Source organism: Thunnus thynnus, chromosome 1 (genome assembly GCF_963924715.1).
Source record: "Thunnus thynnus chromosome 1, fThuThy2.1, whole genome shotgun sequence".
NCBI lineage: Eukaryota > Metazoa > Chordata > Actinopteri > Scombriformes > Scombridae > Thunnus > Thunnus thynnus.
This window is the reverse complement of record NC_089517.1, coordinates 33,523,341-33,654,961: the sequence shown is the minus strand read 5'-3', so window position 1 is coordinate 33,654,961 and position 131,621 is coordinate 33,523,341. Positions and strand designations below refer to the sequence as shown.

At 38.7% G+C, this 131,621-nt stretch overlaps 3 long non-coding RNA genes across 4 annotated transcripts; 1 reads left to right on the top strand and 2 right to left on the bottom strand.

Moving 5' to 3' along the window:
* Positions 1–11,945: 11,945 nt before the first annotated feature.
* LOC137189579 (uncharacterized) lies at positions 11,946–15,702 on the bottom strand. Its single transcript, XR_010929668.1, has 4 exons — positions 15,567–15,702; positions 13,625–13,718; positions 13,017–13,104; positions 11,946–12,931 (listed from the first exon to the last, which is right to left on the bottom strand). It is a non-coding gene; the product is annotated as an uncharacterized lncRNA (long non-coding RNA).
* A 16,523-nt stretch (positions 15,703–32,225) lies between these two features.
* Positions 32,226–72,014, top strand: LOC137187279 (uncharacterized). The gene is made up of 2 exons (XR_010929179.1): positions 32,226–33,163; positions 71,484–72,014. It is a non-coding gene; the product is annotated as an uncharacterized lncRNA (long non-coding RNA).
* Positions 72,015–93,089: 21,075 nt separating this feature from the next.
* On the bottom strand, positions 93,090–95,158 carry LOC137189571 (uncharacterized). 2 transcript variants are annotated; one of them, XR_010929664.1, is made up of 4 exons: positions 94,388–95,158; positions 93,541–93,610; positions 93,412–93,443; positions 93,090–93,298 (listed from the first exon to the last, which is right to left on the bottom strand). It is a non-coding gene; the product is annotated as an uncharacterized lncRNA (long non-coding RNA). The 2 variants fall into 2 exon arrangements; XR_010929663.1 differs by having other exon boundaries at positions 93,090–93,443.
* Between the last annotated feature and the right edge of the window lie 36,463 nt (positions 95,159–131,621).

Genomic DNA, 131,621 nt, shown 5'->3' with positions numbered 1-131,621 from the left:
GTTAGATGATTACAATGCCATTCTTACATGTTCATTCATATGAAGCTGAAGCCGGGAGACAGTAAACGTAGCTCTTAAGCTGAAACTATTAGCTTAAAGGTAGAGTCAGTCATTCTGGGAAAAACTGTTTTTGATATTTGAACTAAATACCCAAAGAAATACACCCCTCCCTTCATGCACCTTCAGAAGCTCTGCCCCCCAAATTCACGGATGTGCATCCAGAGCGATGCATCAGCTGGATAGTGACCTCTGTTCTTCTCACATATTATCACAAGCAGAAAATTTTACCTATGTAAAATTCAATGAATATCTTTTTAAAAAAAGGGGGGAAAAAATTGTTTCATGTGAACATAAAAAAGTCCAGCCACACTCTCCACCTCTCTGCAACCTCCCCACTTCTTAATCGACCTGCGTTCAGCGTCTCGTCCACAGAAGCAGCCATCAGTCAGCTGAGAGGACAGTGACTGGACAGACTGCCTCCACCAGGCTGACTGACAGCAGAAATTTCCTGAACCAAAATATGTGTCGACTCCACTGGAGGAAATCAACAGTGTTTGTATTTATTGATTAGCTGGTAGTTAATAAGTTCAAAACACAGATACAGCGGGATATTTGTGTGATTTATACAGCTGCCTGCTCAGATTATGCTTCAATAAACACAACAGAAACAGACTTGGAGCATAAAAAAATGTGGGGGGTCTGACTGATAACTGTATCGGATTCAGTGTGGATTGATACATTTAATAAAATGGAAGCATATCTACTCCATGAGAAAATACTTTCTGTGTGAATTGACCACAACCTCTCTCTCTCCAGTTCGCCAGCCCTCCCTCACCATTGAGTGGATGCTGGATAAGGGAGACTCTCATGTCCTGACACAGACAGCTGCTCTGATGACTTCCTCCTGTCCTGTGCACGAGCATGAACGCCCCTTGCTGATTGGCTGGAATGGTGTTGCGTGGCTCAATCCGAGCCACTTTGTTTATTTCCCATTTACAAAGCCAGGGCTGTGTATGAACACTTGAGATATTCGCCTGAATTTGACAAAAGTGTGTTGAACAATCTTTCTCCAAAATCACTGACTCTACCTTTAAAGACTGAAAGCAGGGGAAACAGCTAGTCTGGCTCTGTACAAAATATACAGCCATGTTAGCATCTCTGTAAGGTTGTATGGCACATGGTGCTTTGAGCTAAATGCTAACATCAGCATGCTAACATGCTCACAGTGACAATGCTAACATGTTAATATTAAGTAGATAAAATGTTTCCCATGTTCACCATCTTAGTTTAGCGTGTACATATGCTAATATTTGCTAATTAATGAGGATGATGGGAATGTCATCAGTTTTGCAAGTGTATTTGGTCATAAAGCAAATTGAAATTTTGACTTGATGATGATCATCCTGAGCGAAAATGAATTATTAATAACACATGTCATGGCAATACATTCAACAGTTGAGGCATTTCACTTAAAACCACAGATGTGGATCTCATGGTGGCGCTAGAGGAAAAGTCAGGGGACTTCCAACAGCACCTCTAAAGCTCACTAATTAATATGTAATGTCTCCTTTGTTTAATCTGTACAAAAAAAGTATTGTAAATGTGATATATGTTAATCAGTGAACTTCAGATCTAGCCAGGTTAGATGTCCCCCCTACTTCCATCTTTATGCTAAGCTAAGCGAACCATCTGGCTGTAGCTTCATAATGAGTGGACAAACATGAGAGTGGTATCAATATCCCAAAACTACTTCTGTGAAGCAAGCACTGCAAATGTGAATACTTGCACAATAGCTACACCTCGCAATATGTTAAAGATTTATCAAATCACAGCATTTAAGAACAAATCCAAGATCCCAATCTAGATTGGGTTTTTCTCACTGTAAATATGTGTGATAAACAGGCTTGGCCTCCAAGCAGATGCACTTAATCAATCACAAATTGAATTTGCGATGGTACAGATTCTTATTTAACGGTGTGTGGGCGATTCAACTGTGTCACAAGACATTCTGATGGATAAATGGTATAAGAATGGGCCCCCCTCCAGTCAACGCCTCTATGTTTCTGACATGGCCATTCCACGTCACACTGCTTGAAAAATGAGCTCCGTAGAGGCATGCAGTCCTGCTATGAGATTGCACTTCATAAAGGGGAACAGCTCACAGGGGTGAAATTCCACTGTAGGGTTATGGATTTTCCAGTACATCACTGATAGATTGCACTAATATAACCTCAATAAAGAGTTTGAGAACAACTTTATGGATGTTTTCCCTCTTTTGTCATCTCATTTTTCTCCTCTTTGATGTGTGCTCCACTTGATTTGTCTGTTTTTTCTCTTACTTTGTCTGGCTGTCACTCACGGGGTGCAGAGTAACACAGTCTCAACACATTAGTCATGGGATGTGAACCATGGAGTGTTTCATCCAAACTTTCACAACTAGAACCTCAAGCAGCTCATTTTGTTTGTTTTTGCTTCAAGCAGCAGCAGCAGCAAGATGTTTTGGAGACTGTGATGTGTACATTGCACATAAATTCCTGAGCAGCACCACTTGGCACAAAAGACAAGAAGGGTTCTTTAGAGCTTTCTCATTTAATCATCACTCCGAGCCATCTCTTCAATTCAAGATCAGCTACAGTTCACTGTAATTACTACAAATAATCAATGTTTGGGAAGCTACTTTGAAAGCATATTTTGCAAGCTTCACACTATATATAAGAAGTTGAACTACAGCAAATATACCCTAGGGAGAAATCTAGTTAATCTAGTTAACTCTAAATCTACTAAGAAAAAGTAGTTAGAATTACTTTGTAAAAAAAATGATCAAATTGACATATACAGGTGATACGAAATTATAACCAACTATATATATATATAATATATAATTATAACTTCTCTAAACATTTAATAGATAGCAATAATCTATACTTGTGACTAATTGACACCTAATATATTCAAGTTTAGTTTTACAAATTCAGATTCAAAACATTAACAACTACAGCCAAATATTTTTCACAGGTGACCTGACAATCCAGCTTCCTGGAATACCCCTGAAACGTAAACCTGCCCTAAACAATACAATCCCATCTGGGCTTCTCACAAGGACAAAATTGCAAGGACTGTTATATTTTAGTTGTAAACAAATCTGGATTTTGTATTATCCGACTACAACTAAAACAGTAAAGAAAAAAAAAAGTAACTTGCACCTTTTTAGACCATTTGACTGGTCTAAAAAATGGGCACTATGTCTTGAACATACATACAAAGTTCTTATGTGTGAGGAACAGGAATAGAGCATAACTCTAATTTTTTTCAGTTCTTTCTCTATGGTAGTTCTTATCACTATGGATGTAATCCCATCTCTGACCACAGTGTGGGTCGCATTGGTAGACTGGCGCTGCCTGTATTTCTGCTCATTGAATCCATGTGCAGAAGAAGAAGCACAAGCAACATTGTTTATGAGGTATTTTTTATATATTTCTGAACATTAACATTACACGGTTCAATGGTAGCGCTTAAATCTAAATGTTTCAAGTCATTAACACTATGGATGTAATCCCACCTCTGACCACAGTGTGGGTTGCAATGGAAGAGTGACACTGTCTTTATTTCGACTCCACAGGCAGAAGCAAATCAATATCATCAATGTTATTTACAAGGTATTTTTATACATTTCTCGAGAACCAATAATCCAAACATCTTCACACATTGACATTGCACTTCGTTTTCTCAGCAAACCACCTGCCAGGTATGAAGTAGATCGGATGAACGGTTCTCAAGATATGTGAAAGACAAATACAGTGCTGCTTGAAAGTTTGTGAACCCTTTAGAATTTTCTGTATTTCTGCATAAATATGACCTAAAACATGATCAGATATTTACACAAGTCCTAAAACTAGATAAAGTGAACACAATTAATCATAATTAATCTTACATATTTGTGGGAGGCAAAAGTATGTGAGCCCTTGTTTTCAATTACTGGTGTGATCCCCGTTTGCAGCAACAACTTCAACCAAACGTTTCCAGTAACTGCTTATCAGCTCTTCACATCGGTGGAGGAATTTTAGCCCATTCCTCCTTACAGAACAGTCTCAACTCGGGGATGTTGGTGGGCTTCTTTGCATGAACTACATGCTTCAGGTCCTTCCACAGCATTTCTTAAGGATTAAGGTCAGGACTTTGACTTGGCCATTCCAAAACATTAACTTTCTTCTGCTCTAACCATTCTTTCGTAGAAAGACTTGTGCGTTTAGTGTCATAGTTTTACTGCATGACACACTTTCTGTTGAGCTTCAGTTCACAGACAAATACCTTGATATTTTCCTGTAGAATTTGCTGGTACAACTTAGAACTCATAGCTCCATCAATGATTGCAAGCTGTCCTGGTTCAGAGGCAGCAAAGCAGCCCAAACCACCATATTTTACAGATGGGATAAGGTTCTTAGTGACTTTTTTTCTTGCAACTCTGCCATGCACATCATTGGTGTTCAACGTTCTCCTGATGGTGGACTCATTAACATCGACTGTAGCCGCTGCAAGAGAGACCTTTAGTTTCCTAGACGTTACCCTGGGGTCTGTCGTGGCTTCCCAGACTATTACACGCCTGCTTTTGGTGTGATTTTTGTTGTTCGACCAGGTCTCTGTCACCACCTCTTCCTCCCTCTCATCAATGTCTTGCATGTTGGCAAACACTTGCCTTTACAAAGTTAGACCCATTGTCTGTGGTTGTGAGACTAACCTTGTGTTCCATCTTAAAATTTTTATCTTCCAACATACCAGCTAGAACATCAAACGTATGTCTCCATGTATGTCCATGTGTTCTTGCTGAGCAGACTGAATCTGGAGTGTGTTTTGGTCGATCCAATGAACAGTCACGCCCAAAAAGCTTGTTTTTTGGTTGACCATGCATCAGTTGTTGTTGCTACGTGTTCTTGCTGAGCATACCTGGTTTCAAAATATGGGAGGTTTGTTTGGTGGGGGGGAGACGGGGTTGGTTGAAATGAAAGATAACGTTTTTCTTGAGTTGACAATAACTATGCTCGTTACTGTAAGTGCAACAAAAACTTTGCGAGTAAAAAGCCAATGAGTACTTTTTAAAACCACCTGTTCAACAAGCATAAACATGTAGAAAAGCGATATTTTCAACTGCTTTGCTCACAGTGTCCCATCTACTAACAGTATGTTTCACACAACCACAGCACGCTGTTTAAGCTAATGACACAAAAGCTGTCTGTATGTAGCCTAACTGTTTATCTGAGTTTGCCACGCATCTTAAAATCTGACAAATTCTTGCTCTTGTAAACTTAGCAGCAGACAAGATGAAACATGTGCTTCGGCTGCATTCACACAAAATCTGGCAATGCGGCACATTCCCACAGGGTTGCACGGAGGTGTCAGCGTGTTTATTTTCAATCAGAAAATAATGTTTTATTTATCTGATTCTCTGCTTTGTTCTCATGCGTTGCTCCCTCTCTTCATTCACTCTCTAGCTCACTTGACCACTGCTGCTCTCTCTCTCTCTCTCTCTCTCTCTCTCTCTCTCTCTCACTCTGGTGTCATTGAGCCAAGGAGGAGGGGCCAACTTTGAATATTGTATTTACAAAACACCAACCGACAAATCCTGCATAGTATGCCTTTAAACTAATAGTTTAATTACATGTAGTTCATTACTCCCAAAAACTGCAAATAATAGTGAGCAGAGCATTAATTCCAAAAAATGGGATTAAATGGATGAATGTTTACAAAGGTCTCACAGTTGTTTCATTTATTAAACAGGCATAAACAGATGGGATTATGAATGTTAAAATTCATGGCATTTTTGCTTTAATCTACAGTAGCCTACATTATAGTACAGCAAGGCAGAAAGACCAGGAGGGGGGGAAAGGGAATGCAAGTACTCTTTAAGTTTACATAGTACTGTATGTGTCTAGAAACCCCAGGTTTCACTAGAAAAAATAATATATGAACTATTCATATACACTGTAAACATACTATATAGTGATATGGCAATAATGTTATACTGTAATCAGTGGTAGAAAGTAACTAAACATATTTACCAGAGTACAATTCTGTTGTGCTTACTTGAATATTTCAATGTTATGCTACTTTACACTTAGCTACATTTAAGTGGAATATACTCCACTACATTTATTTGAAAATTATGGTTTTATTTTTGTATATATCACAATTACATCCTTTCTCACCATCACTACCACTGCTCATTCTGTATATGTTGTGTCCTGTTTATATATCTCTATATGCACTTACTGTTTCCACTGTTTGGTTAATCTGTATTAAGTACTGGTACTTACTGTGTGTAATGACCACAAAATTTAATGTAATGTAATGTAATATAATGTAACGTAATCTAATCTAATTTAACCACTGCAAAAAGCCTTGAGCAGGAGATTGGGTGGTTCATGTCTCCTACAACTTTTCCCTATAGAGTTTCAGTTACCTAAACTTAAGCAGACCTGGGGCCTCATTTATAACCATTGTGTAACAATGTGTAACAACGCACAATGGCTGCTTTGGCATTGTTTAGGATGTGGTGATTGGAAGACTGCGGAGAGAGTGAATTTTCAGAGACCAGCAAGATATGCTGGCCAATGATGATGAGTGGCTTATGAGCCATTTCCGGCTTCCATGAGCTGTCCTCTTGGATCTCTGCGCTGTATTGGGCCAGTGTTAAAGAGACGCACCCGCAGAAACCACACTGTGGCAATCCCACTTCAAGTCCTGACAATACGGGGATTTCTGGCAACCAGCACTTTCCAAAGGAAAATGGCTGACAGGTCAGGGATACCTCAGCCAACCTTTAGCCATGTTATGCCAGACGTGTTAGGAGGTATAATTGGTTTGTCGCATCTGCACATAAAGTTTCTTTACACAGTGGGTGAACAGGCAAATAAAAAAGCGCAATTTGCAGCAATGTCCAGTTTCCCTAATGTAAATGGAGTTATTTACTGGACTCATGTTGCTATAAGGGTGCTGAGTGAGAATGGATTTGCTTTCATTAATAGAAAGCAGGCGACAGCAGATATGGACTGAAGCAGTGGCTGCTAACCCCTTTCCCCAACCCACAGACCACAGAGGAGAGGAACTACAATGTGTGCCACAGCCAAGCAGGCGCTGTTGTGGAGCGCACCATTGGGCCTCTTAAGTGCAGATGGCGCTGCCTCGATGCCACAAACTGGCGGCAAACTGTCCTGCAAGCCAGAAAAGGTGTGCCAAATTTTAAGAGCGTGTGCTGTGCTACATAACGTGGCACAGCTACAGAATGTGCCTGTACCCCCTAACATGGATGGTCATGTTGGCCCCAATCCCTATCCGCAGGCATTTGATGTGATGCATCTTTTGTAAGACCATAGGGTATGGAAACAAAAACTTATATTTTGAGTACTTCTTTAAGTGTACAGCTTATGAAGGGTGATGCACAGGGTGCAGTGGAGACGCTGGGTGCACACAGCTCCTAAGCTGCAGCAGCACTGGCCCTGCCGGAACACGCAGCAACTAAAAGATACAGAAGTGTCTCGATTATTGTGAATAAAGTCAATTGTTTTTGTGAATAATGTCTCAATTGTTTTTATGCATAGGTAAACAAGACTAATGTCTGTAAACAAGACTTAAATGCATTAGGTCCACTCATTTCAAACAAAAGCATACAAATTACATACCTGGTTCATTTGGTGCGTGCACATCTGTGTCCCCCCTCTGCCTCTATCACTGCTCCACTCAGGAGGGACTTCCTGATTATTGCAGCACCTTTTTCCTTGGTTCAACCTCCCCAATAAGGACCTTGATTTCACACTGAGTGAAACTTCTTTTTTTGGCCTCTCTGTCAGCATTTACCATATCTGTCATAATGTAGTTGGTATGAATGAATATTTATTTTGGGCGTTTCACTGACTATTTATGGGCAACTATGGGCGTTACAAAAGTGGGACAAGACGCTTTCTCACGTGTGCCAAATTTCGAATTGATTGTGATTTATAAAGGCAAACTGGTGTAGGACATGTGTGCACACTGTGCTATAAATCAGAATATTTTTGTGTGTAAGCACTTTCTGTGTTTCATTTCTATGCAACCTTGTGATGTGAATTCTGCGCAGAGTTTTATAAATGAGGCCCCTGAATCATTTTGGAACACACTGACAAATACATCTTATTTTCACATTTAGTTGTGAGGTCTGGTTGAGCTCTCATTATGTTATTTTGTGATGCAAGGACTAAAGCAGGTTTCATATTTTGCAAATACATGTAGTTTACTCCAAAGGGGATTTAATGAGTGAATTTGAAAAGTCACTAGCTGCTCTCTTTGACTGACAACACAAGCTCATAATTTAAATGAGGTAAGATTGTGTCAGTTCAAAAGATATTAATTTTAAATATCTATATTTATATATTAAAAATACAGTCTATCTGTGATGCTTTGATGGTATTTGTACAAATATGGGGTTTAGAAGCTATAGGATCTCGTTCTCAACAATTCTGTCTGGACTAAACTAACGAGAATTGAATCCAGTCTCAGATCCTCTTAAAATAAGCCAGCATCTGTGGTCTGCACATCTGAGGTCTTGCTCACTCACCATGCGATACCTGCTGAGCCCATCTCCAAGTTTCCTGACCACTTGCTCCTTCCATTCGCTTCCAGTCCGAGACTCCGCTGTGCCCTTTTTCAACCAGGTCAGCAGGACCTTGCCCCCCACAGCTGTTACTGCACCACACAACCCTCCATCAGTCTCCCTTCTTTCTCTCTATCACTGTCCCTCCCTGCCACCTGGGGGAACGATTCAATCACCTATGACCCAATCCATCTTTTAATGATGTTCGGACACTCCAAGGCCCACCTGCACCCTATAAAAGGCTCTTCTCACAGTTTGTATTCTCTCCTTGGCGCATCTTCACTAAAACTGCAGGATATGTGTGTGTGTGATGGACCAGATGCATGTGTGTGAATAGCCCCTACGGCTTTTCCCCATATTCCTTCTCATCTGAGACCTTGACCAGTTTTTGGTTTGTTTATGAGTGCATGTTGGGAGAGTCCGGAGGAGGTGAGCCATGTGCCAGGAAAACCATATGGCACTGCTGGGATACAGACACCTGCCGTTGGACTGGTGAGAGCGCTCTCAGAATCATTAGGAATTAAAGGAATTTAATGACTTCACAAACAATGCAAATTCATTTCCTAGGTGGTTTCTTTTACCCCCACATAGATAACTTACTCCTTTTGCAATGCAACCTGGTGTGCCCTTGCTATAACTCTGTGTGGGGTGGTGTGTGGGGGGTAAGAAGGTTCTGGGAGGAATTACAACAAGAAACAGAACGACTTAGTGTGAAACATAAATGTAATGTGATTCTGCCATTACAACACCTAATGGACCATTTTCTAAACCCCTCCCCTAAATACTCATTGTCCAATCATAACTGAACAACCATGGTATGGCAGGCCTGTTTTATCTGTTTATCTGCTATAAGCAGCAATCATTAGTTTGTCCATCTAACTAGCTTAATACCTATAGTAGGGACAGTATTAGCAAAACAATCAATGCTTTCTTTTCTGTGGAAGAGATTGAAAACGTTTTTTTTCCTTCTTTTTTTTTTAAACCTCTCTCAGGATAAACTGACCTATCTCACCCCTCCATAGCATATCACTGAGGCTCAAATAACCTCTGGGACCCCTGCTGTGTCATGAAACGAATTTATGACACCCAACTGCAGCACTCACAGATTCTTTCTATTGATTCATCCGAATCAAAAGAACCTCAGGAGGAACACAGACACAAAGGATTAACAAAACTTTCCCTGGAAAAAAGACTTTAGGTTTTAGATGTGATTAAACGTCCCATCAAGTCTGTAATGAGATTAAAACAATCCTGCTATTGTTTCTCTCTCCCTGCCGCTCCTTCTTCTTACACACACACACACACACGGTTTCATCACTTCAGAGGACATTACACTGACTTACATTAATTTCCTGGGGACTTCCTTAACCTTAACCATAACCACTACTTGCCTATCCCTACCCTAGCGTTAACATAACACTAAACTTACCTTAACTTAAACCCAAGTCTTCCCCCTAAAATTAATGATTTACGTTAAGGGGACTTGCTTTTTGTCCTCATAAGGGAGGCGAGTCCCCACAACATGACTGTGTAAACAGATTCATGTTCTCACAATGTGAGGAATACACGGTCCACACACACACACACACACACACACACACACACACACACACACACACACACACACACACACACACCTCTGTCTCTCTCTCCCTCACCTAGACAAGACATACCAGGCCGGTCATAAATTACAGACTCATTCCTGAGTTTGAATTAACCCTGATATTCCCTTTCTAGTCTGAAGTCTGAATTAATGTTCAGTGTCTGTCCAGCTATTCAGAAATCCAGTAAATATTGCTCCGCAAATGTTCATGTAAGATGTTTCAATTCTGATGTCTGTGCAATATAAAATGACTGAGTTCGCCATTCATAGACTAATTGCATTAAATTACTTTCAGACTTTCAGACAAAGGACCAGGGGCATTTCACAATTTTTAGTGCGAAGTATTGAACCTCCGCCCCAAAACACACCCCTGCCTGCCAAACAGACAAAAAGCTGGGATCATTGTCTTGCTCGCTTCTTCTTCTTTCCGGTCTCTGGAAACACACGTCACATCTTGGAGTTTTTCCTCCTGTTTATTTTCCATACTTTTTTTGGGCCAAATCCACAAAGAATGGATTGCGCCCGCTTATAGCACCATGAATTGTGCAGCATTTGCACCCGCAATCTGCCCAGTTTTAAGGTCCTATTCAGAAAAGATTATGTGCTAATGATATGCTGAGTGCAAACACTCAGCTATAAAACAAAAAGTTTTGCAGCTGAGTGCAATTTGCCTTTGTTTTGCATCTGTTTGAGTGATCGAAGTGGTTTCCAGTGTTTTAGGCTTTTCTTCACATTTCAGCACACAGACTGGTCCATAATGAAAACTGCAGAGAACATAAAAACCAGGTCATACTGAGTGGTGGCGATGTACTGGGGTGCACTGTATTGAATAGTGTTCCTAATATTTTGTCCACTCCATTAACATACATGATGGGGGCAAAATATTAGGAACACTTTTCAATATAATGCACTCCAGTACACCACCACCACCCACTACGACCTCGATATGAAGTTATTATCATAACTAAGGTTCAGGAACAAGACCACGCCCCTCTCTCTCACTAAATTCAATCACCTGCACCTCAGTAATTAAATCACCTGTGCATACCTATATAGACGTGTCTAACCCCTTTCTCTTCTGTTCGTCTCAGTTCTCACAGCCCTCCCCCCCCAAACCCAATTTTTCTCCTCTCGCCCCTCTCAATGGGCGTCATGGTGGCTCAGTGGTTAGCACTTATGCCTCACAGCAAGAAGGTCCTGGGTTCAAACACTGGCTGTCCCAGGTCCTTTCTGTGTGGAGTTTGCATGTTCATGTGGGTTTCCGCCGGTTGCTCTGGTTTCCTCCCACCATCAAAGACCTGCTTGTTAGGGTTAATACTTCCACATAAGTAATTCTTCTTGTCCTATTTTAGGAACCACAGGGGGATGACGGAGCCGAAAGCTCATTGAGACATGCCCGCCACCCTGAGTCTTGACCCCTTGGTTCCTAGACACTCCAGCTTCATTGCGATTCCATTTGGTCCCCGGTCATCCCCATGCCATCAACTCCCTTCATCCCTCTCCTCAACTCCCAATCAGCCCACCATACACTATCCTCATCCAATCCTGAGCCCTCTCGACAATCCAAATAAAACTACTTTTTATACCATTCAAATAGCGTGGTCTTTGTTAGTGAAAATAATCATAAAGTAGAATTATCACCTTTCTGACAATGTCAACAAAAACTGACAATGAATAAACTTTGTAAAAGTAGAAGTTATGGCAGAGCTCTTGTATTAAATTGCATTAGATTGCACAGGTGTACCTAATAAAGTGGTCAGTGAGTGTATATATTCATGTTACTACCTCATTTATTTATTTAACAACATTTAGCTATAAATAAATGTTCCATTTATCCAGCGAGAAGTTGCTGTGAATGTTTCTTTAAATCAGAGAACCAGAGGTCAATGTGTCCAGAGAACTTACAGCTTTGGTTTATGAGAGTGAGTAATTTGATTAATTTATTTTCTCCTGATTAATTTATTATCTATCTTGAGCTATCTTGAGCTATCTTGTTGTCTTGGCATTCATTGTTAGTGGAAACAAGGAGCCATTTTAGCTGGTAATTGTTGTAGGGATAAGTCTACTCCAAATCGCATCCTTTTCCTTTTCCTTTTAGTATGTACTGCCACTGCCCCTACAAAATACATACTATTGCATGCAGTATGAATACAACTGGGACATACTACTTTCTCATAACATTGCGCCTTGAACTTTGACCCTCTTGCTGATACATCTGTCACAGACCGTAGCACAACATTTGAATATTGTTGAAAAATGGTTGGCACTGCATTTCTTACCTTGGAGATACAACAACAGGTCCTCTTGGTACAGTAGCCCAGAATGGACAAACCAAACACTGGCTCTACAGAGAGCCTTTCGCGTTTTTCACAAGTTTCATGGCCACTTTAAGTTCTCCTACATGCTTGATAGTGAAGGGTGAGGGGAGGGGGTATAAAGTTGGTTGAAATCTGCAACTTCACTGCTAGATGCCATTAAATCTTACACACAGGTCCTTTAATGGTGTACAGTCATCCCGAATGACTGGATCAGCAACAGAGGGAGTTGAGACTACAACAGTCTCCTGGCTTGCCGAAGGGATAAGCACTGGTGGGGTGATGGATGGCTTGCTGCCCAATGCCGCATCCATCACCCCATACCATTTCCAGGAGGCTTCTGTTTCCTCCCCTCCCTCTGTGCTGACCCCCCTCTTTAGGACACTCCAGATCCTGCAAATTAGATAACAAGAAGTTAATGATACTAAAGCATAGTAAATAGCTAATCAAATGCAAACACAACACTCCTGTAACTGACCTTGTATTTCTGCTTCAGGTTGTCCCACATCTTTTTTACCCAGGCTGGTTGCACTATGCCCTTCTGCCCATTATCCACCACAAACTTCCTAAAGGGACAGGGAACCCAACATGACCAGCAATGATAAATGTTCCTTTTATCACATTTTGGCAGATAGACTTAAGCGTTACTCATTCAAAACATTTAACAGGAGCATTCCTCTTTCTCAGTCCTCCACCTTATCAAGGTTTCAGTATATTCATCAAACCCTACCATTAAAAATAAAGGCAACACTTTAGATTACAGTGGATTGTAATTTAAAGCGTTACTGCAGTGGTAGTTCCGCTTTTGTTAATATAATTACAGGGTAACTACAAGGTATGCAAGTTGTAATCTAAAGCATTGATAGGTCCCCCCTTGTTACACTTAGTTACAGGGTAAGTATAAGGCATGCTTGTAATCTGAAGTACTGACAGTTCCCCCCTGTTACATTTAGGTACAGGGTAACTGCAGGGTATGTGGGCTGTAATCTTAAGTGTACATTGTACACCTTGTATCATATTAAAAACGAAATCTTACATCTTTAACTTCAAACCTTTATTTACCATACTTCTTATTTCAAACTTAACTTTTTCCATCTTCCTTTCCACTTCTCATGAAGATGACAGAGTTGAGGTTGAGACAAGGGTAAAGAATATGGTACACCTAGGCCATATGTTGAACCTATAACGACAAACTGCGTCAGTCTCAACAGTAATTTATAGTCTGAGATATCTGGATTTCTGACAGCTATGATGTTTCCCACTTGGTGAGAAGTCATAAGAATCAAAATGTTGGCCACACAGCTGCAAAGCCATCATCACTGGCATTCTAGATTTGAATAAATACAATATTAATGGGGCACGTGAGGCTATGCAAGAAATATAGCTAACTAAAATCAGCCACTTGTCTCTAGTTTGTCAACAAACCATTACAAACATGTGGCACAATGATAATGGAAAAGTTGAGGTTAATTTCCAATTATCTGGTGGAACATGCTTGCAACAAATAAGGCATGAATTCAGAAGCATGGGCGATTTTCCCTTTTATTTGAAAAGTCATCACAAGTTAATGTAAGCTCCGGTGAAGAAGTGTTGAAAGTTTAACCAGTGCAGTAGCAGATTAGCTTAGTGTAGGTTGCTATGTGAATAAAATCACCTGAACATGTATCAGCTTCTTAAAGACACAAACCCACAAGCATTATACTGTATTACATTGAATATAATGGCATAGTAAATTCTATTAGAGCAATCATTGATGTTATCTTTTAAAAACTGCAGGGTAATGATTTACTCTTTGCATTAGCTAGGATATGAACGTTCAGCGGCTAACAAACTGTTATCAAGCTAACACTTCAACAGCACTTTTCATTTATTCGGTTAACATTACATTTGACATGAGCCACAAACCAGACAGCTCTCTGCCAGTAAATATATTCAGGTACCCACCATATGTTTGCTGTAAAGTAGGTTAGCAGGGAACAGATTGGGTGTGTTCCTTCATTTCACCAGCGTATGCCAGAATGGTGAGCAAGCGGAGAACCTTTTCCATTTCTTTATAGAAAGTCAGTCCCCTATTGTGATCTGATATGAATGAAGTGTACCCATTCAAATCGAAATGAACTTTGATGACACTGATGTGAAAAGTTATAGGTCACAACTTAAAAAAAAGTATATTGTTTGTCCTATCCAAATCTGCCACTTATTTGATTTACACTTTGTAGTTTGCCTGTTTGTTGGGAATATGTTGATACTAAGGTCATTTTGAAATAAAATCACATCAGGTTTATTAAGCACTGCAGAAGTCATTACTCCATCTTCCCTGAAACATCCAGATTTTTGTTCAGTGTTATGATTATAGTGTAACCTGTAATAATAGAAAAGTTACCCAGTAGTTAAAAAATAACTATAGTATGTTATTTGTAAGTTCCCAAATTGTTACCCCCTTATCTCATAACTTCATATCTTGCTCCACTGCACCTACATATATGCATCAGTACGTACTGTACTGGCACACCATTGATAAAAAAAGATTACATGGTAACTCCAGAGTAATTAAACTGTACATTGTGGGCTATAATTGAAAGCATTACTAAAATGAATTATGTTTTCCAGTGAGACAAGGCAGGTGATGACTGACTAGTACTTAACTAATTAGCTAATATTCCTTTATAGGCGCATGCATCATCAACAACCCTAATTTGTTGTGAGGTGAATTGGTATGTCAGACAGGCTAGCTAGCAACATAGCTAGCTTATGTTTTGTTTTTTTGACAAATTTGTCATTACTTAGCTAGTCCAGTTAGGTGACATTACCATCAAAGTTCTCCAGAAAAGTATAGGTAACTTCAGTTAGATACTGAGGTAAAATTAAGCTGGCTACCTGGAATGTTTTCTAAGCTTTCTAGGCTGAGGTAATTTTCCTTAAAATATAGGGTGACACTTGCACTCATTTATCCACTTAGCTTCTTGCAGCAATAGTATATTAATGTATAAATTATACAAACGAGTTGCAAAAAATATGTAGTACTTACACTTCAGTGCACTGTCATCTGTAATTGTGGCTTCCGTCATTACACTGTCAATGTGCTGTCATCAGTATGTGCTCTCTTGGCGGCTCAGTTGATGTGTCTTCCACTATGCAGAGGATTGTGGGGCAGAATAGCCAGAAAAGCATGCTGGCTTTGTATACTGCAAAATGCGAGCGGATGCAATAGTACATCCTAGTATTTTTGGCATACTGCATTTGACATACTATGTACTGGGACATACTAATTCTTTTTCTTGCATACTAAACATTATGGGTATTGGAACGCACCCTTAGTATGGGGGTGTGCTGACTCCAAGTGTCTGGCCACAGCGTCTAAAAGGGTCAGACTTGCGTCCTCTACACTGTGTTTTGCCTTGTAGGCAAACTGGAGTGGATACAGTCTCTCTGCCACCATGCTGGAGAGGTGGTCACACACTACTCTCTCCAAACATTTTCACAGCACCAATGTCAGGGCAACTGGACTGTAGTCATTCAGGTCCTTAACATGTGTCATTTTTTAGGGATTGGGATTATGGTGGATTCCTTCCACTGGCATGGAACACAGCCTGAATCCGAAAGGCAATGAAACAGCTTGGTGAAGACCCCACTTAGCTGAGTGGAGCAGTCTTTGAGCACCCTGCCTCTGAGCCTGTCAAGGCCAGAGACTTTGTGTGGATTGACTCTGCTCAAAAGAGGTGACCAACTGTTCATCTATGGTGAGAGCTTGGTGGCATGGGCCGGGGCTTGGGAGGGTCCAATTGGTTGGTGTGTTGCAGCTGTTAAACAAGCTGAAGAAGCTGTTAAGCTGCTCTGCAAAGTAGGTGGAGTCGGGGTATTCAATCACTGCAGGTTTGAGGGCTTTACCCATCATGATGTTTAACACCTGCTATGCCTCCTTTGCATTTCCAGATACTAGTTTCTGCTCCATCTTGTCATTGTAGTGGATCTCAGCCAACTTGGTCTTCCTTCTGAACTCTTTCTCCAATTCCTTCACCCTGGGCTTGTCTCCTGAAAAAAAAAAAAAAAGCCTTTTTCTTTTGAACCAGGCAGATTTTTATGTCCTTGGTGACCCATTGTTTATTGTTTGGATGAAGAGTTAATTGTTTGGCAGGAGTGATAGTGTCCTCACAGTATGAAGAGGTCATTACATTGGTTAGTAAATTAAGATCACCACCACAATCATTAAAAAACAAATCCCAGTCAGTCAATTCAAAATACCCTATTAGTGTTTCAGTGGCCTCTATTCCAAACTTGAATGTTTTTTTGTCATAGGTACACCTCTTTTCAGTTGTGATCTGTACTTTGCTATTAACAAAAATGATGTTGTGGTCAGATTGACCTAGAGGAGGGCAGGGTTTTGAGATAAATGCATTAGGAATGTTGCCATAATTCTATGTTCTGCATTCTGGTGGGAGTTGTTACTGCTCCAGATTTGGTAAATGTGTGGTGATGTTGCATCTGTTAAAATCCCCCAGTAGAAATACAGGTTGTTCGCTAGTCCAATTGACAACTCTGTTATAACTGTCCGCCATGTGCTCAGCAGCTAGTGTGAAATCAGGCCCGGGTACAAACACTAAAATGACAGTTATCTGGGGTGACAGTGAACTGTCAAAGTAGTGCAGTCTAAAGGACACAGTCATCAATTCGCAGTGCTTACACCACTCAGTCTCTCTCATCATGAAGTTTGTTGCCAACTTATTGCTGATATCCATACAGAGTCCTCTCCCAATCGACTTCCATGTTTTCCTTGCGTTTGTGTCAAAGCGTATGATGTTAAACCCATCCAGATGAAAATCTGCTACATCCTAAGAGAGAAATGTCTCTGTAAACAGAAAAGACTGGTTTGCTGGTAGTCTGAGTCGGACCTCATGAGTGAGGAAAGCTGCTCTAATAAGAGGGAGGTAGAGAAAGAAGAAGGAAGAGCATGAATTATCATCCAGTCATACTGAGATAGGTTAGCTCTATCCCAGTTCCACGTCACACATTCTTAGGTAGAGTGTCATGTTTACATGATGGTCAGTTAATCAGTTAAGTCAGGTACTGCATTAAAACAGTTTGTTCAAGGACATGTTTCCACGGAAATAAAATTGGGCAGGGTGACTTGGAGCACCAATGCTGCAAGAATCACCAGCATATTAAATTATATAAATCTATATGAGAATTTGCACATATACAGCTTGTATCAGTGAGGTTAGCCTTGCCACCAACCCCATGAAAATGTCGGGGAGCATATGGAGCAGGGACTAAATTCTTGTCCACCACTGCAAAAAACATGGGTTCTATTTCCTGTCGTGCTGACTCCATCTTTCAACAAAAACCATTGTCAGTGTTCATGTGGGAAGCTGGTGAGGGATCAAACCCATGTTGCTAAGCGACCTGCACTGATTGGTTGAGGAAGCTTTCCTACTGGTGAAACTCCATACTAGAAGGTGAAATTTGGGAGAGGGGTGAAAAAAAATTCTGTCAAAAAATTGTCTTACCTCTAACTAAGCTGCTGCGTTATAATTTCATCCTGTGTATGGAGTAATATCAGGCGATTGTAAGCAGTTTCAATGGTACGACACAGATGGGGAAAGTTTCCAATGATGGACTTTCTCCTCTTCAATGCAGTTGCCTTTACTGTGTAAATGACAAGTGTATTGATTAGCTAGTAAGCCTTGAGAGAACGGTGACTTGCCTACAAATCTGTGGTTTTGAGCAGTGCTACAAAAGGAATATTTATAATGTACTGACAAGATGTTTGTATTGAAATAGCAAATGGAATTTTTAGCTGGGCAAATTCTTAATAATTGTCTTGTAACAACAAAATGATACATGTATTTTTAATTTTAGCCTGGACCTTTATATTTTGTTTTGGCGTGACATCTTAAGGATTTTTTAAAAATCTTTTGATATTTCCTTTGTATAGTGCAATTTATATGATTTTCTACCTTGTTTTCTAGGCTTTAACTTTGATGGACAGAATCTGTCTTATCCTCTGACTGGGGGTGGTTATTTGGCTTCTATTGACATTTAGGTCAAGCAATGAGACTTTTAGAGATGCTCTGATTTCCAGAAATGCTTGAACAGTATTCTGTAGTTCAGATTGATGCCCATACAAAATTAGAGGGGTGCCGGAAAATCATTGATCCAAGTCTGCTTGTAGATTACTGTTGTTTCCCTGGTTGCATGTTGTTTTTCTCCAATGTGGGCATCATGTTTATGCATGTCTCACATATGGCTTCAGCAGCCAGATGTGTCAGATGACTTTACACTTAATAGATGTGGGTGAGGCTTGGTAACATCAGTAAATGTACCAGTAAGGCTTTACCGCTGGCATTGTACTCTTGTTACAGTTGCTCCAGTGGTCCAAACCTGCTTGACAAAGGAAAGAACAGGGTTGTTACTGCACTTGTGCTGGAATATGTGTTACAGAGATTTGCATTTAGTGTACACAGTGAGTGTGTGCAGAGGGAGAAACAGAGAGAGAAAGGAGGCAGGTTGTTGAGAGACAGAAGGGGAGTCAGTATTTTGATTAAACATTCATGAAGGCAGAGGAGGAGCCACTTACTGTCAGGTGTTAATTAAATAAAGGTCAGCCACTCAAATTTTGTTTATTGAAACAAGTTGTTTCCTAAACCACTGTACAGGAGTCTGCCCTTGTGTGAGTACACAGGATAACAGCTAAAGAATGTAAGTTGAAAATGATGAAATTGCCTCTAGTGAAGTTAGATAGAATACCTTAAAGAAATAGTTCAGTATTTTGGGAAATACAACAATTTTCTTTCTTACTGAGAGCTACATGAGAAGATCAATACCAGTATTGTAACTGTCCTGTCTGATGAATAAGGCTACAGGTGGTTCACATAGCTTAGCATAAATGGGGAAACAACTAGCCTAACAAAAGGTCATGGGGGGTAAATGGACTGCATTTTTTTCTAGTGCTTTTCTAGTCTACTGACCGCTCAAAGCACTTTACAACACATGCACCCACATTCACACATTCATACACTGATGGCAGTTTTTACAATGTTTCTGGACTGGAGGAGCTGGGGATCGAACCACCAACCATCTCATAAGCAGACGACCTGCTCTACCTCTTGAGCCACTGCCATCCCAACAAAAAAGGTTACGTTTTTACAGTTACAGTATGGATTAAACAAACAAGATATAACAAGTTAATTAGTGAACTTTTGTTTCCCTTGGACAGATACAGGCTAGCTTTTTTTCCCTGTTTTAAGTCTTTGTGCTAAGCTAAGTTAGCCAGCTGCTGACCTTGGCTTCATAGTTATAGACATTACAGATTAAAGTGGTATCAACCTCCTCATCTAATTCTTGCCAAGAAAGTGAATATATTGCCTAAAATGTCAAACTATTTCTTGAAAGTGCTCTAGCTAAATAGGCTTCATATAGGCTAGATCACTATCTGCTAAATGTATGCATGGAGGATTAAGCTAGCTAAAAGTATTTCAAAGTATTACATTCTCTTCCCTTATATGCTACTTCTGTTACAGAGCTGAACTTAAAGAATGAATCAATCAAAGTCACTGTTGCACTAATATATAGCAAGCTACACTATTGTGTATGTGTGTGTGATAAAGGATTTCTTCACTGAAACCCATTTGCAAAATAGTTGTACTACTATGCATAATAATTATGTATTATGCAATAATTTAGTCTGGCTGAAGCACATCATTAAATAAATGAATTAAAATGTATTACACTGAGTAAATAATAGTACGTGAATAATATGTTATATATTAGTGAGCTACTAAAGCTCCTAGTTGCAATATTTCACTTCCCATTTATCATAGGACTAGAAGTGGTAAATTTTGTATTTGTTGTCATCTCTGAACACATAAATAGTTAACAGAAACTTATTTGGAGTGATCAGCTATTCCCTATTTTGTGAATGAAGGCCAGGAGCTGATGCAGCATTGCCTCTCCTATTATAAGTGCTCTTTTTTTGAGTGTATCGAACTGATTCTTGATTAACAATTGTAATCAATCCCAGGCTTTTACCACCTCAAGTCCACTCAGTAGAAGCCAATCTAGAAGACTGAATATTTTTGAGCACATTCACCACATGCTGCCCGCTATCACAAACCCACGGCACTTAGTACCAATCACATGAAGGGTCATGAATGGCGAATAGTGACAATCAGCAAATGGACCCAGACTGAACCAACTAAAGAATGAACACGCTTTGAATCTTTCACCTCTTATGCTTTTGATTTTCCTCTTAAATTACCCCTTAAGTTTCTTGAACTCAAAAGAAGAAATAAAAAAAAATATATATATATATATTTTTTTTTTTCCTCACTTTATGACAATATCACATCCTGTATGTGCTTGTTCCTACCAAACGTTCAAACCTATCACTTTATGTACATTTCTCCGTAATTCAGCCTGACATATTTCATATATTTTAACTTTTAAATCTTCGAGAAGGTTGGTGTGTGTCACAACATGACTTTGTTAAAATAGACACACCAGTAGGTCGGGTCGAATTTAACAGAGCAGGGTACCAGTAACTGACTTGATATCTCTTATTTAAATCACAGGCGAGGATTTGCAGCTTCAAAGCATTTCATCCCTCAACTGATGTGACAGGTGGCACTTTTGGGCTCGCAATAAATCAAAAGGCAAACAGCACAGTAAGCTAATTATTCCTGGGTTTTAGGGATTGTATGCTCAGAGCTGCAGACCTACATACAGTCTTCCTGCATGCTCAAATATTTGCTTAGCGATCATGTTTGTTTGGATGTGTGGCCATTGATTTGCTGTGCAAACAAATTCCATGAGCAAGACCAAAATAGCACGTTCCACTTCACTGGCTGATTCACATTAAAGGAGGGGCTGAGGAAGAAGTGTTGACAGAAAATAACACCATATCTCAAAAGCCCAACAATGGTTACGGTGCTGAGGTAATGTTAAGCGCTAGGTCTCACTGGGCATGCAGAGAGGAGGGGCTACTTCACTGTAATAGCACCACTGATTAATATGGTAATGTGCTGTGTTCAGTGGCAGAGAGGTAGCTGTATTCATGGCCAGATTAACCCTTGAGGTGGCCCTGAGGCAAAAATGAGCTGTGGGCCCCTGTTGACCCTCCGTTCTTGCCAATCTGTGCACTGTGTACGCACCCAGACACCTCCAAGTGGTCATCAAGTACAGTACACACATCAGACTACACATAGAAGCTTAATTCTATTTTTGCCTAAAGCCCCAGAACCAACCAGTAATCTTATGCTGGAATTCTACCTGGTCCCAGGTCTGCTGTGTGTCAATTAGTTTTTGGTAATTTAATTGAATCTATTTAGAAAACTTTGTCATTTGTAATAATTTTTTGTTTGTTTGTTTGTTTTAGTTAATATTTAAGCCCCATAGCGACTAAGACTGGGCCTAGAGGTGAGGAAATAATACAGAACCTGCCTCAAGGCCCTTATCATTCAAGTTGATATTTTGCTGCAGTGGTACATGTTCCTAAACAAAAACATTGCAATTAATTAAATCAAAAACCACAATGAATGGTGTGGTGTTAGATGTCCGCTTTGACCGGTCAGTAATCTATCCTTAGTTGTATTCTAATACTCTCTGGAGTTGTCAGATAAAGTATTCTGTCCTTCTTGCTATTTAATTTGGAGGGGGGTGGGGGTGGGGTGGCTTCTGTCCTTCCTCTTGTAATATATAGATCGTTATTTATTTATGCAAAAAACACTCAACCCTAAACAATTGTCCCTCTACCATCTTCATTGTTTAATCTGAATGCAAATGCAGCCTATTTGACCATAAATGTGGACAAATGTGGGAAAATTTGTAGCTGAGGCCTGCTGACTGCCTCAGCAACCGCTATGCATACCAATTATGTTCTGGAAGAAGTCTCTGTCCCACAATCCCTCTCTCTCTCTCTCTCTCTCTCTCTCTCTCTCTCTCTCTTTCTCTCCCACTCTTTGTGTCTCTGTCTCTCACTCCACCCTTCTTGTCTTTGGTTTTGCAGTAGCTGTCGCATCGCTCTTAACATTGCACTCACATTTTTCTGAGGCATCACCAAGAGGGAAAGGTTGAAAATCACGTTAATAGTAACTGCAGGGCTGGGACAAAAGGCAAGGGGGGTATATTTATTCATTTATTTTATAGCTTATTAAGATTGGGTCTCAAGGACTTGCCAACATTTTCTTCACCCGCAGGCTCATGCACGCAATGTATGCCCTTGGCAGAAACCATGTCTGTGTTACAGTACAGTGTGTAACAGAACATGATACATTGACAAGCTATTTGATGAGACAATCAATTTCAACCTATGATACTGTGCTTTATACCACATGAGACGTTTGATAATACTAGCATGCATGACTTATTATATACTTCATTATGCACATGCAATCAGTACAAAACATCTATGCAGCTAATAAAATATAACATTTCAAACGGCAGCCTCTTAGAAATTGTACCTTTAGGCATGACAATAATGTTAATGAGCACCTGTTCAGCGTATATCTGTACCTTCTCATTTTGTTGTTAGCAGATTTAAAGGATTAATTGAATTTCTCCACATGTTGAAGCAGTGCACATGAGGCAATAAGAGCAACATTTGGCATCTTAAGAGTTTGAAGGCTGTTGTCTCATTTATAGCCTTTCCAAAATCAAAAACACACGAGAAAAGCGTGCCTGGCTCACTAGCTTAGTAACCTTCCTTAGCATTTACTAACTCATCACTATTTTGTCAGGTTATAGACCTGCTCCAGGATGCTACTCTATATCAGAGTGTAGGTTAATGCTTTTGTCCTGCTCTTTTTTGGATTTGGGGGAGTTTATACTCCAGCAACCAGCCAAACTTGTTATCTGGGATAGCATTAAAAATTGGTTTGTCCTTGAAACAACATGTAATTAAAATGATAAAGCACAAATTGCTCTGTTTTACTCCAAGTATGTAAACTAATCAGCCAAACAAAGAATCAAATAAGAGTCTGATCTTACATTTTTCCTGATAATACAAGCCTGACAAGCTCTGTACTGCGTGCTATTTCTGTATTTACATGTCATCTGAAGGGCTCTTTAACTCAAAAGGTGAGAGAATGACATGAGAGTGAGTTACTATGGTTATGGGGACGCTCTGTGTCTCTGTCGCTCTGATACTTTCTTGGGCTTCCCAACAGGCAAACAGGTTTTTAGGTAACCTACTACTATTTTAGGCTACATAATGTTTTTATAAATATAATTTAAAATATGAAATAGCAGTTCTTCTGATAATCATTACCTGTCCTGATCCACCCAATTATATACTGTTCTTGACGCATTTTAGGTTTTCATAGCACCTTCAATCTGACTAGACTAGACTCTAGAGTAGTGCAGATGGCTATTTCTCGACTTAATCCAAGAGGTTAGGTAGTTTGGAAATGCAGGAAATTTGTTTTAAATTAAAATTTTTTGGAAAATTGAAGTAAAATATGTGTAATAATCTGCAGTGTATATCAAAAATGCTACACAATAAACACACATTAGCAAAAACAAAAAGTCTTATGAAAAAGGTGTTGGTTCATAAGGGCAGAGAGAGGTCGAGTGGGTCAACTGACCACAAATAATGCTCATTTTATTAAGAGCAAAAATAAGAAAAAATAAGTACTACGACCCCCAGGGAACAAATCTCACTCCAAACTGAAGTCCAAACTTGGCAGCCCTGATTATACCACCACTGTGATTCCACATATGCCATGCAAGAACATAATGCTTGATAGGCGTAGCATCAGGTTTGAGGGGGGTTGGATTTAGCCAAATGTCAGTTGCAGATGAAAGAGTAGCTGTCTTTACTTTTTGCACCCATAAAGCACCAAAATGACATATGCAGTAAGTACTATTTGGAAGTATTTCCTAACTGGGCATCGTTCTAAATAAATGAATTTAAGATCCACATCAGTTGGAGCAAATACAGACAATAATCCCCCGATGTTCAACATCAGAGAAAACTGCCTTTACAGCTCACCTTTATGTAGTCCTCAGAGCTAAAAATGTGAAGCTATTTGACTTTCTCTCACTTCAATGAACAAACACTTGTTTGATGGGAGGGATCAAGTGCGCCTTGTGGGTAGAATCATCTCTTCAGCATCCCTATGAGATCTGAATGTTTGGCTTATGGAAGAAGCACTAGGAATGCACAGTTGTACTGTTCAAAAGTGCTTTTGACTTTGACTGTTTAGCTTTTGTACATGTCAGGCTCCTTGTTGGCATGTGTGTCTGGATAAGTCCCCAGAGTGAATTATCGCACCTCACTTGTCTTAAGATGTGATGTGTGAAAATAAGTCAAGGCCAGCTAATTGATTTAGTTCATGTCTCTGGGGTTTCTTTATTAGAGTGCTTTTAATAATTTTATTTAGTGTCTGAGATGACAAGTAAATGCTATCCTTTATTTTCTAGTTTAAGAAGCACTGATGATGAAAAAATAGACTTTATGGTTACACTGAGGTACAGTGGTATTCTTGTTCACAATAGATAGAGATGAGACCATTACAGGTGTTTCATAAAATCATTACTGTGGCAAGGAAACGGAGCAGATCCTTGCCACATATGTCCAGTAATTTTGAGGGTTTTTTTTTCCCAGCAGCACAGTGTCAGAGTCAGGGCTCAGGTGGTACAGAGAGGTGCAATTCAACTAGACAATTACCGCAAAAACCTGACCAATGCTCTGTGGGCCTGTAAATGAATTTCCTCTATTATTTCACTCCTGGCAAGAATTTTTAATAACTGCAACTCAGGCTTTTTTTTTTTGTTATCAAGGAATAGATTAGTTAAATGTCATGCAAAACGTAAATTAATTAATAAACAGCAGCTCTGGATATTATGCTCTTTGTATTAATCAGTTTTGCTGTGTTTAATGTGGTGCCCCATACAACTACCAGGCTCTGATTTCTTGTTTGGCCCTCTAAGCAGGGGAGGCATGTGATTGGCACAGTTTATTTTTTTACTGAGAGAAGTACGGTTGCACAAGAATGAATGACACAGTTATAATGGAATTGCGTTCACAAATATTCCAAGGTCTGAGTCAAATCTCTAACAATCACATGGAGTTAACACTGCACCTCGGCTATGTTGTAATATTATGAAGATGACAATTAAAGTTGCCATATGAACTTTAGAGACTGTCCTTTCAAGAACAACTACACAACATGTCATGATATCAGTCACACAAAAACACCATATAGTTATGTTTGAGTGACAGATGCCATTTAGCGGCCGTAGTAATTATGACCTGGAGCAGTGGTGCAGTTCAGATGACATCTATATAAGTTGACAATTTTCCTCATTCAGAGGAGGTGGTGGGTTGGTTAATCCAACAGTGGACTTTGCCGCAGGAGAATACTGTTTGTTTCCTCTTTCCAACCGTGAGTCAGAACAGTCTTTTTAAAAATTGTAACTATGATCATCCTTTAACCCCCTAACCAACGCATTCTGTTGTTTAATTTGGAGGAGGATTTGTTGGAACATTACTTTTTATCCTCAGTGTGGTTATGTTGAATGACTTAGCTCCATACCATAAAATAACAGTATGTAACAGTGTACCTATTCTGATTGATAGTAGGTGATAAGAGACAGAGAGCAGGGCAGGAAACTGGATCCAAATCAACCTACCATGGAGCCCCTTTAAGGTCTCTTTAACTCCCTGGACCCCGCATTCCCTTTGCATCGTTTCATATGCTGAAATAATGAAGGTACTGAAACTGGGTTTTATCAGAGGAACATTCTTCTAAGATAGGGCCTCAAGATCAGATCATAAAGCAGGATCTACCTTAAGGCTCTGATTATGTCAGTTGATATTGTGCTTTAGTGGTGCCGACTCCCAAACAAGTTTTAAATTAAATTAGCACAACCAACAGACACATGGTAAGTGTGGAGTCCAGAGGGTCCTGGGTTAATTTTTACTTTTTACCCAATTGGTAATCCAGCCTTGTGGGGGAGACACATGAGAGCAAGAGGAGAGGTAAGACACGTGGCTGACAAGTTGAGGAAAGTTTGAGTAGCTGTAGTAAAACACTGTGGTTCTCTGTCACACATTTTTCTTGCTAATTTGGGTTTATTAGGTTTCATATTACTGCACATGTGGGTGTTTGAAAGTATTAAAGTCCATGATTTACTCAATTTGTAGCCAGGCTAGCGGCAATAGGGATGCTAATTTCCCATAGTGAGGAGTGTGTGTTTGAAGACAATACTGGATTCAAGGTCAGGTAGACCCCACGGTGACCAGGTGGGCTGCGTGGGTCCTCTGATTAAAACTTATGTTGAACCACTCAAAACCACCAATAACAAATTATACTTTTTCTTAAGAATGTTAATTTAATTTTATGTGAAAGACGTATTTGCAAGTGAATACGCCTACATTTAGGGTGTGTATTTAAATTGACTACTAACTGGTACCAGGAAGAGAGAGAGCATCACACCTGTACTGGCATCCGTGCATTGGCTACCAGTCAAATATAAGACTGAGTTTAAGGTTCTTTTATTTGTTTTTAAAGCTTTACATGACCTGGCGACCCAGTACATCTCTGAGCTCCTCTGCCCCCTTTCCAACCCCAGATCTCTCAGATTCTCAGATCAGCTGTTGGCTGGGGTAAGGGAGATCACGCGCTTGCCGTAGCCGCCCCAGAACTTTGGCAAAGTTTACCTTTTGCAATTAAGTATTCCCCCACTGTAGACACTTTTAAGGCTAACCTTAAGGCTCACATGTTTTCTCGTGCCTTTGAGTTTATTTGTGTATGCATATGGGATAGTATTGTTATGACATCTCTACTCCTTTTTTGCTGTTACCTTGTTATATGATTTTAATTTACTTTTATTTTATTGGACAGCACTTTGGTCAACTCTGGTTGTTTTTAAATGTGCTTTATAGATAAACTTGATTTGATTTGATTTTTTTTTTTATTTCTGATAGTATTTTACCTGTTTTAAAGGGCAAATACCCTGACTTCTGAGCCCATCACTCTAGTCTTCAGTTCATGGTGTCCTCAGACACAGAGAAGGAAGCTACACCACATTTTAACTGTATCCAAACACTAAGTGAGCGTGACATCTTAAGCCCGTCAGGAATACAGTATTACATTCAGAAAGCATCAGAATTTCTGCAGCCTCTAAGGTCACTCACTATTCTGTTCAGTATCACTTTCTACACAATCAATAGACCAAAAAGTTCAGAGTGCACAGAGAAACAAAAGAAACCAAAACCAAGAGCTTTACTCAAATCTATACAGCAAACACTCTCACAAGAGGGACTCAGAAAGACACAGACAAATCTGTCCCACTGCAATACATTCAGAGACATGGAAATGTAAAATGCCACGGGGGAAGTTGTCCTTCTCTTCCCCGACACAGACTCATCATTATGAAATAATGGAATTCTTGTGTACTGTTATTGTTTAGGGTTCTTTCAAATGCGACAGCGACTGTACTGTAATTAGAGCGTAAAGCTCGCAGGTCTGAACAATGTGAGTGATGTTTTCATGAGTTCTTTTGTAGCTCTTCATCTCCCTTAACTTTACCCCATCTATCAGAGCTTAAGAATTAATCAATGTATTTATAATGGCCTTCAAGCCCTGTGGCATCTCTCACGGCTATGCAACCAAATAGGATGCAAAGCTGTGATCCTCAAAGAATTTCCATCACAGGAATAATGCGGTCCCAGGGCACTGCTGCAAACGCTTGCCCCAAGCATTAGGCACAGATAATTTAAACACATAAGCAGGTTCTTAGCGCACCTTAATCAATGCCAACGGTGTCTTTTAGTTGGGAGGGAGGGGAAGGCAATAAAGAGATAACACTGGTATAACCTGGGGACTTGCTGCAGAAGAAATATGGAGCGCTGAAGCCCTCTGGGTAATGAGAAACAAAACTCCTGACAAAGACTTCTCCTCCCGGAGTTTCTGCACCACAGCAAAGTCACATAATGAGCAAGATCACACCGCATACATTCGATGAATTCTTATGAGTACAGGAGCAGCTTACCATAGTGCCGTTTGACACAAAAATAAACAGTGCAATAAAGTTAACATGAGCATTCTCCAAATCAGTGTGCGGCACATGATGTTTGAAAATAGTTATTTCGGAGCAGACATGTCAGTGCAAATATTGGCAATCCTTTCAAAATCCCATTGCACTGAAATGTTTTATGATATTGTCAAAAATAAAAGACATAAAAGGTCAAACAAAGGAGACAAGTGAAATTCCATATTACAGTGTGTAATAAAATAGGCCAACAAGCATAATTCAAAGACCCTATTTTTAAAAAAAAGTGGAATTCTTCAATGTAGCACTTCCTGCTGTAACCAGGCATCCACATCAACAGCCCCTTCCCCCATCTCCCATGAAACTGATATATGAAACCATTTCCCCAAAACCAAACATGCCCGAAAACATTATTAGTGCCATTTCCTCTTCCGTATTAAAGCAGATCGGAGAGAGCCTTTCCCGGTGATGAAGTGCCTTCCTCTTTAGGTCTCTCTCACATCACAGAGGAAATGTGTGAGATTTATCAGTGTTGGCCCTCTCAGGAGCTTTCTCTGTGGCAGAGGAGCTCTTGGAGGATGCTGTTGTGCTGCTCTTTCTCAGGGAGCAGGTGTACTTTTGCCACAAAGGGGCTTTGAATTATATCTTTGATAGCATTGTCAAAAACACAAAATGAGAGATGGATAACTAGAAAACAGCAGAGGTGTGTGTGTGTGTGTGTATAAATAGCATGCAGAAAGCTGCACCTACAGCTAAAAACACAACAAAAGATGTATCGATATTAAACTCATGGCTCCATCCATGCGCAGCTTGTTTTGAAAATTACCTAATTTAAAGGCTTTTTGGTATTATTCATTCATTATACATGTTTTTGCCTCACAGCTCGTTCTCCCTTGACCTTTGTGAGTCTTCTGTTTGTAATGCTGCCCTTGCATGTACTAGACCAATCTGTGCACCTTTTTCTGTGCCTTAATGATGACCATGAGGTCATAGCCTTTACCCACTGCAAGTAATTAGGCTAGCAGGCAATTATATAGGGACCTGTGCACTTATAGGACAACAGACAGAACTTAAGTTTGAGCTACAGAGGCTTTGCAGTTGCAACACAGATGTCCTAGCAACCACTTAATCTAGAGAAGGTGGTGGGTCCATTCAGGAAAGTTAGAGGTAATAGTAAGCAGATAAGGCAGGTGTGTTCCAGAATCGATTACTGTGACACAAGCAACCATCTGTTATCTTTCTGAGCCCCTACTCTACTCCAATTCAATTCAGTTTGAGCAGCAGCAGCAGTCTTTGGATTTTCAAATTCGCTAACTTTACAAACAATCAGCCAATTTATGATGCATCTACCAGCCAATCACCAAATATGATCAGATACCGTAAGTTGGCTAGTAATTAGTTCATCCATCCCACGGTTTCAGGGTCACAAGGGGCTGCAATCTGTCCCAGCATGCAGTGAGCAAGAGGCAGGCCTGGACAGATCTCCAGTCTATTACAGGACTAACACACATACCGACAGAAAAACACATTTACACTCCAGTTCACACCTAAAGGCAATTTAGAGTTTCCAATTCACCTAACTGGCATGTCTTTGGACAATGGAAAGGAACTGGACTGCAACTCACATAAAAAAGAGCTGTGAGGCAACCACTGAACTACCATACAGCCCTATTTGGTACACCTGTTTCGGATGTTATCAGCCCATTAAATGGCAGTTGTTATCAATTGTTTTAACTACCATGATAATGCTTCAGATAGGGCAGACTGCACCTACTGGTAGCTGCATCAACCCAGTGGAATAGGACTGTAATATGCCGCTACGTTACATTACACTACGCACTATGCTATTACAAAATAATTATGTTTTATAGTGTGACAACACTGTGGTTAAAGATCTGGTTAGGTTTAGGCACAGAAATCATTTGCATAAGGTTAGGAAACAGATCATGGTTTGGGTTAAAATGATCACTTGAAACGAGGTTAAACGTGGCAACCGTTGGTAATGAATGCAGTAAAATGCGGTACAAAGTCCCGGCATTATGGTAAAAATGTTGAAATTGAAATGGGAAGCAAGCAGTGGTCTCAAACAGTTGTCTATTGCTGCTTTTGCAACTTTTTTGACATCTAACTAACTATATAGCCATCCACCCAAACACGCCTCCTCCTCCTAAAGGCATGGATGCGGCGCAACACATCTGCTGCATCAGAGCGAGTCCATTCTAATTAACTGAATCTGCTACAGTGACCATTGATGTCGCGTTCACCCGTGTGGGCATCATGCTGCTCATCTCTATTTTTACACGGCTGGTCTATTTTTTTTTTCTCTATGCACGGCTACACAGTCCTCCAACAGGTAAAAACTACATAGAACTGTGTAAAAAAACAACTACAGCTTTAACTTACCCATTTTCCTAAGTATCCTTAGTGAAATATCCTAAGAAAACCATCATGCACTGCGCGGCCAGATCTCCTGCTCTCCATAGAAAATGAATAGGATCCATTGCCTTGACATCCATCAACGGATCCAGTGTGTCTGCACTTTAAGAAGGTGAGCTTATATTGACGTCATATGAACTACATCACTTCTCCGGGTCATAAATACTACTACTAGATGGTGTCTGTAACTCAAAGGTGACCTCCAGCTTACCAATAGATTATAACAGCCTACTGAGCCAATTAGGAGGAAGAGTAGGGCCATACTACTTTAAATCTATGGGTCCCAATGACAACTAATAATGTCCATTTAATGGACTGATAACATCCGAAGCAGGTGATTTGGTACATAAAGTCTAAATAGGTGAATGTGATGTTATCTTAAATTAATTATACTTTCTTAATCATCATTTATAATCCAATCATCCCTATCTAAATATGTGTTTTAGAGCATTTTTCCACCTTGAGGAACAGAAATCCCTATCAAATGCCATATCTATTCATGTTTCTTAATAATGCCCAAAAAAAGAACTACTGTACAGTAAGTTCACTGAAAAGCTGACAGACATTATTTGAACACGCAAAACTATAGTACCAAACCAGAGAGTTATTAATAAATCTGCAATAATAGAGTTTTTGGCCGCCTGGTATAATATGTCAATGTGTTTTCAAGATGCAAACATTGACAGATTATCAATTGTTAGGGTGAACTTAGCAAATAGTTTACAATTTACACATCCAACAAATATGTAGCCAGGTTAAAAATACCATATATTTTAATAAAGTTTATGTTAAGATAAAGTTAATTAAGGTTGAAAGATGCATCATAAATATGGTTAAAAACAGCTAATTCCTAAAAGATCAAAAAGTTCAGTGTAATTAATAAGTTTTAAAAATATACAGATGTATAGTTATAAATAGTTTGTTTTATTTTGAAGAATTCGTGGTCGTAAAAGGAAGTAGTATTCCAGAGTAAGTTTAATACTGGTCATTCATTAGTTGAAGCGGGTGGGATCACTCAGGTGTATGTAAAGAGCATAGACTGTATAAAAATATGGATGTAGTTACCGTGACGTCACCCGTTGGTTTCTGAAGAGCGGTTTTGAAGCTCAAAGCGCGCCACTCCGGCCGTTGCCATCTTGGCAGTGCGTGACGCTGCCTAACTCACAGCCAATCAAAAATGGGCAAAGAGGCGGGCCGATTAACTGAAACAAACCACCTAGCGGCTGGCGGACCTGTCACTCAAAGCAGCCATGTCCTTCATTATTCATAACGTTACGGCTTAATAAAACTTAAACGGGTGAGTTATAAAAACATTAACCCCTGGACAGTTGTCATGAACTGAGAAATTAGATATAGAGATCAAAACCGTTTTTTGTACCAGGCTGTAAACACATTTATTTCTGCTGTAAAGTTGGGCATTTTAACATGGGCGTCTATGGGGATTGACCTATTTTTATACAGTCTATGGGATTGACTGGCTTTTGGAGCCAGCCTCAAGTGGCCATTCAAGGAACTGCCGTTTTTGGCACTTGGGCATTGGCTTCATTTTACAGCCCCAGACGTTGCCGCTTGATAAAGATACGGGGAGCGAGAGGAAGTAGAGTGTGGGTGAAATTGTGTAAGCGTGACGGACTGAGTAGCTATGTGTGCGCAGTGTTTACAAACAAATGTGTGGCTTGTGTCTGAGATTATCTACCCGACAGTCTATGCCAGGATACATATTTTCTACGAGCAACTGAAGACACTTCTACTCGAAGTTTGTTGTACAGTTGTTCAAGTTTGTTTGTTATTAGCTCATTAGCCGAACGTGTGTTTGTTAGCATTCATTAGCAAAGTGAATGGATTTATAGCCACTGTGTAGCTAACCTGGTTTATGCTAAAGGCTTTAGTTAATCGTTTTCGACGTGGAAACCCTGAGGATTTATCGGACAGTGCTATGAGCTATTAAGTCATCGCTCAGAGATACTTTTCACTACATGGGCCGGGCCCGCCATCTTGAGACTTCAGCGTGTATCCTCTTCCTTCCCGGAGACCGAGGCTGGTGTAAACTGCATCCTTTTCCTTCCCGGAGACCGAGGCTGGTATAAACTGCATCCTGTTCCTTCCCGGAGACCGAGGCTGGTGTAAACTGCATCCTGTTCCTTCCCGGAGACCGAGGCTGGTATAAACTGCTGATTGGAGTCAGACTTCATGACCAAGGTACCACATTTTATTTTGTTGCTGTTTGAGTGAAGCGGCCAAATAGCTTTGGGCCTCTCCGTTCACAAGCATCAGGCCTGCAACGGGGTTATTTTATTTATTTTAATACCTGTTGGCTTGTGTGTGGCGTGTGTGCTTGGTGAATGTGGGCCCATAAACTTTGGTATAAATTTAAACCCTAATCTAAATTTCACTTTGAGTGCCTTGTTTTACATTTGAAGAGAGTTATCGCCAAAACTCAGTTATTGAAAGAGGCTAAATATTATTTCATTGTTTTATATGGGAAATTTGCAAAAGTAAAAAAGAGAAGTTCATTATTTCTTAAACTAATTCCAGTGTGATGTTTGGTTATTTCTTTAACTAGAGGTATTTAACAGTGGATATTAGTGGCAGTTTTGTTTAAAGGAGTGATACACCTATTTCATTGCAGTAGTCTAATTCATCAGGTAGATTACAGTACATCTTGAATACAAGGGTTAAATGAAAGTGAGCCTAATAAGTGTAATACAGTTCATTAGCAGTGAATAAAGGAACCCAAGACAAATACCAAAGTATATAAAAATAAAAGAGAAACAGAGTAACATCTAAGTATTATTTATTGTACATTAAGTTAGTTGATTTTAAGAACTCAGGGCCCTTCCCTGATTAGACCAGGGAAAATACATGAATATTTAGTATTTAATTGAAATGGTGTTTCTGGCACTCAGATGAATGTAAGTATAATATTTACTCTCATTTTAGCTCAGTTTTGGGTCTCCACTAACTCCTGAGGGAAATATCTGCCTCTTTAACTGCTAAATGCTCCACTATGTTTACCAGCCAGTCACATTTTTTTCTGTCTATCATTTGGGCTGAAAATGAGGTTTTAGAGACCAGTGAAACTGAATCTGAACAGTACAGTTGCAAGGCCGTAAAACAGAAACAATCAGCTGAAAGGTGCTAAAAAAAACTCTGTAGAGCTGCAGAGTCGGGTGATAGATCTCTCTGGGTTTGTCACTACAAGTGACACCTTTCATATGCAAGTAGCCATGTGATTCATGGTTAATATAAAAATATTAACAATCTCAGGAGTTGCTTAACAGCTCTGTAATGTAGGCAAGTGAAGGCAGATGAAGCCATCCCTCATCGAGAGCATGTCTCAGGATTACATCCCCTCTTGCTGGGAAGCATTTAAATTCTCCTTTCGGCACAGTGACACTTCAATCTTTCCCCTGTAATTACACATTATTAATGTTATGTAATTTGGCAAGACAGAACCTTGGACGCAGTGACACAGTTATTGACATTAGCTGGTGATGCTTCTTTCCTATGGCTTCAATGAAAAGGCCGTGCCTAATTATCGTCCGATTAGGGTTTTTATCTCTGAGGCTGAGTGTGGTTCTGCTGACAGCACATGGACGCAGCTCCGCACTCTGTTTCCAGAGCCAGGAAGCTCAATATTTTCATCATGTTGGACTATATTAGAGCTTGTAATCTTAGTAAAGTAATGCATCATCTATTCAGTGGTTGTTGGACAGTATCAGTCTGTAGATACATAATTTTCAAATGTCCTCTCTCATTTTATCATCTGACAACTGAGGAATACTCAACACATGATTGATGTCTGCACAGTGAAAGTGGAATGGCTTGTAAAGGCTTCAGAAGCGTTGGCCTTTATTCATCCAGAGAAACAAAGACACAAGTTTTATCACCTTTAAAGAAAGAAAGCAGAAACTGGAAAATGCTCACCATCTTCAGAGAGCAATAAATAGCAGAGTGAAAGATGACATTCTGAGATGTCATTTCTATCAGTAATGGCTTGGTAGCGCTGACATGTTAGCTCTCTATTGTAAGGTAATTGAGGTATTATTACATTGTGAAATTGGGTCACTTTTATCCTGGGAGGAAATAGGCAACAAGACAGCAAAACTTTATTTCACAGAGATTGCCATCAAAAGCACATAGAGCTTTGGAGAGATGATCGATACCCCGAATCAGAAGTAGTGACTGTGGGTCGTGACCTCTGAGATTATTTCAAAAACCCTGTGGTTTCTTTGTGACCTTTTGTAATATATCATTTTGTCATACAGTTTTCTTGCATTTTATTTTTATGGGTTGGAACTGTTTCTTTTTTTTTTGTTTGTTTTGTTTTTTATACTGAAGTCACACTTTTGTGCCAATAATGACTGTCTATTATTCTGATCATTTTCAGAATCAGGTCAAAAATTGCTTCATCCAAAATCATATTCAGACCAGACAAAAACATGTGCACCTGAATAGTAGAGTAAGATGTCTTTAAATAAAGATAGAAATTTCCAAAAACATTTCAGAAAAAAATATCTAATCAGATTATATAGGCGCAACTTCAGTGCTCTGCCTCATCAGTTTTAAAGGATATTTTCATTAATTCTTATTCTGAAATTATTTTATGGCATATTTTGTTTTCATTCGATAGCTGAAAGTGCAACTGCTGTTGGGGTTATGTGGTATGTGTGTTCACTGGTAGGATACCAGGGCAGTATTAACAAAACTCCAGCTCAGTGAAAACTTATTCGGAGAAGAAAATGAAGGTGAACACTGAATTGATGACCCAAACTGTCTGCTGTAAACACCCATCGCAGTTTACAGACCAACTTCCTGTTTAAACTTTGACCTACTGTACTCACTGTAGTTGTGTGAGCATGTTTTCCTTTACGATGAGGCATCATTACTGACATTTAGGATGCACAAACTTTTGGGTTTTATCTCCCAATAAAATGGAGCCTCACAGTAGTACAGGCAGGCACAGAAGTCATTTTATGGTCACATGTTCTATACACCCACCAATCATGTATATCTACGAGAGGCAGATCATCTATACTGTAGGTAGGTTCAGTCTGCATACAATAATGCTGAGTTCTGTCCTCGCTGCTACACTGCTGCAGGCCTCAGAAATTTGCTTCAGATACTTGTCCTGTCTGAAGTGGATTAAATAATCTGGCTAAACTGTCAATTTGTTTAAAACCTGGTTGATCACGTGAGCACTTTGTTGTAGCAAGGTCACCATGCTTCCAGATCTTAGCAATTCCTTTGGTAAGTACAATGTTATCATAACTGATGTAAATAACGGGCAAAATTCTGAAAATACAACCATAGTAGTAATAAACCAGAGTTACACTTTAACTGCAGTGACCTTCCTCAGTATTTTGGAAAGTCTACACTTCTTTACTTTGGCTCTGTCTTGCTTTGGCTGCAGGATGACCCATTGGCAACCATATTAAATACACACTGAATGTTACACAGCTATTTTATTTTTAGTTACATGCGTTTGGATGAACAGTTGTTCAGCTAATATGAAGCCAAGGTTATAATTTTTGTTTTCAAAAAGTTACTAATGAGATACCATATTTAATGCATTTGTTTTTATGTCAACTGGTGTAGTATGATGACTTACAATTACTTCTACATTACTGTGGCTCTCTCTGTGGTGAGCTTGCTGGACCTGGACTGTAAAACCCTTTTGTTTACTGAACATTTCCAAGCAAGATTGAAAAGCAAAAGCTGTACCCAAGAGTGAACATCCAAGGATAACTCAGATCTTAAGGTTGCACCTCCACAGAAATAAATATGCTTATTGCTGCCAAAACATGTCTTTGAGCAACTATTGCAAGGAGATATACGTGTCAAAGTAAAACATCAAGGGTTATACAATGGAATGGAAAAAGCTGATCCTGGGATATGTCAAAGGTTATCCATATATCTTTTAAAAGCAGCAATGCACTGTCATTTCCAACCCCTTGTGGGCCAGGAAACAACATATCATCTAACCCTTGAGAGCGTCTAAACATGCCTGTGCACTGCAAGGCCAGGGTGGCATGAAATCAGCCACTCTATGTGTAAATGGACTGTTGGATTCACAGGTGACTGGACACTGCTGTCATTTTGAGAGAGAAAAAAAAAATCGAAACCTTCTCAACCAATTGACAGACTCAAAACAGAAGTACTTATGTGGCTTTGTCTCTGCACATTTTTTCATGGACAATTCCAGCAGCGTGTCCTTAAAGTTCAAATAATTTACTGAGCAGAAAATGCAGCATGTGTGGTGTGAAAAGCATGGATATGGGTATATGTACCTTTATTACAGCCAGTGTTTCTAAGCTATTGCAACATGTAAGCAAGGATAATTCAATAGTATGCAGTGTATACACAATACAGGATGTACAGTAGATGCTGAGGTGAATATGACTGCCTTTGAAAACAAATTCAACCTCTTGGAATTTTAAATTGTGGCTTTTTAAAAATTCATGTTATTACAAGTCATGGTAAGGTATTTAACTTTCATTGTGCAAGACATTTTTACATTGCATTGAAATGCTGGATGCATATTCAGGGCACATTAAACTACTCAGAAAATCAAATATTAAACCATATGACTTAAATTAGGCTTGAATCTGTGCCTGGAGAAAAAATTCAGACAAAAACAAACCCACTCCAACTGTAACTTAATATACTGAAATCTAATAAAGGAAAATACAAATACCTTAATCTGTGCCCCCTCAAAAAGCTTGTTTTTTATAGTAATTTTGTCAGCAATTTATGTCATAGTGTCAGTAGTATCTGCTAGTGGAAGTATTTTCTTTAAAAATATGAGGCTACAAAATGTTTAGTTCGAAACTTTTGTGTGTACAAGGACAGCAGACAGGCCAGTGGAATAAAATGATATGTTCAGTATAAAGGCACATTGGTGAGGGCGAGGCCAATGGTTTTGCAATATCATGATCCGCTCTCTATTTGAAATTTCACTCTGAACGTGATCAGACCTTCAGTTGATGTAGGAGTTGTGGCCCACAGTTTAGGTTCATATTTTTCAAATGGTAAATGGACTGCACTTGTATAGCGCCTTTCTAGTCTTCTCACCACTCAAAGCGCTTTTACGCTACGAATCACATTCACCCATTCGCACACATTCATACGCTGAATGGGTACAGGGGCTCCATGCAAGGTCCCAACCTGCCCATCAGAGGAAATCTAATCATTCACACACTGATGGCACAGCCATCAGGAGCAATTTGGGGTTAAGTATCTTGCCCAAGGACACATCGACATGCGGACTGGGGGAGCCAGGAATTGAACCGCCGATCATCCGATTAGTGGACGACCCGCGCTACCACCTGAGCCACAGCCGCCCTCAAGTATGTCTTAAAACAGTGCTTACATGCCCACATGTTCATGAAAGGGTTTTTTGATCTACATAATCATTCCTTCTGTCCATACTGACTGTGAGGAGATCCCTTCCTAAAGCAATTTCAAAGTAAGCGATGGGGGGAAAAAAATCCATGGCCCTCATTCTGTGTAAAAATGCATTCTGGTGTTCAACAGCAATCTGTGTTTGACAAACCAAGTGGGTATATTCCTTTGTGTTACTGTGCCTCTGCCGTGGCTTAGCAAGGAAACTGTCAAGGAAACACAAAGTGGGAATTTCATTTTAAAATCATTGTAACTTCAGAAGATATCCAGTTTATTTGTCTAACCCAGACCACAGAGGCCTCATATTACATTGAGCTGAACTTTAAAATACATTTTTACACAGTGTGAACACTGTGAATTTTCTCCCCTATGACATACATTGAAATTATTTTAGGAAGGGATCTTTTTGTAGCCAGTATGGACTGCAACAACATTGACCAATAACCCTTATGACCAATAACTTATCTGGTGTTTAGTACTGTTACCTTGCCAAGATCATGGCTTTTAACTGTGATTGGAGACCTCTAGTTCTAAGTTAATATAGCCTGGCTCTAAACATAGTTGGTAATGTTAACAATGTGTTTACAGATGCCAGCAGAAATATTTCATCAAACAGTAAGCAAGGCTGTGACTATGTACTGGTACTTTCCACAGACAAACAAACCGTGGTAGAGTCTCTCGTAGGAAGCACACTATGACTGGTTGCCTCGTAGTACCAGTACCACGACCACACATGCTTTTTGGAGTGATTATAGTGAGTCAGTGTCCACCATGTCCTCGAACACCATGTAGCCATGAGGTCATGCCCCACACAAACGCCCCCCAACCACTTACCTCCCCACTCTTCTGTTGCATGTGTATTTGCCCTTTAAGAAACTTGAAAAATACAGAAGAACCAGAAAAACTGACTCTTGATGTAGAAGTCACAGCACCTTGAAGGACCATTGTGTCTTCACAATGGGCCATTTCCTATATAGACTTACAGCTGACAGTGGAATGAATGAAGTCCCGTTAAACTCTCAAGGGAGCAAAAAATTCACTCTAGTAGCAGCAGGGAGCCATTTACTGAGAGGGATCAAGTGATTTCTCAATTCTAACAGTTACATAAAATGACATTTTGCCAGAAAAGGACCACTGAGAACCAGTTGCATCAATAACAAAATTTGGTTAGTACAGCAAACTTTTACTGTACATTTTATTGTAGAAAACATGCAATGTCCATGAATAAATGGACACTGAAATTCCACTCACAATTATGTTTCTTAATCAGATTATATGAAAAATAAAAAGCCAGTGATGTGAAACAGGACAGGACGGATAATAGAGTAGACTGTGCCTGTATTCTAAGTGACTGCATGTTTATAATCTATGAATTCAAGTGCCCCCTCCTCTCTTATCGCTCCTGCCTACAGGCTTCTAAACATAGTTCATTTATGCTGGAGTCTGTCAGTCAGTGCTATGGTGTGGGCACTTCTCCTGCAGGAATGAAAAATTTTTAAAAAAACATCTTTTGGTGAGTTCTGAAATTTAAACATCAGCCTGCTGTTAGTATAGGCCAAACACGGTCAAACATCCAATAAAGGAGTGTAAAAATTGACAGATGAAGTGATACCAACATGATATAGTCCTTCAATGTAATATGAAGTCTTAGATAGTTCAAAAATAGATGTCCATGATTATATTTTTACATTAAGTGCAGCAGAAACCTTATACATAAGCAAGGACACATTTGTGCAACAAAACACATCAACTGCCGGAAATTGATACTAGACTTTGATTGCTATCGAATTTTCTATGCTTTTAAATGGTTGGTAAAAACAGGATAGTCCATCATTGAGGAGCTTCATGTGCAGCCTTTGATATTTGCTCTTTGATATTGACCACACAATCAATAGAGCTTTCCTACTATCAGAGCTGGTAATATTACTCGATTTTCACAGTTAGGTAATATTAGTCCCTTAAGAGCCTACCTATTGATCTGACCACACACAGCCTTTTTACTATCAGGAACACTTCCTGGGATCCAGTATGGGAACTATGCTACTGTCCAGTTAGTGAGGCAGCAGCAAAAAGCCTGGTTTTCATCTTCAGAAAATGTCTTTCTTATTATCTCATAGTATCTGTTATTTGCCAAAAGTAATTAAGGCTGGGCTGAAATCAAGGCAGGAAAATGTTAATCATGGAAAGACAATTAACTATAGTTGACTGAGATATAGTAATTAAGAGTCTGTTTGAATGAACACCAAAGTTAATATAATACACCCAATTTGTACATAAATGATGGGCACTGATGTGTTGGCTGCCTCATATCTAATGTACTGCAATAATGTCCACACATCTGTGTCACTGTTCTACTGTACGTTTGTGTGACATTATGCAACCTTATCTGTGAAGTGAAGTTTTGTGAACATTAGCACCATGGAGAAATGTTTTCATGAGTGGGTCCAGGTTTTGTTTGTATCATACACACACACCAGGACGCACATGGGCAACGTGAATCACAGTCTACAGCTGTTTCATGCTAGTCTGCTGATCAACAGTTGGTGGCAATCATGCACAAAGAAATGTAAGTATGCCATTAAAGGCAGTGAAAAAGAAGACTGCTAGTAAGTAAACATGACTATAAACAATGCAGGATTTACGATATTTTTAAAAATCAGGTTTGGAAATATTTTATGAGGAAGGTAAGGCATCTAACACAATTGTGTTGTATTTTGGTGGGTAACACTGAATGCAATCATAACTTTTGTTGGTTTAAAGGGGACATATTATGTATATTTCCAGGTCTATATTTATATTCTGAGCCTCTACTGGAATATCTTTGCATGATTTATAGTTCAAAAAATTCCTTTTTTATCTCATACTGACCCTTTACACAGCCCCGTAGTTCAGCCTCTTTTTGAAACAGGCCGTTTTAGCTCCTTTGTCTTTAAGATCCCCTTCCGATGGGCCCACTCTGTTCATCCATATGTGTTTGAGCCGAAATCCGATCCAAAATATGAGTGAACAACACAACCAACACATGGAAACCCTTAGCAACAACTTTAACAACCAAGGCTACTGAATGGACAGCTGTTTATGGGCATGTGCTGACATCAGCTCGTTGGCAAGGTAGAAAAAGACTTTGAAAACAAAGCATTCAGGGCAGATTGAATTTGGACTTACAGTGAGCATTTCTACAGGTTTTGGAACTTTTACCATATTTAGCATGTGTCATCATAACAGTAATAACAGAAAACCAGAAAAGCATAATATGTCTCATTTAAAGAAACTCCAAAGAGCACCTTTAAAGTGAAAACAATTAACATGATTTTCATGCAAGTTAATGTCACTCCCTTCTTCTCCCTGCTAACTGATACCATGTAGTAATAATTCAACCTGGTGGCCAGTTCATGACAGGTAATACTGTACATTTGCTGTTCTAAATACTTGTTGCTCTTTACCAGGAAAATTCTCTGATATATGATAAGTAATGCATTTCATAAAGAAAATAAAAACCAACACAGGACAAAGTAAAAATGAAAAAACACAACAGGGTAGTGGCATTTTATAATTCCATTAGTTAGACATGGACAGAGAGAAACCATACACATTTATCTTTGTTTGCTGTTTGTTCCTTCTCTTTTCACTTTTACTTATCCTATACAGTCAGTCTCCTGTTTATACAAAGATCACTTTCAGTTCAAGATACTGTATAACTGCAAAGTTGGAGTGAGAGAATTTTTGTTTGCTTAAAACACTAAAGTGACTTAGCAGCAGTGCTTCTGTGCCAAAGAGAATCACTGAACTAAATATTTACCACCACCAACAGAGCTGGATTTATGTTGTTTCTGCTTTGCTCCATCTGTTGTATGTCTGCTAGCAGTTATGCATGGATTTCCACAAGTGAGTGGGTGAGGTTTCTCCTTTTCAAAAAAGTATATAATTTCTGTAAAGATTCCAGTAACACCATCCAACTTTGTGTAAGAAAAGGCTAAGCCTCCAGAATGGACCAAATCAAACAAAATAAGTTTTGCTGTAATCTGTCTGAAACTTGATGTGCTTCTACTCCTGTTTACTGAGGCAGAATTGAAAACTTACTGACTTACTAACTTACTGAAAAAATACAGTGTTAATTGTTGATTTGCAGTTGTGGCAACCTAACAAGAAATGATAGAAAAGGAAATGTAGAACAGAGCCATAGCCAGGTCATACTGAGGCCATGAGTCCAAGTTCCCCCAATACACCCCCTATATCTTATTTATTCAGCCAACTCGTCAATTGTACTTTCTGTGAAATATCCCTCCCAAAGTGAAGTTCTAAATGATGTTTCAAAATTCTCCAGAATTGCTTTCCTGGTAGTGTGGAGGAGTAATGCTGAAACCTTTTATAGGGCTAGATATTGATCCTCCTTATTTCTATAGTAATGAGTATCAAAAAGGGTCATGTGTGGAAAGCTGGTATTGAATGCTTGGTCACATTCTTTCTTAACCTTGTTTTCTTATTTTTTGACTCTTTGAGACTGGATATCTCCTCATTTAAATCAGCATTTTTTTCTAACTTTAGACTATATTTTCTTTAGCCTTTTATCTAACACTGATGTACTGAGCAGCATTTTTTTAATGGAAAAAAGGTCATAACCAGCCTTAGTTCTTTCTTAAAAATAGTCAAATTTATGATACCAGGTATGACCATGTTGGAATCTGTAAATCAACCATGATGTATCGATTCCACCAAGGTTGATGAAAAAGCACAAATTCCCAGATTAAAAATAAATAAATAACACTTAAGCCCAAATAGAGAGCTGACAGCATAGAATTGGTAAAGGTAAGCACCTACTGAATGTCATGTAGTTAAATGTATGCTGGGGAGTTTTTGACCAATAGTGGCGCTATGGAGCAAAGTTTTAATTAACGGGTACACTCCTGTCGACTACAGGACACGATAATACAAATGTGTAATGCGTGTAAGCCATAAAACACAAAGAAAAAGAAAACAAACCAATGAAACATCTTGAACAGACTGACAAATGGCTGGAAATGTTTTATCACTTTCTGGCTGGGCCTGCACATCATTGTTTGCCCAGTGTGCTGGTAAATGAATCTGGCATTTAACGTAAAGATTGTCCATGATTAAGACAGGGCTAAATGTCATCCCTCAGGTTAGTGTTTGAATATTTACACTTGTGACATATGTACATTTGACTTTTTTTCACACATATATTATAATTTTTAATTTAAATGTTTAATTTCCTAATTTAATTTAACTTTATCTTGAATTTTCATCCTTTATATTTTCTCATTTTCACATTAGTCCTTTAGCACAACCTCGGGAGCACACCACATTACATTTCATTACACATATTACTTGTGTATGTGACAAATTAGGCTTTGAATCCTTGAGATCAACCACTGATTGAGAGTTGCTGGCAGAAACGTGCCAAGAAACAACTGTAACGTCACTAAACAAAACAACAAAAAAACATCAAACACAGATGACCCAACCATCATACAGAGCCCTGCTCGTAGTTACATGTTCCTCACTCAACCTTTTTCACCGTAGCATAGTAAAGTAGTGCATGCTCCCAGTGAAATCGTAGGCACATTTAATAATTTGATCAAGCAAATCGTTTTAATCTCGCAGTAAATACACAGATATAATCATCTCCTTGTCTCCCTGAGTTAAGAGAGGAACAGTCAATTCATGTGAGAGGATGGGTGAGTGCTTCTGTGATAAATTGGAATGAAATGCAAAGCAGCTGGATCCGGACTGACAGCTCCGAGTCAATGAGCAGCCAGGTATAGAAGCGTAATATCTCCTAAGAGTCTATTTTTCTGACTGACAGACAAGTTCACCCAGGTTACTGTTTTCACTGCGTAAGGTGATTCTTCAAGCGTGCAGAAGCAGGACCCTCTAAGGGAAAAAAGAAGAGACGATACTGTCAAACCGCTCGTTGAGGAACGAACACACAAACATGAAAAGTAAGATTGAGACATGGATGGTGCCGTTTAAAAAAACTGACACAGACACACTGACTGACAATCATCAAGAAACTGTTTTGCAACAAAAACTACTGCTTTACAAGCTGTATTTTCTCTTGTGACTAGTCTTATTCTGTTCACTGGCTCGATTAATTTTATTTATAATGATTGTCCTTGTGCACTGAATGCAGAAAAGCAAGTATTTCCCACTGGAAGGTAGTCTGTGAGATGACTGGTATTTTGCATTTATTGAGCAACCATAGCTGCTGTTTTCCACAAAGAGCAGAAGAAAATGATGTTTAATGTTTAAAAGATAGATTCTAAAGTATCGCTTAAAGCTTTAAAGTCATCTATCATGCTCACTAACAACTGAAACTTGATAAACATGAAATAAAAATGACTTTGTGTAAACAAGTCGTTGTGATTTTATTTCATAAAGGCTTTGGACTTCTTTTTTTATTACATCATAAACAATAATTTCTGGTCACATTAACATACCAGACATTATGTTATGATGTGACAAGAAAAGGTTGCCATTATAACAAGATGAGATATTTTAAATGATTGGTTTCTTATTAGAACAAGGTTGGTATGTATGAGAAAAAAAGTCATAACAACAGAGAATTTTGTTTGCTGTACAAAGAAAAATATATTGTCATTAAGTCAATCTTGTTATAAGGATCTCATTGTTTTGCAGACCCACTTCTTCAAACCTGAGCCATGAACAAATGTCATTATTTGACAGGGGGAAACTTCTGTTGTCTCTTTGTCCGACTCTGGAAAAACAAACACTGATTTCTTCACCATTCTGCATTTGTATTTTACAGCAGGTCGCTGCATCCTCCACGTTATGAAATTCCCACCAAGTTAATGAGCAGAGACCCCATGACTTGCCAAAACAAGCTGGAGGCCTGGTTTATGCATGCTGTGTTAAAAATGGAAATCTAAATTGTCATGTTTCAAGATGGTCACATTTTGAAATCAAGTTTGGGGTTTCGAGATGTTTGGGGTCAGGTAAATAACTGATAAGTTAAACCTGCATTCATTGATTTTGGCTGCTCGGAGGCAGCACAACAAGCTGCAAACGCAACATCAACATATTATCACCTTGTAAAGTTGACATGGTGAATTTGTTAGTGAACTGTTATTTACACATGCAGCAGACACAGAGTAACATTAGCATTCATTTGGAATCAAGTTGTTTTTTGAGGTTTTTTTTCCACCAGATAAGTGCAACTCCAATATTCACTCTGCTTTTAGCTCTGTTTTGGTCTTTACCAACTTCTTAGAAAGAAATTGTGAAGCTTCAGCTGCTTAATGCTCCAATTTTGTTACCAGATAGTCACTTTTGTTGTGTGTCTGTTGTTTGCTGCTGGGCAGGTAACATACAACTGGTCTAACTTTTTCAATTAAACAGGGTTAATGAGTGGTGGGAGTGAATCAAAACAGAGCAGCTATGGGGCGTAAAACCAAAACATTGAGCCAAAAGATGCTAAAATGCTGCATAGAGCTGAGGGGAACTGCAAGGTCAGGTGATAATTCTCTGTGGGTTCCTCACTAGACACCTAGTCATTTTTTTCAATTTTTTTATATGAAATATTGATTAGTGCAGCTTCAAGGTTAGGCACGGAATGAGAAATGAGAGCAAGACTGCGCTCACCATTGGTAATTAAAAACTAAAGATACTCTAAAACCATAAGGTCTACTAAAACTATTTGCCAAAAAAATCATAGTTTTGTACTGTGGTTGATAAAGCACCATTTAGCCAGAGTATGTACTAGAGCATTTGTCTCCTACTGGGCAGACCTCACTGGTCTGTGCAGGCAAATAAGAGAGCAGGCTGGAGATTTATGTGCCGCACAAAGTCAAGATTCTGCTAATGTGGAAAGGCATGAAATTTAGTTTTAAAAGTGTTATTTTGCCTTGTAAATCTAGTAACTACATCTCAAGTGGTTGCTGCTCAGTTGCTGCTTAGATGCTGCTCAAACTACTCAGATGCTCAGATTACATGGAACAGATTGTATCATACTTACAAACACACACAAACAGAGCACAGGGCTGTTGTAAATGATGCGTGCACAGTAGTTATTTTAACAGGGATCACTCTGTACCCCGCTGCCATTTTCAGCTGCACTTTACAGTCAAAGCAACAATACACCTGCTTCATAAACTAATTTCAGCAGGACTTTTCAGTGTGAACAGACCTACTGTCTGTTTCACCCCAGTGAGGCTGGCTTGGGTAAAAGACTTATTTCTTTTTCTGGTTCACTGCCTCTGATTCCAGCTCTGTATAAACATCTAGCCTCGCAAAAAGTCTACATCTTGCAAGCTCAGTTTTTGCAAGCTTAGATATTTGCCTAGAAATCATTCACTGTGAATCGATTTGAGCCTGGCAACAAAAGCTGGACCAATCAGGAATGCAGAGTTTTTTTTTTTTTAATTTTAATGAATGTTTCCAGCATCTTGTTGTGAATGAATTATTAAAGATCTAAAATTCAGGATGATTCAGCACATGCATGCTCTAGTTCTCACCTCAAATCTGTTTAGAAAACAACTGGTGAAATTTGACAGCGTTTCACAACAGCAGTCATGTTTTTCCAGTCTGAAACCCTGAAGCGAAACCCCAGACTAGCACAGCACAGTCGTGAGTTCACCCAGTCAGGTGCAGGAAGGGTTCAGACTGCTGTTTCAATGAAGGAGAGCACCTGCCAATCATCTCCTGGGTGGTTAAAGAAGAAAGATAGATTGTAAACACACATAACTTTGCAGCACAGAGTTGAACTGTATTTTAGTTTTGAGCAGGTTTGACTTTGCTGCTGCTTGCTTCCTTAACACTACCTTCCAGAGCATCTTCATGTCCCCAGCTGCTCTATATGAATGGTTTGATTTAATGGAAGGGGCCTTTGGTAAGTGTTCAAGCTGTGAAGTTCTCTGCATTCAGTGATTGGCCTCCATCCCCAAGCTGCTGCAGCTGCTGTTGCTGCTGCTGCTGACATCGTCAGAAGTCCTGATAATCTCCCGGTTATTGAGTCGGCTGTTTTTAGGTGTGTGGTAATTCACTGAACCTCAGAGATCAAGGATTACAAGACACTTTGGGCCACTGGCCAAGCTAAAAAGGCAGACAGATGGGAGGAAAAATGAAGCTAGGTAAAGGCCTAAGCACACATCTTAAAAGACAGAGGGATATAAAAGTATATTTATCATAAATGCTGATAAAAGTCAGCTTGAGTGGCAGTTAATGTTAATGGGTTTTTTTTTACCTGAAAAACATGCAGAGAAAGTGGAAGTAGTTTTTCAGCTACAGCCCTAGCAACAGGAGCAACAGCCTTATTGCCTGTAGTCTTCCTCTCAGGCTTAGTGTTGCCAGATTGGGAAATTTCCAACCAATTCAGCTACATTTCATGTAAGTGGGTGGATAATTTTTTTTTATTTCAGCTACTTTTTGTACCATTTAGGTTTCCTCCGACGAAACATTCAGCTATACTCCAATAAGTTGGCCCCTGCCCTCCACTGAGAGGTACACAAGGCAGGACACTGACTTTACACGCAGTGGCTCATGACTGATGACCAACAAACACAATGACATTTCTATTTATTACAGCTAAACTTTTCCTATTATCATCAATGGATGAAAAAACAAATGAACAAACAAAAATTTGGCTACTTTTAAGCCATGGTTTGATTTGTGTCAGTCAAAACTGGAAACACTGCAAACGACAACCTCCACCAAGAAGTTAGGGCATCCTGTATGTAGCCTGAGAGGCGAAATACAGGGCAAACAAACTCAGGTAGCACTCGTTCCTGTTTATAAAGTTTAATTTTATAATTATGTATATATAGGCTAGTATTTAAATTTTCTGTCTCTCTTTCTCACTGCACTTGTACCTGGTCAGCTACTTGAAAATTTGTACCACGGCTCTTTCAGAGTCACTGTCCTCTAACACGTGATTGTCTCGCCTTGCTTATAAGTCGATTTGGATGAAAGCATCTACCAAATAACATTATGTAAATGTGTAAATCTTGCTGTGAGCTCACAATATTGAATATAATAATGATAATAATAATGAGCCGACTCAGATGAGCATATCAAAATTGTATCCACTCCTCTCTTCTATAATCTGGATTATAGTAGCAGGACTGTCAGAGGACAATAACTGAGTCACTTTCCAAGCAAAACCTTCAAACATTTTCTAATTATCTTTAGATTTTCAACAGTTGGTTGGACAAAATAAGACATTTGAAAACGACTGAACTTTGGATTCGAAAAAATGTGATGGGCATTATTTCTGACAAAACAATTCATTTATTAACAAAGAAAATAATCTGCAGATTAACTGCAGCCCTATTTTGTTACAAACAAAAAAAAATCTATGCAAGTTTTTTTGATTTTCTCCAAATCGTGTTTTTATATTTAATTTCTGTATGATTTTAACATTTACTAATTCTAACACTGAAGAATCAATCAAAAGCACTATCTATTCTGGTATTACTGTAAGTGCTTTCCACTATCTGTATTCAGTCTAGAAAGTAAACAGTGTAATACAAACAAAGCAGATCAAATGACAACTTACTGTTCTGTGGAGAAGTATCATCTCAGAGAGTCTGAATTAAACTCAGTATACCTGCAGTGAATAAGCTCTCAGGGGATTAGGAAAAGCTGGAGGGTGACAGCTGACACCAAGAAAGCATATAGAAACAAATAAACATACCAGAGTACAGGACACTTGAGAAATCACTGGGTTTCATCTATTGTCCCCACTTGCAGCCACTTCACCAGCAACTTCACTGTGTTTCATGAAATTTTTAAAACCACTGTGTCCCATTTTTAAATGTCCAGGTTAATTTGCCCTATTTCCTTTACACATTGGAACTGAGCAGATCAGTTTTTGTGCCACAAGATGCAGTGAACCTTTGACTTCAATTTCCTTGTGCTGGCAGACGTAAATTAGAAGACTGTTTCAACGGCAAGTGCAGCTCCCTGGCCTCCACTGGCCAAGGCTTAGATAGAAGCTGAGGGAGGCTGGTGTAGTTAGTGAAGGATGACTCTGAACCCTCTTCATTTAGTCTGTTTTGGTCTCTGCTTAGGGTTTGTCATTTGAAAAGCCTCAGCTCCAACTCATCACAAGGTTCATATATATTCAACTCTATCTGAAAATGATATTCACATGCCTGCATGTATGTTGAAACAGTTTTTGGTTGCTGTAATTGTCCCTGGTTGCAGTTCTTGCTCTGCATAGAAATGTATTCACAAGTTCAACTGAAGCTGATATGATTCTTTAGCAGTCTGAGTTACATAAGTCAAGTGGAGATCTTGTTATGTCTGTCTGGTGAAATGCAAGGTTGATTAATATCATGTAATAAGATTTTAGAAACTTGTGACATTTGCACTGATGGTTAAAGTCACAGCACTCCTGTTTTTATCTCAAATAAATATTAGAAAAGTTTTGAAAAATCATAGCAATATGAACTTAAAAACTTAAAATCCTTGCAACAGCCCAGAATAGCACTTGTTACAATAATAACAGCAAGTGTGTTAGCAAAGGTTACAAAAAACTTTAACTGCAACCTCAACATACATTTATCTAACACATGTTGACAGTGCATCAAAGTGAAAGCAGTTAATCCTGCATTAATTGATTTTTTTCTTCAACCTTGGGGCAGCACTACGGAGCCCCTGAGTGGTCATAGAGAGAAAAAAAATATAACCAGGCCACGTTTTACTACATCACGCAATCAAAATGCTATTGCATGCACATGAGATAAAATTTATTCCCATGTTTTGATTAATTCGTGGGCACAAGATACAATTTGCTCACACCTTTCTGGTTAATTTGTGAGCAGGAGCTACAATTCGTCTCCACATTTTAGTTAGGCAGAGAGGTGAAGGAGTGAAGGAGTCGGTTCAGCTGCTGATGATGTTTGACAAGCGACTGATGGCTCCACAGGACAAACACCAATCCTCTAACAGTCAGATGTTTTAAATCTATTGTCATCCTGCTAAATCTAACACAGACAGGAGTTATTAATATATGTATAAGACTGTGCTGTCTCTGATTTCAGACACGCTTTGGAATATGACCTCTTAATTTTCCATTTGAAAAGCTGCAATAAAAAAAAAAGACACTCCCATCACTAATCACAGTCATATGCTTATAATAATAACTTCCACTTTGTTTCACAAACACGTCACAACAAGTAGAAGTGTCATGACACTTACTATATGCTTGTTTTTAATCTTGCTTTAAATGTATTTGAGGTGTTTTTGCCACAAAAAGCGTTATATAAATAAAGCTCATTCATTCACTAATTAAGATAAGATAAAGCTTTATTCATCCCCCGTGGGAAATTTAGGTGCTACAGCACCAACAGATACAGGATAGCAGCAGAATATAGTAGCTTATATAAAAGCAGAATAGAGTAAATAAACACTAAAGATAGAAGCAAACAATAAAATGCAATAAAGCAATAAAATGTAAAAAAAAATGTACAGTGTTACAGTGTTAGTATACAGGGTGTGCAGGGATGTGTAAGATGTACAAATGTGTAAATATGTGTAAAATGTTGGATATGTTTAATTTATGAATGTGCAAAATGTGCAGATGTGCAAATAATTATAACTGTCACACAATACAGGTAAATAATAGGTAAATGGACACTACATGAATCAACAGCGATCAAATGTACAAATGTTCAAATAGAAAATAAAATAACTGATAGCTATATTGAGTCAATCATAGCTTTGCAGCATTGGAACACAACATTATAAGACATTGCATTGTTAAGGCACTTCTTGGAAATATTCAACATTAAAAAAACTAAAGACGAGTACGTAGAGTAACGAGCACACATGCCCTCCCAGACACCTAGTCAATTAGGGGACAAACATCATCCCTCAAAGTGGTATACAACTCAAGTGCCTGTAACCCACTTGTTGGAAACCCCAAACCTCTCTCTTCAATTAAGATTGAACATAAATCAAAAATATCAGTGTCACATGGAATTGAATTTAGGAAGTTGCAGCCTTCTTTGCAGGTAGATAAGTCAGTCTCATTCACAGGAACAGGCAGGTCTTCAGATTCCCACAAGTGAGGTGCCAGATACATGATGCCAGGTATTCCAGAGGGCACATTTGTGTTTGTGAGGGGACAAATGCGATGGGCATTCCAGATGTTGCTTATATCATTTAACTTCTCCTAAAAGGAGATATTGGAGAAAGAGAAAAAAGCCCAGAGAGGAAATATCAATATTTACCATGCTTAAGACTGTTGTCTTGCCAAGTGATACATTGACATATGTCATGAGGGTCATTATAGTAATGATACGAAAGTTAAGTAAACTGCGGTTGAATTTCATGATATGGCTTAACTGGTTCTCCCCCTCCCCCAGCTCTTAATTCTTTGCTTTGCTTGCTCCTGTTATGTTACTTCTTTCTGTCTCTATATTCTACATTCTCTTCCCATGTCAGCTCTTCCCATTATCCTCCGTGAAAATCCATCTGTACATCCATTAATGTATATGACATTCAACTTAAACTTGTCATAGGAGTCTAAGTGCCATTTAAAGTTAGGTCCTTCAGAAAAGTACTGCCTGTGTCTGAGACATCGTCTCCGGCGATGGTGGGAGTTATCAGGGTCGAGTTGTGCATTTTGTGTACATCCATCAGTAGCTATGAAATCATCCAGGGCCTTGCAATTGATTTATTATGAGGTCAGTTATCTCTGCCAAATCTCCGCATTGATATGACCTTAATGTCTGCCTTAATAACAATGACTAATAACATTACTAATAACAGTGCCTTGACTAGCAAGGTTCACAATATGTCTCCATAATGCATCCCAAACTGAAATTAAACTTAATTATTGAATCCCTATCCATAATTACATGAAAAAATACCAAACAAATGTAGCTAAAAACTGTTGTTGAAATTCCTCCTTCTTGTCCTCCTGTTTTTATGAAATTATGATTTAGTAAAACAAGTACACAAACAGGGTTGGGAGGGTTACTTTATAAATGTATTCTAATACAATTACTAATTACTTGTTAAAAAATGTAGTCAGTAACCTAATCCAAGTATCACAATATTAAAGTAACGTAACTTGATTACTGTCCGTAACTTTTGGATTACCTCAAAACCAAAGATGCAAATGAAGACAAGAGAAAAGAAATATCCATAAGATGACTTTTACTTAAGTGTGTTCTGTAAGAGAACAGAACAATGTAACCTTGGAAAAGAAATCTTTAGCATCAAAATGTGTCCTCTACTCAGCGTACTTTTAAAGAAAAACTAGTTTTTCATTAAGCAAATTCAGGCAGTAGCTTATAGACCTACAATGAAAGTACACAACTCATGATGTGCATTACAGAGAACATTCTCAGGGAAAGCCTCTGACGAAACAGTGCCTGGACTTCACTGTGTGAAGCTATCACACAAGCATTCTGTATGTTGCAGCAGGGGGAAACCCCCGCCACGTATTGGCTTTGTCCTTCTCCACAGCTCTTCTCAGCGGAATGGCAGTGGCAGACATATGTGGCAGCATCATGGGCTTCACCTTGTCCTTTTATTCGGTTCTATCTGCGTGATACATCTGAGTTTTCTCTAACTCATTCAGTATTGAACGCGCTCAGCGACCAGTGACACACTGTCAGCTCTGGGCACATTACGCACACACACAGTCTTCATGGTGGAGAGCTGCTGTGTGCTCTACAAGCGGTCACATACTCAAGCCCTCTTTTAACTTATTTGTACCAGTCTTTGGGACTGCCACAGTGCAGAACGACTGTCCCTGCCTACTCTGTCAATATAAGTTCACTGTGTGTGAAGTGTGTGTATGTGTACCCACTGTGCGCACCTGTGTGTGCCATGTGGTATCATCCTTTACTCACACCATCGTGTATCAGTGAGTTATTTTGCCCTCTTGTTCCTGCTCTGCTTACATCTGGAACTTTTATAGTGCATGGTGGTATATCCTTCTTTATTTTAAAATGTATTTTTAAATTGTAATCCTAATAATCTGCTAACAATCCCTCTTCTCATTAAATGTATTGATAATCTGATTACGTTTTTTTTCTGTAACCTTAAAGGAATACAGTTACCTTTTTACCTAATTATGTAACGTCGTTCCACGTATTCCATTACTCACCAAGCCTACACACGAACTGAAAAAAAAAAATATGATGTGACCACTCGGGCTCTGTACAGCACAGCAAGCTGCTAACAAAACATTGACATACTGTAATTTTACATTTTGTTATAGTAAATGTTTTAGCAAACATTTGCCAGCTGCCTTGGAATCAGGCCACCTGGTGAGTGTAAATCCAATATTTACTCTCTTTTAAGCTCTGTTTTAGCCTCTACCAACTCTTTGGTTGCTAAATGTTCCACTATGTTCACCAGCTAGCTGCTAATTTTATCTGTCTGCCGTTTGGTGCTGGGCAGGTAGTGTACAATGGTTTTATCTGAGCTTTTTCAGTGAAACAGTTGCTTACCACACCCGGAAACATAGCTGATGAGAGCGGTGAAAATGAATCTGCCAAAAACAATGAGGTGAAAACACTGAAAAGTTCTGTAGAGTGGAGGGGATGGTAATTCTCTGTGTGTTTGTCACTGTGAGGGACCACTTTCACATTACATGTAGTCATCTGATTCATTGTTATTATAAAAATATTGATTTTTGTGGTTCAACTTACTGCCCGTGTGTACACTTCTGCAATTTCCCAGAGGAATGGACCTTTGTGATAGACATGTCAAATGAGCTGACCTTTAACTTCTAAATAATTCAGTTTTGATAAGAGTTTAACCATGGATTTGTTTACAACCTGTCTGATGGTGTGGCATCTCTTGTTGTTTGCCTTCTGGGACTCCGTCCTCTTCCTGGAGGAGTCTTCCTGCATCTCAGCTTGTACTGTAGGTGTGGCAGGAGGTTGCTTTCCTTCCCCCGGTGGGTTGGTCATAGTTTCATTATTGTTGTCATTATTATCATGTTGTTCTTCACAACCGTCCCCCTGCTGTTTGTGGTATTAAAGGACTAGCAATCAATGAGACCCTGCTGTTAGTGGGAAGCTAGCTAGGAGTCATCTACCCTGGGTGTCTTGGGGAATGAGGACTGGGTGTCGCAAAGTCAAAATTGTGCTTATACTGTGAGTCTTCTTTAATTGTCTTCATTGCACTCTTGTGTATTTATTAACTAGTTTTTCATTTGGTTCTGTGTTGGCAACCAAAAGTTAACTGTATTAAAACTATATAGGTTCCTAACACAGAACAATATCATACTTTTCCCCACTGAAAGAATTTGCTACATAGCCTGTAATGTTGAATGAAGCACATACTGTATGAGCCAATTATATGGATTTCAAAGAACACTGATACAAGATGATGACTGCATTTCACACTGGAGGCTATGATACACAAGACAAATGTGGCCAGCAAAAAAAAGCCTCTTAAAATGCTATTGAAGTCCTTGAAACCCTATTGTTTTAAGCAGTAAATGTCCTCACTGTTATGAGCAAATCAATGACTTACCATATCAATTAACAAATATCACTGTATTACTGTAGAAATTATATCCCCTTTTGGGTGCCAAGGGTGCCACGTTGACAAATGATATGGTACATGTGTGTATGTTTTCAATATAGTGCAACAAAGTCTGAATACTTCCACCACCAAATTTCTGGTAAAACGAGAGCTTATTAACTTGCTGTTGTGGGAAGGTATACTGTCTGTAAAATGACAAGTGAAATTCAGAACACTGTGAATGCAATTTCATATAACCTCCCATGATGCCGTCTGCACCATGCAAGTGAGTCATTCAGATATTGAACAAGTGTCTTTCTCAACCAGGGGAGTATTATTATGCATTATGTATTATTATAAATACTCAGTCAAAATGGTCTAAGGCCATTGATGCAATAATGTCCTTGTATAACTATTTTATTGTATGCATTAACAATGTATTACACCAGGTGCACCATTATTTTGGCAGAGCATTTGTATTGATGTAATCCTTAACCTTGGAAAGGGATTCTTTGCTTGACAAAACTGGATGGATTTTTTTCTAAATAAAGCCAAAATATTTTGTTGTTAGTTGGGCTCCCTTCATCCACTGCATGTTATACCCTTTTTACGCTAAAATTAGTGCATATATGCAGGTTTTTTAAACGTGGGTAAACTGTGGGTAAAGTGGGCTAACAGCTAGTTAGCATGGCTAGCATTGTTAGCATAGTCGTGCCATGCTGTGTGTAGCCCATAGACTGTATAAAAATAATGTGTAACCACAGTATTTCTGGTTTAACAGCACCATGCTGGGCAGGTGAGAGGTGTGTTTACGGTGTTTGTGTAGCCAAATCACTGCTGTAGGTTGTTGTCCTACAACACCTAAGAGCATTGGAACTCTCAAGGTTTTGACTCAATATCTAGCTTTCATTATAGGTTCAACGAGGGAGAGCAGTGTCTAGTGACCCAAGGACAGAGACCAGAGCAGAGTATTGGAAAACAGCAATTATTTTTCCCCACAGTTCAGCACTAACACAGTATCAAGGGTAAAATACCTTAAAAGTTGAGAAAATTCAATTATTTTAAAGCTAGACAATAAAACACTGTTCACCAGGATAATATGCCTTTAGATCTAGAGTCGTTACATTATCTTAAAGCTGAACAATAAAACCGTGCACCAGGACAATATGCCTTAAAAGCGGAGGGAGCCAAACCATTGTAGAGCCAAGCAATACAAGCTTAAAAACTCCCAGGATACAGTGTCCTAAAATTGAAGGGATGCAATATCTAAAATTGCTATGTCTAGGCTAGCAAACCTAAGAGCAGGACACCGAGACAGGAGGCAGCAAGCAGTGTTGGAAGATAATTTTATGTGCAAAGTTGTAGCTGGGAGGCTTGGGCCAGGGTCTGGGCTGGTAGCTGGGAACCTGGAGCTTCGGCTGGGCGTGAGGCTGGGCAGAGGGAATGGAGATTGGAGCCAGGCAGGGGGATGTGCTGAGCAGGCACTACTATTTACTGAACTTGTTGTAGCCAAGGAACTCCCAGTTAGGCTGACATTAGTACATCTGTTATATCATAAAAACTTTGGTTACTCACTTGCTCAGGCTGAGGCTCCAGCCTACACCCAGCAACTGTAGAATCGGGCCCTTAGATACAAGTATTGGATCAGCTCCTTCTCAACCAGTATCCATTGGGTCTCAACTGGCATCCTCCCGGCCTTACAAACACCCCCCTCCCACCTGTAGCTCCACTTCCTAGTTACTGATTGGTTCTTCAATGTCCTGGCCCCGACTGAGGATTGGCTGTTCCAGCTGTCAGTCCTACTCTTCGTTCAGGTCAAGTGTCCAATTGATTGCACTTTTAGTCCGGTAGTTGGTACACTACAGCAGAAAAAAAACTGTACAATCCAAGACAGTTCAAAACAATCCCAAAACCAATAAAAACAAAATAATCCAAAATACCATGAATAATTCAAACACAGCAACTAATAAATATGCATGCAAAACAAACACATCAAATCAAGAATATTCTGCCGTGTGACATTTGTCTGCTCTGAAAGACGTCAAGGTGCAGGTAGTAAGTCACACAGCTGATGGACTGTTAGCCTAGCATGCTAATACATATGGATGTTTACCTATGGTCTCTGTGTAATAACAAAGTACATATTACTTTATTATAGAGAGACAGTCCGTGAAAATATTGATGAGACCATATGTTTACAGACATCCACAGATAGAAACAGATGAAAGAGCAGCTGGAAAAGGGGCAACAATTAGCATGTCCACCCGGGTGTCATGATTACATCACTGCTGATCAGAGCTGGAGCCGATAAATATCCGAAAATCCGGCAGAGTCATTTGACCTGGGAATGAATACAGATTGTACCCTTTCCCACCGAAGACAAAAACCAGATGTTAGTGGGTGTTAGTGGTTTTTTGTGTCCATTGTGAAAGGGGCCTTATTGTACTGACAGTAAACACAGAATTTAGAACTGGACTGGCCAATTATCCAATGGCTAGTGGATCCATTTTAAGGGGGTGCAAATAGGTTACTGTCCATCACTCCATTGGAATAAATGACTTTGGGTCATCAATTCAACAATCACAGGTTCACTTCTTGGCTGCAGTGCAGAGAATAGGAAAATATTCCATTGCATGTTGCCAAAGAGTAAAACAGAATCCTGTGTGTGGCAGACACTAATTGCCAAATCTGAATGTAACACCAATGCAGTGAAAACACACTTAACTTTGTACTTCAATCCCACTGGGGTGGTCAGCATAACAGAATGCAGAAACGTCTGTGTGCACCGAGGCTGCACTAATGTATCAAACACAAGGGTAATTCATTGCAATTAGCGGCGACTCAATTAGGTAAGTAATGTCACCACAGCCCCTGATGAATGGCAATCTAGTCAAAGACATGAGTCGCATTTTCTTTGTCTGAGGGGAGTAGGCAATTGATATTCAGAGACAAAGGGACTACAAAGCATTATGACATTTTAGACACGGGATATTTAGAATAACCTTGCTATTTGAAAAAAAAATTGTTTGGTGTGTCAGTGTGGATGTGTGCAAAAGCACTACAGTAGTTCAGATGAAGGGTTAGTGGCTACATCTTAGCTTGTCCTTTGAAATGGCTCCATTGTGGAATGATTGATGAGTTTTGTTAGCTGCAATGAAACAAAAAACAAGTTTATTTGAGCAATAGGTCACATTTAATACTTAAAGAATCCGAACACTATACAGCTTAAACATAAATTACACATATGAAAGACAAAATTCATAAACTGATGGGTTAGGGTGTGGATGTGTGTCATGGCTGTTCATACAGTTACAGGAGTTTTTTTGTAGTTATCGATGCATTGAAAATGACCTTGTGTTGTCCACTTTTGATTGTAGCTTGTGTATTTATTCCAGGGAAATGCATTCTTCCATGAAGAAACTGATGTCTCTTTCTGGACTCCCGACTGCTGGCTAAAACTAGTCTGTGGTGCTTTTGACAGTGACAGTATCATCATCAACAAGATATGACTCTCTGGCAATTGTGTTTGAAAACACTGAGCCTGTTGGGACCGTGGCCTCTCACAGCCCTAGTGTCGCTTTCTAGTGGCCTTTCAAGGGCCGTCAGGTAACTGCTGTTGTTGAACCAATAAGACATAAGAAAAAGTTGTACTGGAATTTTCTGACAAATCAAATTTCAGTCATTCATAATTCCTCCACACATAATACTTCATATAATCATACTGTCAAACTTACTAAATTTCTCTGCCATTTATAGCCTTTATTTACTAGTGTTAATATCCTTTGACAAATACAGTAAATTAGCAGATTTTGTACTATCAATATATTACAAAATCTGGGACACCGACAGCAGAAGTACAGTCATGGAAAATCAAGATTGGCAAACAAGTACACAAGATACTAGGTTGAGGGGCAGTACTGGATAACTGATTAACTTGATATAGCAGTTTTCACACATGGAATAAAAGAACATGCTAAAGACAACAGCTCAAGACTTCATTCTAACAGGCATCCTTTAGGGAGGATGGAGACAGGAAGGCAATGGTCCAAGCTGGTGGTCAATAATGGTGCATAAGGAATGTCATACTGTATAGATGAACAGTCATATATCAGTACAAACAAAAGCTTGAAACATTGTAAACACAGTTACTGTGGGAAATATAATTAAAGCATGATCCCCGATGGCCCAAACAAGTGTGATACACACGTTTAGTGTAATGGTGGTGGTATCAACAGGACAAATCCAATGCTGATTTATAAATCAAAAGATACACCATAGGTATCCATGGCATTGCCTCCTGTTAGCTGCATGCATACCTGCATCAGGTATAAATCCAGTTTAAAGGGGCCCTGTGGAGCTGCACTTGCAAACAAACAAGTTATGTTTACACTGCATTTTCCTCACCAAAATGCATTGTGTGTCCTTGAGGTTAACAAAAGTTTCTATTGTCTGCATCATGTTTACCTGCTTGCAATCATCATCTTTCTGCCTTTTGTTAGTGCATTGCTGTGTTTCTTGGTGCATTACAGCCTCCTGTAGATCATTGGAGAAGTGTGAAACCATTTAGCAGGACTGTGTAACACATCACCCACATGCATGTGCATCTTTATGCACGTCCACGGGACAAACTTAATGGGGACCCACTGGTTAAAAAACTGCTCCATAGCTCTAGTAGAGGTCAAACACTCGGGCTATCTTTAAGCCTAAAGCAGTATTTTTAGTACAGGGTTGAAAATAACACATTCTTGGATTCAGGGACTTCACTGTCCTGAACCATGGTGTTTTGCTTTGTAAACATGACATCCGGTTTACTGCATCTGTTGACCAACACAAGCTGTTTGAAGAAGCTTGAAGGCTGGCTAAGGTGTTGACATGCCCCATTAACTGGGAAGATTTGGCTAAAATCTGGGTTCTGCTTACTCCAATTATGACCTTACCCTAATTAAGATCATTTCTTGAGTAGGCTGAAAAGTGTCCTGACTGGGGTGTGTGTGTATACTGTATGTGTCAGTGTGCACTTCACCATAAAAGACATGCATGCATATTTACAGACAACCAGGGATGGAGTCCTACTGATTTTACCAAACCCTGAAATTCCTCTCTGTCATAACAAAGAAGCTTCTCTCCTGAAATGGAGGGGTGGAGCGTGCTTCCCTCAGGTAGCCACCATGAAGAGCTGGCAGATGGAGACTGCAGCTGTTCCCAGGTAGGAGAACAGGCTGGAGATTGGCTTGCATTCCCTCTGGACCAAGCCCATCTCAGTAGGGAATTCACAGCCAGTCCTTTTCACATTGGCAGCCTCTCAGACTGGGCTGCAACTGGAGCTAAAGGTTCACACCTCTCCCCTGTACTGTTTCCTCCCTGTGCCTTTTTTCCCCCTCATTTGAACCTGAGGTGTGCTCCAGGATGCCTCTCTGCTTCTGAAGCAAGAGAGAAATTAAACACATTCAAATTTGTATTTAATTAGAGTCATACAGGAATAGTTATTCTGTTTTCACAGAATTAGTTCTGTATTTGTATACATTTTTAATCTAATGTTGACACAACCTGGAGCGCTGCTGCTTCATAAATGTAAGACGTGACACTGGAGCTGAAATATTTACTTACAATAATAGAACAAAGAGAGACTGGAGTTTTTAAACAGTCATAGAAAGTACAATTAAGAGCTCTGAATGTCAAAACAACTGTGTCAATGAGGGACTGAGCATAAAAGCTCAAGGACACAAGGTGTAGGAAGCAAGAAAAATACTTCATTTATTTAATTTATCTATTTGAAATACCAAGGAATAACCAAATTACTCTAGCTAATGATAAGGCAAAATGTAAAAGCAATACAAACTCAGTCAGGGTTTCAGCTCACAACAATGACAAACCTGCCAGGATAAATTAAATCCAACAACAGCACTCAAAGCGACTTCATAATTGTGCCCCACAATTAAAAAGCAAAAGTACATTTTTTAAACCTGCAATAACAAATTCTTGGCCACATGGGGTGCAGGGGAAACAAGCTGTGAACACAACACTAACATATTATCACCATATGAAGTTGTTATACCAAACAGTTGCCTATTATACATCTAGCAGACATGAAACAATATTTGCATTAATTTAGCGTCATATTTATGGTAAGTACCACACTAACTCTGCTTTTGGTATCCACCAACTCCTGAGGGAAATATCTAACCGTTAGTGCTCCACTATGTTCGCTTGTCCCCAACTTTGTCTGTGTGCCATTTGGTGCTGGGTGGGTAGTGTACAGTGGGTTTTTAGATTCTCACTGAAATAGCAGCAGCTACTACTGCTGGAAAGTGTTGAGAGTGAATTAAAACAGTGAAGTTTCAAGCCTTAAAACTAAAGCTAAAACATTGATGCTCAAAAACTCTGTGTAGCTGAGAAAAACTGCAGAGTCCAGTGCCAGTTCTCTATTGGTTCATCACTGCAAGCAAACCCTTTCAAATTAAACATAGTTATTTGAGCCATTTTTAATATAAAAATATTGGATATTGCAACGGCCATTGGAGTGAATTATACAAGTCACTGGGCAAAGCTCAAAAAGAATGACGGCATCGTATACTCCATTATTGTACATAATGTTGGAAGTTAAGACATCACCAGAACTGCTATTGAATTCTGATTATGAACAAGAATATTGTAAAAGAGTGAGGAGGCTGAATGCAGTAATATCCTAAAAAGACACTAATGATATGTTAAGATAGTGAGGCTTGACTCAAATGCCATCCACAACTTAACATGTTAAGTTTCACTGTAGCTAACTTCTTATCAGCATGAAATACTTCATTGACTTTAAAGGTTAGTGTAATGATCAAACCCCCTGCCAGTAGATGGTGTAGCATATTAAAAACACAAAGCTGACTCATTAAAAATGAGTTTGAGTCAAGAACTAAATTGTACAGACAGCAAATGTCTTGCCTTGTTGAACTATGGCAAAAATGTAAATATTGTCCAACTAAATCTTTATTTAAATGGAGCGTCTGGAATAGTGTTGTGGTATTTCTTTGAATATATTATAATTTAAATGGTTTCAACATACAGTGAATGCAGGAACAGATATGCACGACTGCTACCGTGTATCTTCAGCTGAAGACTGTTTTGCACACTTCACATCTGATTTGTCCCAGAGCTTAAAATTCTTCCTGTAACTGTCTGCTGCTCTCCATCTACATCTCCTCTTTTGTGACAAAAATAGATTTAATAAGGGGAATTGGTGAGGAATATGGCTTTTAGCAGGTTCACCTCACCTGTCTGGCAAAGGGTATTTAGTAATTTGTCCACTTGGTGTACATCGGCTAATGTATCACTTTAACCTCAATTGACCACAGATTGAGTCATTTGTGTTCAATTGGCATCATGTGATCATTGCAAAAACATTGTGGAACTTTTGTTTCAGCAGTAAAATGATAGGCTGCATTTTTATATACACTGAATACTAAGGTGTGTGTCAGGTGTTACTAGCTACTGTGCCATTTCACTCCCATTCCAGGTCATATTTCATTTATCTGAACCTTTGTCTGATTGCCCAAATGTTAAATGCCAAATGATTCACCAAATGTTTATTCTCTCACTTGAGAGAGATCCACCAGTACGCTTGGAAATGAAATGAGGTGTTAGAAGATCAAAGGCTAAGAGAAATATTTTGGAAATGTACTTTTCTTGTTGACAGTTAGACAAAAAGATAGATATCTCTCTCACATCTATCCATTAGCTATATAGACAGGAGACAATTACCTTAGCTTGAAACTAGCCTGGCTCTGTCCAAGGATAAAAAAAAAAAAAAAGGTTGGTCATGTGCCAGACTATTTCTCAGCCAGGTGCAATGAATTCCTGCAGTCTCTGCTGGTTGCCTGCTAGTAGCAGTAGGTAGGCAGATTTTTTTTTTTTTTTTTTACCCTGGGACTCAGCCTGGCAGCCTGGCTAACTGTTTCCCCCTGGTTCCAGTCTTTGCGCTAAGCTAATGTCGTCCTGCCTGTAGCTTCATATTTAACAGAAAGGTATGAAAGTGGCATCAATCTTTTAGTCTAACTCTAAGCAAGAAACCTTGTGTCCCAGGGAAAAAAAAAACTAATTGTTTAAAATATGAAGCAAGGAAAGGCACAAAGAAAACTCAGGAACGCAAGGCAAGTTTTACACAACAGCAGTTTAAATTAAAGTAGTAAAAGATTAGCCAACACTTTTTGTGGCCAGTGTGACTTCAATAAGTTTTTAAGACATACTAAGAGTTAACGAAGCTCTGCCTCTGATGGACACAACTATAAAGCTATGTTTTAAAGGAATAAGCCAGTAAAAGTGCAGCTCCAGATAACATCGCAGTTGAATAGCTGAGGTCTTGTGCAGGGCAGCTGTCTGATATTTTCTCTTGTATATTTAAACTGTCATTACAGCAGTGTCAGAGCTAAAGAGACACTGCTGTTTTGGCACAAAACCAGAGTTCTTTTTTAATGCATTCATGGTGAATTATACGTTGCAGTTACTGTGTATCATTGTAAATACGCTTTTCTGACACAATAATTATGCTTTCATCATGCAACATGCTGAGAATGATTCTGTTTAAATATAACATAATTATTCCTGTTATTTCCTTTCACAGAGATTTAAGTGGACACTCAAAACAATATCATAATCATATAGAGTATATTATAAGCTCTCTTTTTATTTGTTGCTGTCTTTCAGAGTACTGGAGCATAAAATTGGAATATCATTCCATGATAGTACTGGCAGAAAAATCGTTTGATGGCTGCAACTCAATTGTATATTTTGTAATTACTATAAAAGGTACTGGGGAAGAACCAAAGCGTTTAAGGTGGATGGCTTTTTCATTTTCTAATTTGATGGCTTTTTCTTTGCTGTCAGCCCCTGTCTGTCAAGGCAGCAACTCAGGAGGCATTTACTAGCCACATCGATACTCCACACGCAGTATATTTTAAAGGAAATAAATGTGCTCAGAGGTGCCAATTAACAGCATTCAAACGGAGCACTCAGACAGGTCAGGGAGAGCATTTTCATCTATTGCACTACTCAAGGATGAGTTCATACAAAAGATGAGTTTTTCTTGCGTTTGTGCAACAAGACAGAGGTTACTTTAAGAACGAAGTGCTTGAATCACAGTAGAGAAAGTTAAACATGGAAAAAGTGTCAAGAGCTCTTTTATACTCATCAAACTATTTGATGACCGTGCATGCCCTGTATGGAAGCAGTTTACTCATTTATTCAAGCTTTTTCTCCTTGTTTGTGACTTGTCTTTTCATACTTTACTTACTTTACGCTACTGTTCTTCATTTAACCATAGCATACCATATCATAGTTTTTCTTCGTGAGACTGCCATGAATGCCCACTGATGTACAGTTTGATAATGGTCTTTAAGAGTCATCTAAAATTTGAAAAATGTCTGTTAAAATTAACATAACATTGTTTATACATCTGGCCCCAGGATAAGCATTTGGGAGCTGACAACTGAGGGCTCAAAACGTCTGTGCACGACACTGTTCAGTGCCATACTAAAATCAAGTTGCAGACGCTATGTGCTTAAGATAAGCAATCCATCACAGTCAACATCATTTTTGTCAAAGTTACATTATCATTGCATGCTAATGCAGTTCAGTGTGCGTATTGATTTGAAAAGCCTGCTCCTCTGTGACATGTGCTGGTAGTCTTGGGAGTCTTCCACTGTACATTTCACATTAAGAGGTGCTGTAAAGAATTTATCAGCGAACTTGCTAAAATTAGTTAACTGAGCAGTTCAAAAAAACTGTATGCACTAAGAAGTGTACTGTAGGGCTCCATTTCTAAGCTACTCTGAAAGTGACATTTTATGTGCAAATGAGCACTTGTGTTCAGAAGTTTACTTTTTGGCCATTTCTGTCCTTCATATTGCCCATGATAAATTGTTGTGAAGCAAAGTGTGCTTGCAGTCATATTGTTTAACACGTCGGGTTGGAGATTTAAAGTGTTTGTTCATGAACTACTGTGGCTTCAGAATAATTAGTGACTTTTTTAGACCACTAAGCCTGCTGGTTGAAAACACTGAATTTACTGTAATGACTTACATCCCGTTGTTGAAATGCACATGCACATGAGGCATACTGTGAACTGGAGGCAATAATGCATGACAAATTGTCCTGATATAGTCTGTCTGACATTGCAGTGGGTCCCTCTGGAAATGAGTAATTGGTTTCCTTATATATTTCACTGTATACTTATTATGACTTCATATGTTATTGTGACTGTATGTTATTATTGACTTGATTTTCACAACTTTTCACCATATCCAAGTGTACAGGAAAGGTATTGAGAGAGTAGAGAAAGAGAAACAAAAGGCAGAAGAAAATTAGGCTGCAAATTAAGCAAATTAAGCTGCAGGAACTGAAGATAGTTTACAATCTGATGTGGAGTTACAACCATTAAGCTTCTGTCATGTTTCCCTCTTAGGTGCCCATAATGCATGAGCATCAGTGACTAAGCATGGATGACTACCCCACACACACAATGGCATGACAATAATAGCTTGATATGGCTTTTGGTGTTTTCAACTACTGTAAAAATTGTACCTAAAAGTTTAAATTATGACCTCAAAGAACACTTTATGAATGTCTGAGATGCTCAGGATCTTTTCTTCATAGTTTTATGGCCATTTTTGTCATAATGCCAGTGGTATGGCAAACACATTTTGGGTCTTACCTCATCACATTACCTGCCTGTGACCCCTTCAAACGAAACAATATCTACTTGTGACCCCTCATCACCATTGATGAGCAGTAATCCAATAGAAATAAAAACATAATTTTGTATAGCAGAAATGTTTTTTCTGGTTTGCTTGTTCATGTTTTGCTGGTTCCTCTCCTGTTAATTGCCTCGCAAGCCTTCAGATTCAAATTGTGAATCCTTTTAGGGGTCCAGACCCCTAGGCTGGCAACCACTGCTCTACAGTATATATCACCAAATTCTAAACCACACTTTTTGACGAACCACATGTTTTAGGGCACAGCGCATTCTTAAAATGTTAACCTAACAAACTTTTAGCAGGAAAAAAAATAAGTCAGTCCAGTTGAGCTGGGCTAGCCTAGTCTTGTTTGAAGTTAGTAAATTATGTCTCTCAGTGGTAGACTCGCTGTGCTTTAATTATTACCAGTGTACAGTAAGTTGTAGCTTTGCTAACTACATCGTCAGAGAAGCTTCCTTCCTTCTTCCTACACCACTAGAGACAGCATTAAAGGGCTTAACAGTTTCTTTTTTTTCTTTGCACTTACAGTTTCTGACAAAGATAAATGGGTGAAAGGGTTTTGACCCTGCAGTGTGTTTAATAAATTAGATTAGACATTGATTAATTTGTTAGGTCAAATCACCAATAGCTTCATTAAATGTCAGTTTCTTTGGGCTATAAATTATTCATATTCATCACTAGCATTCAGGATTTAAATTGCACTGCAGGATGTAAGTTGATGACAGTGTCAAATTCCTCATAAAACAGCGTGTTTTTAGCAACGCATTACTGGATAAACAGCCACATAACCATCAACATGCTATAATTCAGGTATCAGTAAGCCTAAGGAGGGCCAGTCATTAAGCCTGTAGTCCAGTGTTGGGAGGTTGGCAGAGGGAAGCAGAGCCAACAGAATCCTGGAAGGCTTTTCGGTTTAGCTGCTTTAGCATCTGTCCCCGGGGTGGCACACTGCTGTTGTACTTTTTGAATATGTATGTGAGTTATTGGTCCAGGGAGAGCCACTATATATCCATGGAGCGGCGGATGGGTGACAATAGGGGCCTAGTCTTCTTTTTCCTTTATCTGGGCCTGTCTGCCTCCTGATGTATCTCTCAGCACAACTTTTTCAGATTGCCTCATCTATCATTGGCCTCAGATATGAAAATGTGGATCCCCTCATCGGGGCCCAGTCACATTGTTACGAGTGCAATCTGGAGGCATCATGGGGGAGGCCCTCCTCCGAAGTTAAGGTGGGAGAAGGGGAGGAGGGAGGGGGTGGCAGAGAAACAGTGTCAAGGAGAAGAAAGGAGCTACTGCGCATATCTCATCTTTTGTTGGGGGGGTGCACTCGATTTTCCTGTTTAATTTTCAGTTAAGTAATGAACAATATTGCTACCTTATCAGTGAACTACTATACCATACTATTCTATTTTAAAGCTTACTACATTGCTGAAACCACTTGTATATCATGTATTTCACATGTGTAATGTAATAAAACTAATAAGTACACAATGATTCAGTTACTATCTATTTTCAAGGACATATGGCCAGCAGCATGGCGGCAATCAACACTGCGGTGTTGCTATGAAATTAAAGACGTGTTTATGATTATGCTCCCATGCCAAATCTCTTATACCCCGCATTTGTTTATTGGCTTCCCTTAATAATGTGTGAAGGGGGATCTTAATTAGATTAGGCTTAATAAAGGAGTTACCAATTTGCATTACACAAGGTCATTCATTATCTGTTCACAAACTTGGGAGGCCAGGTTATCTGTTGGTAAAACTTGTTATAGCTGCATGAAGTATGCACATCTCCAGAATTGGCTCTAAGAATCTTTGTTTACGTGAATGGCAGCATGCCTCCAAGAGGACATATTGTTATGGTTTATGGTGCCAAAGACTGTTTTAAGCAAATAAGCAAATAAGTATGACCTCCAGGTGTCATATACACTGCCCTACAAAGTCAAGAGAGGAGTTACTATAGAACAAGTGACTTTTTTTTTAATGGGTTAAAAGTTTTTAGGCTAGCCTGCAAACTGTGTAACAGAAAGAAAGGTTGTAATGCCTTAATTTTTTGCTCTTTAGTCAGATTATTTTATAATAATAATGAACTTTATTTATATAGCCTAGCACTTTTCAAAATACATTTACAAAATGCTTCATAGACATAAAAACAGAAAATGTACAGTGCAATTGAAAAGTAGAATAAGTTCAATGCAATCAAGAAATAAAAACAAAAAATAAATAAATTAATAAAGGCATAAAACAAAAAGATAAACGCTAATTAAAAGCCATTTTATTATAATTAGTTTTAAAAGAGAACGCTGAAGTAGCTTCTCTGATTCCCAATCAAAAGTTACTCCCTGATTTCTGGCCTCATGGGTGCACTGCAAACCCTGGGAAACTAATGTCTGACTACCACAATCCCTGTGTGCTTTGGGTGCAAACACCATTATTTCAGTTTTATCATTGTTCAGTATTAGGAAGCTACTGGAAATCTGGGACCTTTTGTCTTAAGACAGGCTGTGAGTGAGGTAATTGAGTTGAGGTCTGATGGATTTACGCAGAAATAGATTTGTGTATCGTCAGCATAAAAATGGAAAGACACATTGGAGTTGCAGATAACTAGACCCAGTGGTAACATGCCGCAGGTGATATTTGCATAGCTAGAGGAGGACATTCCCAACTGATACAGAGAAGGTTCTGTCACTCAGGTAAAACTTAAACAAGCCTAGAGCAGCCCTAGTCATGCCTACACAGTTTTCTAGTCGATCAATTAATATGCCATGAGAGGTCTAACAACACCAAAACAGCACAAAGCCAGCATCTCTATTTATCCTAATGCCATTTAAATCTTTTAGAAGTGCAGTTTCTGTACCATGATGAATTCGAACACTGGACTGAAACTTTTCAAAGAGTGAATGATCATTCATAAAAGATATGAGTTATAAATATACCACTTTCTCCAGTACTTTGGCAAGAAAGGGTAATTTAGATATGGGTCTAAACTTCTTTAGATTGTTGGTGTCAAGGTTTGATTTTTCAGTAGATATTGAACAACAGCTGGTTTAAAAATTGTGGGAATAACCCCTGAAGATGAAGACTTGTTAAATTTTGCTAAAATATCTGAAGAAAAAAGTGAAAATATTGCAGGTAAAACATCTAATTTTACCCACCAAAAGCATTGCATTTTTACCAATTTGTTGAAGAAAAACAAACTGCAACAACAACAAACTTTATTTTAATTATTTAAGTCCATACTTCATTAAATGTATGCCAAGTGCCTGGCACTGTTAGTCTATTATTAATATTTATATTGAAATCAATATAAGAAAATAATTTACAATTTAACACATTTAAAATATATGCTTTAAAAGTAGCTACTTGCACCAAGAATTCACATGAATTCTACATGAGTCAAAAGCTGAGATGGTAGTTGCTACTCTGCTAACATAGATACCTTAAGCAGGAATTTTGCTGGCATTTTTTTTCTCAATCATGATTGGATTGATTGGCCCATTCAGTTATATTAAACAACAAACTGAATTACTAAGATGTCAGGTTATTAAAATGTATATTTTTCAATTGCAGATAATAGTCACTATGGGGCAACATCAGTAAGTAAATTTAGTTTTAGGTTTAGCTCACCAGTTAGCTTTCACTCTGACAGATTGTAGTAAGTGTAACAATCTGATCTCAGTTTTGACCTAAAACACCTAAAACTCTAAAACATATTTTTGATCCAGTAACTGTGTTTTGGCTTTCAGGCAGGAGACATTAATGTTAGAAAGTCTTTCCAGTGGGCTAACATGCTGAGATAAATGGATTATGAGTCCATGTGAAGTTTGTTTATTAGCATGTAAGGTCACAAAACTTCTCACCTGTTTGTACTAAAGCACTTAAAGTGTGTTAACACCCTGAGAGATTTCCTATGTTTTGCACAAAGAAACTCTTATTCACAGCTAGCCCACTCATTGACAAGTGCACACAATCCTAGAGATTAGGCCATTGCATTGATTATTCCCTAACAATGTCTAAAGGAGAGATCTGAGGTCCAGAGCTGTCTTGTCATGAAACAGGGCTGAGGTGAAAGCAATGAACAGGGGAGGAGACCTGTGTGCTAATCCCACAATCAACGGCGTCCCCACAGAGGGGTTTAGCATAAAAGAAAAAGCTGTAGCACTGCGCCAGTCACCCAACAGAAACCCCAGGTCATCTGGCAGGGGTTTCAACACCCAAATCACAGCAGCTCAGTTGAGCAGATTAAAGTCAATGTTTCCTTTCTTTCTCTTCTCTCCTGTGTTTTCTTGGTGTCTTTTATAGTCTCACATTCAACGCTGACATTACATAAGAAGGGGCTAATGGGTCTGTCATAAAGGGAGGTAATGAAGTAGATGGTATCCATGTTCGGTTGGTTTGTCATTTGAGACGCTCCTAAGAAAAACCCTCAGGCCTTGAAGCTGTTTTGATGTGGAAATTGCAGCTTTTCTGCAGTGAACATTACATGTGTCAATGCAAATCACTTAAATCACTGATTAACAATAATGGATGGTACTTTCAAATGCCAACTGTCTGTATGGGTATATGAAATTATAGAGGGAAAAGGTGAATGTATGTCCAAACAATATGAGTCGAACATACAATTTCACATCTACAAAATGGATCAAACTGTATAAACAATAGCTAGGATATCGTTGAGGCAATTACGGTATGACTTCTCATACTGCACTGTTATACTGCTTGTCATACTGCTGCACACTGTCAATGCCTGTGTGACTTAGGAAAAGGGGAATTAATGTATAATTCATGTACAAATAAACCTTTCAATACACAGACAAATTTGTACCGGCATCACCATGGTAAAAGATTGACACAATGGGTACGAGTACCTCCCTCATGAGTGCACTTTCTGACAAACGTTCTCCTGCTTTTCCAATTATAATGACTTTGGATCCAGTGCTGCAGTGGATGTCAAATAATATCTCAGTGGCTCATCTCCTCTCCAGAGATTCGTTGCTGGTGTAAATATGGCTTGTTTCGGGACATTCCACCACACTGTTGTGTGTTTGGTGTTATGGTTGCAGTTATAGCCAGAGAATACACTGTAATAAATTGCTGTAAAAATACAGCCAAATTCTAACAGTAAGGTACTGTTCTTTCTAAATATGGTAAAATACTGTAAATTTTGATGCTTTTTGGAGCCAGAACCAAGAACAGACATTAACAGTAGGCTACTGTAAGATTTTACTGTAAAATTAAAATACTATTTTAATTTTTGCCGCTGCAAAAGGGGCAGAAACCACATGCAACCTGACGACATGACATCATATAATTACTGTTCATCTTCCTTTGTGGAATCAAATCAAAGGGTCTGTAACATCATACTGAGAAAATAGAACTACATTTGTTTATCTGGTTACCCAATTAGTGACCATGTTTAATTTTTGCTAACTAAAATTGGTATAATACTAGCAAGCACCTGGCAGGCACAAGAGAGCATTTTCAGGTAGTGTTCTTCAGCTGGTGGAAGTTTGAATTACAAGTATTTAAACATTATTTTCACTGCTGCTTGTAAGTCTAGTTTAAAGATTATATTTGGATGACTGTTCTTGAACTACACATCAGTGAATGCTAATGTTAGTCCCACCTGGTCTATACCTACACCTTGTTTATCCCACTTGTATTTCATAATTGATAATAGCCTACTATCCAAAGCACATAACAATTGAAGTTTATTTAAATATGTAGGAAAGTTGATTAAGATATGTTTGCTGCTGAGCCCCGAAAGACAGAGTGATTATATTGGTTACCTTAGCTCAACACAACTGTGTTGCTAAGCTGTAGGTTGCTGCAAATATACTGTAGTTTGTTGCCAAGCTGTACTAAAACCTGGGACATAATAGGTGATTTGTTACACGTTGTTTTCAGGTACTTCATTGTGATTAATCCTGAGAGGGGAATAGAGGCCAGCCAGGGAAAGTAATGCCAAGAAAACAAACAAGCTCACAGTGAATCCTCGTCACTGCTCTTCTGAAGAACTTTACATCACTTCATAAAGGGAAGTTAGTTGTCCTTCTTGTGTAAAATATTTCTCTCTCCCATTCAATTATATCATTTCTCTTTCTCTCTCTATCTCTCTTTGCTTGATTTTCATTCTTGTATCTTTCTCACTCAGTGAGCTGTGAGTCTGGAAGCCTGATGCCAACCTTCTGCCAATTATAACAGATGACATTTGAAGGCATTACAAATTATGTTTCCTGCAATCTGTTTATTTGTGCTTTTATATTTTTTTAAACAGTAGTTTGCAAAGCAGTTGCTGTTCAGGCTCAAGATATTATAATTAACAGGTTTAGATTGACCTTTGAAAGGGCATGGACCATGAGAATTATTTTTTCGAACACATATTTGAATGTACTTGGTGTATTTAAAGGCCTTTGAATAAATATTCACTACCCCAAAGCTGTCACTTGTCTCATCCTCTTTTGTGCTAGATGTTAAGGGTTATGTGTTTTTAAATGTAATGTTTTTTCCCCAATAACCACATTATTTTCTTTAAAAATGCATTTTCTGACTCTAGATTCTTGAATGTTTGTAGAAAAGAGTGTAGAGAATGTTGTGTGTGTAGCTGTTATACCATTAGACTAAGATTTGTCTCTACTAGTATCCATCTCTTTAACACTCTGCCAGATGCACCTCTTTTTTTCTGATTTCCATCGAGCTTTCTCTTTATACAATTTTGTCCTCCACTGTCTTCATCCAAACCTGAAAATAACATTTATATACTACTAATTTGCAAGAGCAAATACATTTAGGAATGAATGTAATGTCTACCAAATTTTGATATCTGCAAAGTGTTCATACAGAAAGTTTTTGTAAAACATTCACTGTCAACATACTTCATTTGTTTTCTCTAATGATGATAGTGAATGATGATAATGAATCCTGATGACTTTGTTGTCATCCTACCTGCCCCCTACTGCTACCTTGAGGGTTTCATTTCAGTTGGTTACATAAATGTCACAATGATTATTGGATGGATTGCCATTAAGTTTGGTACAGATATCCATGGTGCCCAGAGGATAAATCCCAATGACTTTGGTGATACCAACTGCTCTTATCCAGTGAATACATCAAAATCTACTAGATGGACTGACCCAGAGTTTTGCACAAACATTGATGGTCCCCAAAGAATGAATCCTATTGACTTTGGTGATCTCCTGATTTTTCACCTGGTGCCTCAGCTTTTGCCCATCAGTGTATCCTTTTGAGGTGAGAGTCACAGCCTCAAACTAGTTAGTGCTGATGAAATGCAGCCCTGACACATGAATGGAAGTTGAAATGTAAGAGCAAACTGGGTGATTACAGTGTTGCTTAGGACAAAAGCAGATCTGCATCAGGCATTGTAATGAGTCTCATCACCAGAAAAGGCACAGCATGGGGGACGAGGCGAAGTAGAAATCACAGTTTGGAGCCAGAGACAGATCCAATTCCCTTACCCTGTGTAATTACTGAGGATCAGGCTTTATCAGTGGCAGACATCAGCCCTGGGATCTCAGCGAAAATGAGCAAAGAAATGTTCAAGGGAAGCAAGAGGAGGGCGGAGAGAGCACTCTCAAAAACTGTCGGCTAATGTTGAATGAGGGATTATCAGGTGTACGTCAAATATCGCGCTTCAAACAGAGCGGATAGTTAAGCCCTGAGAATTAAAGGGAGGCTGTGTAGTCCGCAGGCCCTTATCTTTTGTCATATGGGTTTTCTCAGAAGGACTGCTTTGATTGTAAGCTAAGGGTTGTCCAAATGCTTGTATTTTTCTTTTTTTTTTTGTAAAGTTGATGAGATACAGTGGATCAAAGGATCACACGAGGAAGATATTCAAATGCAACATACTTCTGAGAGATTCTTGATAATATTACCTTGCTCACATGAATTTAAAGTTAAATAACTTCTAATATTCACCAAAAAGGATACTTAACAAATTATCAAACATGATTATACATCATTGCAATAAATGGCACAATACCACAACTCATAATTAGTCATGCTGTATTTGTGGCTTTCATGAGCCAGTTTCACTGATACTGAAACTAATTGGCTGTTCAAATTGTGTGAGGCAAGTGGCAGCAACAGACTATGAAGAATAGAGGAGTGGCCATGGATTTCACTACAAGGCAATGAAAAGCCTATGCAAAGCACTGAATCAGCAGATTGTCCCCAGTCTAACTAATCACTAGTCTCTCTTAAGCATACAGAACCATGGGGCTTGAGAGCATTTCACAGCAGCCAAATGAATGCATTAATGAATATTACATTTTCTGAGCTATCAGGGGTTGTGTCTGGCTGTTACACCAGGATAGATATCTGATGTCTTGGAAAGTTGTCCTTGGCTGTGTGATGGAGCTTGTGAATCATCAAAGTAACATCCAAAGCAGGTTCCATTAATGCAGGTGATCTAAGGTTTCCTACATCATAGGTGGATGCTATAATCATTTAAATGAGCAACTCCTCCAATAAAAAAAGTCAGTGTCAGGCTACATGGTAGAAGGTAAATCCTGTAAATAGCCAACGTAGCTTATATATAAGTTATATTACAAGGCCCTTTAGGGATGCTCTTAATTCTCCTTGTTTGCAGGAGGGTTGTTTTAAAGCTGAGATAATACTATTGATTGTGGTTTGCAATGATAAAGTCAATCAACAAAATCAACATACGTCTAATAGATATTATCTAGTCATGTCTTGAAGAGAGTGAATTCAAAACTCACATACAGGCTGAGCATATGTTTGTTTACAGACGTTACTGCATATTTTTCTATAATAAGACTATTAAGTCTATCTGTAAGGGAATAGCCAAAATTTTCACGAATATCTCCAGGCAGCACACACACCAGTTTATAAAAATCTATAACTTCCAAAGGCAAAATCATTTTAAGATCTTGCTCGCTTTTTGTCAAGCCAATTTCCTTCACAGGTATATTTGCTTTCAGAGAGTGCAAAATGTATGCGATAGGGGGCAGTGGGGCATTTGCTAGAAATACGCAGGTTAATAAGAAAGGATATGCGAGTAAGGGAATAGAAAATAGGCAATAAGCTACAGAATCATGAAAGAGCATGTCCATGTTATACAGTAGCAGCACAGTTATGGTGTGGTGTGCAACTTGACAATATGAACCTGCCAAGATTAGATATAGATGCACTTTTATTAAGGATGATATTCCATCAATTTCACAACCCTCACAACCTTATCCCCTCCAAACTGTGTTACATGGTAACACATTTGTTTGCAGTAGCAAATTATGTTTGGGGGAAAATGTTAACTGTGCAGGTTAATGTTTCTACTGTATTTGTTTTAGGACTGATATTGTGTGTATCCACTACAGTTTCACTGTCACAGTTTTTCATTTGGTTATTTGATAAATATCTGAAATGGTAGCACAAGTATGGTATACATAGGTCAAGCAAACAAAACTTTTAGTTAGTTTGGAAAAGACTGAAAGAGTGAAAATGTTACTGCAAACTACTGACAAAAATGGAACAAACATGGTGTATAAATCTAACCACCCTCCCACACAAACCCCCACACCTTTATTCTGTGTGTATGGACCTGATCACTTGTGCAGAAATACATACAAACTAAATTTGTGGGAGATATGTGGAGTGGGGCAATGTGGCAAAAAAATATGAAGGCTTGGAGACGATTCATGATTTGAATCGTTTTTATCTTTCATTTTTTTCCTGAAAAATGCAGGAAGGATTAAACATGATCTAAACATAATATTTGAAGGCTTGCATTGGCAAATTGTTGAGCAAGAATAAGCACAGACATCCACTTCAGCACAGACAGAGCAGAAAATCAAAGTCCACTCACTAATTCATCTGCTCCTGCTGATGTACATTGCAACTGTAGGCACTGGCCCAAAAACAAATGTTGTTACAGAGTGCAGTTTGAGATGGGTTGTGTCTACAAATGTTTAATGTTTAAACACTGCTCACGATATTTTAAATATAAAGCATATCACTTCCTGTGAAGCCAGAGGATTTTCCCAGCACAGAGGAACCATTTCATAGTTTCACATCATTTATCAACATGCACATGTTAATAGAGTAGCACAGTTATTTTTATGAGAAAAAGGTTTTGCTTGATTGTTACATATTTTATTTGTACTACATTATTTACGAAGCAGCCTATTATTGACATTGTTTCTTCTCTTTGTCCTGGAGGGTTTGAGTATTCCAAACATTCACCACCCGCTGACCCACAACTGGGAAGTCCACTGTGCCAGAGAATATCAAATTTAACATGACTGTGAATGTATTGCCTCCTGGAAAGCAGAAAAATTTAATCCAGCTGCGTGTGCATGTGTGATTTGTGCATGTTGCTGCACAGCCTGTACCATAACGCCCGAGTTCTTTTCTGCGTTTCCAGTTGTCTTGTAACCATTCATTTCCCCTCTGTAATGGAAAGCCATGCTAATGAATATGAATTGAAACATCTGCAATTTCATTCCTGCCTCATATTGTCCTTTTGTTTTTCTCCTCCTGGCAGTGACAACATTTCCTCCAGCTCTTGGTTTACTGCCATGAAGCGCGGTCTGGTGCGCTGGGGGGTTTCATATGCTGAGAAGGTCACGTCTCCTGGCGATGGCTTTCATTGTCCTTCAGCGGCTCCTCTGACACTAATCTAGATGCATCAGTTTTAACTGCATGCCACCATTGCAACATGCATCCACAGAGATCAATCAATCCATTCTGTAATTTCATCAGGACTCTCTCCCGCTCTTCTACACCCCCCCCCCCCCCCCCCCCCCCCCCCCCACATCACCCTCCCAAAGCGTGAGACAGACCATTCATCAACATTCCCATTGAGCATGGGTATTTAAAAATTGTTTTTAGAATGCATTGGCTGGGACTCCACGAAGGGTATGTGACACAACGGTGGTCAATGGATTTATAATGACTGTGAGTAAAGCCGTGTCATAAATATCACTCCACCTCTCCTCGCTACGTGATAGGTTATTCTTTTAGCCATGTGAATCCAATAAATCAAACAGTGGGACTAAATTGCTGAACATAGTATGACATACAATAAAATATACAACATGCACACCTTTAGCTAACAAATTAAAAGGCACAGTCTGCTTGTCAGAGGTGTGCCTGGTTTTGTACAAACTCACATCTCTTGGAAATATGCTGATTTTTGTGTCCTCTTTGTTTCCCTCCATAGCTCTCCCCTCCCTCCCTTTTTGTCATGTGAAGCACACAGACCAGATTTTCTGCATGTTTACCAATGACAAATGGAGGACACTGGTCTTTAGGGGCATGAGAGGAGGAATCAGGTAGACTGAGGAGGCTGCGGGCCTATAAGCTCCAGCGGCTTTAAGCCCAGGGGCCACCGGCTGAGGAGAGCTGTGATAAGTCTGGGCCGAAGAATGAATATGATCACACGGGACAAGCAGGAGGGAGACAATTGCTGTATTGTTTTCTCCAGCCTGCTGTTGCATCACAATACACATTCCCACTGCACACTTCATGAAAATGGATTTAGCTGTGGAAAAGGACATTTCAAGTCTTGCATCTTGTTAGAAAGAAACTTTGGTGTCCAATACACCTGAATGACTGATGGGGGTCATGAGCACAGATGTGGTATCTTAAAAAGACAAAATATTATGAATGTTTCAAGAAAAAGGTAAAGATTTAGTAGTGAAATCACCACTGCAATCGCTTCAACAAAGAGCTTATATATTAGGTTTAATAACAATTAGCAGCATTTTTTCAGCTATGAAAGAGGTTGTGCAATCAGCACTTTGATATTAGTCTTTTCAAAGTACCCTGAGGGAATGAACAAAGCTTTAAGAGAGGGGGCAAGTGAGGGCAAATGATCTGTGTCTATAATACAGTTAAATCAGTTAAAAATATTTTCTTCAGTAATGAGGGATGTCAGAGCAGAAGGTCCTGACTTTTAAGTGGAAGTTTGCATTCACATCTAAGTTCAGCAGCAGTGCTTTCAGCAAATGCCTAACCCCCGAACAGCACTATTTCAGAAATAAATGACTGCAAATGATGCTTATTTGGAGTGAGGTATATGCATATACCAGAGGTCAGAAGCAAATAAAAAAACACCTATATTTTCCTTGCACTGTCCTCTGCAACATTTATTTGGAAACCTGTGCTCATTTCTAGTTCTATATTTTTATTCTTGGACTCCACCAGAGTAGCTTTGCATGATTCACAGTTCAATCATATTGGCATTTGTGTAGCCCCTCAGTTCAGCCTCTGTCTCTTAACAGGCAGTTTTAGCTCTTGTCTCTTTGAGGCTCCCCTGCCAATTAGCCCACTCTGTTCTGATTGGCCAGCTTTCCTGAAGCGTAAGAGGGGCAGCCATATCAGAGTCATGTTAAGTTACTGCTGATGCTTCACTGCTTCAAATTAAAAGCTTTTAAATGACTAAATAACGCAAGACTTTCATTGTCAAGAATTTACAGGAGATGAAATGCTTTCCTCACTGAATTAGCAGAACTTCTTTAGCGGCACAACAAGATAGCTAGCTATTCGTTCAGTGGATAAGTTAGAAATAATGCAGGGAGGAATAGCACAAGCAGAAACAGTCACAGTGATGATGATTGATAAAGAGTTGCAGATAACCAGCATGCCTCCAACAGGTAAACCGCTTATTTTACATTGCTGTGTAATGGAAAAACACTCACAGCATGCCAGCTCGACTCAAGTTATGGCTCAGCGTGACTACTCCCAAAACAATGGAAAAATGCTATGATGTAAGCAGAGTAGAGCAGTGAACCCAGGCACTGTGCATGGAGCAGATGACCATATAAAGAAATCCGTCACGAGCCGATGTCAGCTTGGGCTAAAAGTAGAAAAAAACATCGGAAACCAAGCATTCAGAGCAGTCTGAAGCTGGTTCTTTTTGCTCACAGGGATTACTTCTACATATGTTTACCTCATTATTTTACACTTTGGCCACGTTTAATATGAACATCCGACACTGTAACATTATATATATATGACTGAAGCTAGGGAAAAGCATAATAGGCCCCCTTTAATGTTCATTACTTTGTAGAGCATTGCTGTGGATACTTACATACTTGTCATGGAAATTCTCAGCCTTTAAGGAGTATTTTTGTCCTTGGACAAAAATGCCCATTTTCAGGTGGCAGAAATGGCTGGCTGTGCACACACCAGATTTCTTCCCACTGCTGCCGTACTAGAAACTTTGTTTCTTCACTGTGCGCTCAAACTTTTCAAACACATCAGGTCACTTGTGATTTCCCATTCCCCCATTTCAATCTAACAAAGCCCACCTCCTCTGTTTCCTGTACTATTTTCTACAGCAGTCATGTCTCCACCACAATTCCTTAGCTTAATTGCTTGTCTGCTCAGATTGTTACATGTTGATTTAGAGACTGATTACGAAATAGTAATAGATGGATAGAGTAGAATAGAGAGAATTAGAATGGGAGTATGTAATTTACTTGCACACCTGTGGACACTGAGACACATCACTGAATAGTTGTGAATGTGTGAATGATATTGGAAATAATTCATCACAAACAAAAACTACTGTCTAAAGAGGCCATGCACCAGATATATCATTATGACCGGAAATAATAACCTCTGTCCAGTTGAGTTTATCAAAAATGTTTTCACTGGTGATGAGCTACAAAATGGGAATTATTTTGTTAAGTAGACAGGGCTATTTTACATGCAAGTGCAAAGTTGGTGGAAGCAGAAATCCAGACTCAAGTCCTTGATTTACATCAAATACCAATAGCAGGCCACATAAGTTTTCACTTATCCAGTGAAATATTTCAACATCTACTAAATCGACTGGCACAAAATGTGGTACACATTCATGGTTCCGAGATGATGGATCCTACTGACTTTGGTGATACCATGAGGATCATGTTTGTGGTTTTATGGGAAACGTCTCAATAATTATTGGATGGATTGCCATGAAATTGAGTTCACACATTCATGTCCCCCACAGGCTGCATGGTAACATCTAGTGGCACCAGCAGGTAACAATTTTAATTTGTCCACTACTTTGGTTTATGACCAACTACCTGCAAAACTAAAAACATGTCCATTAGCTTTAGCTGCATTTAGTTTTTTCTAGCAAATTAGCAAATGACAGCATTCTAACATGCAAAACTACATTCAACATGCTAAACATCAGCATGTTAGTATTGTAATTGTGAGCATGTTGTTAACATTAGCATTTTGCTCAAAGCACCACCGTGCCTGAGTGCAGCCTCACTGAGCTGCTAGCATAGCTATAGACTCTTAGTCTTGTCTGCAATATTTGCAATATTTGAAAAATACAAGGGGCTATTTTGTGTGAGTGCAAAGCTGGTAGAGGCACAAATCCAGACTCAATGCCATGTTGGCTGCAAGCCAATCTTCATTGCATTTGCGTGTCATTGTTTTGTTTTTGTTTTATTTGTTTTTTGCACTTAAAATGAAAGTATTTCATGCTGATCAGGGTAGAGTGGCACAACTTGGGTTGTGTTATGGAAATTCAGGATGCAGTACAATGTTGGTATTCATTTTGGCAAAAATTGTACCTGTGTCTCCTCTTGCTCAGACCATCTCTTACTGGAAATGCAAAGACACTGATAATGTCATCAATACAATCCAACAATCCAGTCCTGCTGCTTACAGGATATATGCAGTCCTCACTTTCAGTTATTTATATCCCTGTTGCCATCAGACAGCAGCAGGACTGGTATGTGTGTTCCATCTGCAGTCTCTGATGTAAGGGATGTGCTGTACATGACCACCAGCATGGGGACCAGCGTCAGGCTCTAACAAGGTAAGTGCACTCCAGATTGGCAACTTACAGTGCAAATCATTAGAAGAGGTGTCCTTAAAGTATTTCAGGTCATTTTCTTTACTCAATTCAAGATCCAAACACAAATTTCTCTTTTTGAGGGGCTCTCTCTCAATTTATGCAATCATGGAAACAGCATGTTAAGTAGGCAATTGCATTTGTGGCAGAGGCACACTCAAAGACAGTGATGTGGTGGGGAAAAAACCTCTCCCTGACCAGAGTTTTACGGTGGAGGGCAGAAGCAGCAGCCAGATGGGCCACTCTTTTCTCTTTCTCTTGAGTGCCTCTCTAGTGGTAGGAATTGTCACATAAATTCTCTTCTTTTCCCGTCCATAAAGAGTTCTTTTTTTCACCTTGATGAAACATCAAGAGGTAAAGAGGTGAAAGAGAATTCATAAAGACAGGGAGAGACAACCACAAACTGAGGAGAATTTGCACATTGTGACACAAACATTGCATATTAAAAACTTGAAGGATTTTGAGTTGGAACAAGGAATTGCAGGGCAGAAAAATCTATTTTCCCTTCATAAGAATTGGTCCTGTGTTTCCTTGTAGCTAAAGCAGGTAGGAAAGGAAGCTATGCAACTTCTCTCTTAGCATTTCAGTTAATTCCACCAGCTCTTGTCATGGCTGCCATTGTCATCTTCCAGGTGAGTTCTCTCAGTTTAGAACCACTAATCAAAAGAGACTTGCACCCCGGTTCTTTCTGCCACTCACTTGATTAGCTAATCTTCAGCAGCGGTGTTCCCTCCAGGTCTGCAGCATTTGCACAGGGAAATACTGGTCCTCCCACAGTCTTCCCAGGGGCCTCCTGTCTCCCTTTGTGGAGCACTCTTTCCTCCCTGCTGCTCCACATTTACTCATAGGTGTTACAGTAGTGGTATTATTAACTTCCTGTGATTGAAAATGACTACTGAATTTATAACCTGAGTGCAACCTTTTAGTGTACCAAATGCATATACCCATATATTAGACTCAACTTGACTGCCAATACTGATACCAGCTTGTACATACTCACTGCCCTCGACATCCTGCACATGCTTATCTACTGCCCGTTCATGTACCAGAGTCAGACAGTAGATGGTAGACTCTTTGCTTGTTAGCCTGTTAGCCTTTAGACAGTTAGACTCTGTGCTTGTTAGCTTGTTTGCCTGTAGACAGTAGACTCTGTGCTTGTTAACCTGTTAGCTTGTTAGCCTATAGACACACTCAGTGCTAGTTAGCCTGTTAGCCTTTTGGCCTGTAGACAAGTAGATTACGGTGACCAGATGTCTCAATTTGTCTGGGATTGCCCTGGTTTCAAGCTGGGTGCCCTGAGTCCCAATATCTGTAAAACACTAAAATGTCCCAGTTTTCAACATTTACTACCAAATTGTCCCAGTTTTCACCACAATTAAACTAATAATTACAGTATTATACTGGTTTTTAGTGCTTACATAGACATCCGGTTCTGTCCCACTTATTATTACCTAACCCAATATAAAAACAAACGATGCACCATGTGTCTGAATTCAACACTGATTTGTCTGTATGTGTGTCAGTCAATCAATGTGTCGTTGTCAAGGCTGTTGCTAGCCTGTGACTATTGCGGCTCTTTCTGACAGAACCTGTCAGTATGCTAACAGTTAGCTGTCATGCTAAAGAAAGAGCAGGTCTTTTCTAAAGACCTCCAGGAGGCTTACTCCTTTCTTTGTAAAGTGAAGCAACGAAAATGTTGCATTCTACACACACTGCAAGAGTACGTTTTCGGTCGCACACGGTGGAAATGCTGATATTATATTAAGACGGCCAAACATTAGCAGTGGTTTCCCTGAGAGCTGAGCTCCAAAAAAGAAACTCTAACTACGAAGAAAGACTGCAAAGTATAAAGTGCCCAGCAATTTTCTTAAAGGTAACTTTCTTTAAAGGCTCTTTCTCAGTTTTTGTTATCAACTAGGTGCAATTATGATTTAATGATTTGACCAGGGTTGCCAACTTTGGGTACCTGGCTGGAGTGAGATTTTGATGCCATGTGCTTAATCATACATATGCGCACGCACACATGCACTTAATCACGTGCACATGTTTGGACTCAATTGACCATCAGGCTTTAAAACTGAATGCAGTTTACACATGTGGTGGGAGCGGGAGCTTTGGTCGAAGATTTAAGAATATAGCCTGACTACACCACAATAGTAGACATATAGTAATCCAGTAAAGGGCACACAGGTTCGTTCACTAATGAAAGTCAAAGATGTGTTCTTTCCAATATCAAATCTACAATGTTATTTAGAATGTTCACAGTTTATATACATTAGTGTTCTTCACTATTTTTTTTCATGGGTGCCGCACTGGCAGGACAGACAGCCACACTAACTATGAAGTAAATCTGCCTACTTATTTGTCATTCCACAACATACAATATGTAATGCAGGAAATACAATCTGAATTAAAAATAGGCTTACCTTAAAGCTAGAGTATCTAATGTATTTTAGAAGCATTTTTGTTATATTTGTTGAAATTCTCTGTACATCCTAACAGCAATCAATAAATCAAATGAAAATCCAGTATCTGACTGTTGCAGGCCTGTAATAATCCCATCCAATCATTTCATTTGGGCCAAATAAAATGATTAGACAGGCTACCTGCCTGTCAGCGTACCAACCTGCCTACCTGCGCACACTGTGCCTGTGCACTCACTGCGCATGACCGGAGCATGGATGTATAATCAGAGCTGGATAAGGCTCTGCCACTCAGCCTTACAGCCAGTTTTTCTCAGTGGTCACTTGCAGTATTGCAGCGAAAAATCCCCCTACGGCCCAAAAAGCATTTTCCCCATAGACCACCTTTGTAAAAGAGATGTTTGTTTGTTAATTCAGTGGACCGCACAATACGGAGCAAACCGGGAAGCTAGAAACTTTTTCTGGCATATGCGCCAGCCGAGCAATTCCTATAGGACTGAATGAACGCCATTTTTAGTCCAGTATCCAGGTCTTATAATACATCCATAGACTGGAGTCTTCCACAAGGCTAGGCAGACAAAACAGAAAGTTTGGAGGCCAGACGAGCATTTGGATGCCGATGGATAGGAAGTAACGAAACTGCATGAATTGCAGAAGAAGAGAAAAAAAAGACTAAGATATCAACAGAAACCAGAATGAAAAGCAAAATGCCATCATCAGAATTTGCCTGGAGTGCAGGGGAAAATCAACAGTGCATAATCTTATCAACAACGCCGGAGCAAAAGACTTTCAATGGAAGTGAACTTGGCTCCCAGAAGTGAAAAGCAGTGATAGATTTTTATGCATCACTGCAGCTTCAGGTCGGATACTGAGCCATTTCTGTGCCTTGGTGCTGCTCTTCACTCTGGGACTCAGTTTGGACTTCAGCTCTCTGATGGACTGGTGACTGAGGAGGCTCTGGAGGTGGACAATGAAAGACATGCGATATCACTCAAATTCAAGCAGGGAGGTAGGACCCTCAGATGGTCCTGTTTACTGTTTTCTGAAGGTTGTGCCTTGAGAGGAAGTTGAGTGTGTGTGAGTGAGTGAGTGCAGTATTAAATTGTGTGTGAAGTGTGTGCATATGCCCAAGCTCGTATGGTGGGAGGGACTTAGGACAGAGAGCAAAGGAGGAGAGAGCTGCAGCAGGAGGGCTGTATTTTCAATTTTGAATCAGTTCTTTACTTTCTCCTTGTTTTTCTGCAATTTTTCCTCACTTCTGTCTCCTCTCTCCTGATTCCTTCACTCACTCTGAAAATATAAAAAGCCTTTCTTTAAAAATCTGAGTGAGCATAAAGCAGAACTTTAACTTGTATGGTGTTAATTACAGAAATTGTGGACAAAAAACACAGTGGGGATGCAACAGCAGTCAAGCTATCCAAACTGTGAAGCTAATGTTACATTAACATTGCTGTAAAGTGGAGTAAAGCAGCAACACAAGATAAACTGGATGGTTAAAACACTAATGTCAATATAAAAAATTTTAGCTCCACTTTTTGCTGTAAAGTTTTTGCTAGCTACTTTGTGGTCCTTTGTCTGACATTGTTATTTGATGCTGCACATGTCAGTTAATGTCATATATGATCCTCTGAACTCTGATTCATTCGTCTGTCTCATGAAAGCGGCTTCAGTCTGCCTGCTAGCTTCAGCTTCAAGGGTTTGTTTGATTTAAACACCTGCATAGCAGGAGTGGGTGGTGGACTGTTGGTAGCTCCTTGTTAATAGTAACAGCTGTTTCCGTGTCTCATACAAGGATACAATGTTCAAACGGAAAACAAAACGAGTGCTCCTAAAAGATAGATCAGAAACTGCGGTGGGAATTGTTTGGGCAGTGTGAGAGCGTGAGACTAAAGGTGAAAGCGTGTGTCATATGCCAGAAGCGTGAGAGTTGGCAACCCTGGATTTGACGTTTTAGTCTTTAGTCGTTTTAGTCAGTAGGTGTGTAAGCGCTGAAATAATTGTCCCCCATCCTAATGAAAACGCCTATGTTGCATGCGTAAGCACATATATGTGCACGTGCATGAACGTATGGTACACTCAAGGGTCCCAGTTTGGGGGTTCGAAAATATGATCACCCTAAGTTAGACTCAGTGCTTGTCAGTCTGTTAGCTAGTTAGCTTGTAGACAGTTCCTCAGTGCTCACTAGCCTGTTAGCTGCAGTTCGTTTGATATGATAGTTAGACTAGTTTAGTGCCCGTTAATAATTGTTTTGCATTTTGATTGAAATTTCTTAATTTTCTCCAGATCATGTCTTACTTTGTCATGATACAATTTGAGTTGCTTTGTTTCTTTATTTACAGCATTAATACAATTATCACTTAAAGTAAATATAAAATCAAATTGATTTTATGAATTATCAGCCTTATTAAGCATACAGCCTAATGTTTTTGGAGGATAATGGAGCATAAATGTATTTACTACCACTTGATACACACATCTGGTTAGAGAGTCCTGCATTATAGTGGCCTGAGAGGTGTGCAACATCCAGTACTGAAAAACTTGAAATATTTTTAAATACTGGATACATTTAGAAGTCCCCACTTGAGTGTACTGAGACAACTCAAAAACTCGAACATCCCAGCACTACTTTAGGATAGTTGTGGTGAGTTTTAAAAGCATAACTTGAGCATACAACATTATTAAATAACATAACAAAAGAAAATAACACTGCAACCGTGTAGTCCAAAAATAATGATCAAAAGGATGTGTATTTGTGTCTAATTTAGAAATAAAGGCATTGACCCAATCACCTGACCTGTTTTGCATCAGTGTCCTTGATTTTGCTGTGTATGCATGTGCATGTGTACAGCACATGGCACTGCCTAGCAATAGTTTAGTGGAGGGTGATGGGCAATTAAGTGAATGAAGCAATGCATGGTTCAGGATTAGCTATCAATTTTTGGATTACTATGTATGAATGATGTACATCACAGGAGATGACTTGAAGGACTTCAAAAATGTTCAATGCATACATCAGTGCTCATTTGAATACCTTCAAAGGCAATACTTTGATTAGAGAACACACTGCTGTGTGCAACACACTGCTTGTGCAACAAAAGACTGTCAAGGTGCAGTTAAAGACAAACTCGGGATAGATCATGTTAATTATTATTACACGAATTATTGTCTTTCCTGCTACAACTCAATGCAGTTGACAATTTGTCACATGTAGACCTGATCTTTTCAATGGCTATAATATTTTATTTTACCAGTGTATCACAGGGGTCACAATGGACCCACAGTCCATTATCACCAAATTCTACAGTTCCATCAAACTCAGAGGGGGTTTTGTTTCACACTTATCTTATTTAAATGTTCTTTGTAGTGTGTTGTATACTGACCCTGATGAAGGCCACACAGCGAAATGCGTTGGTCTCATAATAAAGTTATTGTTTATACTACAAGTGTTGCTGGAGTCTTGACCCCTTCAGACTTCTTTCCTTCATGCAATTGCAGTTGTGCCAGAAATCCCTACTCCATTCCATCAAACTCATGCAGATGAACAAAGATCACAATGGATTTTAACTAATGCTGCATTTGCCTGAAATACCATTCCAATAAAACACAAACTCTTTTGTGTATACCTACCTCTGGCCTGAATCCAATTTGGACTTGAAGAAAATGGGTTGGAAATCAAGATATGGTAGTGATTATCACAGATATACATGTATTTATACCCTTCTCAAACAAAAGAAAAGTTTCCGATTATCACTTCCTTGACACAGTGGCTGACAGACTGCCCTCACGAGAAAACCGACAATGTTCAAAAACTTTCTTAAAAATGACCCACATGTATGCTTTCTGTTTTTCCTTCTCTCTTGCGTTTTTAAAGAATCAGTTAAATGATGTTTCAAAGTCAATGTCACTAAATTAATTTCTATCCGTGATCGAAATGCCATTCACCAAAGCCAAGCAGCTCAGCCCAACCCTGGTCAAGAAGAGGACAGTGAAGGATGGTTGGCTAGTGGGTGTTTCACTCAAATGGACTGCACTTACATAGCGCCTTTTTACCTTAATGGACAAAGCACTTTACAATTTTTGCTTCTCATTCAAACATTCACACACACACCGTTGGCACTGGCCTGACCATCGGGAGCAATTTGGGGTTCAGTGTCTTTCTCAAGAACACTTTGACATATTGACAGGAATAGTCAGGGATTGAACTGCCAATACTGCGGTTAGTGAACAACCTGCTCTACCTCCTGGGCCACAGCCGCCCTGCCTCAAGTCACTGTGTCAATATAAATAGGGTGACTACTTGGTTAAGGTTTGGGGACGATAATCCCAAACCATAACCAAGTAGTTACCCCATAGAGGTGACAGATCAGAAAACACTCATACAATAAAGGTTGTTTTAGAAGATACTGACAGTTAACTTTTTTATGTATGTATGGAGACTTGTTGGGCTCACAGAACAATGCATCAACCTTGACTTTATATAAGACAAACATTCAACTGGTTAACCAGTTCAGCCAAGCGCCAAGACAATTACTTTGTCTACACTATTGTCAATAATTAGGGCAACACCTGTTGGTTAGTGACAACAAATTACATTGACAGAGTCCTTGATTAAGAATATTCACACAGACTACATGTCAGCCCATTATCAAATGCTGAACACTGCTAAGCAGCAGTTGTGAGATGTACAATAATAGGCTATTGTGTGAGATGTACAATAATAGGCTCTAAATTAACACTCTCTCAACCCAGTGGGGACATGTCGTCTGAGTAGGGTTCTCCAGTGACCACTGAAACATTTTGACTAAAGCAGGAGGAAACCAATGTTTCTGTGATGTAGCTGTATGATAGTATTCCTCACTTTTCTGATATCTAGTGTGCACTACCTAAAGTTGACACTAAATTGTGTAAGATTACATCATTCTACATCGCTATCGCTATGCCATCGCTGCCAGAAGTAGTTAGGATGTTTTGACACCTGATCTGATTCTATAAAGTTCTCTACCTACTCATGTTAGACTTGACAGGATAGCCCACCAATTCTGATATTTTCAGAAATTATTGTGCTGGAAACTGTCCTTCTAATGTGGTAGCATTAGCTGAGGTGGTCACTGAGGAGTGAAATGCTAGAAGTGATTCTTTGGTCACATGTATTAGTCTTTTTTTTCGGTGAAATTATTCATCAGCAAAAGAACCATTAGGTTTTGATGAATAGTACCTTTTTGGGATTTCGTGATTAATTGATGATCAAATCCCCCAAGGCCTTGGTGGCACACTGAGCAGGTAATCACTTCTTTTCAGACAGCTCAAGGTACACCCAGGTGGCAAGGATGGGTTCCATTTTTTAAACTTCAATATAGGGAAAATGAAGACATTCACGCTGTCAAGCTGCTCCATTACAATCCTTCACTCTGCAGACCTTAACCCTCTCTTTATTAGCACTCTGATTCTCTTCCGAAGGATCCTTGGGTTGTGCTAGAAAACAGAGCTTTGTTTGGTGAGTGCTCACACAGGCAGTAGCGGAATCATTAATCCATGATGAAACAAGACCTGGAGTCAATCCAAGTCCTGCAGAGTGCAATTGTATATGACTAAAGGACACACTCTCTAAAAGACATGCAGTATTACAATATTCAAAACAGCTATTGATGAAGTACTCCTTTTAATTTATTGGTCTATTTTGTTGGTCACGCTGACAACATGCCATGTTTGAATCAGGAAATGTTTAAGTAACTACAGATGAATTACAGGAAATCTTCCAGCTTTCTAAAACCTCAGCAGTAGACGCAGCATTACTGTGCCTAAGCGCTGAAGGTGACAGAACACAACAGAACCTTTACTAGCATCCATGCACAGTGCAAGTCCCTGTGTCTATTTGCTTGTGCACATATTTGGTCAAGAAAAATTTCCCCTCTGGGACAATAAAGCATATTTTATTTTATCTATCACTGAGGTTCATGACCATGTCTATCACTAACTGTCACTAATCATTCAGAAAGTACATAACTACACCAAGTCCTTTACTTTTATACTACAACATTTCAACAAATGTTTCATTTGCATCTGTATCTAGATCAGAATACACATAGTAACAATTAAGAGGATCTGCTAAAACCTTTAGCCATGCTAGCGGCATGACGGTGGGGATGGCAGTGTTGATTGGTCCACCACTTTGGTCCAGTCTGAAGTACCTCGACAACTATTCAATGGATTGCCATGAAATTTTGTCCAGACACTTATGGTTCCCAGGGGATGAATCCTAATGGCTTTGGTGATCACCTGACTAGCACCAGCATCCATTTTAAAATGTTCACTTCTCCTGTGAAACACCTAAACATTTACTGGAAGGATTGGCACAAAATTTGGTACAGACATTCATGGTACCTATACAATGTCCTACTGACTTCGAAAAAGACATTGTCATATCTTGTGCTTCAAGTCACGTTTTACTTTTTCAGTATTTAACCAAGACAACTGTCTTTCATAAACAAAGTGCTGAGTGCCCAAACATAACCATAAATAAGTTTTATGATGCTTTAGTTATGAGTGAGCTATGACTGAATATTGTATTCCAGGAGTAGTCATGGTCAGAAAACAAATGAAATACATTGTCAGTGAACATGCTGATAAGTTCAGGGACAACATTTTAGCAGTTGGCATGTAAGATAATTAACAACATCTCCTCAGTAGAAAACCATCTGGGTAAACACACTTGCTTCTGCAAATTATTAGTATATAAACAAAATTTCTTGGAGACAGGGTTGGCACCTGATATGGATCAACACCAAAAACGAATAATCTGTTCCTTATTTGGCCCATGGTCTAAGTTTCAGCCAAATTCAATTAAAATCTGATAAGTACTGTTTGACTAGCTAATAAATAAACTGGAAAAAAACAAAACAAATTGAACTGATGACACAACCTCCCTGGTGGAGGTAGTTATGCAAATAAACGGAGGCGAGATCCATTTCAAAAGGACTAGTACAATGATGCATGTCAGATATCACAGCAATTCTTACCCAGCCTTCTCTTCACTACTTTAACTAACCACATTTTTAACATTATAACATAAATTATTCCTCTGTCTCTGCTTTTCTTTCTCTCTCCCACCTCTCTGTCTCTGCAACTCTTCCTTCTTTTCTCTCAGTGGAGACAATTAAAGTGTGACAGGCCTTCATTTAACAAGAGCTGTTTCACCTCGTAAGGATGAACACATGGCATTCTAATTACTGGCGGACAACACCGGGGCTTCTTCACTGTTTTACTGGTTCTCCAATGCTGCCCTAATGTACCTGACAGAGAAGGCACACCAGACCTAAAATTACAGGGATTAATGTTTCCAAGACTAAACACTTCAAATGGGTTCTCTGATGTGAGTGCCATGCAGGGGAGCAGGCAGAAAATCCACTTACAGCGTCATTGCTTTGGCATTATTCACTCTTGAAAGCACAGCACGTTTCAGCAAGCTTCGTTGATGAATGTGCGCTCCTGGCCGAGCAAACTTTAATTTGGAGTGTTTAGTGTTAGCTGCACAATAATTGTCAGGATAAGGGCGAAGGCAGAGAGGAGGCCCAGAGGACGAGGCCTTGCAGCTGAAGCTAAGAAATGTTAAATGGTTTCTTTGATCTACCTATACTGCTTTTTGTTGAATGTACTGACTGTTTTTACCATTGTAATAAAATATTTAGAGAGCAGAATATGTGGTGTGAGGGGATTTGCTTTTGAGTGAACTGATCCTTTAGTTTACTCCTTAGCAATACCATCAAAGTTGGCTCTGAGTGCAAGCCTATTTATTTACACATTTACTGAAGAAACATAATAAGAAATGTAAGACCTTTAAAAGCAGTACCTGTGATCCGGGTACAAGAAAACTCAAAAGAGTGTCAGCATACTTGACAAATGACTTGCACATTCAAACAGTCACAGACTATGCCTGCAAAGGTTCAAGCACAACGAGCTAGCAGCAGAAACAGATGCGTAGTAGAAGGTTAAGTCTTATTGTAATTCATGAATACTACTAACATTCAATCCAAACAGACAAAATTATTACAAAATATCAAGTTCTTTATTTAAAACACTGCAAATGCTTAAAGTGAAAACATTTCATTTAAAACATTCTCATTTCCAATCATGTTATTTTCAGAATTACATTAAAATAACACAAAGCACATGAACTTATATGTATAAAACTAATATCAGTTATAAGTGCATTCAGTGTCACGGTTGTATATTAAAAACATGTTGTAGAAAATAATTTGTAGAACAAAGTATCTGGACAGTATATAGATCTGTATATTTTCAAGTAAGGAAAGACTCAAACTTTTACAGAGTGGAATCCTTATGGTGGAAAAACAAACACTTAAGAATACACAGTCTGCAAATGCTGGGACAGTGCAACATTTTCTTTGTCTTTTGTCTACATTCCACTGCACTGGATTTAAAATGAAACAATGACTGACTTAAATTTAATTAGAGTGCATTTACATCCATGTTCACTGTTTAACATACAGTATTGAATGTATAGGAAATGAATCATTAAACACTTTAACATTTAGAAATAACACAATAACTTCAAAAAATACTGTACGTTTTTTGGTATAACATACTCAGTATTGTCTGGACTTTCATAAATGACTGAAATATCAACGTTAAATGCCAATGACTCAAGGTACACACACAGAAAAAGTCTCTGGGCTGTACTGATCTTGTAACTCAATACCAACCACATACATTCACCACTACACATTTGGTTATCTAAACCAACCTGCAATCTGCTCCTTTGTTGGCAAAAAGTCTGTGGTCTCAGCTTGTTCACTGGTGGAATGCTCCCCTGTAGGCAAAGACAGATGGTCATAAAATATTTGACTATACAAAAAGTTTTTACACTGATAGAATTTAATAAAATATCTTCAAAATTAATCCTATCTCTCTGAAACTTAAAATTTTTAGTTTTTGTTTACACCTGATCAGAAAGTTGGTAAAACATTATGTTATACACTGAGTTGCCAGTTTATTATGTACACTCCGCAATGCTTTCACGAAATTACAATGTTCAGTTTTTGTTGAAACTGTTGTAGAGAGGTGCTGATTCAACTTTATGATTATTTTGGAGGATGTACTGTGTGGTACTGTTGAACTTGATTGCATAATACAGAGAGGTGTTTTTGTTATTTAGCCTACCAGCATTGATATACAGAGTAGAAAAATATAATATAAACAACTGTCAGTACAACATAATGCAGTTCACAAACTATACCCTCCAAAATTTTCATACAAGTGAATCAACTCCCCTCTAAAACAATTTCAACAAAATCTGAACATTGTAACCTTTGTGAAGGTTGGATTTATGGCAGGACGGATTAGACTGCATTAGTTTTAGTTAGGTGTCCCTAAGAAACTGGCAACTGTGTGTATACTGTACATAATCTATTGAGAAGTGTCTCACCTAATCCAAGTTCTTCCACTCGAACACTGTTCGCTGGCAAAGCAAGGATGACACTGTTGTTGATGACTGCCCTCCTCTTCACCATTTCTCCTGTCTTATAACTCACTCCGGTTTTTGTGGCGCATTTGGTTCCATCCTCTGGATTTATCCTCACGAAGAATGGAAAAGGAAAACACAATTAATACATGACCAATATTAGATACATATATTAATTGTCTATGTGTCTGTCATGTATTAATTACATTTTGTGTAAATGACTAACTTTTTCTATTAGAATTTTTGACTGTCAAAACAGATGCTAAACTATCACATTTTTTGAGTGACAGTGTGGACCATTGTTTGGTGATTGAGGCTGAATAGGTGCTGTACACCTACATTGGCCTTGAGAGTAATTTCACCCAGAACACAAATAAACATATTTTAATCTCTGTAGTATCTAGTCATACCAATAGGTTTACTTGCTGAGGTTTTGAGATTTGCCTCAAGAGACTAAGGTGAAAAGCAGCAGTGCACACAGCTCCAAATCTTAAACAATGTACCAGGTGCCTGGTAAGTAAAGATCAGGATCAAAACAAACAGAACATCTGCACTCACAGATCTATGGTCTTCATAATTATTGTGGACAAAAACAAACATGTTTCTAGCTAAATTGCATTTGTTTTTGTCTACAATAAATAAGACTATAGATCTGTGAGTGCAGGTGTTTTGTTTGTTTTGATCCTCAAGAGACTGCTGCCATTCCATTACAATGAAGCTAAATAAAATTTCACCTGCTCATATCATCATCATCCAAAAATGGTGTTTGTGCTGGATAGCTTAAATTCCAGAAGATAAAAATGAAACCCACTACATGGCTAGTTACAGCGCGGAGGAAGTGAAAAAGCATACTTTTGTGATACAGGTAAACTAACAACTAAACATGTGAGATAAACTTTTAACCAAAAGCAATATGTGGAGGAAAAAAAGAGAGGTACTTACTGTTGTATGAGTTCCAGTGTTGCACAGGCAGGCTCCTGGTATTCTATGTGGAAAACACAGAATACCATAGAAGTATCCAAAAAACACAGACACACACACATCTGCAAAACCCAGGTGCTCCTCCAAAACTAAGGCCACCTTTCCCTCAATGCTCACCATCCACTCTGTTGCAGAGAGAAATGTGTTCCCTAAAAGACAACAAATACAAATTGCACACTTTTAAAAGGCATACTCTAAATGGGACACATTAACCTTCCTCAAAATCATAGGTAAGTCTTCTCTTACCAAGCATTATTAGTCTCAACGTGGCTGGCAGGGTTATGTCTGTCTTGATGGATGGCTTTGTTGCACTTACCTTTAAAACACAAAAAAGCCTGGGATTACAACATGTTTAAAATAAATTAAAATAGAATGGAATTTGGTCCATAATGGATTTGTTAATAAAAGACACCCTTGTACAACTACTTAAGCTTTGAAAAAGTTGTCCATTTTTCTCTGTTGCTTATACAGTAATCACTCTCTTTTCCATTCTTATATAAAGTAACATTAACCACCAAAATTTGTCATTTCCCCATGAGATTTGCCTAACGTTAGAAACTTAGCCACTGCAGCTAATGTAAGAAAAAATACATAACGTCACTTGAATTAGATGAATTAACATTACACACTTGGTGTTTGTTAACTAGCCAACTTTAGTCCTTTCAAATTCCATAAAAGAAATCTAACAAACTAATGCTAAAACTAAAAAGGTGGCTAGCTATCAATGGTTTAATTAGTTTAAATGAAGTGTTAATGTAATAACTTAGTTAACATACAATGTTATTTTCTCAACTATTGGCAAACATTAATACAGCCTCCTCACCAGAGAATATCACATTAACTAGCCGTATATTAACGTAAGCTAAACTTTGCTCTTTACAAAGTAAGTTTCATTTTAATTTTGCAATGCAATGAACTCACAATGGCATTTGTAAAATGAAAAGTCAGCTCAGTTTACTTTGAAAAAGTTAACATTACTGATAACATTAATGTTGACGAGCAAATGTTAACCAAAGTTAAGTTTGAGTGCACAGACCTGACAACCATGATTTTTATCAGTATATTTGTATTCTTAAAACTTTTTAACTGTTACCTTGCTTGCTTGCTGGTCTTTCTTTTACTCTCAAGGAGAAAATTCTTCATGGACACCTCCGTTTGGTTTCATCAGATGTATCCGTTTTCAGTACAGGTTGCTTCTATTGCTGAATCCCGTTACTTTCTGTGTGTGCCACTCCAGAGCCCCCTCCCCCGCAAAACCTGTTGCGCTACTGTGTTGGTTCCTAATCTAAACCATAAAGCAGAGCTTGTCAGTCCAGATGTCAAAAATGAGAAAAAGATAAACAACTTTAGGTCTAAATGATAAAATGGTGCATGGGCGCCAAAGTTACTGTTTGCAGTATTATACTGGGTGATATACAGTAAGTCACCGTACAAACTACAGAAATGTGTAACAGTGTAACATTGAGCATGAAATCATGCCAAGTCAAATGTTACTTGTGTGAGAACTTTATGGTTTTAGCTAGCAACTAACAATATCTAAGTTAGCCTGCTAGTGCTAATTAGCTATCTGTAACCAATAACGCACAATAAAAATACTAATACTACTATGTCAATAAAAATCTAAGATAATTGTTGATGAGGTGAACAAGGTTAAAGAAACAATAAAATAAAATAAAACAAAAATCCAAGTTCTAATCCTGTGACCGTCTTTATTGTTCACTTATTTTAAATGTCAAAAAAAAAAAATCAAGTATTTTTATATCAAAATCCCTCTCTTTTCTCTTTTTCCTGAAAAACATCACATTATTTTTGATTACTCATCTTGATTTTGGAGGTGTATATATACATGTATCCAATCAAGTGTGAAGTAACTAGTAACTAGCTAACCTCTTCGATCAAAAAAAAAAAAAAAAGCAACAATTTGCATTATATAGTAGCAAACATTTCAGGCGCACTATAAGACCTTTCTCAGGTTGTCATAATTATATTAAACTACAGAGTAATATACTAACTGAAAGATTTCTTGGTTGAAACAGGGATGAATACCTTTGTTCTGATGAATACCTTTGTTTCTGTTCCAATGAAGAGGTCTTCATCTGCCAACTGATGTCCCTCTCCATAGTCCACCTCCCTGAGAGGCACATCCATGATTCCCCCTGCTGGTATGAGCTAGCCCAAGAATCACCTGATCAGTCTGCACATCTCTTCAAGCCTGTGGATCTGTACTCCCCCTGACTGTAGACAGTACTGGTAGTCATAACAAAATAATAGTGAACTAATAAACATTATCATATGTGACTATTAATATATTATCCTCACGTTATCCCAAGAAGTCATGACACCCACCTGAAAGGCAACATTAAATTCAGTAAAGGCTTAAGGGCAATATATGGTGAAAAAATGCGAGGGAAACATGGCAATACATGCTAAGTGGAGTTTACTATCACAGTCCTATCTGTAGAGCATCCCGCTGGCTCAGTTCTCTTTGTATGCATGTAAGCAGACTCAGCCATCTGGTACTGCAGTACCTCAGCAGCTTCAGGTTGTCAGAGTCTGTGAACTCTACAAATTCCTTGAAGAGCTCACATCTCTTTGCACTGAAAACAAGAGAATAATTTTGAGTTTTGTAAGTGGTCTCAGATTGCTCATGGTGTAATTATGAGATTAGTTATGAGGGTGTGTGTGAGGGAGAAAGAGAGAGTGTGTGTGTGTGTGTGAGCATAAATGAGAGAGAGGGAGAGAGAGATGGGGGTAGGCAAGAGAGAAATGGTATGTTATTATATTATAATACATTTATCTATTGTCAAAGTGGATGTAGTATATCCCAACCAAAATGTTCTCCACTGGAAGTTTGGTTGCTTTAATATCAGAACCAGTGGCAAGCTGGAAAAAGTGGCAAATGCATTGTGTCTGCCTTTCATTACACTTGCATTAAATCAGAGTTGAGGGCAGTGAAGTTCTCCCATGGAATGCCTCTTTTGCTATTGGAAACAGGAAAACAAAAAATATGTCCACAATTACAAAATAATCTCTCTGACAAAAGCTGCTATGTAAATTTTGATCAAATGAAACTGAAATAAAAATGTGCTAGCTGTTACAATTAAATGCAAACCAGGTCGACACAGTGCAGTTCCCTCACCTCAATGCTACAGACTACTTTTCATACAAGTTTTCAGTATTACCCAAATTCTTTGTCGGTTTTTCTGTTGTTCGATTCATCACACAACAATGAAAAAGGCTGAGATTTACATATACTTGCTACATCCTCATCAAGCTCCACAGCAATGACACCTGTTAAGCAAAAGTAACTTTAGGCTACAACATGGGAACATTAGCAAGGATTCAATTAGATTATCCTATTTATTTTGAAGCAACACAGTCTATTGTCTAACACATACCACCAAATACTGAAGCTTGGAAAATCCCCTCTATATAGCTTTAAGATCAAATTTATTCAAATCATCATAATTATCTCAATTCTCAAATGTTAGAATATATTAAGAAGATTCAAATACATTTTGTTCCTGTTTAACTTTACAAAAATATGTAAGTAGCTATGTGGCTAGCCTTAACATAGCCATATCTTACCTTTGATGAGTTGTGTGACTTTCGTTTTTCCCGTTGAGTACTTCCAAGCGATGGCAGAGTCAGGGAACATGTCTGCTGCACTACAGTTGAAATCATTGCATAAGCTGAAGGCCACATTACTTTTGGCGCAAAGCATTGACATTTTCAGCTCAGCTTTCACTTGATCTGCCTCAGAAAGATTTGTAGTTATATATGCAGTCATTGGCAGGGCATGTTTGTGCGCCTCTGGGGTGCGCTTATGCTTGGCAGATTTGTCATGCTGGCTCACATTGCTTTTCCCTCTGTGTGATACACTAAAATCCATGTGGTATATTTTACAAAAAGCATGACTTTGACTGACGTTGCTCTTCATTAAGTACAAGTAAGTCTCCTCCCATTTGGTGAAACATTTGCACTAACTTTTAGCTTTTTTGGCACGTACTCCATCCCTCTCACGTTCATCCATCCTTGAATCCATTCTTTTTCTTCTTCTTCTTCTTCTTCTTCTTCTTCTTCTTCTTTGTCTTCTTTTATTGGTGGGTACCGTTTGATTGAATGACTTCTCATCACTAGATGTTACAGCTAATGTTCTAAATACTGTCACCTGCTTTACCGGAGGGGAATGTAGCAAATGTAGCCAACGCCTGGTGGTTAAGCCTACCGTCAATGTTAAAACCAACCTTTTTTTTATTTTTATTTTTTTATAAAGGTTAAAACAGGAGATTTACAGTAAAATATTTAAACAGAAAGCCAGTGGGACAGAAGGGTAAAATACGGGAGAATCTTAGGTAAAATGGTAGGGTTGACAGGTATGCTGATCCTACAACATGGGTGAAGGAGATGTGTTTGAAGGCCAATAGTTTTCTACAGCTCTGTGTCTCCTTTAGAGCTCTGTGACTTTTAAGACGAGACACCACAGCTGCATCTTGTTAATGCAGTGACAACCTTGGGTCGAGTTACCTTTCATGAGCTAGTAAAAGTTATTTAATCTACTTACTCTGCTCTAGCTTGTGCAACATTGTCTGTGATATATTTGGGAAGATACTTATTCTGCATTATAACAGTATAAACAGTTTGCATCAATTTAATTTCTGCATCGATAGCTTTGAAGAAACCAAAACTGGCATTGCTGCTATAATAAAGTAACTCTTGGCCAAGAAAACACCTGCTACACAGGTCCATGAGGCTGAGTTCTGTTTTTGGCTCCAGCAGACAGTGAATAACAGTCTAATAGATATAAAGTGGTCTGTTTGTCCCCATGGGAGTACAAAGTACACTTTAGATACAATTTGTGCTTAGTGGTCATTATACAGTAAACACGCTGAGGGGGTGTATGCTGTATATTAGAAACTGATTATATCATACTTTGATATTAAATTACTCAAACTGGATTAGAATTAAGATCATCTCCCTGCATGCATTTGGACAAATTGTTATTTGAAAAGGTGGTTCCATTACCAAAATTCACCAATATTCAAAATACAGAATTGGAATATAGTATTACTCCCACATTTATTGACAACTCCTTTAAGACATACACATATACTTGACAACAACTAAATCTAAGTTACTAAGATTACTCTAAGATTGTTTACATCGGTAATGTTTCTAATTTCTCATTTCTATGGGTACAAGAATGTGCAAAGAGATATAGGTTTTAACTGTGTAGTGACCATGGGCTCCTACCTTTCACATTCAAATATTGTGCATACCAAAATGTGCAAATGATCAGTGTTTAGTATGAACAGGTCAGACACAACTCTAGTACCCTAGCGAGAGGGGTTGGATGGTTTTAAAGTCAAATGTGGAGTCGAAACCATGATTCCTATCAGTTTCATCCAGGTGTAAATAGGCCCTGTGGACCAGTGATTGGTGAGCAGAAGGCAAGGTGCAAGGGAAGGCAGCTGCTTAGATCCATCTGACGTGTTGGAGCTTGGTTAGGGTAGGACAAGGAGGTATGAGTGTCAAATCCAATGAAGAATAGGTCCAGTGTATCAGCCTTATCCATCTCTCACTTGAGTGCACTACTCATCCCACTTCATTCTTCCACCAAGTCATTCTGTTGTATGTTACTCTCTGTCTCAGTGCTGTACCCTCCAACATTTTCCTTGTCAGCTCTGTCTGTACATTCCTGCATGCTTATATTTTGATCCCTGAGGGCTTGTTTATGTTTATTTAATAGTACTTTAAAAAGCATGTTTGTAGGAGTTGCATGAGTCAACCCAAAATTGATGCAGTTTGTCATGCAGCTTATAAAGTCCATCACTGTCCTCCTAGCACATGGAGCATTTCCCATTTTTCTTCATCTGAGGCATCTTTCTGACCCTCCTTAGCTTCCTTCTTATATTTCCTTGTGGTCCCAGCAGTGGCTGTTGCTGATCATTGATCTTGTATGTGTAAACCATGGGGCACCGACAAGGTTTGAGTCAAATGCAAACATCAGCATGCCAACATGCTAACAATGACAATGCAAACTTCAGTATTTTTAGCAGTTATAATGTGTACCATCTTCACCATCTTAGTTTAGCATATTAGCACTCTAATTGCTAATTAGCACTAAACAGAAAGTGGAGCTGAGGCTGATGAGAATGTCATTAGTTTAGCCGGTATTTGGTCACAAACCAAAGTATTGGAAAAGTAATGACCTGATAGTGGCACTATATGGAAAGCTAATGGATCAAAAAAGTTATTATAATTCATCCTGAGAGGCATATCCATATCTATAACAAACATCACAATCAATCTATTATTTGTCAAGACATTTCACTCCATTTCACTCCAACACTCATGGCAATCCATCCATAAATTGTTGAGATATTTCAGTCTGGACTAAACTGGCGACCAACTGAAATGACCCAGAAATGCAAGTACATCATCTTTGTAACATTGTTGAGTCATAAAAAGTGGATTGTACTTGACATCCAGAGTTCCATTTTAGTAGGCCTCTTGACAAACAACAAGAAGTGGGATGGTGAGGGAGAGGCAGCACTGGTTGAGACAACAGTCATAAAAATAGCATTACAGAATTTATGTGACAAATAGAGTAGGCGCAGACCAAACACAAATATAATTTTGCAATCCTACTGGGGTTTGATGGAGATACACTATGCCTCAGGTTACCAGTATGCTGTTCACAAGGATGGTCAGTCCCTTTACATCAGCAAGCAAAAGTCTGGGGAGACAGCAATATCCTAATAAAGGCAAAAAGAACCTTGTCTCTGGGTCCACATCCATTTCACTTCTATTTCTCTTTTACAGCTTGACTTCTCAGTGTAAACAAAGATGTATTGTACTAAGAGGAGCAACACACACTTATATGTAAATATTGCTCCCTTTTTATTATGCTCTCACAATGTGTGTGAAATAAATAATCTCTGATAAACAGCAGAGCCAGAATAGTGCTTGCAAACTCTTTGAACTGACAGAAAAGCTACAAGCACATAAAGAGCTTATTTGACAATAAGTGAAATGTAAGCTGCTATGTTGACTTTAAACATGTTTACTTTTTGTATTTTCTATTCCATTTCTTTTCTGTATCTTGGTTTTAGATGAAAGATCAGTAGATGTACATCAATAGGAGTAGGAGTAGAAGATCAGAAGGGTTACAAATCATTATCATATAGGGTATCTTTTTAGATGGTCAGTTGCCAACTTCACTTTGTCTCCAGTTTGACCTACGGTCACTATTAGGACTGAGCTGACAAACTCAAGTATTTGTGATCATGTTTGGAGTGAATCAAAAGAAAATAAGCTGCCAAACAGTGTTAGAATTATAGACTATGTAGTCAGAAAAACAAAGTTGGAAGATGAGGAATGATGACAAAAGGATAACAAGAATTTTCTAGCTCTAGTTTATTTTGTCCGTTATGAAAGAAAGACCTGACCCAAGGCCAACATTTGCAGCATAATGATCCCAAACCTGCTTAGAATCCTTTTCTTTTTTGGCATACGAGTGTCATGTACTGTTGCAAAGTTAAACTTCTATACCTTTTATACATTTTCTCACCGTAAACAGGAAGTCGTTTTGAAGGTTTTGTGGAAAGATTGTACTTGGGATAAAAGCTGCAATTTGCATTGAAGAAAAATATATTTTCATTTTATGCAATATGCAAATTAATTGTAACTTTCTTAAACTAATAATAATCTGTTTGGTTTTTTGGGGTTTTTTTTTTCAGATGACATTAACCACAATACTAATAATGCTTTGATTAGAAATACGTTACATTTTGCTATGATGGTTGTTTCTTACAGTAGTTTATTCTTGGGGTCCCCAGGGACCCCAGTCAGTAGTCCTTGTATGTTAGGATGGGGGTTAAATTAAACATGGATGTCAGTGATCATGAGACAATTGAAGCAGGCCATAGTTAGGGCACCTTTTCAGGTACACAAGCATCTACTTCACTGACTTCAATATCCTTACTTTAGTACTCCTCACTACATATAGGGCACGCGTTTTCCTGATTTGGCACTGAAAGTTGGCATTGTAAACTGGCAGGTGCAGAATTGTCCATTAGGGATATAATTCCTTGGACACTGTGCTGGGCAGAAACATCCACAAAAGTGTTTCTCAGTCACTCAGGGAGATGACTAATTCTGGTTGCTGCATTAGTACAAAAGTTACAGTGAGTATGTGTCTGTCTTTGAGTATAAATCCCCCCACAAGACTTTGATTCCTTGATAACGATGCCCTGAAGATGTGACTTGCGCAAGCAAACTTAATGATAGATAGGCGAGACGAATGGAAATGAGCCAGGATGTGGGGACTTCTAGAAGAATACACAGGTCAACTGCCTCTGGGATTCCACACTAGATGTAGGAGTTCTGGAGGCATTTACTCCCTTAGCCCACTGATATCCTAAGCTAACAAGACAATGGTATCTAACCAACTTACGGCATCTGTTGATTATTAAGCATCTAGATTAAATGTACGTAGAATGCAAGACTAATTTTAGAGGCAGCATGATTGCATACAATATCAATGGGAAGGTGTAAGGGCACAATTAGACACAAAGTCGCTAAGGGCAGCACAGGTACAGGTGTGTCCAAACTTTTGACTGGTACTGTGTGTATATATATAGGGTATAATAAGTAAGAACTTTGACCCACTGGCATTCCCAGATAAAAAGTCAAGATATTGTTGTGGCAGAAAGAGGTGGATAAAAGAGGAATCAGTTGGTCAAGACACAGGTGTCAGATGGGGAATCTCTTTATTCACAGCGGCCCTACTAACAACGTAGTCAGAGATATCTTCCAACGTTACAGAATGTGACATCCCTTTTTATACTGAAGACAGGCTTTTCATTTCACATTTCTCAATTTCACTTATCTTAAACTTTGACCAAATGTGAGTGGGCATCTCTGCACTATGTGTGTGTGTGGTGTACTTCGCCTCTTTCCCAATGTTTCCTGTTTGTTTGGTGGGCTAACATGTTCAGCATCAGTACAGGTCATGATGATCTGGCTCTCACTCCAGGTCATAGTGACCTGGCTCTCATTCTCCTACAATATATAGGAAATTTCTTGTCCATCCATCCAGCAGTTGTTGAGATATATCTACCAAAGCAGTGGACCAACTGACTGATATTGCCATGCCACTAGTGTGGCTAAAAATCACATTTCTGCAACTTAATTCAGAGCATGTTTAAGTAAATGTGCATGAGTTTGCCTGTATGTGTGTGAGTGAGGTCGGTTCTTCCTCGTCTGGGCAGTGGTTTTATCTTAAGAAAAGGGTAAGGCTAACACATTCTGTTTTTAACAATTATAAGTGCGAGCCAAATCATCACATGTCAGTTCTCTCTCTCCCTCCTATTCCTCCACATTCTCCTCCCATCTTCCAGACTCTGCACCTCAGCCAAGGTTATCTCTTCCATCGATTCTTATCATCAGCTTGTCAATTGATCTATTACCCCTGCACCCCACCTACTTAATGCTAGCTTGATTAATTATTGTCCCCCATGGGGCTGGGAGTGGGGAAGCTGCCAGCAAGAATTCTTCAGATTAAGATGAATTTTCATTGTCTTTGTTCCCTGGAGTGTCAGAGCACACCAACTTGTGTTGAAACACCCTGAATTTAGAGAAGCTAAAATGGGTTGGGTACCCCTCTACTGACACCAGATGTGCACTCAGGGCTGAATACCCTACATAATGTATGATACTGGCTTCAGCGATTGCCTGTTTGTTTTTTTTTCTGACTTTAATTCTCAGTAGCATTCAGTATTATTTAGAAGCATCAGATAATTTATAAATGGAAATGAAATTCCCAAATCCAATTTACATTTTCATGACAAGCTTCATTGACACTCTGATATGTTTTATTCCCTGGTAGCATGGAGGAAACAGGGAGCAAGGTGAAGACAAGAAGAGAGAAAGAATAGTTTTAACTGCATTGTGCATAATGTTGGTTTCATCTTATTTTGGGCTTTTCAGCATTAAAACCCTCTTATTTGTTTTGTTTTGAGAATAAGTGGCTACAGCTAAAAATTTAGTCAGAGGGTTTGTCAACTGAGGGTTCTATCAGTCTCGGTGTTTGATGCCTATTTGTTCTGGCAGGAAAATGCCTTGTGGATATGAACAGATCAACATATTAACAGTCCATTAACGGTGCTGAAAATCTCTCCAGCTGCCAACAGCTTGCAAAAGACACTGCTTTGCCTTGAGCAACAGTTACTGTATTTGCAATGGCAGGTAATTCAAACAAAACATACACATCATTTCAGTAGACATTACTGTGCTGGATTATGAGTTCAGAGATTCTCAGGCATTTTGTGTTTTTTCAAGTCCTGTTCTGACAAAACCCAATTGGGATACAACATTTTACTGCAAAATTATGTATGTATTTATTTTATTTATTGTCTTTGATACACAGGTCAAGTCTTGGTCACTAGGTGCTGAGTGTACCTCTAGTTTATTAAAGTCAAAACTATGCTGGTTTATCTCAATTTTGGTTACACTTTATGACATTAATCCAGACTCACTGTTTTGGGACTTTGAAGGACAGGGAGGATGCAGCAAACTCATTTTGCAAATGACACACCTTGCATTCTTTCTGACTTCACCAGCAAAGCAGGGCTCTGTTAACTACACCTCAACATGACTGTTCACACCTGTTTTGTATAATAACCTCAATTTAAAAGTCCAGTAACGAGCTTTTTCTCAGCTTTCAAATATGTTGACTGTAAGATGCAGTCAAGACATACATCTGTTATTTTACTGTGATGTACAATTAGAGGAAATTTAGTGTACACCGTGCTCCCTCTGTACGATTTTACACATATTTATCAATTTTCACTTGTGTTGAGATCCATTCTGTATTCTCCTACATATAAGGAACCAAAAGTACACACAGGCAGCATTATTGTACAACATTAAATTGTCCAATCAACATGAACCTTAGCTTTACCTTCAGGGTTAGGGTTAAGAAAATCAAACCATACCAGTTTGGCAGCAAGAAATATTAAATTTTGACTCTGAAACCTAAGCTTCTCTTACAAAAGTTACTATATCTTCTGTTTATAATGTTATAGAGACATAATTGCCACCAATAAATTACCAAAGGACATGCCAAGATAAGATTCCTTGGATGACCGTAGCCAATGACTGGCAGATCATCTTAGGAGCTGGCCTGCTAGCTGCAGAGATGATCAGCCAGTCTCATCCACCTAATAGGTTCTCACATCTCCAAAAATGTTGAAGCAAATTTTCAAGTAGCCATTACTTTTGATGAATCAATCTGTTATAGAGAGCGGAGCAGGTGGACCCAAATGCACAAGACTGCAGGCAACAGGAACTTGAAGAATAAATCTTTATTCGAGACTCAGGAACAGGATGCAGAGGTGCAGGCAGGCAAAACTGAACAAAGTATCCAAAAGACTGAACTGAAACACAGGAAGCAGAAGCTCAGGTGAGTGAGTGACGTGATGAAACAGGAGAACAGATAGGGAGCCGATAGGCTAAGGGAAACACAGGGAGCAGGGCAGGGCTTACGAGACTGATGCAGGACAGGTGTATAGAAGGGCAGAGGGAAAAGCAGGCTAGGGAGGAACACAGGAGGAAAAACACAGAGCAACAGAAAACCAAAATACGAGAAATACAATCCTCTTCATAATAAACTGACATATAAAACACCACAGAAAAAACATGAATACAAGTCAAATACACAAGCAACATTACAACCTCTCTTATCCGTAATAAACAGAGGACCCAAAACTCTCTTAATAACTGAGACTGAGTATAAGCTGTGTGAGTACAGATTGGAATGAAAACAAAGACAGACTATAGGCACCTTAAATAATTATCATGCCAGATAGTCTCTTTTAAACAGCCAACTCAAATAAGCCTTCTCCCACACAGTCCAGTCTAAACAAACAGGGAGAAAAGTCTGAGGGCCTCTGGAGGACTGGTGGAGAATGGCAGCTAGAGACATAGAGCCAGTCTGTGACACAACCACATATTCGAAATCCAAATATTTAATATTGAGCCTGAGAACACATCAAAACTTTATCTGGTGACGCACAAACAAAATTATAATAGTCATGAGCCAATCTCATGTCTTCTGCAATCACAAATGCATGATGGGATAATTGTCACACAGGAGTTCAGCTCCCAAACCATCCGCAATAAAATGATCATAAAACAGGTGGAGCAAGAAGACGTCCAGTTATTTGGAGCATTCTTTGTATAGATGCAGACTGTGAATTGGAACAAAGCTTGAGCCATGACTGATGACACAAACACAAGTACAGACAAGAACACAGATTGATATTGATATTGATATTGATATTGATATTGATATCCCTGCAATGTTTGCCACCCAATCAAGGTATATGACCTACAGCTGCTGTGCTTTCCTGAACAGATAACAAGCCGCTTCATGTACAGTAAAGTGAATTCCCTCATAGGTATGTACAGCACATGTGAGAACTAGTTATATGGATTATCATAACAATATTTCATTAAATTAAAATATTTATTACCTTAATACTTTTAATCTTGCTGCTGGCATCGGGTCTGTATGGGGGGGGGGGGGCAGCGTCCTTGTTAGAAAAAGAGCCTCAGGACAACTATTAAAGGAGCCATTTTCTCTGCTTCACTCCGTGCTGTCACTCAATCAGACAGAGAGCTCTTACTTAAAGACATCTCCAAGGCTGACATACAAGCAAGTCCAATGAAGGAGAAGGAAGTCATGAAACACCATCAATCTCCAGCTTACACAACAAAGGTGGAGCCAGAAGAGGCTGAATCAGACAAACTGCCATGGTGAAAAATAATAAGATGCAGCAGATCTTTCCTGTTGGGTAATGATATGAGTCTGACAAATGATCCAGACAGTGTAGTATAAGGATAAACAATCACCCGCTCTGTTGTCCTTGTAGGTCAGTAAGCCATGTAGGCCTTCAGGTGCTTGCTGCATAAGAACACACTTCAAGGAGATACATTTCTTGCTTCTAGTGGTCGATTGTGTGTGTTTAAGTGTGTGTGTGTTTAAGTGTGTGTGTGTGTGTGTGTGTGGCGAAGAGCTTCCTCTCTCACTCCTTCTCTCCAAGCATACAATATTCATCTTTGATCTCACATGCTCAACACCTACTGGACCATGTAAAGTCCTCCCAAATGATGATTAACTGCAGTAATTACTGCATTGTTTAGTGTCTATAAGGTGTGCAGATTCATTTATTCAATTATTTCACCCTCACAATCAACAGTTGCACCAAAAAAAAGTAAGTATTTTGAATAAGTATGTGCATTTTTTCATATCCACCACGTGCCATTCATCATGTCAGTATGAAACAATCAATTACCGATGTCTAAAATTTGGAGAGTCAGTGAACTGAAACTGCCGATTTCTATCTTGGGAGATGCCAGTCACCATGACATTTTCAAAAGCTCAATTATGTGGCTGCAATGAACATAACAGCATTTCTTATGAAATTCTATTGTACTACATTTAGATATACTGTACACCAGAATGTGCAATTGACCATTCACTAAGCTCTACCTCCCATAGTTAAGCTGTCATTTTGCATGGCACATATGCAGTTTACAATTAGAACAGTGGCTGATTTACCATTCAAAAGTACCACTCTTGTTACTGTTTGAAACAGTGGGTCCTTGAGGTCAGACAGTGGTAGACAAAGGAGGCTCCTCTACCTAACTGTCACTAGCAGATTTTATCAGCCGTAGCTAGAAAGGTGATTAATGTTAAGGTGATTAAACTAATGCTGGCTCCATGAGTTGGTTGAAAATTCTCAGGTGGACTTTTTAATGTTTCAAACTGACTTAACTGACATTGTGCTAAAAGACTGAGACTAAACCTGCAATCAGTTCAGAAGACATATAAATAAAAAACGGCATTGTTCTTGTATTGCAGTGTAAAGCTAGTTTATTAGCATTTGAAGTATGATAAGTACGAGGTAGGTAGCCTATATGTGTAAGATAGAATGTGAAATCAGACTCGTGTTTCATTCAACATAACTGTGTTTAGCTACTTAGCTTACACTTAAACTGGCATAACAGAGGTTTGATTTATGCTGACTTTTATTTTCAAGCAGTATGTTTCACTGTTAACACCACATGGGAGAAGGTTTGGGAAGTAACCAGTGTGTTCTCTGGAGGGGTTTAGTAAACAGTCAGTTGTAGCAAGACATGTTGCAGTTAATTTGCGATAGACAGTAATGACTGCTTTATAATCCACTGAAAGAGGTTTTGAGACAAAGATTGCAGCAAATAGCCTCAGCCAGTCAACATGATTATACAATGACACACACAATGTGCGTTATTGACTCTGATGCTGCTCGCGTTGTCAAGTATTCTGTTGAACAAAAGAAGCAAAAATATTTTTTTCAGCTGCCTGTGTGGCCTAGCTTTACTTTTCCCCCTGCCCTTTCTTTCCCTTCTCACAGTGTTCTGTCACCGCAGTGCCACTTACTCTTAAGGAGTTAACTATCCAAGGACATCGCTTAGGTGAAGAAACCAGCACAAGAGCAGGAGAGACAGACAGTCAAACAAACCAACCTGCAGGAAAAGTGAGAGAGCAAGTGAGAGTGAGACAATTTATTTCTTTTTATTTCCTTCAGAAGATTTTTTTTTTTTTTTCCCCACTGGCCTTTCCTCTCTAGCTTTCTGACAAACACCCCTTACCCTGGCAAGCTCCCTCTCTTGCTCCCTTCCCCTGCTTGTCATATGTGGTTTCAGAGCGCCAACCTAGCTTTGCGCCTCCAAGGGAGCTTCAGGCAAGTGTCACTTTAAGTTACATGCGGCGCGTAAAAACCAGGCGCCGAGTTAACGGTCATAGATCTGTGCAAAATCAGGTCAAATGTCGGCGTCTCTATCCCACCCTCCTGGTGATTGTTACATTTGGAGAGCAGAAGCTGGTGATTTGAAAGGAAGAAAAGATGGCATAATCAGTGCGCTAACCTCCAGCTCGCCACCCCACTGTCTCTTTGCAATCTGCCAGAGAGTGAATAATGCAGACATAACATAGGACGGAGAGGGAGCCGCAGGAGAGGAAAGGAGTTATGTTGGAGGAAGTTCATGTCACCCAAAGTTATGTTGCATGGATGTCTATCTTTTCCATTTAAAGTGGAATGATTGCTGGAAACAACAGCTAAACAACTTGTGACATGCATCATCACAATAGATTTGGATCTGAAATGGCTCAAGACAATTATTCCTTAATATTTTTGTAAGGGATTTTTAGAAAATGTAAGAGAATATTTTACAAATATTTTACAAAGCATGTTTGCTTTTGCCTCTTTTATTGAAAAAAGGACAAAAGCAGACATGCATCTCAAAGACAAGACCCTGTGTTTTATCACTTTGCAGTGTTACTGTGAAATTAAAAGATCTGCAAGCCAGCATCTAACTGGCATCAAGGGCAGTATGTTTCCTGAGCTCTGTAGCTGGTACCTGAGTACTTCAGCTACATCTAGTGGCAAAGTTCCTGCCCATGCATTTAGTGAGGACTTGTGATATGTAATTTAAAAGGCAGTGTGAGGAAAAAGAGAATTGTATCAAATGACAACATATTGTTTTTACATTTAAAAGAGGAGAAAGGTAGAATGTATATAAATATATCTAAAATGTGAAACACAATAGAAAAATCAAATGCAGCTGGACAATACAAATGTTTTTTTAAGGTAGGCACATTAAACTCAGAAGCCTTAGGGACTGTATGACAATTATTTGGTGGAAGGTGAGTGAAGAAAAGGGGGATAGTTATGCATGTTTTCTTTTTGCTGGGGGCAGGGTAGTCTAAATTTTGGGGGGTCTTTAGTGACTGAATGTTACTCACTTAAGAACACGTCATTAGTCACTATCCAATTGTAGTTTCCACCTTCCTGCTATTCTGTATCTGAACAGGAAGCAGAACTATAGTAAAATGTGTCAGAACAAATATAAATATGTCATATAAAGGGACAGTGACAGCTCTTCATTCAAAAATAAAGAATGATGAAAATTATTTTTGCAATTGCTAATCCAACTACTATTATGCTATGTGGTGTCAATATGAAAATTATTATTCCAGTTGCATGTCAAGGTTTAAATTAGAGTACACCATCCTGAATTATTTATGCATTTTTACCTATTCAGTAGTGTTATATTACTTTGAGATATTGTGGGGAGGGTGTTTTGTGATTTTGCTTCAAAAGGAGGATCCATAGAGAATATTAATTATGCTGGGGAGGACCTTACTTTTAAAAAAAAGTTAAACACACAGTAATGTTCAGTCCCCCTCTACACCCAAATACTTTTCATATAGTCTCTAGTCAAATGCTTTTCACGTCTTTACAAAGTTTGGCTAAAAGCTTGACAATACTACTTTTAATGCTTTGTTTACTTAGTCTGTACACTGTATGTGTGTATATATGTGTGTGTGTGTGTGTGTGTGTGTGTGTGTATGCATGTAAAAGAAAAAAAAAACATTTTAATGTCACAAATGCTTGAGGTGTTGTATTCATATTCGGCACAACAGATGTTGGGCTGTCAATGTTAAACCCCCACAGCCAGCAGACATTCATTGTACCTTATATAAAAGCTAACAAAGCACGGTTCATACCCTATAGACTATGTTTGCAAAAGACTGCAACAGACTGCGCACTGATCTAATGGTAATCTAATGGAAATCATGGTAATCTAATGGAATACATTTTGCTCTGCAGTGAAGATGAAAGGAACACATGAAAAGCCCCTGTGATTCAGAGCTGTTGGTAAAAGGCACTCTGCTCACATCCCTCAACAATAGTGTAAATCAGTGGCAACATCAGCAGTGTCAGAATCTGTCCTGACCAACTGCAAGAGGGAGGGAAAAAGACAGAGAGCTGGAAGTGACAAAATGAATGAAACACCTGATGAAGGAGTGAAATCTCTCTCCATCAAAACAGGTTGGTTAGTAATGTAAATGCAGTCACCTAACATAATGTAAAATGCATCCCATTCATTACCTACAATATATTTTAATTACAGAAAATGGCTTATATATTAATAACTTTGCAGATCCTGAACACTTTAATATGCAGCAGTAATGCATTTCTTGGTAGGGACTGCAAGTACAAAGCTGTGTATGATCAAGGTGTACAATTGACAACTTAGATTATTGTGGCAGCTCTGAGCAATAAAGCATGTTTGAACAGTTGACCTCAGCGCCAAGGGTCAACAGTGGCTTCAGTGCTTACCTTCACATAAAAACTGATGACAGATGAAACAAAGGAAGAAACATCAATCAGAATGTCACATACAGAAGGGCAAATTTAATTTTCTGACAGTAACTTTCTTTTATTTTAAGATTTTTATTGCTATTAATACTATTACGTGCCATTATTTATTGGCCATTTTAATCACACATCAACCATTATACTTATCATTAAAGTAATAGAAATTTGGGCCAAAATACTGAGATTTATAGAAATAAGAGTAGACTCTAACAAACCACTAACAAAAGACATACAATTTTCAACAACCTACCAGTATGAGGACCAAAAATATATATATATATATTTTTAGTGTAGGAGTAGAAGAAATGCCATGGGGTTGCAAGACCCAAAGCTTTTATTCACATGACAGGAAAAGTGTGCTCAGCCAATTCTATGACAGTCTCCCTCTTACACTACATTACACTGCATCTTGAAAGTAAAGTTGACATTTTGGCTTTTGCACCAAAAGAGAACTGCATCCTCTGAGGACCATGAATATGCTCAGTACATTACATGATGGGAATTGTGGTCTAATGATGAGACTAGACAAAAGGTTAGGGGTCACCAAAAAAGCAATATATATAGTACATTCAGCCATTAATTTTTCAAGATACCATTGAGTAAGGTGCTGATGAAGGGACAATTCTGACACAACTGTGTCACTAGACAGAAGACAGAAGGTCAGAGGGTCATCAAGGAATCATGCAACTGAGACCAAAGGCTTTTTCACATATATTGTAGTTTCTGGTAAATTACTGGGATAACCTTTCAGGCACCGCTAGTGATTTTCACTATTCACACACACAGTTCAGGAACATTTCCGTCTTGCACCTTTTCATATATGACATGGCAATGCAGACGGGGCAAGAAACAGTCCAGCAGATTGCAGTAATGCAATACTTATGGATGACAATTGCCATAAAACTCAACAGAAGATGAGGGCTAAACTCTCAGATCAAACTTTCAAACATGCAGTCCTGGTCAAATATAAATCAAGATTATGCTACTGCACTGCCTATTTCTTGCCTCAAATCTTTCCAGAAACATATTTTAGTGTACTTTTTAGTCATAATATGAGAAAGTTTGTGATGTGGCCACCATGTTGAAAACAGTCGAACCAAAACCAAGCAACTCACAGTATGTCACCCACACATCAAGTCTTGTGATTAATTTGCTCACTCCATGTGAAAGTGACTTTCATCAGATGGATGTAACCCTTTACATGCTTTTCCCTTCAATGGTACTGTGTTCATTCATAACACAGCCATGCTGGCAGTTTCCCTGAAATGTTACTAGGTCTTGAGGTGGGAAATTGGTGGTACAGATTTCCCTGAATATCCATCCCTAATCCCATTCACACATGACCCCATGCAGGAAATGTTCCCGAACATTTCAGGGAAAGATTGAAGACTCAGAATGTATTTTAATATATTTCATGTGTTTACCTTAAAAAACAAAACAAAGTGTGACATTGTTTATTTCCCCAAATGCACTTTCTCTACTGTATGTCCATTCCTAACCTAAATTTGGACCACTCTGCTGCTTTTGTACCCACTTATGGATGAATGCAAAAGAAAAAGGTAATCATAAAAAATGATGTACAGTAAGACAGTCAGATGAAACAGAATTTCACATTTTTACAATGTAAGTCAGAAACATGCATAGATCATTTTAATTTCCAATCTCCTCAGGCACCTATGCATAATTCTTTCAGTATGACCGTATGAGACTCAGCCAGTGGCCTACCTTGCTGTGACAAGAGGTTTCTTATCTCTACAGTGGAAGGCTTTGGATTTCAACGGCCTTCAACCAAAATCTGCTTTTATGATTTCTGCCAAGAATTCTGAGCAACCTTTACTACAACTACATGGTAGTTTGGCACCGAATGAGAGCAACTATCATGCTGGAGTAGCTTCATTACACATTTCAATGGGTTCATGTGAGGACGTGCCTCTGCTTTACATTTATTACCCTTTTTACACCTATGATCTGTGAACATTACTGTCAGCTACTGTGAAAATAGGAAGTGGCTGCTGCCTTATAATAGAGAAACATTACTGTCAAACGAAAAGCTCAGCAAAGCAAGTTACTTTTAAACACACATGAACATGTATTTTATTTGATTTAATATGATTAGCATTTCAATCAAAATAAAACTGATAAAGAATTTTCACTTTCTTGTATTCAACATTCACCATTTCAGCAAAATAATATTTAAGAAATGAAAACATTGCAGACAACATTCTAGAGGATACTTAAGAAAATTCAAACCATCTGTCCTGACCACTACATCATCTAATGTTGTAGCCAGTGTGCCAAATGTTGACATGTGAGCGTGACAAGCATCTCACATGCAGCCCATGCTCTTTTCACTGCTTCACTATATTTTTTTCTAGACCAGCTCACATCCCTGAAGCGTAAAATTCACATGTGAATGTATTTAATTGCCCATATTTATTGACAATTAACATGAAATTTGTATTTAGTACATAGAGCAAAACTTGCTTTTTCATGTCTGTTTTGTAACTTCTCTGAGAAAGTCTGAAGTAGAACTACTAAAATACAGATGCATAGTGCTAGCACATTGATAAGACATGAGGGATAAATGTGCATTCAGCTTGTAAAACACAAAAAAAAGTCTCCAAAAATATTTTAAATATTATAGGAAATGAGGCTGCTGAAGAACAGATTACTTGAATTTGCTTCATTTCTGAAACACTTCCAGTGGACTTTGTAACAGCAACGGAGAGGAAACGGAGCGATATGGCACAACTGGAACACAACACAGCTGTATCCAGCTGACATGAAGTGAAATATTAATCAGTATGAAGATGTGATCTGTGATTAGCTGCTCAGGTCTGTGTTTATAGTCATATACTTTAAATTATCTTATTTGCTTGAACTGTGTAGCCTCCTATATTTTTCTAAATGAGGATCAGTGCTATTCCTTTGTTCTAGATCAGAGTTTGTGACTTGTGTTGGACTCCATCATGGTTCTAAAACATTAAGTGGGTCATGGGCTGCTCCCTTTCCTGATGGCAGATTGTGTCAGCAGGCACTGGACCAACTGGCCATGAGGATCCTGCTTAATTTTTCACCATACTGCAATATTGTAAAGTATTAAAATGCATAGAAAAGGGAGAGCCATTAATAAAGTTAGTCATACACACAGACAGGAGCCATACCCCCCTAACACACACACATAGATTTACACACACACACAAATATGCACATACTTTATTTGACAAAAAATTTAAAGCAAAGTAATGCTAATATATATTAGAAATGTAACTAATGCATAATGGAGTATTGTGCTGCAGTTTTCATTTATAATAATACATTTTTATATCAAATATTTTAACTACTTATTGCTCATTTTAGTAGAAGATGAAAAATTAGAAGAAAATTAAAATTAAACTCATTAATTATTCACATTTAAAACTGTGCTCTGCTGCACTCATTTGCATTGGTTTACATTGATCTGTTCACTAATATCAGTGCAGAGAATGAAAATAGATCACTCCTTACAGAGTTAATTGTAGACGAAGCTTGCCTTGCTTGGCCTGCTTTGTTTTTCAAGACGTTCTACATGGTTATTTTGGGAGGCTTTAATTTATGCTAAGCCCGTATTTGCCCCTCTGTGGATGCAGTGACATAATGCTATAAGTCACACTAGACACTAACAATAGCCACAGGCCACTGGTCAGCTCTGTTTTTAGATGACTGTTGAATCATTTGAAAAAGATGTCACTTGTTCGCTATTAAGTGCTTTGCCGTTTGCAGCCCAGGGCAGTGGCTAGCCAAGATAAATAACCTTCTTGCAATGTTAGCTGAATTCTTTCCTGGCTAAACAAGTAAGCATGACAAGGGCTGCTGCACAGTGGTGTTTTAGCATTGCTCCCCATTTTGGTGTCAAAAGAAATGGTTGACAAAGACATTAATGTTTTATTACTGCCTATAAACACACTGTCAACACAGCCCGCTGAACTCTGTATGTCAAATTATATGGCTCAGGCATTGCAGGCATCAGCAAAGATATGCTATCTATCAATACTCTGTAGTTTCCTAAGAGAATATTTCCCAGTCATTACTCAACCCTGGTGATCCCACTAGCACAGGAGTGCAATGGTTGAGAAATAGATGGTACTCAGTAGAGCACATATATATCAATTTCAGTGCATTTTTCTTTAGCAACATGTTTTTGATTTGATTTGTTCTTTATTTTTAGTTCTTTGATGAGAATATTAGTTTCACTCAAATTTTTGAGTATTTTGTTTGTTTTTGTTTCATCAACAATACCACTAATGACATTTAATCTAGTTTACATGAGTGAAATTTTATTTTAATTTTTCTCATACATTTTTTCATTTTTATTCATTTTATGTCCTCTAAGCATTTTGAAGCTACAGTTGTCGCCATCTTTGATGGTGTCGTGGCAACTGAAAAATCAGTTACTGTCTAGTGCAACGATGCACAGGAAATGACTGAAGGAGAGGAAGTCTCTCTTCCAATTCTTATAGTATTTTAGACAATACATTTACCATAGCCTAACCATCAGGAAAGAATGTTTTGGCTCAAAGCATTTTTTCGACCTTTCTTTCTTGAAGGTAGAGTCAGTCATTCTGGAGAAAGACTGCTGAGACTGTTGATATTTGAACTATTAAACCCCTCCCTCCGTGCTCCTTCGGAAGCTCCTAAACCCAAATTCATGGACACACATCGCCAAGGCAACGACCAAAAGAGAAATATGGTGGAATTCAGAGTGATGTGTCAGCTGTAGAGTCACTTCTGTTCTTCTCACACATTATCATGAGCAGATAAAACTTTAAATGCATTTTGTCATAGATTTCATTTTCAAAACTTGCTTTTTATTTTGTTTTAGTCTTGTTATAACGTGGAAAGGTCTTTAACAAATATTTTTTTGTTGACACTAACACTGTTTCATATCAAGAGATGCAGTTTTATTTGTATATGTATCCTAAATAGGATGTGAAGTGCAGGAAATTGATTTTGGCTGATTCACACAACACCTTCAGTATTTTGCCCAGTGGTCATTAGGCTACCCTTCTACTATTGCTGCAAGTGTACAGTGGCAGTGTGCCCCCATGATGTTTGATGGCTTCACCTTGAAGGATTGTTATGTCAGCATGTGGCTCCATTCAGACTTTAATATATGTTATACTACCACCTACCTACCACCACACTCTCCTTTGGCCAATCAGTGCGCAAATGTTATGTTTGAGATCTGATCTGACAAAAAGGAGTGAAGACCATCATGTCCCAAATGAGCAGACTAAGAAAAACAGAAAATCCTGCTGCCAGGAGCTCTAAATCCAGGACAACATTTGATCAGCTAAAGTTCAGGTCAAAGCCCTCAAGCCCAGGGTGTCTCATATTGTTCTTTAAGGGGTTCAGCAAAATGTAAAATTACTTTAGCTGACACTGAAATTCAAAAGGCAACACTCATAACTCAATATTGGATTTTAGAGATTGAAAAAGGCAGTTTTATGATGTCTTCTCAAGGGCTGTGTGGTAGAAATTCTCTAACCTCAGAATATCTCAGTGTTGCCTGTATCTGGTCTCTGATAACTTTTGCCATGACTCAAACTGACACATTATTACTATTACCATGTGCCAAAAGAACATTCATTTGTGAGGCCAAAGTGGAGACATGGCTTACCAAGGTCTGCTTTAATGGGGTATGTTTGATTCTTTGCCCTGGCACAAAGGAGAAAGATTACAGGGTAATTAGGCCACTAGTTGAATGAAAAGGCCATGTCAGTCAATGCCATAGCACATAGTCATTTTAGTGAATTAAAAAAGTTTAAAATAGCTCAGATGTTAAATCAGTCATTACTTCCCATACAATTATTATTATTATCATACATTATTTCCCGTACAGTTTCTGCTTGTGGTTTAATTATTACTGCATTAATAAAAAGTGAGGGCCATGAACAATCCCTGAGCAACCTCAGCCAGTAAATTCCACTCATTAAGCATTAAGTTGCTGATTCTAAAACCTGTGGAAATTTGGCTTGAACTAGTAAAAATGCATATATAATATCAAAGTTGAGTGTCTCATTAAGCAGCCACAAAAATCTGAGTGAAAATAAATGTTCATAAATTATTAGAAAACCTAGTTAAAAAACAGCTCATTTTGCTGTGTAGACCATCTCTCAAGACTGAGTAGGCATGGCAGATCACGTTTTGGTTGACACTCGCACTGGCTACTGGAGGCTGGCTAACTACTATTGTAATATAACACTTTTATTAATGAAAAACATAACCTCGCCTGGGCATCACCTCCCACTTTAGTTATTATTTGTTAGTGTGAGGAGGAAGCACCTTTATTCAAGTCTTTATTATTCAGTCTCAAAACCTAAGTTCTTGTCCTGACACAATATATGAAGACATTTATTAGTAGTTAAACATCTTGAGGATACATGATAAAGCATAAAATGTTAAAAAAAAAAAGAGTAATGATAATTATAAATGATAATAAAATAAAATAAAGAATATGGCTGAGAAATAGTGGCTTGAAGTGTGTGACTGAAGGCTAATGTATTGCAACGATGCATGCTAAGGGAAAGCTAATTCAACTTCTCTAAAGAAATTATCATTTAATTTTAACGTTAACTGATATCAACCCTTGATCACAAAGCCATGTCTTACCTTACTGTAGACGAGTTTCATTGCTGCAGGGATGTTGTCTCAGCAGGTCCGGGTTTGCGTTGGTTCAGCTCAAGCGGCAACCTTTGGGGCTGAAAAATGAATCCAATGTGGAAGTGCTGCAGTTCCTCAAATGGCCACTTGAGGCTGGCACCAAAAGTGATTCAATCCCCATAGACCCTCATGTTAAAATGCCCAACTTTAAAGCAGAAATAAACATGTTTACAGCCTGGTACAAAAAACAGTTTTGGTCTCTATAGCTAATTTCCCCTTTAATGACAACTGTACAAGGGGTGATTTTTTTTTTTATAACTCACCCATTTAAATTTTATGAAGCCGTAAAGTTATACATAATTAAGGACGTGGCCGCTTTGGGCTACAGGTCACTAACTGCTAGGTGGCTTGTTTCAGCAACCAGGCTTCATTTTGCCCACCTCAGCTCCACTTCTTTGCCCATTTTGGATTAGCTAGGAGTTAGGCTGCACTCACACCAAATCAGGTGGTGCAGCGTTAAGCCGTAGGGTCGAGCGGAGGTGTGTAGGTTTGTGGGCATGTTTGTTTGTGCTCTACAATGTAACCGCTGTGAAACAATCAGAAAATAATGTTTCATTGATCTGATTCACCGGCTTTCTCGCTACCAGCGCTCCCCATTCACTTTCTAGCTCGCTCAACCACAGCTGCTCTCTCGCTCTCTCTCTCTCTCTTTTTCTCTCGTCTTTTTTAAAATAAGTCGGGAAGCCGACAGCAAAGTCTACCATTACTAATGTTATCAAGCGAAGAGAAATGTCCTCCCCTCGTCCTAGTAACATCTTTGTCCTCCCTCATGGCAGAGTTTACAACTCTTGTCAGTCTGATCTCCCGCTGTGATTGGCCACTGCAGCCTTCAGCCGCAGTGATGTCGGGTTGCGCTTCTCCAAAAGTTGACTCTGGCTCAACTTTCCAGCTGCAGTCCGGTGCAGCGCTGCAGTCCGGTGCAGCGCAGCAGCGGCCAAAATGGCCGCAGCGGAGCCGCACTACCCCCATTGAAATGAATGGAACGACTGGCATTTTCGCTGCAGCGCCTGATTTGGTGTGAATGCAGTCAGCGGAGTCAGGCACCGCCACCCACTTTGAGCTTCAAAACCACTCTTCAGAAGCCAATGGATGGTGTCACAGTGGCTATGTCCATATTTTTTACAGTCTGTAGTTCAGCTGTAGTTAGCTGCAGTGTCAGCTTGGTGCTGCAGGCCCAACCTAAATCAGTTTTGTTTTGTCAATTTGTTTTTCACTGCATGAGAAAATGGACGTGTGGCATGACAACGTGTGAAAAATGTCAATTGTGTGAGTCTTACGGTCAATGTGTGAGAGTTGGCAGCCCTGAATTGTGTAATTTTCATAATAAATGTCCAAGCATAACCAAGCCCAATTCAAACCCAATATCAGGAAAGTTTACAAGAACTTAAATGACAATATTTCAAATTTGGATCAAAACAAATGTTTAATATTTTTAGATGCTTACTATTATGTACACAAGACCCTAACTTACATAGTTACAAGGCTGTTGTGGATTTGGGGTTCCAGCGGCCTTAAATATAGGCTAGGCAAAATGTATCTTTCCCAGCTATATCAAAACTCATTATTTTATGCATATTGTGTATGGAGCAGTCCTGATAAATGACTCAGTTTCTATTAGAAAGGCTACTTGGACAGATGGTCCTGCACCAGCTGGACCTCTGTCTGTGTCCTTTTCCCCTAATAAATCTCAGCATTTTATCCTTTGTACCATAGATCTCATTTGTATCATTGTACATTTTTGCAACAAAAAAAAAACATGATACTTTGAAGGAAAAAGAGGGGATGATATTTTGTCACAGCAATTATAACTTGATCAGATCGAAAGGGTATCTGTTTGAACAAGCAGACAGGTTGGGACGAAGCTCCTCCACATCTCATATTTCATAAGCTATCTTTATTGTGCCTGTGCACAACAGTCCAATCAGTGATAGCAGAGGCCAGTTGAGGAGTGCAACACAAATTGTCACCATGATTGACGAGTTACACCAGAGAAAGGGCTTTTATCTTTTACCTCTCTTTCTTCCTTTAGCTATGTGTCCAAGCTCTATTTTCCAGAAACAACTCTGAGCACAAAAGTACAGGCGTGTGGACAGCTCGTTCTTGGTGACCGGTCCTGGCACAGCACAAGTTCAGGATGAATAAAGTTAAAGGGAGGTATACATTCTTAACAGGTGGAGTTAATAGTGGCTTAATGACCAGTCAAGTGCAATAAGTGTAGTGGGTCTCACTCTGTGTTGTGTTGTTTAGTGGATGAGGACTACACTTCCTGGAATTGTCTTTCATCACTTTACTGCATGGCACCATGTTATAGAAACCAAACGTTCACTGGGTCTCTCTTCTATAAATGCTTTCTTTACCTGTGTAATATCATTAACAAAGTTATAAAAATGCTCTAGGCTGGCCAACATGGTCACAACAATATAATTTAGCTGTGAAAGCAACACAGCAGCTCTGCCACACACACATGCCTCAACAAACTCCTCTAATGAGCAGATTTACAGATGGATTTTTTTTAATGGTTCCAAAATGTAAAAATATCAATATATATTTATTTTACACTGGTTAAACGTAATGTAACAGCTCATATAGCAACAAGACAAAGGCAAACTGTGTTTAGACACAACCCGAAGCAAATTTTTCAAGCTTGACTGCTGGACCATGTGTGTTTAGTCACACCAAGTAGCAAAACACCAACTGTTCGATAGCTGTAAGCTAGCTAGCAATGGTAGCACAACATAGCATAGTAGACGTATATTCATGTCAATTTGCACCGTTCCAGGCAAATTCGTGTCTTTACATTGACTTTTTATGTATCATGTCACGTCTAAAATGCGCTTTGTGTTCTGTCGAAACACACAGTAAGGCTGTACTAAGGCACTACAGTGCTTTGAGCTAAATGCTAACATCAGCATGCCCAGCAGGTGTAATGTATACCATGTTCATGATCTTAGTTTAATGAGTAAGCATGCTGAAAGGTGCCAATTAACACTAAACACCAAGTATTGCTGAGAATGATGGGGATGTCATGAGTTTTTCAGGTACTTACTCAAACATCAAAGCACTGGACAAATTTAAATTTTGGCTTAATGGTGGTGCTTAATGGAAATGTCTGGAGATCACCAAAGTTATTACAATTCATCCTTAGGGAAATATGAATATCTACCAAATTTAATAACAATCCATCTAATAATTGCAGGGGTATTTCACTTTGAAGGTTTTTCACTGGATAAGTGAAAACTTTGACCAGCTGGTGGTGCTAGTGCTGGGAAAAGTCAAGGAATCACCAAAGTGAGTAGGCTTCATCCTTTGGGGACAATGAATTTTATTGTGATTCATTCAACAGTTGTTGAGATACTACTCTGGACCATGTTGGACTGACAGACGAGAAAGTAAAACACCAAAAGTAAACTGAGCAAAAAAATGCATATTTTCCCAGTGAAAAGTCCATAACAAAAAGAGGAGGCAAAGCTATCAGAAGTTCAACACAGTATGTGAAATAGAACAGTTGCTAGACCTCCTTTTAAAATAAAGCATATTCCCTATACAGTAGTGTACAAAGTCTACATGAAAACCTACTTTCTTCCATAAAAATGTGGTAACAACACTGATAGGAAATATAACACCAGAGGTGTTAACCTTGTATCCCTCAAAATAAAAGTATCCAATAAATCCACATAGGATTTTACAGGAATTTATATGTAGTACCCATTTCATAATTTAGCAACAACATAGCCATTACTACTTAAGAAAGAAACTTTAACATCAGCAGACAGTTTTGTAACAGGCTGGGAAAAGGGGCTTGGTTGGCTTTTTCTGAGGTCAGTCTATCCTTGTGTGGGAGGTGCAGCATTGTTTTACCACTAACAAGGTATTTTGCCCAAAATGTAACCTTAACTTTAGACATGTTGAAAAGTTGAACAGTGTTTCCAATTTTTGCTCTAGTGACAATCTAATTTGTTGTTGCGTCTTATAATGTATATCCACACATAATTTTAAATTCATTTGTGAGACTGTATTGCAGTGTTTGATTCCAGATGGAAGTAAATAGGTGTTGAATTAATGTAACGGTAATGTACTGTGAAATGCACACTTATTGGCGACAGGTCTACTTCATGATCGTGACTGTGCCACATTTGTTGAGAATTAATGCACCTACTTGCATTGGATGCAAATGACAAAGTATATAGGACAATTATTCTTCATGAACTTTTTTTTCCTGCATTAAAAAGGCAAAATGATAAACACACTAGTGTGCATCCACCTCTATCGACAACTGTTCCTCTCTGTGGCTCCTATGGAAAATCCAATTTTACACACCATGGCCCTTGTAGATTACTTTCTATTTCCTCCACCCAATTTTTATGAAGACATTGTGATTTTATTAACCAGTAAATACAGTTCTGTGTCACATAGTATGCATAGACATACATAAAGATCCATCAAACAGAGGCTGAGCGATAGAGATGCAGATGTTAAATCAGAGTGGTTAGTGCAAACCTGTTGTGGTGTACTGTATCCGTTCCATAGCAATAACCCCCAACCACCATCACAAGACTCCCTGAACCACTTGCTGATCAAATTGTACCTCGTCATTGCACGTGTATGACATTCAGAAACATGTCCATTATTTTTATTGTGCCAAGACGGCACAAACATACTCCAGGCAGATTAGTTCCACTTTATACACTTTGAAATGTTTTGTGCCTTGTAATATTACCTCCACCATGATGGAGGAAAAGAACATAAATGCAAATAAAGGAAGTGATGGGAGGCATCTGGAAAAGTTATGCAGATACTACATGTTCCCTGAAAATAGAGCAAACTGTCTAACTTTCTCTCCCCATGTTTCATAAACTGCCCCCAAAAACCTAAAATAATATAAATCTATCTATCTATCTATCTATCTATCTATCTATCTATCTATCTATCTATCTATCTATCTATCTATTTAATTTTCAATTTCAATTTCATTCAAATTGCTTTATTGGCATGAACAAAAACATGTTGTTGCCAAAGCAGTTTACAGAAGATTCACATATTACATATACATATTAAATATGCAGGTGTCACATATCTATCTATCTATATTCCTCACCCTTATAACCCTTTTCTCCTTCTTTCTCTCATTTCACCCTAACACTGGTGTCGAGTGATGAACCATCTTCCATTAGCCTGGCTCACCTTCCTGAGCAGCCTGGCACTGTGAACAGTGATTAAGCACACTTTCCACTGTGTAACGTACTAATTCAGAAAAGGGCCCAAAGCATAACAGCTCCCTTCAGTGATCATATTTTTCTCGGTAATTAGTGTGGCATTTTTGTCTCCTGTGAGAGCAATCCATTTTAGCTATTATAAAGGGATTCTTTGTTTAAAAGTGCTAATTTGTTTCACAGGCATATTATTGGAATCACAAAAGCAAAGATTTATCTAAGATTTGTGTTGGATATGTGTACTTTCTATTTTTTATTTTTTTTTACTTAAATTTGATCTTTTTCCAAGGCCTCTCAAATGCAGTTGACATCAATGTGTCAGTCTGCATTTTTGCTAGTGTTTAAGCTGATTAGCCTGAATATTTCCTAACTCTTTTTGGAAAATACCAACATTATTATGCTATTTTGCACATAATTTCAGTTGTTAAAGATGCACTAATACAGATTTTATATATTTAATGGAATAAATGACTTTTATGTGAAAAGTGTTGTTTATTGTGACAAACTCATACAGAAATTTTACCCCACTTTGCAGTTCCCCTGAGCGGTTTTATAGCTTCTTTTAATTTATGGTTCAACTTTTGAATACTTTTTTGAAAACTTCACTGTTTTGATTCACTCTCACTGCTCTCATCAGCTTCATTTCAAGCTGCAGCAGGCAGGTGATTCCAACAATAAAGCTCCAAAAACCCACCGCATGCTACCTGCCCAGAACCAAATGGCAAATTGCTAAAGTTAGGGATTAGCTAGTGAACATAGAACATTTAGCAGCTGAACATTTCCCTTAGGCATAGGTAGAGAAAAAAAGAGCTGGAAGAAGAAGGAATATTGGACTTACATTGATCAGGTGGACAGAAGCCTGGCTTCAAATGAATGCTTATGTTGTACCATAACTGGTGGATGTGTAAATAGCAACTGTATGGTGCCAAGTTTATCAACTTAAAAGGTGATAATATGTCAGTGTGTTCACAGCTTATTTCTGGTGTCGCCAAGTGGCCAAAAAATTTTTATTGCAGGTTTAATGTTGTTCCTTCACAACTGCCACACATCTACTAACACTCCCTAATTTTGGGGCTTACATAAGCTTACTGAGTACCCACTTCAGGAGCCAAAGCTAGATTAGACTGCGTCACACTAATGGAAACAAATCCCTGTAAGACTTCTCTGAATTTATAGCATACAGTACAGCAGTCTATTAAATGGTGGTGTTCCCATGTTTCACTATAATCTATTTAGGCATTGTCAGTAAATGATGATTTCCACATGTCGTATGGTATTTTATCTCCTAAAACAAAAAATCAGGCATGTTTAGTTTGGAAGAACAGCTGCTCAGATCCGGCTGCTTGTTGACGTAATCAGATAATCCCCAGGTGGTTTGACCTGCTACAGACACTGTCATTACATCGCAGGACACTGAAAACTGTGGGTGTGTTCTGAGGTAAAGTATTATGCTTCAAGCTTCCTCTAATAGCATGTTATCCTTTCACCATTTATTTGCTCTGTGCCTGATGCCATGAATAGGCAACCACAGGAGGCAGACTATTTGAATGACCAAAATAATCATTTGGCAAAGAGAAAATCTTGATTTTTTTTTTATAACAAAATTAAAGGGGATCTATTATGCTTTTCCTTATTTTCAGTCATATATATATAATGTTACAATATCAGATGTTCATATTAAATGCGGCCAAAGTGTCAAATAATGAGGTAAATGTGTGTAGAAGTAATCCCTGTAAGCAAAAAGCACCAGCTACAGACTGCTCTGAACATTCAGTTTCCAACAGTTTTTTCTACTTTCAGCCTGAGGCGACGTCGAGTTGTGACAGATTTCTTTATATGGTCATCTGCACCACGCACAGTGTGACAGTTCACTGCTCTGCTCCGCTAAGATTATGACATTTTTCCATTGTTTTGGGGGTAGTCATGCTGAGCCATGACCTGAGTCAAGCTGGCATGCTTTGAGTGTTTTTCCATTACACAGCACGGCAAAGTAAAATAAGTAGTTTACCTGTTGGAGGTGTGCTGGTCATCTGCAGCTTTTCATCAAACATCATCATCACTGTCGTTGTTTCTGCTTGTACTATTCCTGCCTGCATTATTTCTAACTGATCCACTGAACAAAGAGCTCCAAATATCTCCATATATTGTTATGTGCTAATGAAGCTCCGCTAATCTCGTGAGGAACACGTTTCGTTTCCTGTAAATTCTTCATAATAAAAGTCTCCTGTTATTTAGTAATTTATAAGCTTTTAATTTGCAGTAAAGCAGGAAATGTTGGGTTTGCATCAGTGGTAACTTAACATGACTCTGATACAGCTGCCCCTTGGCAGGCTTCCGGAAAGCTGGGCTCATCAGGAGGGGGGCCAAAGCTACTCCAGTGGAGTCCAAAAATAAAAATATAGAGCTGGAAATAAGCATCATAGGTCCCATTTAGAAAAGCCTTGTGATTTTGGTGGAGAGAAATAAACCTTTGTTAGTATAGGGGCTTGCAACACTGGAAATATGCAGATGAGAATCTAGAGAAAGAAGATACTGAGACCACCCTGCAACATTCAAGGCATTTCACAAGCTAATCCACTAGACGTCCTCGGTTATGTTGTTTATCAGTTTATGGAGCAGATGCTACTGTTGACTAGTAAATTAATAATTATAAATGGAAGTGACTCCTAAAGATTCTGTTCATATACAACGCATTTTTATACTTTCTATAATCACAAAACATCTATATTAAACATAACTAGCTAAGGATGGTAGAGTTGGTTGATCTGTCCATCACTTTGGTCTAGACTGAAATTATGTCAACAACTGTTTGAAGGATTGTTGTGAAATTTAGTACAGACATTCTTGGTCCTCAGAGGATGAAGCCCTGACTTTTCCTCTAGCACCAATGTGAGGTTAATACTTTTGATTTGCAATGAAATGTCTTGACATCTACTGGATGGAGAGAATTTTGGTGCAGCCATTTAGGACAAACTGTAATAACTTTGGTAATTTCTCCTGCACCACCATCAGGTCATAATTTCCTGTTGCCTAATACTTTGGTTTATGACCAAATACTGATATTCTTTTCTTTTGTGTTATTTTAGTATTATGTATGTTGTAGCATTATGTATGTATGCATTATTATGTATGTTTAGTATTCTATAATCTATTGTGAAGCCCTTAAACTAAATATTACAAATTACCTGTTTGACATTTGATAATGATGATTGTGATATCACCAACAATGATGGTTTGCAGGTACGTGTGATGAATTAATTACACTATGGGAGATATAAATAGGCACAGCTGTGCTTAATGGTTATGCATTAGGAGGCTTGGTATTGTTTGAGGACCTTCACAATGCAACAGACAATTGGTGAAATTTGACTTTTACTTTACTGTTATTTTCATTGCCATGAGTAAAGACTGATGGAGCAGACACAGCTGATTACGGGCGTGCATTTATGGCTAACTGTCTAACTAACTCTAAATTGGAAATCAGGCTTTTGCATGTGCATGCAATCTCACAGTGACAGATTTATAAAACAGAACCATCTATGTGCATGGCTTGATAAATCTAAAGCAAAGAGTGTATATGCATATTTTAGTGTTCTGCCTCTGGCCCCTGCTGCTTGGAAATGTAAAAGCTGGCATGAAATGGATATGCTGTAAGTTCAATCAATGCAATATCAATATGTGACAGAGGGGAGTAAAACCAACATTTATTAATATGAAAATATTGGAAATTGTTACACTAACAACATAAAGCATGAAATTAATTCAATAAAAGCCAGCACAAAACACATTGTCTAGAAACATACAATGTGTCGTGGAACAACAGAAACGTGACCGAGTAAGTAAAACAATCCGGCTGTGAGATAATGAGACATATCGCTGACTAGATATGGAAGAAGAGATGAATAGATAACAAAATTACCTGAAATATTTATAACCTCTGTCTCTTTCATCATGGCTTTCCTCATAAGCCATTAAAGGGCCCTTTTGGGACCTCTTAATTGAGTTCCTTTTCGGAACAGAATATGAAAGGCTTCTTTTTATTCCCCCCACCCCTTTTCATCTGAAGAATGGGCTGATTAAAACGTGGAGAATGGAAGTTCTAGTGGGAAAGTTCATTGCAGTCAGGGGTGCAACTTGAGAGATTGACTCAGACTTCTGTAAGGCATTAAGTGGACACAGTTATTGAGCGTGGACAGACTAAAAACTGCAGCTTTACACACATCCTCATGTCCTTACTAGGGCCGTAGTTACAATTGAGGACACTGAGGTCATGTATCTTTTATGTGAATTTGGGGGTTGTAGCAACCTTTTAGTTTACCATCTACAATGAAAAACTTGGTGGATACTTTATATGCTGATTCCAGTATTTTTGGACTCAGTATTCTTAAATTTGAGTACTTTTTGACAACAGAAATATAGAAAAAATAATTCGTATTTCCCACCAAAATTTACACCTAGTGCTAATTTATTGACTTACCACTAATTTGCAACAGTGAAAATGTTTTGAAAGGAATGTCATACAGATTGTGTTTTTAGCAACATAGGGAAAAAAAAATTCAAAATGTTTTTAGTACTTTTACTTCTGATAGTTTGTGTACATTTTGCTAATAATTATTACATAATTCAGTGACATTTTCATTGTTAGACTTCGACTTTTAATGTAGTTGATTATATTGCAATATTGCAATACCTCTTCCATCTCTGATCATCACACTGCCCTACAGTGCAACGGTCGTTAACTTATGCTATGTCCATCTCATTATCTTCCAGAGATGCTCTTCTAGCTTGAACTGTGTTTATTTCATATTCATAATTGTGTGTGCTGAGTTTGCTAGCTCCTAGCGTTTAAATTATACTCATCTGTTTATATCCCTCCACAGTTGTGGATATGGAATGACAAGGAAGGCACATTTGTTCCCTAAAGACAGCGCTTCACCTGAGGCTTAGTGCTGTTTTACAAGAGTCCTTATGCTGCCTGGGAGGAGGTTCTGTCTTAAAGGCTGAAGTCCAGGAACAAAAGTCTCCCTTGTGCAGCATGACTGCAGCATTGCTCTGCAAGATGTGCACTGATCTGTATCTGCGGCTATTTTTAGGTAGGAATATGGTAAATGCCCATGTCCAGAGGTGGGTATATAGCATATACCTGTGAGAACGCACCACCACACCTCTGCTTTGAATATAATATATGCAGCAATTACATTTCATTCCAAATGTGTTGGCAGAACCACTTAGTAGTATGCAGACAGCTTTTAGAAGACATGGTTGCTTGTTGGGAAATAAATACCACAGAAATTGAATTAAAAAATCCAAATAATCTTTCTCTTTAATTGGTGAATTGAGAGGTCTTGTACTTATGACCTCATTATTTCTAAAGTCCTATCTATTGCCCTGGCCATTACTGTACAAGTCCTTGCAATTTTTTTTAGGTTGAGTTCACAACATTTGCTTTCCTTGAACACTTTAAATGCTTTTGGAAACAAACATACTAGAAATCGTCAAACTTAATTTTGAGCTCAGATAAACATTTTCTAGGTCAGTTTTAAATACATCTTACAATATTTAGATAAGTCTACAATGTTTTTTGTTGTTTGTTTGGTTTTTTTAACCTATGAATTTATCTGTTTTCCACTAAGAAGGTCCAAACGATTCATGTAACTATAAATGATGAAGGAGCGGCAAATTCACTTGCGTTTTTTAAAAGTAGAAATGAAGAGCCAGAGCATTGGAAGCAATAGTTTGACTGATTAATCACCGCTCACTAGCCATCTACAAATGCTGAGCAGATGGCCTGGCATCGCTAAAATTAAACTGCTAACAAATATGCAGGTAGCGTTGTGGATGTGACCTCCGTGGCAGCCTCTGTGTTGTTGTTAAGCTCCTCTATTGTTCTGTTGCCTCTGAGTGAGGAGCGATGGCCACTGCAACGCAGTGAAGTGCAAAAGCATTGTGTGACAAGTGTGCACCTGCATCTGTGTAGGAGAGAGGGAGGTGAAAGGTCAGGCATTATTTCATCCCTACTTTGATGAGATTTTTTTTAAATGCCTGGGGATATGATTTATTACATTACATGAATAGGGGAAAAACAAAATAATTTATATTCCTAGAGAACAGTAAAAACACTTTTTTTTAAAAGATGCATTTTTCTTTCTATGCAGCATTAGGGGATAGCAAAACTGTTGTCATCACACAGCACTCAGTGTGTTTATATGTAAACCATAAAAAAAGGGCACTGAATAATGCTCTGTTGTCTGGAACATCAGCAAATGCATCCATCCATCTGAGTGGATGTGTCTGAGGACAATTCCACAGTGCATTTCCTGTGCAGGAGAGTGTATGGCCGATACAACAAAATGAGAGGCCCAACTCTCTATAGATCTCATTAGACTGGTCATAACATTGCAACAATAGTGGAAGGCATATTCATCTGACTCCTGTTTTTTTGTTTGTTTTCCCTGCTCTCCCACAGCCTTAACATCAGCGCTTTTGCACCATCACTACCACTACCACTGCCCTGAGTATTCCACAACAGTCTGTCATCATTACAGTGTTGCTTATTACAGGGTATCTGCTAGTTTGGATATAAAAATCTATGAGCTTGATACCAAAATTTCACACATGGAAATCTGGGGAAAAGAAATATACATGATTTCAAGGGTGTTGAATAATTGTATGCCTTGTATTTGAGACTTGAGGTAGGATAGAACAGAGAGTAACCTTGGTGGGGTTTATATTTTTTCAAACCTAATGGCATGGATTCATGCATGAGCTACTTCTTTATTTCTTGTTTTTTTTGTTTTTTTGCAAGAAAACACTGGAGGATAATCTTTGATCATGAACAAGCTGATAATTGTTAAACATGGGGAGGGGGTGGGGGGGGTAACCTTGATCAGAGCTGAACCCTTTACACCCAATGGCAAAAGTGCATACATCGGCCTTTTTTGAATCAAACAAAATATTAACCGCAGTGACTTAATGCTGGTTATAGCAGGGGAATGCAAATTTCAAGAAAAACAAAAGTATATTTGTGTTTCTATTTGCCAGGACTGATACCGCTTCGCTGTGTATTCCCCATATTAATGAACCTTTCTATCACACTAAAACAAATTATCACCGCTCTGCATATATTACAAACACCAGTGTAAAGGCAGTATAATGGGAGAGTAATTATGAGCTGTGAATTGAGATATAGATTTACATCATCACTATGTGAAATTGTCAACAACAATATGTGATGTCTGTGGGGAATAGATAGGGTTTCTTTAGCTGTGCATCTTTTATGTCTCAATTACCTTTTTTAACTGTAACTTTATGTGGAAATGAACCGAATGGAAACAAAAAGCTTGTTTAATCTGATCCTTTTCCCTTTGCCTGACATGCAATAGATGTCTGGGATTAATGTAAAATCATGAGACAGATCACTGGCTGATGGTGTCATAGTTAAGCAGAGGAGGTGATGAAAAGAAAAGGAGAGAAAAATGTAATATTGATAGCTTTACACCTATAAATAGTCTGTGTAATAAAAAGATTCTACAGCCATGCCAGTGGCTCTGTGAGGCTGTACTTTGGCACAGTGGTGCATTGAGCTAAATGCTAAAGCCAGCATGCTAACATCCTCACAATACCAATGTTAACATAATGATGTTTAGTAGATATATTGTTTATCATGTTCAACACCTTAGTTTAGTGTGTTAGGATGCTAACACTTCCTAATTATCATAGACACAAAGTACAGCTGAAACTGATAGCAGTGTCATTATTTTGCAGGTATTTCATCATAAAACAAAGTATTGCTTAAATTAAAATTTTGACCTCATGTTGGCGCTATAGAAAAAGACCAGCAGGATTCAACCTCTGAGTGCCATTAATACCAGTGTTAAATTGGAAACATTCCACTAAAAGACAAAATTTTAACCTCATGGTTGCACTAAAGAAAACATTAGGGGGTCACCAAAGTCAGCAGATATCATCCTCTGGGGACCTGAATTTTGTGCCAAGCCATTCAGTAGTTATTGAGTATTTCAGTCTGGAACAAAGTAGTGGACTGACCAATCAATGGACATAGGCATCTCGGCTTTGTTAAAGGATTTATTTGATTTAGAGTGGCTAACCACCTCTGCTTATGCTTGCATTATTTGCTTGCATTAATTAACAACTAAACATTTGTTTTACTTTTAGTTGCAGTAAGACTGAATATACTGAATATAAATGTCACTCTTATGTGCACAAAGCTGACACTGCAAAATGTACTCTGGTGAATTCTAGCTCTGGACAAATGAATATCTGAATGTCTTCAACTGAATGGAGTACATCAGTTGTAGGATGCTCTGGACTGTAGTGAATGCTCAAAATATTTAAATCAATGAGGAAACAGTAGCAATAAGCAGAAGCAAGCAAAAAAAATCTGGCACGGTTATCTTCCTTTAGCACAAAAAACTGGACTACATATTTAGAGAGGTGTCTTCAGGTTTAGCTACCACTCATGCAATCAGCAATCCCACAAAAAGAGAAGCTTGCATGACTAACTGCAGCTCTTTGGTTTCTCCCTGCTCTTGCACTGCCCAGAGACACTCTTCTTTTAGCCTTCAAAAACAGACCAGTGAACCTTGAACCCACGAGCAGGCAGCCCCCTTGGCCTCAGCTGACTCCACCTCTGCACCTCAGCTCCTGTCAGGGGCTCTACAGCCTGCTGTGCATCTCAGACAAATGCCTTGAAGAGCTATACTGGAGAATATAACCAGGCTCCAAGCAGCACGTAATGGATGTGAGCTGGTGTAGAGCTCGCCTGAATAAATACACACTCGTGCAATCACAGTGCCTTGAGTCTTGGTGTAGAGTGTTCATTTGGTGGCACGGTAATCTGGAGGCCAATTGGCCTTCGCTTCCTTTCCTGCCTGGTAAGTACAGTGTGTATCTGAAAAGGTCACGGGAGAAATAGCTTTAGCTCTGATTTTTTTTTTTCTGGTGGTAGGTGTAAGGCTTGGATAATGTGGAGAATTTTCTATCATACGTAACTTGAAGTGAAAGGCAATTTTAAAGAAAGACTGCATGCTGAAATATACAATGCTGGGTCACTCTGATGTTACAGAAATATATTTCGAACAAAATGGTCACCAGGGACAACCTGAGACTGATTATTTTGTTT